Below are 128,814 nucleotides of genomic sequence, written 5' to 3' on the forward strand. Positions count from 1 at the left end.
CTGAAAATATTCTATCTCACTTGACAGGATCTATCTTTTAATCTTTTAATCTTAAAGACCCATTTCTCCTAAGGTGTTCAGCATGTCCTAGTATTGTTTCTATACTGTACCTTTACCCATGAGACACATTCAAATATAAATAGAGTTGGGGATGGGGAACAGCACAAACAAGAAACATGTTCCTGGGGGGTGTCAAATAGAGCTTTGATTGGCTATATGTTAACCCTTTTATGAACTGGCAGCCTACGGAAGGCTCTTTTGGCAGTACACTTGGTTTTTATACAACCAAAAATAAGAAACTGCTTTAAGGCCACTGGGAGCAACATCCAAGCAGTTGGTGAGCAACATGTTGCTCCTAAGCCACTGGTTGGGGTCTACTACCTTACAGTCACTCAGTCTTAACCTTGCTTTTTGATATTAATTCCAATCTTTGGAGTAAGCAATTTCTGTATGAAAGGATCTATGGCAGAAAAAGCAGTTCATGCTGTACCATGCACACCACTGACCTTTAAAATAAGTACAACAGGTAGCATGCTCTATCTGTAAGAACCTGTAGCTGTTGGTTCAATCTCAGTTACTGCAACAAAACTCTCAGCTTGTTATTAGAAGCTACCTAATGCTGTTTCCACCTCATCCAAGGCTCCTTGAACATTGTTCTGATAGAATGTGGCCTTAATATGAAACATACCACCTGAGATAGGTATTTAGCCTTTGCATGTGCTTAGTCCCCCTAAGGTAACTGCAACACCAGGCTGATTCTACGCCTGTGGATAAACAGAGGCCAAAAATCAGTCCCTATGCTCTGATCAGCTTTCTGATGTACCTGCACCTGGAGGCACTGCACCGCCGAAACCTGCTCCTTGTCCCTGCACCTGGGCCAAACAATGGCTTCAGGTGCAACTACATACAAAAGCTGATCACAGCGTATGGGTTGATTCTCAACCTGTGTTCAACTGGAATTGTAAAGATTATTGCACACATAAGCTTTACACTATCTGGATAGAGAAATAGCCTAAAGGCTGGCTCTGCAGCCACCTTTGCTAAAGGGAACTAGGGCCACATACTTTAACAATCCTACTAACAAGCTTTATTATAGGGACATCAGGCTTCTGGTACTAAACACTGCACAGCATGTTATCTAGTGTGTAATTTTTGGATTAGAAAAGCATTATAACAGCCAAAATATTCCTCTCTTCTTCTTGAGAATAATGTCTGGGGAAGACAACCCAGCCATCAAATAGCAGCATGCTGAAAGGTCCTGCCATTCTGCCTGCTGTCACTTCCTTATTCAGCTTCTGCTGTACTTGCTCTGAAAATTCTCTGCCTAATTTCCAATTTCTTCACACATGAATGATACTAAAAATTGTGACAAATACAATACAAATTCTGAAAACCAGTTTGAAGTACGTAAACTGTATTTTGTTTTTCAGAACAGTAGCCCCCTGCAGCATCACCCCTACCTGGTACCTCTCCATTTTAATAGTATTGAGGTGCTGCAAGCTAAAAGTGACACCAGGGGGTAAACCATCACATCCTTTCTGTGCTACCAACAGTGATCAGGGTTACGAGGACAATGCTAACAATGAAAAGGTGATTGGAAAGAGACCATGAGCAGGGTAGGCATAAATGCCGAAATGCCCTAATAAACAACATTCCCTCTAATTTCACTTTGTGTGTGCAGAAATTATATTTTGTGTGAAATATAGTATGTAGGGTTGCCACCTGGCTGGTATTTTACCGACCTGGCAGGTAAAAATTATGGTTGATCCCAATGTTATTAGTAGGGAAAAAAGATAAATATATAGGAAGCCCGGTATTTTTTTCCAGAAAAGGCAACCCTGCTTGTATGTGCACTGAAAGGTGTGCGACTTGAATTATGTGTGCAGCACAGTTTGCTGGGGTGCCGCTGTCATGGAACAACTCATGCACAAATTACCAAGGGCGGCAAAATGCCAGGGGGTGGCAGCACAGGAGCCACCTCAGGGTGGAAGTGTTCAGAATACCCCTGACAGTGTGTTGTGAGAATTGAGGGCTCAATTTGCAAAGGGCTAACCTGGGACTTGAGTACAGAGAGTTTTCCGGGTGCTTTTGGAGTTGCTCACCCACCACTAGGGTTGCCACCTTTTCTTGAAAAAAATACTGGCCTTCCTATATATTTATCTTTTTTTCCCCTATTAATAACATTGGGATCAGCCATCATTTTAACGGCCGGGCTGGTAAAATATTGGCCAGGTGGCAACCCTACCCACCACTAGGTTCTAATCATTGTGGCACCTCCAGTTTAACAAATTTTTAACTGTTATTTGCTCTGTGACAGGCTACAGCATATAGTGCCATGGTTCCTTCTGTCCTGTTCAGCATGGTTCAACCTGCAACACAGTTAAAAAAAAACTGGTTTATCTGGTTCCTTTGTTTATGGAGCTTTTTCACTTCTAGGCAAATGTAATTGTACGGCTGTTACTAGGTTATTATACGCAGACAAATCAAAGATTTGTCTAAAAGATTTAGCACAGAATTAATGTGCACTAAGCGCTAACAAAAACTTGGAAAATACTTTCTGATTTAACATGAGTGTCTGTCTGAGAGCTGCAATGCATGTTGGGGAGTGTAGTTTTCAGTTAGCAGTGTGCTCTTTGTTGTGTGGGTTGCTAGGGCGAATGGAAAAGTCTCCGCCTCTGGCAATTCAGAAGCCTGTGGATAGTGTTTACCGTCCTTTATGTAATTGTAGACACTGGAAAAATGTATGAATTATATAATCACCGGATTAAAACAGAGATTTGTTGTTACGGATTTTTCTACTTGTATTTTTACTTTGGTGGAATCTTGTGCTTTTTCAGAATGTTCTAATCTAAGCTGTGCAGTGACAGAGTAACTATAGCAGTGCATAATTTACTGCAACCCACAGTGAGGAGGAGGAGGGGGTGAGAAATACTACCAAAGCTTGAGGTAAAGCTGCAATGCAAGCTGGGTTGTGTAGTTTTTAGGCTTCAGCAGACACGTGAGCTCCCTGTGTTGCCAGGGGTAACCACTCTGTAGCTTCCTGCACAGGCACTTCAAATTACTCAGGATTTTAAAACTGGGACCTGAAGACTGAAAAAAGGTATTTAATTGTTGTTGCAAAAATACATTATCTATATATCAACGACTCTTGCTTTTCTTTTTATTAATTTGAAGCTTTTGGCCCTTTGAAAGTTTTAATGGCCTTGAGGGAGGTTTAAAAGTACAGAGCGTATATGATAGATAAGGCTAATAATGTGAATTATAATGGAATTGTTTAGTGAAGGCACCAAATGATTGTGTTTAGTTGCAAACATATCCATTGTCAGTGTGTGTGGGCATTGCATGAATGTTTTGATTAGCAGTGCCCATAAATTAGTATTTTACACACTGAGAATTTTACACACAAAAAAATTGTGTATGCAAAGTGCTAAATTTTGGCACAAATCAACCATTTTTTACTTGCAACAACAAGAATGACGTGCGCCTTTTCTACATTATAGTTAAACCAAAAAAACTTTTGAAGCAAATTATTATATATATTTATATGTATAACCCTTATTTTTCCACCCAGGACTAGCTCCCACTTAACTGGTGTAGAGCACATTCGTTAAACTCTCAGGGGCAAATTCACGAAAGGGCGAAGTGGCCGTCGCTAGCGAAAATTCGACAGAAATCCAATCTGCAGGGACATCGCCAGTTTACTAAAAGGTGAAGAGCACAATTCGCTAGAGAAAGAGTACATTGCTAACAACGTTTCACACCCTTTCGCCAGGCGAATTTTCCCTTAGACGAACAATCGTTACTCCGTAAATTCACTAAAGTGCGAATTGTCCATTATGTTACCCCTTTCACCAGAGTTCCCTTCACCAGGTTATACCTGGCAAACTGATAAAATGAAGCTACATTCTACTCAATCTTATTCTGACTAAATTATACTCAATTTAGTCAGTGACATCATATCCTGTATGCCGAAAAGTTATAAAAATGGAAAGAAAAAAAATGCTAGTGTTTTTTCATATTTTAAAGTGGGATTGTGTTTAAAAGTTGTAACTGTTAAATATTTTTGTGTTGATATTTTTTAACCATTTAAGGGGCATGCCACATTATTTTAGGATGGGCTCATGTCTAGGGCATTAGAGGATCTCTTTTGTCTTTATTTTACTTCCTTGGACATTTTTTATTATATTTGGCCTCTTCAAGCATTTGCACAAACATCTCTAATAAAGACATATATATGTCCTATATGACCTATATGTACCCGTCCTATTCAAATTGACCTAAGCGCAAGTACTAACTAAGTTTCACTTGGCAGGAATGATCATTAGCGAAAGTTCATTATGAAATGCCCAAGTAAGTGCGTTACAGAATTTGTACGCCAGAAATGAGATGAATGATACTGTGAGATGGTATATGGAGCATCAGCACCAGCTGAGCGAGTACCTGTGCCATGATATTAATGCAAACACATCTGTTTTTTAATTACGTCGCTTAGATCAAAAATAATGGAACAGTTTACTGTTTCTGACAACCTGCTTGAACAAACAGACATGCTGTTAATGGAAGAAGATGAAGATCTTGATGATTACTTCTTGGATGGAAATGAACAGATGATGGGTAAAATATATCCAGAATGAATATTATTGAAAACACTCTAGTTGTGCTTGCCTCTGTCTGCCAATAGGCTTTTTTCCCTCACTATTTTTGTGTGTCCTTCTTTCAGAGTTTGTAGTATTTTTCTCACACCCCTAACTCAACATCATCTATTGTTTTGTTTTTGTCACCTAAAGCTTGTAATTCATAATGTGAAGTGAGGCTCATTGGGGAGTTAAAAAGACACAAACAAACTCATCTTCTTGGAAGCTTTACTCCTCATTTCATTCTTCAACTGGTTTTATGTTCAGTTAGACCCTAGAGCCTGTTTTTAGCTAGTCCTTAGCCCTCTGATAATTGGGTGACAGCGTGAGTGTCATGGTTTTAGCAATACTTATACCTATTTAGTTTGTGCACAGGATTATGTGATTCATAATGGAAATGTACTTCCATTGCAAAAGGCCCACCTGTTTAGATAAGAATATACAATACACCTCGCTAGTTATTTTTAACATCCTGAGTCAACTGTCTCCTTACCTTTCATTTTGCTGTAGTAATTTTAGTATACAGTTGGGGCAGATTTCATGTCCCTGGTCCTTAATTTTTGTAATTTTATTCGTGCCTCAAGCTAAGCGACGTTTCAAGCTTATCCAGCCCTTTATCAAGCTTGATAAAGGGCTGGATAAGCTCGAAACGTCGCTTAGCTTGAGGCACGAATAAAATTACACTTTTTTCAAAAAAATCGGAGTGCTGCTGAAATATCTTCTTGAATATGGATTAGACCTGGGCAGACAGAGTCACGGTCGGCACCCGATGCTACAAAAAGCGGTGAGAGTGTTTGTGTAGCACTACTTTGTCTTTGTGGTCCTTAACATTTGTTACAAGCAGGTTCCTTTGTATTATGTGGGTTTTTTCTCTACATGTATTCAACAATAGACAAACAAAAATGGCTGTGCCATGTACCTATGTGGTGTGTTCCTGTGCCAGCACCATCTACAGGCACCTTTATGAATGGTTTTATGTGTAATTTAATTGGCTTTTATGACGAGGTGAGCAGGAACCTCGACGCTGCAATGACAGTGGATGTAATCTACTTGGACTTTGATGCAGTGTAGGTGGTTCTTCAGTGAGGCCAGTGAGGTACCCTGTCGGATGATATTGTGAGGGCTGATAAAAGCTGCCGACAGACCGAGTCTGTAGCTTATTTGCCCGTGTGTGGGGCCATCCGATGGGCTTCCCTGATCGATATCTGGCCAATATCAGGCAGGTAAAAAAATCCCTTGGATCGCGGCCGCATCTATGTGTGTAGGCGGTCCCGCGAACTGACTGGCAGTTTCGGATGCATTGTGATCCGATCGTTGGGCCCCAGGGCCCACAATCGGATCAGCCTGATATCGAGACATCGCCAATCGAGCGTATTTTAGCGTCTATGACCACCTTAAGAGTGGCTTAGATGATTTCTTGGACAAGTATAATATCCAAGGCTATTGTGATACTAATATCTACAATTTATATAGATATTGGTATATATAGTATCAGTGGGTGTGTGTAAGTATGTGCACTGGGTTTCATTTGGAGGGGTTGAACTTAATGGACTTTGGTCTTTTTTATCCCAAATTAACTATGTAACCTTGCAAGCTTTCTACTCTGAGTATTATATAGTTAAAATTGTGTACATTTCTGAAACATGGTCACCTTTGATTTTGCAACATATAAAAATAGTGTCATTTTATAACGTAATGTAACTGTTTTGTGAAATCCTTGTTTTTTTCTCTTTTATGCATTCTTTTCCTACTAGAAAATGAACATAATGCTGAGTTTACAATTGCTAGAAGCCAATCTGAAGAGCTTTTTCATGAAATAAGTGACAGCTATGAATCAGAATCTAGCTGGTAAGTGCAAAGGCAGAGAAATGCACATCTATTATTAGTGTACATAGGACAAACAGCGAATGATTACTGCAATTTTTTTTATAGTTTTTATAGAAAAAATAGATAGCAGAGGGAAACAGGAGCTTTATAACACAAATGATTACATTTAGAAAATGTCATTTTCTTACACCTTGCCTTTCTAATGGGGGACTGAAATGTATTTATATACCAAGAATAAAGCTGGTTTAACTTTACTGATAATTTGCAGGATGCCTTATACTTCCCAAGAGGTTTTAGAAGCAGATGCACTTAATAGAAAATATGCGGTGTATACAAATAATCTTTTTTTCCCACTGTGACTATAGTTCATTCTTTGCCAATTTATTTTGCTTATGAACAGGAGCTGCCATATTGCATGTGCAGTCACATATGATAAATAGCCAGTCAATGCTTTGTTGGCCTTGCCTGCTACAAAAAGAACAAAGGAATTACCTGGTACTGTATTTGTGGACTCTTTGCTTCTAACCAGCACTACTGAGCATCAGTCAGTTCTCTTAGTCTGAATTGGGTAGATCGGGGATTGTTTGTTCATTTTGATACTTCTTTTTATGCTGATGAATGTCTGGAAATTAAATTTTTTATTGTAGTGAAAATGAGATGTACCCTACAGACAAAGAGGAGTTTATGACAAAGAGCAGTTATATAGATAATGTACAGACTTTCCGTCTACGCAAGAGACTAAACCAACTGGACAATATTCACAAGGAAAAAGAATTAATGATTCAGAAAATCAGGTTTGTTTGTAGTATATTTCCTATATATATTTCAGAAAGGGGCAACATTTGGTTGTGCATGCACCTATTGCCCAGAACTCCCCACAATCCAGAAAATTACAACTAGTCAACTATTAGTTGCCATTAGTAAACATAAAGCAAAATAAATTGCATTGGTTGCTATGGTTTTACTGTTCTAAATTAAAATGTTCCCTTTTTTTACATATAATAATGATGAATGTACAGTTATTAATTGTGTGTTGATTTTGCTATTATATAGTTTCAAATGTTACTTGCTGTTATAAGGGCATGGGGAAGAAATGTTTACATGGTTAAAACATACCTTTGGGCTGCAGTTTAGGGCATTTGTAGGATGTAGCAGAATTACTTTTTGCAGTTATAAGATTATATAAAGGCAAAAAAGAAAATAGTGCCATGCTTTGTTTCACACTGCACTGCAAAGGTATACATAGGGTATATTTGGGGCTATAAAACCAACCTTTAAAGAATCCTTTGAGATGGTCATTCCATAATGTTCATAAAAGGTTAATAAGGTGCTGTAACATTTTATGATGAGTACATATTGTGATGAGTATATCTAGGCATTGCCTTTGCATTTAGGAAATGGTAAATCCTCAAATTAAAAAATGCTATACAGATTAGCAACCCATAGCAATCAGTCAGCAATTACGCCTAATTTGTGTATCCCCCTCAGGTTTGTTGGACAAGCTGGAGGGTGTATTTATTTCATTGGGCTTTGCAAATATGTGTTTTGGATTTGGGAAAGGGGTGGATGGGAATACATGTATATGCCAGTGGCAGTTAAAGTGCAACTAAAGCTTTCACTTACTAAGAAGTCTACATTTGAACTGGAACTGTAAAAGCCACAGATAGAGAGTAATGTTACTCTCTTGTTTTGGCAGACCCCCCAAAGCAACCTTAATATACCTAATATTTACTAAGCTGCTAAATTATTCCATTTGCCATGTACAATAATTTTTTTAAAATTCAAGCATTCTGGCAAACTTTTGCCTCATTCAGGAAAGCAGACACTTCCAGCCAATTGGTCCAGGGTGCTTATATACTATCTATGAGTGCACTTAGCCATATTTTTTGCACACAATTTTTACCTAGTGTTATTTAATAAAGCCATATGTCAACTATGTGTAAAACAGGGCTTGTAAATATAGAGAAAAGGTATTTTAACAATGACTAAATGGGTTGAAATATGTATTGGTTGGTGCACTTTAATTTTAATATTATAGCTATGAAGTAAAGCATTACCCCACTGATAAATATTGAAAACCTATTTAAGTACATATTTTGCCTTTTGTTTCAGAGAAGAACTGACTGCATGTAGAGAAAGGATTCAGACTCTAAAACAAGAAAAATTTAATGCAGAGAGAGAAATTTTGGAAGAGCAGAAGACTAACAATGTGTAAGTAGCACTGACTTCTCAAGTTAATTTGTTCTGCTATTATATTTGTTAAAACTATTAATAAATTTGCAATGTTTGCCCATCATCTAGCAGTAAAATATACAGTAATTACAGGATCTGGTAGCCATGGTTCATGGTTATGAATGTTATGCTATCTAGGGATGTAAAATCTCCCTATGGGTCTATATGTTTACATCACATTCACACTCCTGCTATAGCAGAAATCACAACTTTAACACTGGTACAAACGACTGGGCTGGAAAATATAAAGGTAAGGAAGGTTTTTGTATTTTTTAAATATATAAGATTTCAATTCAGCAGTAGTTAAACATGAAAGGTTTAGTTTGCAAAATGCGGTTTAAATTTAAACTGATGCAGTAGATATTGTATATGCTGTATGTATCACTACTCCCTTACTTGGAGGCACAGTGTTCTTTATTAAGCTATTAGGCATTATTAAGCTATTAAATTTATCATAATAAATTAGTGCTTGCAATTTAGTGCTTGCAATTTACTTTACTCCAGTTTCAAGCTACGATGCTGATTATTGAGGAAACATAGTGCTAACATTCAAACAACTGCAATTTGCTATGTTTATAGTTCTATACAGTTATGTATGCACTAGATAAGTGGCTAAAAACATATTTTACGAAATTTAAGAGCACAAGAACACAACTGAAGCATTCACTCACTCACAGCAGTGTCAAAATGTTTGATGGCTAAGTACACTAACACTTTTGTTATTATAATGCTTTAACAAAAAAGCTTACTTTATAATATTCAACAGCAGGTAGAGGGAATTCACAATTCACAGTTAACCTCACGTATCCTGGTGCTCAGCTGTATTAATAGGTTATGTTAGGGAATGTTACAAGAAAGGGTTACAGCTATGTTCATTAGGCAAACAGTGTTCAATAAGCAGCACTATTTGGTGAGTTTAAAGGTGATCAAGCCTATAGTTTTGTTGTTTGCCCAACAGCACACATTTATATGGCTCTGCCCTTTTGTCACAACTGACAGAAAGGCAAACAATAAAAAGTTATGGGGCTGATTCCCTTTTAGCCTCACCCACTATTGTTGCCAGTGGCGTAACTAGATGTTACAGAAAATTGGGCTGCAAAACATTGCTAAGTTGACCAGTTCTTCCCCGATATATTGAAGTTGCTTTACTGGGCCCCATTCACACCTGGCCCCCCTGCAACTGCAGGGCCTGCTTCCACTGTAGTTATGCCCCTGCATGCTGCATTTTAGTTGTTTGCATTTGAATCAATGAGCGATAATGCACCATTTCTTGGCTGTTGTAATTCATTTGTCCTAGCATTAATCATATTGGCTGCCATTACAAATGCAGCCGAGTGAGGAAGAGATCAGGCATGCACAGATGTGAACAGTTCACATGGCATTATAACAAGGGAAGTGGAAGATGATGTTATAATTTCCCTAAAAGCAGGCCCAGCACTGGTAAAGTCTGGTCAGGTGGCACCCCTAGCTTAGTTTCTTTTCATCAGAAAGTGCCGATGATGCTTCAAATACTGTAGTACTGGCTCCTTTTAACAGAGTATTCACTCCCGTTATTGAATAAGTATACAACATATTCATTGAAACTAGGGGGGATCCGTGGGGCCTTGGGTATCCCAAATTTTTACTTCAAAACTTACCCCATCTCCCACTCCCTGGTATGGAATAATCTGCCACAGTACCTAGAGTACAGAATACTTTAAGGACCACAATAGCCTTACATAAGTGCTAAGTGCACAGGAATAGTTATTAATGCACAATTGTATGGAATCTCAGTATATAGGGTTTAATTTAGTGGCCCATTTACTTAGCTCGAGTGAAAGAATAGAAGAAAAAATACTTCGAATTTCGAATATGGCTACTTCGACCATCGAATAGGCTACTTCGACCTTCGACTACGACTTCGACTTCGAATCGAACGATTCAAACTAAAAATCGTTCGACTATTCGATAGTACTGTCTCTTTAAAAAATACTTCGACCCCCTAGTTCGCCACCTAAAACCTACCGAGGCCAATGTTAGCATATGGGGAAGGTCCCCATAAACTTCCTAACAATTTTCTGATCGAAGGAATATCCTTTGATCGATAGATTAAAATCCTTTGATCGAACGATTATTCCTTCGATCCTTCGACTTCGATATTTAAGTCAAAGGATTTACATTCAGCAGTCGAATATCGAGGGTTAATTAACCCTCGATATTCGACCCTATGTAAATCTGCCCCTAAATCTACTTTCAACTATTTACAGATGACACACACTAAGGTTTCATACGACCGTCTAGCTTCTTGTAAGAGAATTATAACACAATATAAAACGATGGGTGTGACAATAAGGAAGACCTTGGCCTTGTAGTCTCCAATGAAACAAGTTAAGATATTTCCTAGTAAAAGTAACACAACCAATTGTCATTTACAGCAGCAGTCTTCTGAAGCTTCTCTGGGGGTGTAACTGACAATAATGACAATGCTTTGCATGCAATCTTAAACACACTAAGAAGGGAGAGTAATGCCATTACAGAGGTTTTCATAAATTGTGCTCCAGCGCAATACATTAGGACTAATTTACTAATGCAGTGCAATGTGCATACTTCATGGCTTCAATAACAGCATTATTTACTTAGGGGGTTATTTATCAAAGCCCGAATTCATCTCAATATTTTCTGCTACAAACTTCCATCAAATCCACTTGGGTTTTTTATGCTTATCTATTATTGCATTTTACCGAAAATTTACTTTGCAGGAAAAAATCCAATTTTCAAAATTTGTTGGGATTTTTTCATCCAATTTTCACTGGTTTTTTTGCAATTTTCACCCGAAAACTCAGAAAACTTCTGGGTATTGCACGAAACCCAGCGCACATCAAAAAATCATTGGGACTCCTCCCATTGACTGATATGCAACCTTGACAGGTCTGAGATGCCAGATTTTCACATTCAGACTTTTCCATCCTCGGGGTTTAATAAATTGACTCCAAATAGGTTCTAGGAGGTCCCCCATAGGCTAAAACAGCAATTTGGCAGGTTTTAGATGGCAAATGGTCAAAGTCGAATTCTTAAAGAGACAGTACATGATAAATTTCGATATTTTCGAATTTTTGCATTTTTTTCAAATTCAAATTGAATTGGGACTAGTCCCTAGTCAAAGTACACAAAAAATAACTCAAAATGAAAATTTTTAAATTCTAAAATTCACCTCGACCTTTGATAAATCTGCCCCTTAGTGTCCAATTTATTTGGGGCAAGTCAATTGCAGCTATTAAGGCAAAATGCTAAGGAAAAATCATCCTAGTTCAGCATATTCATAATTCCACGGTTTCCTTGCATCAGTGAGTGCGCTTTTACGTCATTCATCATCGCACTTTGCACTAACAAAAGTGTAAATAATTTAAAAAATCATATAGATTAGAAAGAAAACTAGGTGCAGTACTGATGTCCACAACACAGTAAACAAATTGACACAAGTTAATTAAAGGAGAACTACCCAGTTAAAATAATAATATTCTTTACAATAAAATTTGCATAAGGTACATTGTGCATTGAATATAAATAGGTAAACCTCTTTCCTCTTCATTGCGCAATAGAAAGAAATAGTCAGCAAAAAACTATTTTGCATTCTCCCACAGTTTCATATCGTGTGTTCTGTGTTCCTAAATTTTTGCCTTGAAACACGTTTGGATAAATTTGGTGTGTGTACAGATGTAATTCTGTCCTTTTGTTTTTTACGCTAATTAGAAATTGTGGTTTATTTCAACATTTTAACCTTCGTTACTGCACATTTGCCTTTTTCTCTTTTTTTAATGTTACAGTGCTGCTGTGTCTCGCCTACAGGCTTTTCAGAACCGTCTCTTCAAAGAGTTAGACAACGAAGAAGTAGTGGCATCTACATTGGCCACTATGCTGAAAGAAAATGAGTGAGTGATTTACAGTGACACCTCTTGGAAGGAAACTAAGGCTATAGAAATGAATAGTCAGTAACTCTTTATGAAAAACAACCCAACAGTAGATTTTGAGGAGGCATGACTGTTGGCAGCCAAGGACTTAGTAGGAACGTTAGTAAACAACCTAAAAAGTAAAAAGATGTTGCAACAACCAAGAAGAAACTAGTCCACAGGAAAACTGCCTTCATATCTCATTAATAATGGCCACTGTGTACAATATAGTAGAAGCAACCTATTTTATAAAAACCTTTTAATAAAGAAAAGAATTTGGGTTTCATTTGAAAAGGACTTTTATTATACAGCTTATTATGTTTGGGTGATAGGTCCCCTTTAATTATTCCAATCCTGATTTTGAATAATCTATTTCAGATTACCACATAGAAAGGTATAGGTATGGGATCCGTTATCTGGAAACCCATTATCCAGAAAGTTCCAAATTACAGAAAGGCTGTTTCCCAAATTTTATCCAAATAATACAAATTTTTAAAAATGATTTCCTTTTTTTCTGTAATGATAAAACAGTACCCTGAACTTGATCCATACTAATATAATTAATCTTTATTGGAAGCAAAAAATAGCCAATTGGATTTATCTAATTGATTTTCTAGTAGACTTAAGGTACGAAGATCCAAATCTGAGCATTCTGGATAACAGTCCTATATCTGTATAGGATCTATTATCCAAAAATCATTTTTTTTAAAAATGTAAATTATTTACTTAAAATGGCTCTGTGGGAAATGGCTTTCTGCATAAAGGGGTTTCCAGTTAATGGAATTTATACCTGTATACTATATTGTCAAAAGAATTCAGACACATTGGGCCGGATTCAATTCAGTGAGAAAAAGTTCTCACAGTTTATCACATAAAAAGCCATGGACGATATTCAATTGGAGGAGGAAAGCTTTTCTCCAAATTCAGTTTATTTTTTTCCCATAGATTCCAATAGAGTTTTCACGTGATAAGCCGTGAGATAAGTTTTTCTGAATTGAATTGCATCTCAGATTCAATGTGAGATGCAATTGAATTCAGAAAAACAGATCATGGTCTATCACGTGAAAACTCTATTGAAGTCTATGGGAAAAAAACTGGAACTGAATTTGGATAAAAGTTTTTTCTCCTTGAATTGAATCTCGTCCATGAGGTTTCACGTGATAAACCGTGAGATAACGTTTTCACATTGAATTGAATCTGGCCCTACAGTATGTCTGAAGCAATGACATGGCTATTTGTCAGGACATCAGCATGCACAATTCTAAGGGGGTTATTTATCCGAATTTATCTCAATATTTTCTGCTACAAACTCTGATCAAATCCGCACTGTTTTTTATTGTTCCTGAAAAAAAATTTGCGGTTAAAAAAAATTCTGATTTTCGGGATTTTTTCAGATTTTTTCATTCAGATTTTCACTAATTTCACGTTTTTTTTTCTGAATTTTCACCCAAAAGTCCGAAAACTTTGGGGTATAGCACAAAACCCGGCGCACATCAAAAAATCATTGGGACTTCTCCCATTGACTTATATGCAACCTCGACAGGTCTGATATACCGGATTTTCAGATTCAGACTTTTCCATCCTCAGAGTTTAATAAATTCCGAAAAATTTCTGATTTTTTTAAAAGACTGATTTTATAAAAAAAAAAAAATCACAAATTTTTCGTGATTTTTGCATTCAGAGTTTAGTAAATAACCCCCTAAGCGTTGGCTGGAGTGATGTTACATTTGGGGTCATGGGACATCCAGGATTCGGTTCGGGATTCAGCCTTTTTTAGCAGGATTCAGATTCGACCGAATCCTTCTGCCCAGCCAAACCGAATCCGAGCCCTAATTTGCATATGCAAATTAGGGACGGGGAGGGAAATCGCGTGACTTTTTGTCACAAAACAAGGTAAAAAATGTTTTCCCCTTCCCACCCCTAATTTGCATATGCAAATTAGGATTCGGCCAAATCTCTCACAAAAGATTCGGCCGAATCCAAAATAGTGGATTCGGTGCATCCCTAATTGCTTTATTTGGCAGTTTGATGGCAAGATGTCTGGGCCAGAAGTACACCATCTGTGTATGAATTTAGTGAAGGAAAAATAATGGTGCGAGGGCAGTTTCTCATAGTTTGGTGAAAACATACCTTAACCATAGAGCATGTACAATGACTTGGTTGATAATTTGTGACAAAAGTTCTTGGAAGACCCATTTCTGTTACAGCACAGTAATTCCACTTTATAAAAAAACCATGGTCTGCAAAACATGGGTTGGCAGAGATGGTAGTGAAAGAACATGACTAGCCTGTAAAGGGCCCTCATCTCAAGAGGTGAAGGGATCTAGCCAGGATACTTTGAAATGGGATTGATTTTTGCTAACATATATATATATATATATATATATATATATATATATATATATATATATATATATAATATGGAAATCAGTTGAAGGGAATGACACTCTAACACTAAGTTTATACATGAATCTGTACTTTATGTTGTCTTTACACTCCTAAAATAGCCTGAAACATGGCTTGAATTTTTTCCCACTGAATAACTGACTGCTGACTGGTTGCTGTGGAATACTGTGCAGGTGGAGCCTGGTTGATTATTTAAGAGCCTCTGAAATTATTTACTCAGTCCTTAAAGGGATACTGTCATGGGAAAAAAAAATGTCAAAATGAATCAGTTAATAGTGCTGCTCCAGCAGAATTCTGAAATCCATTTCCCAAAAGAGCAAACAGATTTTTTTATATTCAATTGTGAAATCTGACATGGGGCTAGACATATTGTCAATTTCCCAGGTACCCCAAGTCATGTGACTTGTGCTCTGATAAACTTCAATCACTCTTTACTGCTGTACTGCAAATCACCCCCCTCCCTTTTTCCCCCCAGCAGCCAAATAAAAGAACAATGGGAAGGTAACCAGATAGCAACTCCCTTACACAAGATAACAGCTGCCTGGTAGATCTAAGAACAACACTCAATAGTAAAAACCCATGTCCCACTGAGACACATTCGGTTACATTGAGAAGGAAAAACAGCAGCCTGCCAGAAAGCATTTCTCTCCTAAAGTACAAGTCACATGACTGGGGGCAGCTAGGAAATTGACAAAATGTCTAGCCCCGTGTCAGATTTCAAAATTGAATATAAAAAAATCTGTTAGCTATTTTGAGAAATGGATTTCAGTGCAGAATTCTGCTGGAGTAGCACTATTAACTGATGCGTTTTGAAAAAAACATGTTTTCCGATGACAGGATCCCTTTAAGGGATATATTTTTAATTAACTAATTTTAATTAACAGCTGTTTTTTTTCCCGCTGGGCGAAATATAGAACATTGATAAACTGTGTATCATACTTTTTATTTTAAAGGTTTGACCTATGGCAAATAGAAGTTGAGCATGGGAAATTTGACAGCCTTCGCGAGAGACTGGAAAAAAATGAGGAAGAACTAGAAAGGCAGGAAAAGGAAAGAGCAACCCTGCGTGCTGAGAAGGAGAAAATCTCACTGACCCTTACAGAGCGCAAGAAACAGAAAGAGCAACTGTGAGTTAAAGCTCTTTTACTAGGGCAAGTGATGTTTCAGTGGTTGAAGTAAATAAGCAAGCCAACAAAATAACTCAGTTATTTTAGTAGATCTATACTAGAAGCTCACACCTGCATGATTGTTTCTAAAGATGTGGCCAAGCATTCATGGTAACCTTTTTTTTCTTTACACCCCCTGTCAATTTTAACACTTTGTATATTCATTTAGTATCTTAAAGTGGTAGTTCACCTTTTAGTAAATTATAGAACGGCCAATTCAACTATTTTTTTTTTTTTTTATCATTTTTGAATTATTTGTCTTCTTTTCCTGCACTGTCCAGCTTTTAAATGGGGTCAATCTTATCACAGTATTGTTAAGTTTAATTTTCATTACTTATGTTTCTATTGTATTTAGGCCTTCATCTACCTATATTCCGGTCTCAAACTGCCTGATTGCTAGGGTAATGTGGACCTATGCCAAAATTCCTTATTGGAGAAACAGATAATTTAAAGACCATCAATAATAAAAAATGAAGGCCAGCATCAAATTATCTCAGAATTCACTCTATACCTGTGTGTATATATAAGAGTATATTGTCTTATTAGCAACTGCAAGAGGTCCTCTGCACTCAACCCATTATCAATATATTTAGGACATGTTTTGCCTTAAGCTACTAAAAATGTCTTACCCTTTAAACAAAACAGGGATTGTTTGTCCATATATTAGAATATATTTAAGATGGCCAACTAAGTCAAAGTCATCCCTGCTATGGCCAGTCCTACACTCAACTTTGATCTCATTCATAAGAATTCTGTTACACAGGGACTAAGTTTTACCTGCAACTTGCTGCTTCCAAGGTTAAAACTCCTAACCATGGTTGCCCTTTTATTGACCACCACTGGGATCACCTGACTATAGCTGGAAGTGGTGGGGGCTACAAAATGGAGCTGGCCACTGCTCCTGTATAAACAAGGAAAAGTTGTGCTCACCACTAATTATTAAAACCATTAAGCGGGGGTGCAATGAGGTTGTGACCATTGACATGATATTTAGGACATTGAGACATTTTGTGCCTCAAAGGGGAACTATCAAAATTTGATAAAGAGGCCCACATAAGGCAGAACCCCCTAATATACCTATCACAGTTACCTGTTTCCTCAAAAAGTATGAATAAATGCCATTTTCTATGCTGAAATCCAGCTGTTTCACAGTTCTTCACTTTCTGCATCATTTGACATCCTCGCAGGGAAGTAGGGACTAAAACACTGATGTTACAAATTGTAGCAACTTCTCCACAGCTTACAGGAACTACACTACCCACAATGCATTGCATTGTGATGTTCCTTTCCTTATTGAAATCACGTGTGCAGGGAATTGTGGGGTTTGGAGGATGCAGGATGAGGACAGCTGGCTGTTGGTACAAAATAACAGTAGTCAGAGAGATCTGACAGCTCAGCAAAGTAGTCAGAGAGATCAGCAGGAGAGCAGGGGGCTAGGTTTGGAGAACTGTCAGAAACCATTAAAAGTCATGAAACGTCTGCATATTTTTTAACTGATGTATATTGCAAAGTTGCTTGAAATTATGTTTACTTTTCAAAAAGTGGAGTTCCCCTTTAAGCTGCTGTAGCGCTATAGTAAACTGCTTTGTATTTAGCAGTTATAGCTACTTTCCTTTGTGGGCTGATACCAAAGATGAGCTCTCTCTCTCAGGGGCAAGCCCTCGCAATGCGGTGGAGGCAGGGTGTAGTGTAACTGTAACTAGGTGCAATAGCACAATGATGGGCGCCAGTAGTTCTTTAACAGTTGAACATAGAACTGTATTTATTAAACAATAGCACATAGATAGATCATTCAGCACATTGATCCACAATGGAGCATAGAATAACACAGCATCATAACGGAAGCATATACTCACAGCACGTATAGGCTGAATCCCTACAGGCTAGGGAATACACAGCAGAGAGTATGTTGGCAGCGTGTGAGGGGTATTGCCCAGTTTTCAGGATATCTTCCAGTGGCAGACTAGGGGAACTCCTATCATCCCTAATCTCAACACTTTAGTCCTTACTCCGGGTCAGTAATACCCGGGGATCTTAATCCCTCTAATCTCCTCGGCGGAGCCTTGAGCTGCTCAACTATTTAGCCTCTCTATCACTCCTAGAGTGATCTATAATTGAGTATAGCTGTCTAATTACTAGGGCCAAGGCGCCTAGGGTCGACACTACCCATTCCCTTCCAGCCTGCTTGGTTGGGCTAAAGCAATGGACCCAGACCTCATGGTTCCTAAACCTTTTATACTCTGGCACAGTGACATCTGGTGTACACTGTGAGAACTACAGGGGTTACATAAGCACAAGGTCCCCATAAGGACCTTTTAGGCGTCCATATAACTAGGGATGTGCCTGTCTGTAATGTGTAAGGGTGTCTAAGATTTTCACATCCCTACACTGCTAAAAAGGTCTTACCCTTTAAACAAAACAGGGATTGTTTGTCCATATATTACAATATATTTCAGCTGGCCAACTACGTCAAAATCATCCTTGGTATGGCCAGTCCTACACTCAACTGGTATCTTATTCATTAAGAATTCTATTACTTCATTATACATTTTACATGTCATATTAGGATTACCTTATTAAATTATGTAGAGAAATATTTAATCTTGTGTTTCTTTCTATCACTAGATGGCAATAGTCCCATATCAGTGTTTTCATGTATGCATTGTGGTATTACAAGATAATTTTATGTATGTAGTGTGTATGCTTTCATCTGAAAAAAATAATTATGCATCTGATTTAATAGAAATCAGGGTAATAATATAGCTATGGAATGATGTGTGTTTTATATATCTGTATATTTTGTTCATGCAGAACTATTTGTTATGAATTTCATAGTAAGCAACTTATGTGCATCCCATATTTTCACATGCAAAGCTGTATATATGGAAGGGACAACATAGCACAACTGGCTATAACAAAACTTTATTTTGGTGCCTTTATATTTATCAGCAGAAACTGTAATACTTGGCATTATTTTATGCAAGTTAGTAGTATAATAATGAGCCAATAACTGTGGGAAATGAATGTTAATGAATATTAATGTGGAACTTAATGGCTGTTTATATTATGGTAGGCTTATTTTTCACCTGCCTGTTGGGCTGGAATTCCATTGAGCAACATAATGCAATAAAATGCTCTGACTGCATTAGTGTTAAAGAACAGAACAATTAATACTAACGATTGTTCAGACATGTGGATAATTTCTCCCTTATCATGCCTCCTGTCGCCTTGTTAAGGTACATACATCTAATTTGTCAGGCTCTTTGTAGATTTAATTTCCCTTTTGTTTAATCCAATTACTCTATTGGGGTTCCAAATGGTTGCAGCCCATGCCGCAAATTAGGATGCCCAGCCTAGCAGAAAACATACAATATAATTCAAGGCTTTAATCCTAGCACTTTCTTTCTCACAGCAGGAAAACAAAGCGGAACTGCAGCTGAACTGCAGTTTAGATTTGAAGAGAGAGGGACTGAATAGAAAGATGAGTAATAAAAAGTAGCCATAACAATACATTTGTAGCCTTACAGAGCATTTGGTTTAGATGGGGTCAGTGAACCCTATTTGAAAGCTGGAAAAAGTCAGAACAAAAAAGAAAGTAATTAAAAAATGACAAAAAATAAATAATGAAGACTAGTTGAAAAGCTGCTTAGAATTTGCCATTCTATTACATATAAAAGTTGAACTTGAAGGTGAACCACCTCTTTAAAGCACTTGTCAGCACAGCTGAGCTGTAGAGGGAAGTGGAACAGCAACCGACAGGCTCCCAGTTGAAGAGGAGATTAAGAAAAGTGAGGAGAGAAAAAGACTTCCCTGCAACAAAGTAAATGCTTAGGGGATGGCAGGTATATGCCAGTATACAGTATGTCTCCAAGTGCAAAGTAAAGAGAGCAATACTCGTACAGTTGTAGTGGGGTGTTCACAGGTTCTGTTTAACTTTGAGTGTTCTGTAAATAACACGTTTTGTGAGGCAGACCACAGCTTATGAGTATATGTGTGCAAGCATAGTATTTACATCTTAGCTAAACTCTACTTTTATTGAATGTTTATTTTCTGTTTAAATTCATGCAGAAATGAATTGCTGAACCGCATTTTTGTATGTTATTAGACGAGAAACAAAAAGACTGAAGGAGCAAGAAGTACACTATCGAAAGGTGATGGAGGATGCCCAGAAAAACCATGTGACTGCTGTTCAGTTTCTGAAGGAAACAATGACAAGGTGTGTTCCACAATATTATACCTTTCAGCTTCTATGGATCTTTGCCTGGAACTTAAGTGGTTCCTCTGAATTCTGCAATGCTAAAATTTGAGATATATATTCTGCTGGAGGGTTGTGTATTACAAAGTGCATGAGTTAACAAAACATATACTGAACTTAGTAAATAAGCAAGGTTTATGATAAGTTTAGGTTACATGTCAGTGAAGAATAAACTGCAGGGCAGAACTAACTGTTTGCACAGAACATTCTTTTCTGCACATGCAGTTATGAAAATATGACAGGGAATGTTCACTATGCTGGTCTGAGCATGGACTTTCTGCATAGTACCAAAACAAACAGTATCCTTGTATATGGATCATACATAATTTATTTTTAATATTATAAAAATGTTTCTGTCATTACAAGGATATGACAGCTTCAATGTTAGTTCTAGTCCATTTCACTAACCAATCTAATCACACAACCCCAAGTCCATTAATGGGGCTGAGTAATTAACCTACCACAAGGACCATAAGTTGTCAAAACTGATAATTTTTGCTTTAACAAATAAAAAAATAACTTGTACATAAATGTTTGGAGGCCACAAAGCATGAGAAATATCTGGTTGGCTGCCAAGCAAAAGTAAGGAGGTCACATGATGAACAGCATTTTTTTTTAAATTTAAAGTATTGATTTTTTATACATATCTGAATAAACATTTCTTTGGTATCCACAGAGTTCGTGAACTAGAGAGCAAAAAAGAAATGAGGAGCAGAGAGGAAATGGAAAGAAGAATGCAATCAGTACTCTCTCTTAAAAACAGCATTTCCACAAACAGGGTATGCTGAAAATAATTTTACTAAGGAACAAGTGAAGCTATTGCTGAAGAAAATTAGAAAGATCTACTGAATCTTAATTAAGAACTGAAAACACATTTACTAGACAGAACTCCTTCACAGCTCTCATTGGAATGTAAAACTGCTAGAACAAATCACTGCTTCTAATCTAGAGGAATTGCTATGCTGATAGGACTCAGGTGTTTCCCTGCAGGTGTTGTATTTTAAAGGGCAAAGATGTAAAGAAATCACATCATCTAAATCCTTGCTGTGTACCTACAAGCAAACTGCAAAAAAATTCTAGTGATTAGGCCTATGGCCTACATGTTGATATACCCTTTAGCTACCTGTTACTTTAGTATACCAAGTTCATTTCTCATACAACCTCCCAAAAAATACAATATGTAAACTATTTAAAAAGTCAAGTACTGACATAGAAGAAATGAGCATGCACTCCTGAAGCCAGCCGATGAAGATAAAACTTGAATTCATTCCATATTACTAAAACCGCATATCCTAGGACATGCGGTTTTAGTAATATGGAATAAAAGTTTTATCCTCATCGGCTGGCCTCAGGAGCGCGTGCTCATTTAGTCTATGTCTGGATTTCGGGGCACAGCACCCAAGCCATTTGCCGACACCGGCGGTTGCGAACAGCATTTGTTTCACTTTGTCTCACTACATTGAGTTGTGCACGAAATTGACGGACCTGTGGTACACCCAGGTCAATTCCGTTATCAGATGAGCTGTAGTTTAATATAATTGCTGCCTAGAATGTAGAGTTTGGGGCTTTACATACCCGGACCAGTACTTTTATAATAGTTTATATATCATTAATACTGCCAAATTGGTGTATAATAAAAAAGCATGTCATAAAAACCCATATTAAAATCCGTAGTACTTCAGAAAATGTCCTACGATTCTTGCCACAGAAAGGTGCCAACTTGAGTTAGTCAGTCAGTCAAAAATTGTCTAAAAACAAACAAGAAGAAATGGCCATACTCCGATCGTGTGATAATGTAATTACAGTTAAAATAAAATAGTTGCACCTCCAATTTATATAATAAATAAGCCTTAAAGAAGTCTTAAATATCATTGAAACACGTTGGATGGTATTGACTTTTTTGCCATTTTCTTGTAAGGGGAAAACTGTTCAGGTATCTGATCCATTATCCAGAAATCTGGTCTTTTTTTATGATTTCATTTTCTCTGTAATAATAAAACAGTACCTTTACTTGATCTTAACTAAGATATAATTAATCTTTATTGGAAGCAAAACCAGCCTACTTGGTTTATTTAAGATTACATGATCAACTAGCAGATAGACAGGTTATACCGTATATAGACTTAAAGGAGAAGGAAAGGCAAAAATTAAGTAAGCTTTATCAGAAAGGTCTATATAAATACACCAGTAAACCCTAAAAGTAATGCTGCTCTGCGTTTTCTGTCAAAAGAAACACAGCATTTCTTTCCTTCTATTGTGTACACATGGGCTTCTGTATCAGACTTCCTGTTTTCAGAATAAACCTCCAGGGCAGGGCTTGAGCATGCTCAATTTACTCCTCTCTCCCTCCCTCCTCCCATCCCTGCTGTAATCTGAGCTCAGAGCTATAAGTGAGCAGGGAGAGACTCAGGCAGGAAGTGATGTCACACCAAGCTTACATGGCAGCTTCTATCCTACACAAACAGAAACAGTGTCTAGAGCTGTTTACTCATGTATGGTAAAGCATTCTGCAGAATAAATAGAGCTTTCTATCTTGCACTATTGTGGCTAATCTGTTGGCAATAAACTGTCTTGGAGCTTTCCTTCTCCTTTAAAGGAACAGTAACACCAAAAAATTAAAGTGTTTAAGGCTGGAACTACATGATGCATCTTATTGAGATCGACTGTCGGATGAAGACACAACATGCAGTGTCGGATGCATGCAGTGTCGGATGCATGCAGTGACAAGGTCCAACATTTCTATTACTTACATTATATTCGTTGCATCCATCTACTCGCATGTGCTTCCTCTCAGCGCGCCGGATCTCAAGAAGACACATTGTGTAGTTCCAGCCTTAAAGTGAAAATATCATGCCCTGCACTGGTAAAATGTATCAGTTTGCTTCGCAAACACTACTATAGTTCATATAAACAAGCTGCTGAATAACAATGGCAGAAATTGAAAAACGGCTATATGGCACAGGATAAATAGTGGATAACAGATAACATTATGTTCTACTGAGCTTATCTGCTATCTGCTGTGTAACTTGAGCCTTTTCTCCTTTGAACAGCTGCCCCCATTGCTACACAGCAGCTTATTTATATAAACAATAGTAGTGTTTCTGAAGCAAACACAGCAGTTTTACCAGTGCAGGGCAACAGTGCATTACATTTGTATTACTTTAAAACAATTTAATTTTTTGATGGGACTATTCCTTTAAGAAGTTGAACTTGATGGATGTGTGTCTTTTTTAACCTAGCTTAGTATGTTACTATGATTTTCTAGTAGATTTAAGGTATGAAGATCAAAATTACGGAAAGGTACGTTATCCAGAAAACCTCATGTCCCAAGCATTCTGGATAACAGGTCCTATACCTGTACTACATTATTTTAAGGGCAACCATTTTATTTTAATAAATTGTTCTTAGATTTGTTTGCATAACAACGAAATTGGCACTTATATTGCAGTGTCAACCTATTTGTGTCTGTAAGTTACCATCCCACTTAGATGGTAAGCTCTACAGGGCAGGGACCTCCTTCCTCTTGTCTCTTTGACCCTTAGCTCTTCATCTGCAACTGCAATTTGTATTTATTATTGTAATGACCCCTTGTTTATTCTTTCTTCTTCTTTGTTTTTATACACTCAAAAAATAAGGTGTTAATGGGTGTGGGCATAGCAATGGCTGACAGAATGGGAAACCAAATACAGTTGAAAAGATGAAAAATGTGTTAATCCTGTCACTCAAACAGACTTGGATAATATGCCTCAGTTCATTCTAAGGAGTATATTTATTTAATCGTATCGTTAGAGATCACCACAGTCCACTAGTGTGAAATTCCGCCACTCTCCATTCATTTCTATGGGATTTTTAAAAGAGTATTTATCAATGGGTGAAAGTGAACGTTCACCCTTGATAAATATGCCTATAAAAATGCTATACAAATGAATGGAGAGTTGAGGAATTTCACTCTCTAACTTCATTCTTTGATAAATATGCCCCTAAGCTTCTTAACTTGCCTGAGAGTGGTGGGAACAAGAACCACAAAGTCTGAAATGAAGTTGCTCTTACATTGGAGATTTTTTATATACATGTACTCTTATACTATAATATCTATTTTGTAACATCTGTTAATATTACATCTTAGTTCTGAAAGCACAAGCTGTATTTTGCTGTAATACATCATCTTACCTATAAAACACTTTGTCACATTCCTAAAAAACAAGACACTAAAAGCCTAAAACCTTTTCTGCATAATGTGTATTTTATACTAACCATTGTAAATAATAGAGAAATAGTTGTGTGCTAGCATCATAGTGTGCATTATAACATACCTCTATGATCGTTCCCAGGCAACAAGATCTAATATCAAAAAATTCTGTCAAAATATTCTCTCAGAGGTCTCAAAATAGAAATTTGTCAGTAAAATTTTTCTCTTACTACTGAGCATTTAAGAAATTTTTGAGTTGAGCCATTCTCCACAAAACAGCAAACTGTGCCAGCTAATGTTTATAATGAGATGATTGCCATTCTTATGGAGTTGCCATTCTGAGTTGCTTCATGAGGTTTAGGGATAATTTGAAGGCAAGTGCTATGTTTTGATATAATGCTAAAAATTATAAAGAAAAAAGATACCCCGTGGGTAACAACCTAATCAATAACCAGCATACATTAAATCTCTTAGGATTTAAATAAGTTAATTGAATAAATAGATTAAAGTGCAAGAAATGCCTAATCAGTTGATTAATTAATTGAACAACTACTTGATTTTAGGATAATTCATAAATTGTATAAGGTGCCAATTAGTGCATAATGTCCATTAGGTAGTTTAGTCAGTTATCATTCTCAACTTAAATAACAATTCATGGTTAAACTAAACCAAAAGGAGCTAAAAAGATAAAATGACAAAGTTCCTCAAAGGAGTGCAATTAATTGTGAAAAAAACTTAAATTAAGTGAGAATTATTAAGACCAAAGGAAGGTATATTAAATTAATCAAGTACTAGTATTTGTATGATAAGTGCTGGGAATTAAATTAATTACAAAGATCTCGTTAAATTAAAATATGACCACATTTGGGTGAAAATAAAACCCACGCTACGGTCAACAGAAAAGAGAGCGGATATAATGAAACTTAAGAAGGTGGAGCTGTCCCAAAACTAACTGCCTGTTGTCATTTCACCTTGAGAAAGCTTGTAAGCGAAACGCGCGTTGGCGAGTCGCTCAATTCCTAATTATTTTTTTAAGAATCGTTTCCTGGTGCTTTTTTGGTTTGGATCTAATTCCTACTGCTACGGTCTTTTTTATCTCAACCAATCTTCCTTCCTTTCCAAGGGGCCGGTGATTTGTGGCTTATTAGGGTTAACTTAGTCTTCTTAAGATCAGGGCAAGTTAATATACCAAGGCCACAGTCTCGGTTACCCTGTCCTGCCTTCCTCTTTGTGGTGTCCCAGACTTAGAAAACAACAGGCAGTTAGTTTTGGGACAGCTCCACCTTCTTAAGTTTCATTATATCCTCTCTCTTTTCTGTTGACCGTAGCGTGGGTTTTATTTTCACCCAAATGTGGTCATATTTTAATTTAACGAGATCTTTGTAATTAATTTAATTCCCAGCACTTATCATACAAATACTAGTACTTGATTAATTTAATATACCTTCCTTTGGTCTTAATAATTCTCACTTAATTTAAGTTTTTTTCACAATTAATTGCACTCCTTTGAGGAACTTTGTCATTTTATCTTTTTAGCTCCTTTTGGTTTAGTTTAACCATGAATTGTTATTTAAGTTGAGAATGATAACTGACTAAACTACCTAATGGACATTATGCACTAATTGGCACCTTATACAATTTATGAATTATCCTAAAATCAAGTAGTTGTTCAATTAATTAATCAACTGATTAGGCATTTCTTGCACTTTAATCTATTTTTTCAATTAACTTATTTAAATCCTAAGAGATTTAATGTATGCTGGTTATTGATTAGGTTGTTACCCACGGGGTATCTTTTTTCTTTATAATTTTTAGCACTTTTTGATTCTCTGACGGTCGGCAGCCCTCGTGTGGAACCTTTGAGATCTCGTTTATTTAGGGAGTTAAGAGTTGTTTTTCCTATTTTAAATGTTTTGGAGTAATGTTATTTCCACAAACTCTTACATCAGCCTGCATCGTAAGGAAGGGGGTATACCAGCTAGGGGTCCCATAGCAAAGGGGTGCCCCAGAGAAGCCGAAGCACAATTCATATGGCATAAAGTGGACCTCGATTTTAAAGGAAGTGGGCAGAATTTGGCAGTTACTGGGTGGGGATTGGGGGCTTGACTATGAATATTTGGGGCATTTTTTTTTGGGGCTCCATGATTCCTGATGGCTGCTTTATGCATATCAGTCAGCTCATGTATAAAATGCTGTTCAACTGCTTGCAAGTGCACTTAGAAATCAATTATATTGACTTGTATTGATTTCTGAAGCATATTACACCAGTCCTTAAAATGTTAAGCTCATGTAGAAGCATATTACACCACCCTTTTAATTTGTGTTTGTTAATTTATGTCTCCTGTTTGTTACAGTATTTTTGTACAGCCTTGCCTTACTTGTTGCCACAATATAAACAGATGACGATAACAATGAAGGTCGCAATAGTGCTGTAGAAATCATCTATAATTGATTACAACAAAGTACTATTCTTGGGTGCCTTGAGACAAATCAGATCCAGTTTTGTATAGGAACTGATCTGACTAAATTAGATCTACAGGTATATACATAAAATGACTTTTAAAGCTTATGACTAGATTTTCTGGCACATCGATTGCTCACTGACGTGGATTGATTCAAACTGACAGTATTGCAAAATGTGTTTTGTTGATTGAGCAGTGCAATATGACTGGGATCAGGTAAAGTGACTTTATGAGCTAAAATATAACTGACACCTAAATCAGAGCTGTTGTCTTTAGTAAATGCATCTCTGCACCTGAAAACTGTAAATGAAATGGTTTGAAGGGGCCATTCTTTTTATTTAGTATGAAATTGTCTCACCTGTTTGAAATCAACTATAATCATCTTGCTTATTATAGGAATATTAGCATCAAAGTAAACAGTGGTTATTTTAGCCTCCGAACCTGAAAAACATTCTAAAATGCATGGCATACAGTCCTTGCCTGTCTCTGCCTACAACTGTGCATGGCAGGTGCAAGTGTTGTTTTTCTTTTTTTTCCAAATAGTAGTATTCCTATAAGAAATAGATTATTACCTTTTTTAAGTAAATGGACTTTTGAGTAATGAATTTAGAAAGCAGCAACTTAAAATGCCTTTAAGGCTATTGACAACTGTTGTCCTTTAGCGAAGAACAGCGGCACGCAAAACACCTCTGTCCGTCTGTCACTGATATCAGGTTTATGTTACATGAGGCAGAATAGCCTATTAAAACCCCACAAATAACCCCCCATAGACAAATATTTATAAAGATTGAAGATTCTGTACTACAAGCACTGGCACAGGTGCCTCTCAAGCAAAATGAATATTACTATTTTTCAGGACCACTTCAGCACCGAGAATATTCTCATGTGACAAACATCTAGCGGTTTTCAGTGATTTGCAAAGCATAGTTTTTAGCATGAAAATGTATGGCATTGCCCCTGCAGACTTCCATTGCATTACATCACTTGTCAGCATTTGTGTATTTCATGAAATTTTCGACTAAGAAAATGCACTAGTATCTACAGGGTTATTTAGTAAAGGTTGTGTTTTTCCCTAAACAATTTGAATTTTTCGAGTTTTATTATGCCCTGAAGCTGCTAAAAGCCTGAATATGAAAATACCAGCTAAAACCTGTCCAGGTCATGTAGAAGTCAATGGCAGAGGTGCCATGAACCATTTGAAGATGTTTTTTGCTTTCATGATTTTAGTTTTTTTCTGGTGGTTTTTACTCGAAAACTCAATCAACTCAAGGTATTTGAGGGTTTTTTAGCTGACTAATTCAATTTGAGTTTTTTTCCTGATTGCATTCAATCGAATTTTTCACTTTCTGTTTTTTTCCATAAATAAGCAAACATTTGTGTAGTGAGTTTATTTGAGGTAGAAAAAAACTCACAACCCCCACAAAATAACCCCCTAAGTGTTCAAGGTGAGGATCACCCAAAAAAGTACCAGTTGTGGTGCTTTCAAATGATTCCACTGCAACATGATGGGAGGCAATCAAGTGTTGTGTTTTTTTTTAACGCCATTAGGTGGCTAAATCCTTTAAAAATGCTCAGTGTGCCATAGGTCTTAATATTGTTATTTCCTATGTCCCAATGGGGCACACATGGATGAAACTATTCCTTCCACTAGGAGGAAATGCTGTTATCTCCTACACAATCACTGTAACATACCTGTAGCCCCTACGAGTGCTGATTTGCAGTATGAGGCATTTTTTGACTTTTGCTTTTTGTGTATTTGATTTAATTTTTTACCATGTTACAGGAAAATATGCGTGTCATTGAGGCTCGTAATAAAGCAGAAGCTATGAAGGCAAAGAAGCAGGAGATAGTGGAAAAGGAGGCTGTGCTTAACAGAGGTGAAGATGTTACCAAATTTATTATCCATCAGAAACGACGGAAAGAGTTTGAGAAAAAGAAACAGTAAGTGCCTTGTGCTTAATTTGTCAACAACAGCAATGAATTAATTTTTGGTTCTGCAATAACAAATAAACTTATTTCCCTCCTCCCTGAGCTAGTATACTATTTCTGCTTTATTATACAGTAAATAGCATTAAAGGATAGTGCTATAGGACATGTTACACCAGCTATCCTTTGCTTGGATAACAAGTAAATAACTTTAGCCATGCTGAAGTTAAATATGTGAACAGATTTTAGTATCAATCATCCTTAGCAGCAATGAAGTAGCTATTGTGTTCTAATAGACATAAACATTTTTACTTTTTTAGAGAATTTGAAGAACAACAGAGAACACGAAAACAAGAAATTATTAGTAGAATACTGAAAGAAGAATCCATCCAGGAAAAGCAGAAACAGCAGTTGTCTTCCTTGGACCTGAGCAAGGGCCATAGAAGCAGCAAACTCCGTGCCAAGACCATGCAGTACATTAAATCTGTCGTCTATACTGAGCCAGAAGAGGAAAAGGATCACCAGGTCTTTCCTTAGTATTGTTTTTGTAATTGATGCCTGTAAACAATATTAAAGCCTGCCAACTATGGAGATTCTACAATGTTGGGTTAACAAAATGTTAGCAATGTAGAATCTACATCTCCAAATTCCATTATGCTCTTCTAGAAATGAATGCTCTCTGGTAATGAATTCATTGTTCCCAGAGTGCTGTGCCTACTTGGCAGGGAAAGGGTTAAACTGTGTACAGCCTTATATTAAAGTAGGTATGTAACTATCATTTAACTTGTACCCACCTAAATTGTTATACTTGTGATGAGGGAACCTGGTTACAATGGTAACATTTCTTGTCCCACAAGATTTTATCCTAAGTGTAGTAAAGGCTAATGCCATACATCAAAATTTTGTATGAACAACTCTCCTAAAATAATTCACAACACACCAAAAATTATTGTAAATCAGTTGGAACCACATCACTTATTGCATATATGCATTGATAATTGACAAAAATACTGTCGGCCCATCTCTGAGTTTTTTGCTGCGACTTGTTCTAGGACCAGCACAGCACATACAGTATAACACTAGTCTTAAACGCATACAGGAAAACCATGCTGCCATCAGTCAGTCTGTTTAAGCAGAGAATCTATAAACTGCTGACACCTTTTTTGGTGCCTGTGTATTACAGCTGGTCACAATGGTCAATTACAGTGATTTTGCCCACTACATTGCCCAAAACCACAGGAAAAAATGTCCATAGTTACCCTCCATTGCTTCCTGCAGCAATTGCCTGGCAAGCACTTGAACAAGTGCTTTTTAGGTGATTCTCATAAGAGAATGCTGTATTTGCAGGCTATGCATGCAGCAAATTTGGTCTGGACCATGTATTTGCGTACCCAGCCTGAAAAAATGATGCTCATAAGGGTAATCTTCCATTCTCCTTATTCCCCTTCTCTGAAATCTCTCTAGTTTTGAGATATCAGTTTTGTGAACGGAACCAGAATTACACAGGATATTGACGATGAAGCCTTACAAGTGCTTTTTAGAGAAGCAGGGTTATATATTTGCAAGTTTAATTATCTACAATTGCTGCTAGCTATTTTAGCATCAAGGATTCATTTAACTTAATCCCATAAAATCTATATGTAGTATACACATTTTAACTCTTTAAATACATTTATGCCTCAAACACATTTATTTATATGGGATCTCATCTGCAAGTTATTATTTATTATTAATTACATAAGCTATTACAATCAATTAGTTGTTTACTTTAAATAAATAATTCTGCATGATTAGGATTTACACTTTGCAAATATTTACAGGGAAACTGGCGTTCGCCTTCACCTTTATCAGTGTCCTCTGATGAGGAGACAAGCAGCAGCAGCATCGGGGAGAAGTATCCAGATGTACCACCAGGACTTACATATAGTACTGAAGAAGAAGATGCTGAATCACTTGCTCAGCCAGAGTTTGTGGGATTGTGGAGTGAAGACTATAAGCCATACAAGGTGCAGTATATCTGTTCAAATCCAGGGTTTATAAATCTGCATTCTTTTATAAAGTCTAATTATCAGGGTATGGAAAATAATCTTACCTGTGGGTAATCTAGCAATCTGGCTAATTAGGCTAATTTCATAAATGAGCATTTTTACATTTTATTTTTGCTTTCATAATAGGAATCAAATTCAGTAACATGCTGTCTAATGGTTACTTTGATTGTGGCAAATGAAAAAAAAAAAAACTATAACTATTGCATCTGGAAATAACTAGAAAACTATACTACTGTATAATATAATTTCCATGACACCTCTACATCTTCTCTTATTTTTCTTGTTTACTCTTTCCTTCCTCCAAATGTTTTACATAATGTGTCCATTCTTTCCCTATTCATCTCCTTGCCATGTCATCCCTCTCTTACTTACCTAGAATATTTTACCCCTATTCATCCCACCTGATCCATATTTCCTTTTTTTATTGATGCTTTAAAACAAACATTATAGTAAAATTTACTTTTAATGATTCAAGGTTGTTTTTACAGAAAATCAGCAAAACAGCAAAAATGGCAAATGTAAATTACAGATTGCAGACACAGATACACCAAAAAATCTCGTGCAAATAGCAAAGATATACAGTTTCTTAGACAATTCCATGTATTACAGATACCAACTGTTCCTATGTAAAGGACTGGAAGAGATCTATTTAGAGATTTATTTGGCTCTGAGAGCATTCATCCCTTTTATATAGCCACATATGAAATCCGTATGCCTCATACTGAACAGTAATCCATTCAGATATATTGTACATGGTAGCATTCATCTGTGCTGCACATAATATATATGTAGCTTTGGAGTATAAATATAGAGTATATGTAGCTTTGGAGTATGTTGAATTTGTATGTGCTCAGCATTAAAGGAATGGGTTGGTAACAGTCTACATTTATTTGGACACAAGCCACTCATTGTGGCATATAATACTCTTGTGTAATATATGCTGCCTTTCTTCTAGCATATGTTTTTAGTGACTGTGAGTGCAGATGTAAGGCTGAAGTAGCATGTTTAAAGCCCAACTATAAGCAGAAGTGATCAGTAAGCCCTAGGTATGTTCATTTCTTATATTAGAATAATTATCCATGCAGCTCTATGCAGTGACTTCACAGGCACGCATCACATTAAGCTTGTTTGATTTCCATAAGCGAACATGACAGTCAGATGTGCTGATGATTTCAGTATCACCTCCTGCAGGAATATTTCAGGTCAAGCGGTATGCATAAATAAATCGATTTTGTCTGTAAACATGCTTGTATTTTTACAGTTTACTAACAGCTTCAGAGTACTATGTTCTAGTTACTAGTGAATCCTTTAGATAAATACAGAACATATGCAATATAATGTATCCCAATACCATTATAGTGGCATCTTTTCATTTTGTGGATTCAGGACATATAGCCTATTCTACCGTACAATCAGCCCTGACTTAGTGCTGAATAATGTGTTGGTTTCCATATCTTTCCTCACACCTACAGTCAGCAGCAGAAGAGAACCTGTCACAATTACCTGTTCTGAACCACCTCTTCATCAGTTTGCTTAGCAGGAAAATATTTTGTTTCTGGATAAATACATTTTATGTGTTTTAAAGCCCAAAAATTGATGTAAAGTTACAAGTGATCCGGGAGTATTTTTATAAATTTATATATTTGTTAGCTTCTGAGATATTAGTTTTAGACTGCCAATACCAGGCTTTTGACACTTCAAGTATAGTTATCCATCTTTGACTTACAGAAAGAGCTGTTAATTCACAAGCTACTAATCATGAAAATCGGATGAAAAAAATCTGAAAAAATCGTGAAAATCAGATTTTTTCCCATAAAGCAAATTTTCAGGGAAAATTTAATAATAAATAAGCGTAAAAAAACCAGAGCGGATTTGATCTGAGTTTGTAGCAGAAAATATTGAGATAAATTCGGACTTTTATAAATAACCCCCTAAATCATCTAAAACTAGAAAGTGAATGCAGATGACAAATGTGCTCAGAGAGGCAATTGTTTGTACAGTATGTGGATCCCCTTCAAATTCTAGTCTTAAGGGCAGTCCTTGAGTAGGGGCATTCACTGTGAAATTCTGCAGGTTTTTGTTTGTAGACCTACCTTTTCGTGTGTTAATAATAAATTATAAACTTTACCCTGAATCATTATAGGTTGAAGGCCTCTTAAAATAATTTTCCTGTGTGTTTGTATAATTCTTTGCACCAACTTGTTTAATAAAAATATGTTCTTACATATTTAAAGGTCCCAAAGGAAGAGCCTGATATGAACCAACAGGGAGGCAGCAAAATGGAGAAGCAGATCATGGCAGAGAGGTTACAGAAGCTCCGTAGTGGAATTATTGAAAAGCAGGTGGTCTCGGGACATGAGTTTAAGGGGTGCCCCTTTCATAGTAAACCAAACCTTGTTCATTTTAAGGTTAGTGGCATATTCTAAACACTGTGTGTAATTAAACTATATATAATACATAATAACCATGACCCACTGAAACTTGTATATTATAATAAATAAATAAAATACCCCCTGCTGCAAAATATAAGGATATTAAAAGTCACCTCAGAGTTCCATGACCTGTATAAAAACACTTGGCCTTCGGCCTCGTACTTTTATATGTTCATGGAACTCCTTGGTAACTAATAATATCCTTATATTTTACTATAGGGGATACTTTATTCACTATATAAAAAGAAGGGAGTAATTTTTGTACGCGGTTCCCTGACGAAGGCCCACTGAGTGGGTCCAAAACGTTATGTACTGATCATAAATAAACTTTAAGTATTTTCTTTTCCTGATATTTGTATAGATGGGGTCTGGATCAGTCTAGGCTAATGGTTCCCAAACCCTGTAGGGCCCAGAGCAGTGGCTTGGTTAGGGTGAGATTGGAGATATTTGCTAGACAGAAGCCTAGAATGAAGGTCCCTTATGATGAAAAATTTGGTGAGCATTCATTTACTCTCCTACATATTCTACATGTAAGGAGTGTACAATACAATTATATACCTGTAACCTTGTAAGGTTGAGACACAGTAGGAGGCTTGAACAAAAAAACAGCTTTTTCCAAACCACCTTAAAAAACAGCAAAAGAAAAATAGTAGTATTGCAAAAATGCAGCAATGGTTTACCATTCAACAGCATTTTAAATATGAACGTTTAAATGTAATAAAATTACATTGAATTTCTTATTTTAACCTGTGTTCCATGAATTGTATTTTGCCTCCCTTTCAGGATCTTGATGTGGGTAAAATTTACAGGAAAAGAATAACTTTGACCAATGCATCATATGCAATTAACTTTTGCAAGTTGGTGGGAGTCAGTGAGCACTTGAAGGATTTCATTGCTATACAGTAAGCAGCATTCCTTAGATTATTTAATTGAAAATATTTATATAAATATTCATTTATTTATTGATTTTGTGATTTCTATCTGCTCCAGTAGACAGCATGTTTTAGCTGTTGCAACTATACCTAGAATGATGCATTTTATTGTATATAAAGATTCATAGATATAATATGCTTCCAGTGGTGTTTAGTGCAACATAAAGTCATGCTTAGAAATACACATGTCTCTTTATACTTCACCTATAACTAAGTAGAACACAATCCACAGTGAGAGGAGCCATAGTCAAGGCATTTTCACTATGAAAAAGGAAAAGATGCACCATTTACATACTATATCTTTGGACATAATAAATGTTCCACTCCATGTATCGTTTTAAATGAACAAAACTTACAACGTCAAACAGTTATTGGCCTGTTACTGGTAGTTTATCAGCATTTGTTATTAGCCAAACAAATATATATTTTATTTATATTTAAAGGAGACATATAGGATAAATGAAAAAAAACAAATTTTGTAGGCAATTATAAGTAATATATGGTGTTGTTTTTACATGGTGCTAAAAGTTTAATATTATCTTTAAAAATAGCCCCTTTATTGGAGCTTCCTATAGATGTTCTCTGTTCCCTGTCTGTGTTTCAAATGAGGGGTGGGCATGCCTAACGTCCCTGCCAGAAGCACAGTAGGAGGGGGACAGCCAATCACAGCCCCACAGTCACACAAGCAAAGACAGGCTTCAGTTCCCTATCAGGTCCTGCTAGCTGCTGATTGGTTCCTGTCCTACAGTGCAATGTGCTGAGAGCTGTCGGCTTCCCTGCACAGCCTGGGAATTCAGGGAGCGGGAAGTGGAATGGAGGGATTATTAGGATTTTGGCAGAAATATTCAATAAATCAGCCGGAAACACTACTTTTTTAATCACAATTCTTCTATATCTAAATGAGTATAATGTACTGGTACATTCTTATTTTTTACAAAAAATGTTTCCTTTAAGGTTATAGAATATTAATTTTTTTTTTAGATTTGATCCACCTGGGCCAATGTCTGCTGGAATGTCATGTGAAATGGTAGTAATATTCAAACCAATGGTAAGGAATGCACTATGTATATATTGGAAGAAATGTATTTAATGTATTAATGTAGTGTACAGGTTAGTATATCCTTTAGTTAAGTACTTGAGCTCTAGATGGAAACCAGGTGGGGAAAATCCATACATGTACATAAAATTAACTTTCACGTGTTTGCCTTATATACTGTATGTGTGGCGTTTAAAAAATGCCCTAAACACGGGTGACCAGTCGGTTATATTTTCTCGATAGTTCACATTCAAGGCACATTTTTGTACACTGCACATAGTTCTAAATTGACTGTTCAGATGCAAATCACCTGGTATTTTTTGCCGCTGTGCAGGTTTTCCACAGAATTCGAGCTCCATGTGACTACATACTAATCTACGTGTGCTGCAACTATGCAAACATAATTGGAACCCTAATTTGCATATTCAAATCTAAATAACAGAAAACAGAAACATCCAATTGTTCAGAACTTTAAAGTCACATGAATTAAGGGTTCATATTTGTTTTGGCTGTATCGCTAATAAATAGTTTGGCTCACCTTTGGCCTAGTCTGTGGTGGTTGTTTTGTTGTCTTTTTTATTTCTTGTCTAACAGTGCTCTGCATGGCTTTGTTGTAATACTTGTTGTCTGAATAGTTTGTATGCTCTGCATTGCTTTTAAAAATGCACCACCATTTATTTTGCCAGATAAATGAAGACTTAGAAGGAGAAGTGAACTTATTGGCCCAGACTGGTCCTTTTTGTATTCCAGTAAAATGCACAACCAAAAAATGTGAGGTAAGTTGTTTTGTCAGGTCAGCCACCAACAGATAAAGCATCACTGAATCATTGGGTAAAGGATTTTAGGCCATTACACGAGGCAAATGAAGAGTCCGCTCATGGGATCTTAGGTATAGTTTTATCTTAGATAATTATTCCAAATATAGATACATATATTTCAAAGTTTTGTAATTGTGTGAGGAAATTTCTTTAGTTTCCCAAAGCATATGAAAAACCACTACTAAGCACAATTCATCTAGAGCAGGGCTGTCCAACTGGCTACCCGTGATCCTCCATTGTGTGGCCCCCACATGCAAGTCTGCCTGCTGTGTCTGCTTACCATGTGTAAGCTTTAATAGGTATTACTGCAGAGATTAACTGGCCCCTGCATTGTTTAAACCTCAAATTCAGACTGTTATCCCCTGTATTGTTCACACATGTAACCCCATACTCTGCCCACCCTATGCTCCCTGGATGTGGCCTACTCTGGCCACCCTATGCTCCCTGGGTGTGCCCTACTCTGCCCACCTCATTTTCTCCTTGGGTGTGCCCTACTCTGCCTGCCCTATGGTCCTTGGGTGTACCATGCTCTGCATGTGTGTGCCATACTCTGCCTTTGTGTGCCATACTCTGTCTGTGTGTGCCATACTCTGCATGTGGAACATAAGCCTGGTATTTATTCTGGGGGTTTGTTAGCATTTGAAAAATATTGTTAGGGGCCCCTAAGGTGTTTAATCAAGTGCTGGGGGGTTTGCTGTGTTATCCACAGGAGAGGATGAGGCATATGAATTTAAGGGTATGTCTTAATATGACTTAACTTTTTTGATGAGTGATATCCCTGCAGTGAGCCCCAAACATTTGTTTTTTTTTGGTGTGTTGCCATCATTAATGTGGACATGGTCTTGTGGTAACATGGGTGTGGTCAACAATGGCTTCCATTATCGGCCCTCCACCAAGTAGGCCAGAAAAATTCCAGCCCTCGGTACCACAAAAGTTGGACAGCACTGATCTAGAGAATTTGAGTGCTGAGGGAGTTGGAGTGCTAAACAGGTTTTTTTATTGGTCAACAAAGCATTTTGTGATAAGGTGCTTTGCTATTATGGTTCCTACACAGCAGCTTTGGCTGGTGACAATTTACAAAAGGGATAAGCTGATAGCAGTCACACTTTTACCACAATTAAAAGAAGCAACTGTCAGACCTCAGAACCTAAAGAAACTGAACTGCCCAAAAGTCATTTGTTTCTGAAAATGTTATGGACAGAGCATACTTTAAGGCTCAGTATATATTTAAAGCCATTAAAATGCCTGGACAGAATAATAGACTTGCAGGACAAAACCTTTTATAGTATGTTTCCATTTAGCGCTCCTCTCATACTAAGAAAAAAAACACGTCATCGCATGTGCGCTAATATGTCTTTAGCACTTTAAGGTCTTTTGGATCTCTATTGTACACGCAAGTGTTCGTGGTGCTTAATTTAAGTGTTGGGGGTCACTAGTGTGCACATATAGATGTTGGCTTTTATTACATATGGGGAATGTTTCATGGTGGATGTTATGTTGGGTGAAAAAGAAAATATCCTAACCAGAACCAAACACTGGCATTCATTTTGCATATTATACTGTGTATTTTTGAATGTTTTTAAGTACAGGACAGTCTACTGTACAATGACGGGCTTGTTTAAATTAAATATTAATTTGCGTTACTGGTGAAATAATGGCAATAAAAGTGTTTGTCTTACAGCTGGCTTTAGAAAAAGAACATATTGACTTTGGTACACATGTGGTTGGAGAGACAGTAATCCAGGCTATAGCCTTGACAAACCGTGGAGCTCTTGGAACAAAATTCTCTATTCACTCATTGATTCATGATAGCAATACACGTGATGCAGAGGCAGCACACATACCTTACATGACAGAAATAGTAAGTGTAAGTATCCATTTACTTTTTTCTCCATGAATAATTTGAATGACAGGCAATACAAATGTTGAAATTTAGCAAACGTAACTTTATCAGCCACAGTGTGCTGCATTAATTTGTTTCTAATTGTATTGTGGATTGTGTTTTCAGATATTTCTAGCAGCATGCCTAGTTTTTTCTGAAATTGAAAAAATAAGGAAATTTCTATAACTTCTGTGAATTTCACAAAATGTAAAAAATGTTCATCATGGAAATCATGAAAAAAAGGAAAAGACGGGAAATAGTTTACTTAGGACTGTGATGGTGTTAAGGAAAAGACAGATGCCAAATTTATCCACGTTGAAAGCTAATCATAATGCACATTTACTTACCAGATGCAGTGTGCAAAATGCAATGCAATGTGTGTGCATACACAATTGTGTATAAAGCATCAAAATGAATGCTACTGCTTATGTGCATTTTCTTCAGTTGGGTACAAAGTTGTGGATAGCATTGCCAAAAGATCTTTTTGATAACGTCCAGTATTGTTTACTGATGTTAAATATAAATGCAGTGCAGGAATAAAATTGTTCTGAGCGGTGTAACATAACAGGGTCCTTTTGAGCAGGTTAAAATATATAACAATTACAAAACTATTATGTGCCCATGGTATTGGCACAGCTGTATGGACATAATATTTAGAAAGTAGCAATTGTGCCATCTTATGAATGAACGACAAAAAAGTACAAATATATATATTTTATCGCTTAGGCTTCTCCGCCATTGCACGAAGAGACTGATACATTCCTAGTATCAACAGAACAAGACCATTCTGGTATCCAACAAACTGAAGCTCAAAAAAGAGAGGAGCACCATGAGAGTTCCCAGTCTAAAGAAAAAAGTAGTCTCACAGCAACTAACAAAGCAACTGAAGGTGCATGTCATTTCCACATATACGAGAATATTTGACAAATGTATCATTACGTTCCTAACATATTTCTATAGCTTCTAACATTGGGTTATTGACTCATCTTGCATTACGTACTTGCAAAGTGCAATTTTTGGACACAAATTAGCATGTTTTCCCACAATGCAGAGTTTATGACCCAGAATTGCACTTTCATTGTGGCCACATGCAGAGTATGCTAGAACACATACTAATATACTTATTCTGTTTCTCTGAATTGTGTTCAGCGGGAGCTAACATCTTTCTGGTGCACACACAATATCATGTGATTTGCTGGACACAAGTCTAAAACACCTCTTGATGTAATGCACTGTGGGAAACCTTGCATTGCTGCTATGTCCAGTGTTGGTGTAGCCCTAGGATAGGCTCACTTGTGCCTCTTAAAAGGCAAGATAGACACAATGGCATTCAGCACAACTATGCAGAATTGCAAGGAGTGTTTGGGCCATGGACAGTTAGATAACAACTGCTAGAAATGCCAGGTGTACCAGCAGTAAACAACTCCTTATCTCCAATTCAGTGAGGGAAATTCACACTAAAGTAGCACTTAAAAGAAGGAACGCTACAGAGGCAGTTTATTGTCAATAGATTAGCCACAATAGTGCAAGCTATAACACTATATTTATTCTGTAGAATGCATTACCATACCTGAGTAAACAGCTCTAGAAGCTCTCTCTGTTTGTTTAGGATATCAACTGCCATGTTAGCTTGATGTGACATCACTCCCAGCTCACTCATAGCTCTAGGCTCAGATTACAGCAGGGAGGGTAGGTGGGAGAGGAAAAGGGAGAGAGGAGCAAACTGAGCATGCTCAAGCCCTAACTTGGAGGTTAATGCTGAAAACATGGAGGCTTGATACAGAAGCCCATGTGTACACAATAGAAGGAAAGAAATGCTGTGCTTCTTTTGAGGACTCAGAGCAGCATTACGTTGAGGGTTTACAGGTGTATTTATATAGACCTTTCTAATAAAGCTTACTTCATTTTAGCCTTTCCTTCTCCTTTAAGGGTCCTGACACACAAGAAGATTAGTCACCCCACAATTAATCTCCTCTAGCTCGACTAATCCCTTCCCAATGCCTTCCCACCACTGGTGCCCCTTGAGGAAACTTTGGGCCACTTGAGAAAGCCAAAGCAAATAGAATGTCTTCCCACCGGTGATTTACATAATTGCAAGTGGGAATGCATTGGGAGATTAGTTGCCCGCACTAGAGAAGGTTAATCGTGGGGCGATATAATGTATAAGTGGCCTAAGTAATATTAAATATCCTAACTAATGTTTCTTGCCATTCTGTATGAATTCCATTGTATACTTGTTGTAGAGCATATTAAAGAACCAGATGCAGCCTCTGCAATTGAAGGTGATGTCTTGGAAGTATATTCTGAAGAGGGAGTAACTGAAATCAAACTGGGTGAGGTAAGTGAAATTGACATGTCATTCGTGGAGTCTTTAGATTATAACATGTTCTACCTGCCAATAAATTTGCTGGTCATGTCCATTTTACCCCATCCATTTTCACTCTGATAATTATGTAACTTTTATTTTTGTTGTATGTATCTTATTATACATATAGTATGTATTGTTGATACTTATTTAATATGATCCTTTAAATTAATTTACAGAATAAAATACCAAGCTATTTTGTTCTAATCCTTTTACTTGCATAAACATTTTGTATACACTGTTTAAGAGACAGATTATTACTTTGTTTTCTAATATCTGGGACACAAAAATCTTTTTCCTCAAATTGCAGTTGTGTTTATAAACTCTAATTTTAGATGACGGAAGGTGAAATAGGACCTTTGAGCACTGTAAAAATCCCAATTATTTTTACTCCGATGATTCCTGGAAAAAGCATTGCACAATTTGAAATTACCTTTGGTAATGCCAGCTGTAAAGCAGTAAGTATTGCATGCTTGTTATCATTCTCAATCATTATCTGTTCTGAGAACCAGTTATAAACTGCACATGCATTCCTGAATAGGATGTCTACTCAGTAAAATTAAAATCTTTATGCTTTAATAAAGGATCAATATGTCTTTAGCAATAAGAAAAGGGTAATTGAGGAATGTGAATGCATCAACCATGCCTGTGCTGTCTGCTATTTCACTGGTGTTTTTTGTAAAAGTCATTTTGTAGTTACACTGTGTAGCCTGTACTAATATACTGAAATTAACTCTCTCCTGTAGATTCATGTCTTGGTTACGGGTGCTGCTATTGATGTACCTGTCTATCTTCCAAATTCAAACATCGATTTGAAGATATGCACATATGATCGATTATATCAAGACAGCATCATGGTTCACAACAGGTATTTAAACGTTATGATATGGCTAGTAAACTTGTCAACTGAAGCATAACTAAAATTGATTGGGGTGTTTACATGTTTTTTTCTGAATTAAGTTGATCATGCAGAATTGATTCACCACTTCACCCACTTGACCCATCTGCTGTTTGATTGGATTATATGGAATTTCATCATGTACACTGACTGATCGATTTGATTGAATTTCTATCCTGCTGCATACTGGTGGATAGCCTGTATCATGCCAGTGGGGATCATTTGCCAACCAGACTTTAAGTTTTGTGCAAGCTACACTAATAACTGGTTTGCATGGACAAGCTAGTCCACATACACTGGCACACACCATGATTTCAGAGATTTTGTCATCTGTTTGATTAATAGTTTGAAATTGATCCTCACTGAGTTCACATAGGTTCTCAGCCCTTGTGGGACAGGCAAATATTGCTGTCAAATACATATACTAGGGGGTAAATTTATCAAAGAGTGAAGTTCCGCCACTAGAGTGAAATTCCGCAGCTCTCCGTTCATTTCTATGGGATTTTGAAAGGCGTATTTATCAATGGGTGAAAGTGAAATTTCACCCTTTGATAAATACGCCTTTAAAAACCCCATAGAAATGAATGGGAAGTGGCGAAATTTCACTCTAGTGGCGGAACTTCACTATTAACTTCACTCTTTGATAAATATACCCCTATATGCACTAATATTTACTAATATAGGAGTATATTCTCACCTGCTATTTGTAGGACATATAAATATACGTTTTGCCACTATCAGAAGCTTTGAGACATACAAATTCCTGCAATGTTGAGCAAGGGCCTGCTTTAAAGTAAATTACCTCATGTGCAAAATATAATATTGGGGTCTTGTGGAAGTTTAAAAGAACAGAAAACAAGATTTATAAAGTATACCATCTACTTTTTAGTGGAGATTCACAGCTGTTAAAGGGATGTTTTTGAACATGAGATTAGTTCAGTCTGATGTGTCCTTCCAAAAGGCAGCCTGTGTCGCAACAAAGGTCAAACAATGCAAAGGCCAGTCTAGTGTAAAGCTCATTATCTTAAGTTGTAAGATGTGGCATTGCTTCAATTCATACTTAAGTTGGGTTGAAAAAAGACCAAAGTCCATCAAGTTCAACCCCTGCTTACCTAGGATCATAAAAACCTGGCCCAGGAATTGACTGGTTAAAAATTTTCAATTTCAAAAATTGTATGTTCTATATGACATTACAGCTAGCTACCTTTTTCTCTTGACTAGCAGGTATAGTGCTTTTTATTATATTAATATAAGGGAATAGGTATGTCAAAGTAGTGTAACTGACTATTTTGAGCCATAACTTGCCCAGGGTCATAAGAAGCTAGGTCTGGAACTGACCAGTACTAATATTTTATGTTCTTTATGACATTGCATGCTAGCTACATTCTCTCTTGACTGGCAGGCATATGATAGGGCATATGTATACTAAAATATGTATTTTTGACCCAGACCTATTGCTGACAGGTGTATACTGAATTGACATTTTATTTATAGCAGCAAAACAATAAACCCAGATGGATGTGTTTGGCCAATGTCTGGAGAACACCACCTGATATAACATGGCTCCCATTTCCCATTTCAACAGAAACATCTTGTCTAACCTTTTCTGAAGCCTCCACTCAATCCTTCCAATAGCTTCATTACTGTTGCATTTTTATAACTTTATCCAAAGAGGAGATTCACATGTTCCCCCATCATGACTGACACTGTAGATATGAGTCGTCCATTTCTCTTTCTGATCACTGGTACATTAGTGAGGCCCCATTATAAGCAGTTTGCTTGAAACAGCCCAAAATAGAAAAATGGGTGGACCATGACTCTGTTGCTGATATTGTCCAACCATGTGTTTGGCAGGTTTGAACAGTATCCCATTTTGTAATTGGAGGTGTGTCACAACTATAGATTTGTTGAGAAGAACTTGTTGCTCTGCCTAGGAAATGCCAATTAATATGAAAAAATAAAAATATAGATACATATTGCATTTTGTTTGTAGCTGTTAGAGTATCTGATACTGATTTTAAGGACACTTTCATATGTATATTTGTGCTGCAGAGCAAGGACCGCCCTACGTTTAAAGTTTGAAGTATGTAAGGAATTGAAAAACCATATGGAGTTGCTTCCCAAAACTGGTTTCATCCAAGCACAGTCTTCATTCAGTGTGCAGCTCAAGTTCTTACCCAGGTGAGTGTTCTTGAGAAACAATATATGGTTTGAATATGCAGATTGGCTTAAAAATATTAAAGGAATATGCTAATATTGGTGCTGTTCAGTTAAGAAATAGACTATCCTTGACTATTGTTTGTGTTATTAATTAAAATAAAGTCTAATTGCTTAATGGATTTGGGATAAAATCCCTCATCCACTTGAGAAACACATTTTTAAAGAGGCTTGGGTTATCATTAATTTATGTCAAAGTCATGGAGACATATGGATTGGGAATCATCTTTACAATTTGAAGCCCAAGCCCCCCAAGAAGAACAAATTGTAAATGTCAACTCGCTTATGTTGTATTAAATATATGTGTGTGAATTGTGGTAGTACATATCAGTTAATATATATATATATATATATATATATATATATATATATATATATATATATATATATATATATATATATATATTGTTCCTTAGATCACTGAACTTTTTCGTTTTTAAGTGAAAAGATCCCCTGCTATATTTAATGTCCCTAGTGTATTTAGAAAGAATAATCATGTCGCTTCTCAAGGAATAGCATATAAAACAATATCCACAGCACTTTATTTAGCCTTACTTCTCTCCCAAAAGTTGCAAAATGAGAAATACAATTTGACAAATCTATATGTCAAAGGTCTTTAATGTTACGTAGCATTATAGAGAAGAACAAATCTCTGAGCATCTCTGTATTTTGTTTTCAGACTTTCTCTCCAAGAGGACGCCAGCACTTGCTTTGACAAGGATACTGGAGTTTTGGAAGCCCCGATGACCATATCAGTCGCTGATCAGGTTAGATCTGGTTTCACTGCAGTTGGTTTTCATTTTTTATTATTTGTGTTTTTGAGTTATTTAGCTTTGTATTCAGCAACTCTCAACTTGCAATATCAGCAGTCTGGTTGCTATGGTACAAATTACCATAGCAACCATGCATTGACTCGAGCAAGAGACTGATTTATGAATAGGAGAGGGCCAACATAAAAAGATGAGCAATAAAAAGTAGCAATAACAATATATCTGTAGCCTTACCGAGCATTTGTTTTTTAGATGGGATCAGTTACCCCCATTTGAAAGCGTGAGAAAAAGAAGGCAAATAGTAAAAACTAAAAAAAAAGAAAAAATGATATTCAATTGAAAAGTTGTTTAGAATTCATCATTATATGACATATTAAACTTAACTTGAAGGTGAGCCACCCGTTTGAGTGTTTATTGCCCAGCCAAAAATTGTAACCCAACAACTGCTTCCATAATTAACCCATTTAGCAGTGAAAAGTACCAGCTACATTCATACAACACAAAATTCTGTGGAGTTGCAATACTCAAGATAATTCATATATCTATGCGCTGTTGGAACAGTTGTAGAGCAGCAGAAATGCTGAGACCCACATTTCCCAACAGAACAAATGCAGAGTTAAATATGTCCCATCAATTCATATATACAGTTACCTAGTATATAGACTGAACAGACTCATTGCTGGAGCATCCAGTTTACTGAAGCAGTAAAAATGCAGAGTCTAATGTTTTACAGCAGTACAAATATATTCATGTTGTGCAAGTGCAGAGTCAAATATAATCCATTTTTCATTTTCATCTTTTACTTAACTCTTTATTCTCAGCTCTGTGCTTCTTTTGTCAAGTATTGTTTCTCATCTGTGTTCTCTTATACTCAAACAAAACCAGAGGGCATGTTATAGGCATCTTACTTTATCATAAATTGTGCATTGGTTTATGCCCTCATAGACCAGAGAGTGGGAAGGTGTTTGGGACTCGGTGTTCTTAAATGAGAGCTAAAGCTTAGCTAAAGAAGTAGGCAGAAATGTTTTACATTATGTTTTGGGCTTCTGTACCAGCCCAAAGGAAACCACACACCTTTAGCAGTGAAGATCTGTGTATCTGAAGGTGCCCCAGTAGCTCCCCATCTTCTTTTCTGCTGATTCACTGCACATGCTCTGTGCTGCTGTTACTTACTGAGCTTGGGAACTGACTCAAATTACATAGTAAACATAGATTATAAATGTCACACTATAAGGCTGATAAGTATTTAATAAATAAAGATAATTACTACATGACAGTTCAGAAACCAGTGCAACTAGCATCAGAATTTGATTATCAGCTTTGTAGCATCAGTTTATATTAGACAAACCTCATTTTCTGCTTGATAATTTGCAACAACCCCTAGCTTCTCAACAGTTGGGAGTGTCACAGATACTTTCCAAGATGGTGACCGCCCTGTGACAAGTTGGAAGTCCTGGATCATTGCTACAATTGAGAAGCTGAAACTTTAGGCTGGTGCAATAAATTCTGTAAATAAAATATGGAATTTTTAGCCACATTCATTTTTAGGGCTTAGTTCTCCTTTAAATAACTTATTTAACATCTCAGTCCATCAGTGGTAGAAACAGAATTCCACAAGCCCTCATTCATTCTGATTTAGTTGTTATTAATCTGTTCTGATTCCAGAATCCATACTGATGGACAATCTTCCTGCCTTTCAGTCTCTATTCTCTTGACTGTAACTGAAAAGTGACTCTTATTTCCAAGCAGTGCATCTTTGTTCTGTATTGTTAATGATGTGCTGTGATTGACAAACTGAACAGTGAGAGTCAGCTGTAAGCAACTATGGTGAATTGCCTAGCATAATGAGGCACAAACATGACAAAACATGTGTGTTCTGCTCCTGGGAAATTTAAGCTGCTTGTAGACAGTCAGTAGAAAAGGAAAAGAGACTGTCTCAGGAGGGTGGGTGATATAGTAACTAAATCAGTGTACAGCTGCATAGTGGACTAAGGGTTGGTGGCTACAGCTAAGGCAATCCTTTCTTACTAGCCTCCTACAGCAATGGACCCAGTCACTGCTGTGACTCCAGCAACATCAATTGATATGCCATGGAGACAGATCCAGAGAACTGAGAGATGTATAAGCTTCCTGAGCAGCAAATATTTCCATCTTAAAGTGAAACAAATTGCAATAATATTTCTCTCATTTGTTTCATTATTATCGTGCTGCCATCATTTCAACATACTGCTCATCAAGGAAAGAAATGCTTCAACAGTAGTTGAAACTGACCACAGAATATAATTGTTATCTTTTTAATGCCTTCTATGGTTATGAGTGCAGTTAAAGCATGTTAACAAATACACATCACTCTATAGTACAGACACCAGAACCCGTTACAATGCAAAGCAAACATTAGAGCCAGTAGGTTTCTACTGGTTTGAGTAACAAGTACTTGTGCTGTAAATAGGCTGAAAGATGCCTCCAAATTATTTTACGTTTGTTGATTTTGCACTTTTAAGTATAATGAGGTGTTATTCCACTCTCTGTAACAAGGTAACTGAGAGGTGTGCATTCAAATACACTGCACACCGTACTATAGATTGATATGTTCAATCACTGGAAGTCAACTCTGCTAGTTTATTTTACACATGAGATATATCTTCTGTGGTGTTTGGGACCTGGGGTTATCCAGATTAAGGGTTTTCCCAACATTTGAATCACCATTAGTCTACTACAAAAACATTTAAACATAAATAAACCCAAAATGATGGCCAAAATTACCTTTAAGTGCTGTCCTGCTTCTCTGTTAGTGTTCACAAATGCACAGAATTTGTTATACAAAATATTGCGGCATTGATTGTTTTCCAATAATTAACATTTACGTGAATGTAGGCAAGGAAAACCAGTTGCCAGGTAAAATGATGCTGCAATACATTAGCAAGGCTCATGTCTATAGCAGGCTGCTGAGCAAACACTTTTCTGTCATTTTACTTGTTAAATGATTGTAGTCACACTGGTCGTATGAATAATGGCACCAAGTGATAAAGCCAGAGGGATTGCAGTCTGGCATGGGATTAATTATGCATGCATTACTCTTTAGTTGCCGCTTCCTTATTATCTTTTGCATTTCATACCTTCCTGATCCAAAATACTTCTGTAAAATGTCAAACATGTGCTGTGGCATCAGACCAGAAGCTAATTTTTTTTAATAAAACATAAATAACAAATTAATACCTACCCGGTTTATATTCTTTCTGATTCGGTCTCTCTCTCTCATTATGCTTTCAGACCCGGCCTGTTCCTTTTACAGTTCATGCGATTGTTACCTCTTCAGATCTAGAAATCAGCCCAGCTGAAGTGGATTTTGGATACTGTACAATTGTAGAAGCTGTTCAGGCATCACTTCAACTAACAAATAAGTCTATACTACCGCAGGAGTTTGGATTTGTTGGAATTCCAGAGGTATACACTCATCAGTATATAATAGACTAGGTTGTTTTTATGGGAAATATTCATTATTTATACATTAATGTTTGTAAAACATATGTTTACGAGTTATTCTGCAGGTAGTGCAGAGTAATAATATCTGAACATTTGCATGTACTGTGTTTATCAGTGGAGGTATAATACTGCTTATTCTGAATCCCCATGAGAACATTAACATGCCTGCCATATTATTAATGCTACTAGAGTTCTGGAGTCCTAAGGGGCCCAAACTTTGTGCCCATTGAATCTGTGCAAAGCATATTACTGTAGACATAAAGAAACCCTGTACTGAATGCCTGTCATCAGGGCAGCCAATAGAAATCACGGGCCCCCGTACAACAACATTTTCAGGGCCCCCAAGCCCCACCCCAGGTAAAAGACCACACAGACATCAGTGCTAAAAGAGGTAACCCCCCCCCACACAAGTTATATGAAGCTATTAATGGTCCGGCCCCCTTATAAGTTAAAAAAACTGTGGTGCCAGGGCCCCCCATAAAATATTTTTTAAAAAATTGGTGGTCAGGGCCCCCCTATAAGTTAAAAAACATTGGTGCCAGGGCCCGCCTTACAAGTAAAAAAAAATTGATGGCCTGCCCCCCCCAAATTATAAAAAGCCATTGGTGATCAGGGGCCCCCATGCAAGTAAAAAAAAATTGATGGCCTAGGCCCCACCACAAGTTATAAAAAGCCATTAGTGATCGGGGGCCACTGCAAGTAAAAACAAAATGGCCAGATCCCCCCAGGGTGTCTGGCTTCACTTACTTGATCAGCCGGGCCCCCCTGCTTTCAACGTGCTGCCAACTTCCGGGCACGGAAGCTTTTCTCCTATCAAGATTTCCTGTACCCTCATGGTCCTTTAAGAATAAGTCCCGGTAAAGCTGTACAGAGATTGGATAAGTGGATCCAATCCTAATGCAGATTTACGGGGACTTATTCTTAAAGGACCAATGAGGGTACAGGAAATCTTAATAGGAGAAAAGCTTCCGTGCCCGGAGCTGCTGTGTCCTATTTTGTGAAGCTGGCAGCACGCTGAAAGCAAGGGGGCAGGGCTAATCAAGGGGGCCGAACCCCTGAATCCTTCACAAAAGATTCGGCCCCTAATTTGCATATGCTAATTAGGGATGGGAAGGGGGAAACTTTTTTCACTTCCTTGTTTTGTGACAAAAAGTCACATGATTTCCCTCCCCACCCCTAATTTGCATATGCATCCCTAATAATGAAATAAAATACCATGTATGTTTTGCAAGAAGCTGTGTCTCTAGAAGTCTATGGCAAAATGCCTGCCTGGTTTTAGCAGCAGTCATGTTTTAATGAAGCGGGACTTGTCAACTAGCAAAGGCTCAAATATACTCTTGTGCAGTAAACTATAGTAAACAGTGTGCTCAGTCTAACTTGCTTGAGTTCTGGCAATGGTGCAGCTTTGCAGTCCTGTAAGTCTAGATGTTTTCACATTTAGGGGGTTATTTATCAGAGGTCAAAATTTTAGTTTTTGCTGGTTGTTAAAACTTGAATTTTTGCGGGTTAAAAGAAAACTCAAATTTTTCTATATTTATTTTTTTATGTCCCCCCGAAGCTGCAAAAAGCCAGAATCCAAAAATACTCCAGCTAAAACCTGTCGAGGTAATGGAGAAGTCAATGGCAGAGATCCCTTGAACCATTTGAACATGTCTTTAGCCTTTTATGATTTCCGGGGGTTTTTTCGGTTGTGTGCAGTGAATAACTTGATTCATTCGAGCTATTCAATTTTTTTAAGCCAATACCTCAATCAATTTAAGTATTCGGGTTTTCCCCCCATTGCATTCATTCCAGTTTTTTTAAATTCAAGGTTTTTCATAAATAAGAAAACATTTGAGTTGTGAGTTTATTTGAGGTACAAAAAAACTCACAAACCACACTCGACCTTTGGTTAATAACCCCCTTAAAATACATATTTGCAAAAAGTTTTGAACATGGTAAATAAATGCTTTTCTCCATTTGTTGTTTTTATTAAGTATATTTATTGCCCTTTCATTAATAGTACGTAGAGATTCAGCCTAATGATGGATTTGGAACTCTGCTCCCACTGGAGACTGTGAAGTTGGATGTTATATTTAGAGCAGAAAAAGCCAAAGAATATAAATTTGAACTAACGTGCAAGTCTGCTATAAACAGGTGACAATTATTCTTATTTATATTGTACCAACACACGCGGCAGTGCTGTGTAATTGGGCATTTGGTGTGTTGCTGCTTCCTGTAGGGAGACCATTGCTCAGAAAATAAGTTGTGTTTTCTAAATTCATGAATGTTATAATCCAGAAACCCATTATCCAGAAAGATTTGAATTAAGGGAAGGCTATCGCCCATAGACTCTATCTCCCCAGGACCCGGCATTCTGGATAAAATGTCCCTAAAAAAACCTTTAACTATTATAAGATTAGAAACTAATATTTGTACTTTGTTTCCCCTTCTGTGTATTTTCAGGCAATTTAAAGTCTCTTGCAAAGCCATTGGAGTCCATCCACCTTTAGCGTTGTCTCACTCTTTAATACAATTTCCTGCAACAGCTTTAAACGATGTCTCCATGGCAACATTACACGTTATCAATTCACATACCAGTCGCAATGAGTTCACCCATCCAGTTCCAAGAATTGGTAAAGGGGACATTGCTCCTATTGGACCTACATCATTTGAGTTCCATGTACCAGAAGATTATCCAATCACCATTTCCCCAGCAGTCGGCACTGTTCTCCCAGGGCAGGTAAAGCAGTAGAGCTGTTATTGCAGAAAATGCTTTGTACAAATATACATTATACAACATGAAAATGTGACCTGATTTTTTTTATGGAAAAATGTACCCTCCTTTAGAAATACCATTTATTTTCACAGTATGAATTTTCAGTAAAACAAAGGAACATAGTTTATTCTGTATTGACAGCCTTGATTAACATGATTGCATTCATTAAACAAAGTAAAGGATCCGCACAGACATTTTGCATCAAATATTAATAATTCCAATAAAAGGCTTTTGAAAAGCCTTAGAAAATATATATATATATATATATATATATATATATATATATATATATATATATATATATAGATATATATATATAGCAATATATATATATTCGAAATGACCAAGCACTCCAATGCTGTATTAAACTATTAGCCCAGGTGCTATGTAATTGCCTTTGTTACATAAAAAATCATATATAACCTAGATGCATACTGGAACTTAAGTCCCAGTTTTTTAAGTCCCAGTGTGCATCTATGTTATATATGAATTTTTATATATATACATATATATGTATGTAAAATATTACTGAGACTTGTACAGTCACATCATCCCTATGAGATGCTCCCATAAGCTGTCCTGCTTTTTCTGTTCCAAGTGCTTAAAGTGTATATTCGGTGCCCACAAACAGGGCAGAACTGTAACCCACAGCATCCAAGCTCAGATCCTTTTAGATCTTTTTAGTAAAAAAACAGCACCATAAAGTATAGACAATAGAACAACACTGTGAATAATAAAGCTGCATATTGTTATGATACTAGTCCTTGTTATGTTGCCCTCTTGTGGCACAAGAAAATAAAGTTTTGTGTGACTGTTTCGGGTAAAAGGAGACAACTTTAACATGTTCAGACTGAGGGACTGTTGTACCTGTAAAGGAGATGAAAATGATGTTTTCATTTGTACAAAATTTATTAGAATATACATTCCTCTTGGTACCAGTTTATGACTTATACTTTAATTTTACATTGCCTGGTGCAGGGAGTGACAAGATTGCTTTATTTGTCATTGGCATGCAAAATATTATGCTCTTTATGTTTCCTTACAGGGCATCACTAATTGTGTTTTATAGAATGGGAAGGTTACCTGCTGATCCAAACTATGTAGACCTATCCAGACAGGCACTATAAATAACTGATCGATTTGATCCGGGGATTAATTAAGTTGCCCCCAAAGTTGTTTAGTTCTTTCTGACTGTGTGTCACATTCTCATTTTACAGTCATGACAGTTGTTTCCAATAATGTTCTGTAAACTACATGACTTATTTTTTGTACACAGTGGCTTTTGGGTACTTGAGAAATGGAAACCCATTATCCAGAAATCTCTGAATTACATGAAGACAGTCTCCCATAGATTCGATTCCAAATAATCCAAATCTTTAAAAAAGATTTTCTTCTTCTCTGTAATAATAAAAGAGTACCTTGTACTTGATCCAAACTAAGATATAAATAATCCTTATTTGAAGCAAAACCATCCTGTTTGGTTTATTTAATGTTTACATAATTTTTAGTAGACTTAAGGTATGAAGATCCAAATTATGGAAAGATCCATTATCCGGAAAGCCCCAGGTCCAGCGCATTCTGGATAACAGGTCCCATACCTGTATATTGAAGGTCAACTGAATGAATGCATAATGTTGCTACAAACCGTATACTTTGGATTTTGGTGATAACTAGGGATACACCGAATCCACAATTTTGGATTCGGCCGAACCCCCGAATCTTTCTCAAAAGATTCGGCCGAATACCGAACCGACTCCTAATTTGCATATGCAAATTAGGGGTGGGAAGGGGAAAACATTTTTTACTTCCTTGTTTTGTGACAAAAAGTCAAGCGATTTTCATGTCTTCCCCTAATTTGCATATGAAATTAGGGTTCGGATTCGGTTCGGCCAGGCAGAAGGATTCGGCCGAATCCTGCTGAAAAAGGCCGAATCCTGGCCGAATCCCAGATTCGGTGCATCCCTAGTGATAACAAGTGGTATTTTGCAGGGTCCTCTACTTGGACATGTTTTGTTTTAGTAATAATCTTGCAGGAGTAAATGAACCAGTAACAGACAAAATTAAAGGGTTTTGAATTGGTTTTGTACGATAAAAATTCTAGGTTTTATTTAGAAATGACAGTTATATAAATAAGCTTCTGTGTAGCCATGAGCACAGCTATTGAAGCTGAAACTGGACTGCACGGTACACATAGCTGATAATATACAATATTATAATTATACAATAGTGGCCAAAAATTGCTATGCACATATATTACTGAACTAAAAGTTACTTTAATACACTATGGCAGAGGCCTTCTGTAGGAATACATTTTAAAGATGATTTCCATTTTTAAAAGAACAGGTTGTAACTTAGCATTGTGGGTATTTAGAATAATTTGTCTTCAAAATTAATAACCAACTTTTTCCCCAGGCCTGTGGTTTTTTTTAAGGAGAAAAAAGTACTGGCCTGGGAAAAAAGCAGCTCAGCACTTTGTGGCCATGTTTTTTATTTTTTACAGTCCTCACTAATGCAGAATGAAAAAAAAGCCACGATTGTGGAAAAAAAGGAACAAAGCTCAAGCATGTTTGTGACTGCTTTTTTAAATTTTGGAGCACTAGCATACTCACATAGAAGAGTCATGGTTGCGTTATTCCATGGATAAAAAGTTACACACAAACAAAAATCACAACTGATTTAACAAACTTGGAAAAAAAATAGTCAATTGAAATCTTGACATGTGTCTTTTTTAATAAATGGCAACTATTCAAGTTTTCAAAAAATATTATATTATTATTTTTTTCTGTGTATTTTGAATTCTGATAAATCAAATTTAGAATTTTGATAAATCAAATTTAGAATTTTGATAAATCTAATTTAGAATTTTGACAAATCTGTCCTATAGACTTAAATATGCACAGTAGAGCAAAATCTTACAAATGTTACTCTGCTGCAAATGTGAGAGTCTAAGTTTGCTGAGTGATGCCTGGGAAATGTAAGTAACCTAACATATTAGCAGCCCCACTGTGAATTTGACTTTCTTTGGCCTTTATTAAATGTGTATTTTAATGACACTTCTTCACAGAGATGCAAGATCCAGGTATCGTTCCAGCCTTTACTTTCACAAAATGAAATCAGGGAGGAGGCAATATGGATTATACATCGGGCTGCTGAAGCTAAAACCACTATGGAAACAGAGGCCAAACTAATGATGGAGAAAGAAATACAGGTACACTTTAAATAAGGCACCAGTAGTCATAATGTGCTTGCTTATTAATGATGTCCCTGGATTGACTGCAAATTGAGAAATAAGTTAAATAATAAAAAATAGTGTTCCCAGGCTAGGAATAGTAGCAAATAAGGGTCTTGTGACAAAAAGGGGAAGGTTATTTCACTGTTTAAGAATGCAGCACCTTTAATCCCCAAGGTCCTATTGAGGATAAATTTCAATGTACAAAAAGCAGATGGAAGGTCGATTACGAGGCCAGTATATTAAAAATGTACAATTTATTACTTACATCCTGTAAGGAAATATCAAGTAATTGTTCCTTGGTTGTTGTGTATGCTTGTAATTTTAATAACAGGAAAAAAGTTGTGAGTTGTAGTTCAGCAAAAAAGTTGTGAGTTGTAGTTCAGCAAGATGAAAAAGTTATTTCAATTGGGGTTGTGATTAAGATTTTTTCCCCATATGGTTAAGCAGTGAAGTATGCAGAGTTCTTCACTCTTAACAAGCAAATCGGTGAATGGCTAAATATGGAGAGCAAATTTCCTAGGAGATATATTGGGGCGTCCCCCACTCCCTCCTCCTTGCCAGCTGTGAAAGCCCCCCAAAAGAGATTGGATTGGTCTCCCAGTTGCTAGGTTCCGGTATTCCTCGAGGGCGAAGCCGGGTTTGAACTCTCAGCAGCCTCAAGCCTGTTTCACGAATTCACCTCTCTGCAGATGTCCTTTTCACGAAGATCCAAGACGGCACACAGTCTGCTATAGTGCATGCGCTCCACAGCGGAACGCAACCTCAGAATCTTTTTTAAGATCTTACACTGCTTCTCCGATTTCCGATTTGAAATAAAAGCATACAAAAATGAAAGTCCAACCTAAGGAGTGATCCCACCTGGGTACTGCAATGCGTTTCACCACACTGGGGCTTTCTCAAGCAGTTAAAAAGCTGGCTAAGCTAGGAATAGGTGGTACATTTTGTCATTCCATGTTTGAAAAAGATTATTAGTGCTTGCCGATTAAAACCGAAGGCATTTTTATCATTAAGACTTGTAGGTTTGCATTGTCTAAAATTCTGAAGATTTAATGATGTAAAAGTATCATCATCAGTTTGATGGGCAATATTTTCTAAAGGTGGAGTGACAAAATGTACCACCTTTCCCTAGCCTGGGTAAGAACAGGAAGAAGGCCAAAGGAACACTATTTTTTATTGTTAAAAAGAGAAGGAAAGGCATCCTGCACTTTGGGGTGCCAAATATTAGGTATTGATATTGATATTGACTTACCTGAAACCCTGGGCTGGTGCTCCTATCAGCAGAAAACTGCCCCGGCCTGGGTTATACAAGTGAGCACCACGGATCGCTTCTCTTTCGTCTTCCGCTTTCTCCGTATGGCTGCGCATGCGTAGTAGAATGAAATTCCAAACTTTAACTAAAAAGTCAGCTATTTCATTCAACTGCTCATGCATTTGCCCCAGGAAATTTGAAGCCAGAAGAAGCCAGAAGAGGATGGCTCCATGTTGCTCACTGGTATAACCCCAGTCCGGTGCAGTTTTCTGCTTATAGGAGCACCAGCTGAGAGTTTCAGGTAAGTCAATACAATCACTTGGGGTGCATAACATTTGGCACCCCCAAGTGCAGGATGCCTTTCCTACTCCTTTAACATATTTCTCAATTTGCAGGCAATCCAGGGACTTCATTAATAAGGAGGCACATTATGACTACTGGTCTTTATATTATGTGACTATTATATATTAGAGATTGACTGTGCACCCCTCAAGTTACTCAATTAGAGTGCAGGCACTTAAGGACTGTGGTGTGTGTGTGTATATATATATATATATATATATATATATATATATATATATATATATATATATATATATATATATATATATATATATATAGCAAAGGCACATATATATATTTCAGCAAAGGCACATAGTTTTGTTGTGATCCCTCTCCCCTACAATGGAAATTCAGATAGTAGCTCATAGTAATTGTGGTCTGTGGACTATTTGCAGTACAATACAGCATTTTAGTTGATGAAAGTGACCAAAACTATTTTTGACTATCTTAATCTGTTTGTTTTCAATACAGACATGTTAGAGCTGAATCCTCAGATATACAGGTAGAAACATTAGAATTCTACCTGTGTCTGATGATTCAGCAGTAATAGTGGCTGATGTTCACATTTTCAGACCTGACCATTGGACCAGCCAACCAATATCCAAGTCTTCTACTGATATCGGATGGCTCATCTCCCGCCATAAAAGCACTGAATATCATGCAAATCTGTGTCTATGGCCACCTTTAGGGTCATGTCAAATGATACTTTTCTCAGTAAAGATTTTGTTTAGAAATGTAACTGGAACAAATATGAGAAGTCCTACTAATGAGCTAAAAACCTATTTATAACAACATTGCCAAAATGTTTGTTTTGTGTCTGTTATTTCAAGCATTTTTGTATTGCTTTTCCAGGATAAAAAGGAAAAAAAAATAATGTCTGGTAAGAAGGAGAAAAAGACTCTTCCTTCCCCAAAGCAACAGCTAAAAGAAAAGGTCCCACAGCTGATGCATTCTGTTTCTACAGAATTACCAAAAACTGAAGATTTAAAAGTCAAGTAAGAATAAAACAGAATTATTTACAGATTAATGTTGTAAGAGCCACAAGTTGACAGGCAAATGTATTATTATTGTGTAGGCATATGTGGAATGGCTGCAGTCATGCGTGAAGAGACAATAAATGGCTAAACATTGCATAGTAAGGAAACTTTGGTCGACTTTGAAGCACCACATTTTCTCACAGGCTATTCACATTATTTGTGGTGGCAAAGCATTTGCAGGAGATTATTCACCAATGGTAGCAAAGATTTAATGTGCGTGACTCCTAGGGGTAGCAATCGAATTTAAAATTTTTCCATAAATCTCAAAAAATTTGTGGTTTTCTATTTTTTTTTAAAAAAGCTCTAACAATTTGAGATTTGTGAAATCTAAAAACTATAAAAACCACTAATACAAAACTTCATGTGGAAAAAGATGTCAAGGTCCTATAGAAGTCAATGGGAGCTGTGCTGATCCTATTGGACCGCTCTAAATCAATTCAGACTTTTAGAGATTTTCATGTTTTTTCACTAGGAATAGTCCAAAAAAACTCAAAATTTTAGAGGTTTTCGAGGTATACATATTTTTAAGCACATAGTTCAGTGTAATTTTCCCTTTGTACTTTTTTTCTTCCAATTTTTTTAAGATATCTGACAACATTCATAGTTTAAGAGAAAGTGAGTTTAGTCGTGGTTTCAAAAACCACTAAAATCTGACCTGATACATTGATACATTTGCCCCCATGTGTAACTGCAGTCATATGTCTCTTCTTTAGTTCTCTAAGATGTTTTGTTGTGCTTAATAGCTGAGATCTGAGACGTCTTCATAACATAGCATTCTGGCTCTAAGATCATAAATCTGTTTACATTTGTGTAGGCAGTGGAATCCTTAATGAGATTAATTTGCATGTTGCTGTTGGGCAACACAAATCTACAACTAGTTATACTGTAAAACCAAGTAATAACAAGCAACCAATGTTTGATGATTTTCACCAGTATTAAACTAGCATTATTTTGATCTTACAGTAATACAGATATTCACTCATAATGTTCTGAACCTTTGGTTTTTATTTTCAGCTCTGATGAATATGCTGCTGGTCGAGTGTCCATCTATCGAAGATTTATGGGCAAGTTTGAGCGATATGTTATACCGTGTTTTATTGCCAATGGTGACACCAGCAAATCCAAAGATGAGAATTTCCAATTCAGGTGCAGTATTTGTAGGCTGATTCTGCTGAGACTTTTTACATACAGACCAACTTATTTTAAGATGAAATTGTGTGTGTCCACTTGATCACATAGAAAATGCGAACAAGCTTCTGGTTAAAGCCCTCTTATTTCCACAGGGTGACCTGGTGGGAGCCATAGTAAACAAATAAACAAATGGTATAAATGGTTTTAAAAGTATTTGTAAATGTAGTTGCTACTGAAGGGTTTTTGTCTCTTTCTGCACTGGTGATTATGTGGGTTGTAAACAATAGGAGTCATTTACAACAAGGAAGGTAGTGTTCAAAGGGCAAAACACATCCACAATCAGCCATTTTCTGTACTTCCCATACTGCCTTTCTCTGGTCTGTTTCAGAGCCCTGTGGCTGCCCTAATGAATACAGAGCTGCCTTTGTTCAGCAGTGCTGTATTCACAAGGGACAGGAAGCACGTAGGGGCCCCTTCTCCTACCCCTTACCAATCTTCTAACTTGTGCATCATTCAGATCCATCACATCTATTCACATCACTCCGGATGTTTTATCCAGTGCAAAGTGCAGACTGAATGAAGAAGTGCTAGCTGTATAAGCATTAAGAGGCATACATTTGCACCACTTAGGGGCAGATTTATCAAAATGTAAGATTAGAGCTCATTGCAAAAAAGAAACCTTACTTTCACCCATTGATAAATACACTTCTTAAAATCCAATAGGAATGAATAGAAAGTGTGAGAGCTTTTCTGTGGCAAGTTCTAAACTCACATTTTGATAAATTTGCCACTTTTTGTTCATACACCCCGTTCCAATTTGTAATTGACCCCCGTTGTAGCAGACGTCCCGTTAAACACAATTTTCTATAATGCCATGCATGCTTCTTCATGGACCTGTTAGCTGGTTTTTGCAAAATTATTTAAAATGTCATAACCAACAGTGCAGAGAATAGAAAAAGACACACCAATACTGCAGTTAAATCAACAGGAATTAAATAATAATAAATAGCTTTAAAACCATTGAAAATATTTATTGAATGTATCAAGGAGAACTATTTACAATTACTATTACTTTCTCTTGGAAAAAAAAAAAATATATATTTTTTTTTCATATTCAAAAATGTGTTTATTAAAATAGAATATTCAAAACATGTATAGAAGCATTTGTTACACGAATCACATTGCACCAATAAACAGAGGTTCAATAAATGCAAGCGTTGTCATGATACTCATTACAAAATAGAGAAATAAAAAAACAGAGAAAAAAAAAAGACAAAGAAAAATGAACCAAATGAACAAATAAGTAAATAAACAAATACATAAGGCAAGGCAATACGTCCATAGAAAATGATCTACAATACACAGCACCACTTTCAAGCTACAGTGTATCACTGAACACTTGTTTCCCCTTTATTTGCTATAAATTGCATCCATAAAGACCAGGTGGCCACAAATTTCTCGTAGGTATTATTGATATAAGCCGTCAGTTCCTCCATACGATAAATTTCACTCACCACATTATACCATTCCTCTCTAGTGGGAGGCAGTAAACTCCTCCAATGCATTGGAATTAAGGATTTAGCTGCCATCAGGAGCTGTATTAATAATTTCGACCTGGAGGGGTCAAAAGAATGAATATTATGAAACAATAATAGGGTGGAAGGAGACCTAGGCAGCTGAATTCCAGTTATATCTTTACAGTCTGATATCACATTTCCCCAAAAAGAATTTAGCACCGAACAATGCATTCAGAGATGGGATAGAGTCCCAGGTTCCATTCTGCACCTCCAACACAAATCGTCTGGATACAAACCCATCTGCTTCAGTCTAACTGGAGTTCTATACCACCGGGACAATAATTTAAAGGAGTATTCCTGATATTTATTACTAATAGAGCAGCGGGAGTTAGTTCGGTAAATAGAGGCCCATTCAGAATCAGTAAAAGTCGTATCCAATTCAACCTCCCATTGACGTGCATAGGTTGGTTGGTCTTTGCATTTAAAGCTATTTATTAACTTATAAAATATAGAGACCTGGTGTAAAATATTCCCGTCTCTAGCACAAAGGGATTCAAAGGTAGTCAGGTCTCTGGCCACTTCCCCACATAATTTAAAGTCCTTTACCCAATGAGAAAGCTGCCTAAATCTCCAGAAATCCTGTATGGACCACAGCTCCTTTTGCTGTAAAACTTGGGACAATCCTCCCGGCTGGGTTAACAAGAAATGTCTCAAACTAGGCTTCGAAATTCCAAAGGCTTGTTTAAAACCGTTATCATGTAAGCTAGGCGGGAAATCAGGATTGCTATATAACGGCAAAAGAGGCGAGGGAAACACCGTAAGCTGGAGTTTGCGATTAAGCTGTCGTCAGGTTAAGAGGGTAGGATTTATTAATACGTCAGGACGAATCCCCCTAATAGATTGGCTAATATCTTTGGCCCAAGGTAAGGAGTGCAGGGTATGATCCACCCAAGAATCCTCCATTTGTCTCCACTGGAGAACAGAATTTGGGTCTGCAAATGTTCGGATTCGCGACAAAATACTGGCCTGATAATACGATTCCAGATCTGGATAACCAAGCCCTCCAGATTGCCTTGTTTTATTAAGCGTTAAAGTCTTCACTCTACCCCTCTTCCCCCTATTAATGTAGTCCCTGATCACAGTATTAAACTCCTTAAAAAAGTTAGTGGTAAGATGGATAGGGAGAGTCTGAAAAAGATACAGAAACTTAGGAAGAATGGACATTGTAACAGTATTAATTCTACCCAGCCACGTAAATTGTTTAGTTCCCCAAACTTTTAGAGTATTCCGAGTCTCATCTAATAGGGGCTTGTAATTTAAATTGTAGAGTTGTTGACTGTCAGACGAAATCCGGATCCCCAAATACTTTATACATAAAGGTGGACATTTAAAGGCAAAGTTAGATGATAATTGTTGTTGCAGAGGAAACTGCATATTCAAGAATAGTACTTCTGACTTATCCATGTTAATTTTGTAATTAGACAATACCCCAAAATCTTTCAGTTCTCGCATAAGGTTGGGTAACGTAAGCAGTGGTCGCGAAATAGCAAATAAAAGGTCGTCCGCAAATGCCGCAACTTTATAGGTATCATTCCCAATTGTTACCCCCAGTATATCCGGATTGCGTCTGACAGCGGTCAACAAAAACTCCATCGTTATCACATAAATAAGTGGGGAAAGAGGGCAACCCTGTCTCATCCCATTCCGTATCTCAAACGGAGAAGAGAGAGTCCCATTGATTCGAACTTGTGCAGACGGAGCAGTATAAGAAGCCATTATTTTACCCCTGAACTTAGGCCCAAACTCTAAACTTTCTAGCGCCAAATCCAGAAAGTCCCAGCTAACCCTATCGAAGGCCTTCTCCGCATATGTTGAGAGAAGGAGAGAAGGCCTCCCTTGTACCCGTAACCATTCAATCCAATTGAGAACTTTATAAGTGTTTTCCTTGGCTTCCCGACCTAGAACAAAGCCTACCTGATCTCTATGTATAATCATAGGGAGAACCGGTCGTAAGCGCTGGGCCAGAATTTTGGTGAATAATTTTACATCCTGATTTAGGAGAGAGATGGGACGATAACTACTACAATTAGTGTCATCTTTACCCGGTTTGGGAATAACAGCAATGTGCGCCAATAAAAATTCTTGGTTAGGAGGAGCGTCAAAATCTAAGGCGTTAAACAATGTTTCCAAAAGAGGCGTTACATGGGTAAGACATTGTTTGTAAAACCCAGCCGGGAATCCATCAGGGCCCGGGGCTTTATGGGAGGAGAGTTGTTTAATAGCATCCATAATTTCCAATCTAGTAATAGGGGATTCTAATGCTTCTAAGTGCGTAGAAGGTATTGAGGGGAGTTTATTATCAGATAAATATTTACGAATACGCATCCGAAGATCATCTCTAGCCTGAGAAGAAATAGATGGATTAATATTGTATAATTTCTTATAATAAGCATGGAACGCCGCCGCTATCTGCTTAGGAATAAGATGAGCCAGACCCTTATCATCCTTAATTTTATGAATATGGGAAATGGTGTGTTTCTGTTTCAAAGCTTGAGCCAACATTTTCCCTACCTTATTCCCATATTCATAATATTTTTGTCTGACTTTAGTTAAAGTACCCTGAATCCTATGATTTAACAAAGAGTGGAGTTTAAGTTTACATTCGGTTAAAGTCGTCAGATGCTCCTCATCTTGAGATTTTTTATGCAACTCTTCTAGGGAGTGTATTTGATCAAACAATTGGGTAAGTTGTTGAGACCTCAATTTCTTTAGTCTTGAACCATGTTTAATAAAGATACCCCTGGCTAAACATTTAAAGGCTTGCCATTTCGACATGGGAGAAGAAGACATGTCCGATTGAAGAGCTTCACTATAAGCCAATGAGGCTTCAGTCAACTCGGACATACAATCCTGATCATTTAGCAAGGACTCATTAAGTTTCCATCTCCATTCAGAAACCTGTTTATGTGGAAATCTCAGAGTCATTAAGTTTGCCCCATGGTCTGACCACAAAATATCCTGTATCGAAGCCGATGACAACCATTCCAGGTGGTATTGGGAAAGGAAAATATAGTCGATTCTAGTATACACTGCTTTAGCATGAGAGTAAAAAGTGAAATTACGATCCAAGGGATGCAGATATCTCCATGTATCAATCAATTGGGCTCGTCTGAGAGCCTTATGTGTCAAATTAATGGCAGAGAATGGTAGTGATGATGTACCCCTGGACGAATCCAATCTAGGTTGCAATGTGAGGTTAAGATCACCTCCGAGAATCAAACAACCTACACCAAAAGAGTCCAAAGCGGACAACATCTTCCTGACAAATGAGGGTTGTGACTTATTAGGAGAGTAGATACTCCCAATAGTACATTGGGTATGGTGAATAAACCCTTTTACAAAAATATATCTGCCCTCAACATCTTTCAAAACATCTATTAATTTGAAATCCAAATTTTTGTGCAGTCCAATAGCTACTCCCTTACTTTTTTGAGAGGCGTTATTACTATAAAACCACCTGGAATAGCCATGTTTAATAGGAGCGCAGTCATCCCCCTTAAAATAGGTTTCCTGGAATAAAATAATATCAGTTTTGCTTTTGTACATAGCATGTAGGATTTTGCGCCTTTTCTCCGGAATATTGAAGCCATTGACATTTAAAGAAGTCACAGTAATATTACCCATTTAAACAGAATGCAAAAGCGTATTGCCATATATAGCCTTGCCTAAAACAAACAATAATAAAAAAAAAAACGAGACATTGCAAAACATGCAACAAAAAGGTCAAAATGCACATTAAACTGTGTGGTAAACTTTTCAAAATGGGGTCTAGAAAAAATAAAAAATATTTTTAGTAACCCTTTAATTTTCTATTTGTATTGTCACGGCTCATCTCCATTTTAAGTTGTTAGTGGTAACTGTTTTTTTTTAATTCACACAGCCATCACAACACCTTGTATCTGGAGCTACACTGTCCGGCTATAGCACCCCCTATTATCATTACCTCTGAAAATGGAAGGCATCTTATTGACTTTGGAGAAATAGCAATAGGTACTGCGTTAAAAATGATTCTTGCATGAAATGTTATTGTAGGACAATCAGAATGACATTATGTTTTCTATATCCATATGTTGGGACACAGGGGAGATTGCAACTTGTCCAGGGTTACAAGGAGTTGCCATGGGTTTCTAGCATGAGATCTAACATTATAGGCTAATCACAACCCAGATAAAAAATTATAAAGGGTATTAGAAGCCACTAAGTTTCATGACCTTATGTCTTGTGTCTTTAATGGTCAAGGAACTTCTTCTCGTCTCCCAGTATGCTTAAAATAGCATGTAACATATAATATATAATATAATGTATACTGGAAAAAATAGAATCTTATGATCTTGTCAAGCCTGGACTGTAGGTTCTGGCAAATGCCAGAGGGGCCACTGTAAGTTGCCATAGATATTCACTATTTATTAGGCTGATGGGGGCTGTTTGGAACTCTTTGTGGTTCTGTTTGGGCCCCTGTATACCTGAAATGCCAGGGCCTATTTAGATTCTCAGTCCAGAGCTAGATCATGTAATTGCTAAACTTAAGGCATCTTAAAATTCAGTTAAAAAGGGAAAACACATTTGAGACATATCTTAGTGTAAAACTGGGGGTGCTGTGTATGCACATGCTGAACTGCCTGTGGTCCCATGGCCTAGGTAGCAATTGCAAACTGCTTGATTCCTTATTGGACATGTTCCTTGCAGTAGCCACCATTTGTTCCAAAAACATTTTTTGCTATTCTTTTTTATTTTATTAGGTGTCTTATTTTTCTTGCCAGTAAGCTTTGCTTCTGGCCTGTAGAATGATTGGTTTTTTTGGTAGTTTGTGCCACTATGAGGTTCCACTGCAAACGCCAAGTCTGGTGGACTTGGGGTTTGCAGTGGACTTAGGGTCCCAGGTGGGACCAGATTTTTTTAAAATAAAGTATTCTGCATAAATATTTAAATGTGCTATTTTTCTTTAAATAATTTTCTTTGTGCTCCATAATGTTTTTCTAATGTTGGATGGAATTATATGTTTCCCTCTAGGTCAGAGGGTTGTAAAAAGAGTGACCTTGCAAAATATCTCTCTGGAGCCAGTGGAAGTATCCTTAATGTTTACACTTTTATTTATATTCTTTTTAAATTAAATGTATTTCAATATTTTCTTATTTCTGTATTTACAGACATTGGTTTGTACCCAAGCATTTTTATATTGGATTTTTGTAGCACCAAGGTATATACATTCTGATCAATATCTTTATTCCAGTTATCTCTGTCTAGAAATGCCCCCATGCAAAGCTTATATTATCTTCTAAAAACTTCAATTTAACAAAACACACATTTAATGGATTTTTCTTGCGTACATGAAAAAATTGTGTAATTGATCTGTATGGGTCTGTATCCATGAAGGTGGAGATACACTTTACATTTCAGTGTATAGGTGGAAAAAGAGCAGCTGGTAGGGTGGGTGAGTCTTCCAGAGAATGTGTATTATTGACTGCAGTGTAGACAGTTGGTAAGCTACAACAAGGTAGGTGAGGTAGAGGTGATTATTATATTGATTACATTAAAGCAAATGTCAGATGGATGTGATGTGTGGCATGTGGATTAGGGGATATATCATTTTTGTTTTGGAAATATTGAGAAGCCACTGGATACGGGGTTTGAGAGATAAAAGAAAAACCAGGGAAGAACTTGATCAAATAGACCAAATTCTTACATTTTGTGTGGCAGAAGGGTATTGCTACTGTACTTAAGACAGCAGAGGTCAAAAAGAAGATGTGAAAAAAATGACCCTTAGATATTGCAGAGAGAAGATCACTGATAAATTAGTTAAATTGTCAGAGCAGAAAGTAGATTATATAGATCTGTGTTTTCATAACTCTAAGGGTTCAATATAGTGTTTTTTTCTGGCTACTACAAACCAGAAGAAACAACACTAGTAGAAAGGAAGATAGTCAGCATCATTATAAGTGAGGGGAAAATATATAATCAGTTAGAAGCAGGTTAAGTTTAACAGACAAGTGGTAAGGTGTTCGAGAAGAGAAGCTTTGTAACTTCTTAATCTCTTATAGATGTAAAGGTGTTCAATAGCATTGAACAGAGGAGTGGTGTCTAAGGTAGAGCGCCATTATTGAGACTCTGGATATGAATGAAGTATGTGTGCTAAGTAAAGGTGAGCACACAAATTTAAATTGTAGAGTAATAAATCTACTTGGGGTGAGAGTTTTATTGTCACTGCACTGCAGGAGCATTTTGGAGATGTTTTGGAGAAGGTAGCCTTGACCTGTCCTTAAACATTTGGGGAGGAGCTATGGTTTTAATACTTGTGGTGAGTCCTTTATATTGAGGTTATTATGTCTGGACAGATTGTATTTTCTTATGTAAGCAGAAACAGGCAAGGTTATTTATTTAAATGTTGAGATTATCTCAATTTCTGTAAATTCTTGGTGATTCAGATACCCATGTTAATATTGTGTAAGCAGTTGTGAAATAAAAAACATAAGATTATGGCCAGACAGGGAAGGGAGCAGTCTAAAATTTAGCACGAGCAGAAAAAAAATATCTAAAGAGAATCCTTCACAATGGTAAAGAGGGATTTTTCAAATAATTTTCCAAATGAGTAGGTAAGCAAGTAGTTTGGAGGCATCTGTTGTGTTTGGACTATTAATGGGGATATCAGATGATAGGAAATGGTGGAGCCAAACTCTCAACATTTTGGGTTATAAATGGCTAGTAGACAAATAAGTAGTGGAGAGAAGAGGTAACTGTATGTGTTCCAGAAGAAGAACCTGAGATTGGGAGGTTTGTTGAAGTATTTGGTAAGTGCAGCAGGAAGAAAGTTTTGAAGGCCACCAAAAGAAAGGGCCACAGTGTATCTGTGCTATAGTAGTTAGCTAGGTAATTCAATTCCATGGATTGTAGTAAGGTTTTTGACAGAATGAGTATATAAGATTCTGTTCATTGCACAAAATGTTTTCATAACTGCAATCACATATTGTAGCAACAGAGATTGTATTTATGAAGGGTGGGGGATGGCATGTAAGCATACCCCTTCCTTTTCTCTACCCCTACCTAATGCACAAGTTAACTCAGATTGTACATGACAACACATTTTCTTATCCTGTGTAAGATTCATTGCACAGCAATTTTCCCTGCCAGAAGTGTTCCATGCATTAGCTCTTGCACCCATTAGTATTCTTGCACTTCTGTCAGGCAGCATAGTGAATGATGTGACTTTCAGAGTAAAGCCATTAATGTCTTTAAAACAAATGATTATTAAGTGGAAATGTCTACAAGCAACAACAGTTTGTTGAAGCATACAAACTTACAAAAAGGGACCATTGGCTGCTGAGTCTTATATAAAATAAAAATCTCATGGAATACTGCAAAGTACCAAACTGTCCTTAAAACAATATTAGCACAAGAACTAATTGTCATACAATGACAATTTTTTAATTCCATTCTTTAGGGATCACTTCAAAATTTTGTACTAGTGAATGGCATTATGAGCAGCAATCAGCCTGCGTTATGAAGGATAGGTCATGTCAGACAAATTTGATTGCTTTTTATGATGAGGTAAGTAAGATTCTGGACAGCGCGGGAGCAGCAGAAGGGATGTTGGGCTTAATAAAGTCATTTGCACATGGATAGTATGTGCTCTCAAATGGGACATTATTGAATTAGAGAGAGTCCAGAGAAGGGAAACTAAGCTAGTAAAAGGAATGGAAAATCTCAGTTATGAGGAAAGACTGGGCAAATTGGGATTGTTCACGCTAGAGAAGAGGCGCTTAAAGGAGAACTCAACCCCCGAAGAATTATAAAAAGCCTCTACCTAGTAAGCAAGATAGCCCCCCACTTCTGCAAATACCAGCACTTTTGCCGCATGCGCAGTCCTGATTGCGAGTCTTACAGATGTAGACTCACAATCCGGAAGATGGCGCCCTCAAGCACCACTGCGCTTACTCTGCACTGTTATGTGGGAAAAATTTTCTTGAGTTTAGTTCTCCTTTAAATAGACGTATTTATCAAAGGATGAACTTTCACTTTCACCCATTGATAAATACTCTTTTAAAAATCCCATAGAAATTAATGGAAATTGGCGGAATTTCACTCTAGAGGACTGTGGCAATCTCTAATTTCACTTTTTTTTTTTTTTTTCCCAACATGTTTTTTATTCATTAACAACATATATAGTATACGTTCATTCGTTGCATTGATATACATAGTTAAATCCAATATTGCGGAAGCTGAACAGTGAGCATAGATGATGTATCAACAAAAATAACAAAACATACAGCTCTAACTATAGTATTAGATTTTAAGAGGGACTCGGTGGGTACGTTGCCAACATTCTGTTTATCTGATGACTCCTGGGGGGTGCAAAGGCCAGCCCGTCTTGTTCGCGCTGCCAGTTGTCGAGGTATTGGGATGACTCCATCACAAGTGGGTGCTCTCTGAGTGTTTCCACATCGTACCAAGTAGTTCGTCTAAATGTGTAGACCGTGAGATATCTAGTGTGATGTGGGAGTGACATTATGTAGGACATCCAGGTGTCAAAGAATTTTGAAGCATTGTGTTCTTTTCTGGTCATTGCTTCCAACCAATCCATATGGAACAAATGGTGTAATTTTTGTTTGACTATCAGAATAGATGGGGATTCCACAGCCAACCATTGTTGTAAGATCGTTTTTCTTGCCGCTGCAGCTAATCTGCCCATTAGGCTTTTCTCAGATTTCGACAGCTGGGTATAGTATGCAGTGTGGCTAAACAACGCCCATTCAATTAGTGGTTGGAGGGGTTTCCCGATTATCTGGCCACCGTATATGACCACCTCTTGCCAAAATGTTTGCAGTTTTGAGCATGACCAGAGGTTATGTAGTAAATTAGCTTTCGGTGAGTGACAGCGCAGACAGTTGTCAGAGGAGAGATTTCCCATTTTATGTCTTCTAAGGGGGGTAAGATAGGAGTTGTGTAAAATTTGGAGGGACATCTCTTGATATCTACTCGCTGGGAGTAACTTCATTAATCTCGAGTGATAGCTTAAAATACCTGATTGTGTTACGTCGGGGATATCCATGGTCCATTTAAAGATTGGGTTGTCCTCATTTCCTGTGTCTATTATTGTCCGTATAGTCTGGTATATTAGTGATGTGGATTGTTTGATCACTGTGTTTTTCCATAGGTTATAAAGGGGGTCTTCCTTATCCTTATCATTTAAGTGAGGCAAGGTGTGGGTTGCGAAATGAAGGAGTTGAAGTCTCAAAAAGACGTGTTGCGTAGTGTATGGGTATTTTTCTATAAATTGCATTTGAGTAATTGGGGAGTATTCATTCGTTAATAAGTCTTTAAGGATAGAAAATCCATTATTACGCCATTGTAAGAGTATCGGGTTATGTAAACCTATGGGGAATTGTTTGTTTCCAATCCAAGTCAAACATGGAGATACAGTCGGTGATAGACCTTGTTTTTTCCTGGTAGTGTGCCACGCTTTGTATGTGTCAGCAAAAAGAGGGTTGTCACGGAGGTATGGAGGGGTTTCGGTAGGTGAAATATGTAATAGATAATTAAGCGAGTAGTCTCGGCTTAAGTATTGATCTAAGGAAGGTGACGCATACTGATCTTTATGGAGGAGCCAATTCCCTGCATATCGTAGTAGTGCTGCGGTGTTGTAATCTGCGATATTAGGGAAATTGACACCCCCCTGAGCTTTGGGTTGTTCCAATCTGAATAAACTGATCCTGGGTCGTTTCTTGTTCCAAATAAAGGTTCGGAATATATGGTTGATCCGTTTGATATCTGTGGGTTTGATGTAATAGGGTAGCATTTGTATGGGATATAAAAGCTCTAATTTCACTTTTTGATAAATATACCCCTTGGAGTCAAGAAGGAATTTTTTCTCCCTCTGAGGCAAATTGGAGAGGATTCAAATTGGGTTTCTTGCCTTCCTCTGGATCAACTAGCAGCTGATATATAGACTTAAAAGGTTGAACTTGATGGATGTGGGTTTTTTGTCAACCTAACTTACTATGTTACTATGTTCCTACTTGGTGACCACACAATTTCACCATGACTATTTCCCCAAAGTGAAGCCAGTCACAGCAAATGCTTTGATTGATTGACATGAAATGTATTCCTTGACATTTTACTTTTCAGCTTAGTGTTTCCCTTTTAAACCCCTGTGGGCCTTTCATGCTGTTGAATCCTGTTTCCATGGTGGAGCCAGGTGGTAACTGCCACCTTCTTATTGCATTTTTACCTGATGAAAATAAAATAGTGAGTATTCCTATAAAGAATGTGATACACAGCTCAAAAGTGCTTTGTAAGATGATTGTGATATGTAAAAAGAGAGAGACTTTTTTTCCCTCTAGAAAATATAGAAAAGGTTATTTTAACACTTGAATAGTTATATATGCTTTGATTGCAGCCTTCCTTGTATAAATCCATCTTACTGAAGCAACAATAAGTCCATATTCCTGTAGGAAAGTGCAGAGAAACTAACATAGTGCAGTAACTTCGTATTGTCAAAGTACCAGTGCAGTTTACAGCAATCAATCAGTGTCTATTGTGAAGTGCAGACGTGCTAATAACCTTCTCCAGGAAGTGGTAAAATTACCAACTTACCAGACACAAAATCATTTGAAGTCGTATATAAACGTTTTACTGATTGTCCATCTTATTGTTAGACTACATCCCTCCGACCATGAAATAAAGAAGAATGGCAACAGTGTCATACAGTCTAATAGTTAAAAAGTATAGGCCTCACAATAGGTAATATTCACCAGATTTGAGATAATAGTCAATGTTGTATAACAGTCTCACAACAGTTAATCAGGTTTCATCACTACACTTCTTCATGACAAATAATGGTGGGATTACACAACAGCCTTAAAACATCAGTTTTCCCACTTTCCCACCTGACATTGTATTCCATCCAAGTGATTGTGAGACTTTTCAGAACATTGTTTTTTGTATTTTATATCACAATTCTTTTCTCTTAGTTTTTTGAAAACATGAAAGTTAGCTGCAGACAAGCTGCCCTGTCGCTCTGTATCAAGGGCCGTGGTTTAACACCTTCTGTGTCCTGCTCCCTGGAAGGCGGAACTCTGGACATGGGATATGTTTTAGCAAATGACAGTAACATCACAACATTTAAGGTAATGTAATTTTGCCCCTCCCTGAAATACGAGGTACTTGCCATAAAGAGAGTGTTAGTATTTGCACTTTGCAGCAAGTACCATGAATTTCTTGTCTGTATATGGTGCACCAACTGCAGTATTACAGGTTGGACTTGATATATAAGACTGAGTTGTTTGGCTCCACTCCGCATTAGGTGCTGAGTGTGTATATACAGTATTACTGATAAAATTGCCTTCTGTTATTGTGGAGCTTTGGGCACAAAGGACCCTGTGCTTTATGTTTTGTGATTATCATAGTGATCGGAGATAATGTGCTGACATTTTCTGTGTTTTACCACAGTTATTGAAAATTGTACCATATTCTAAATAGGAAAAATATAACCTATATCTATCTATGAAGGAAGTTTAATTACATTTTTAATCAAAATTTGAATTTGTGTAGTTTTAGAGGTATTTTCAACCACTACTAAACTCACACAAATGTCTGATCCGAAATAATCCCTTAATAAGAACTTGTGCTAACAAATACAAGGAGTCAGCACTATGCGTATGATATTGTCCCATGGTACTACAGTATTAATGGTTTTTTTCCACCCTCCTACAGCTGCAGAACACTTCTACAGTTCCAGTGACTTATTCAGTAAAACTGAGCAGCCTTTCTGAGAGCAGATACACTGAACTCCAGAAGCTTCCTCATTTTATTGCCTCTCATGAAAGGCCGGCAGGTTTAGTAGGTAAATATAATTTCATGAGTGGCCTGCTTAGATATATATACTTTGTGTTTGTTTTTCACTTCTAAAATGGCACCATTATTGTACCAGGAGGTTTAGCTGCTAATAGCTATTGCAAATAAGAAAAGAAGAGTTGATGTAGGGATAATGGTCATGAGGCAAAAAGAAAGCATTTTTAAGATGTACATTATGGCTGCATAAAACAGCAAGGTATGTTGTATAATTCATGGTTATACACAAAAATCTTTACTGAATAGAAGTGTTTTATAAAAAGTTTTCTATTGCATGGGGGTTGTATTTCAAGGTACAGGTATGGGACCTGTTATCCAAATTCTTGGGACCTGGGGTTTTCCAATAACTGATCTTTCCGTAATTTGGATCTTCATATCTTTCCGAATAACAGATCACATACCTCTTCTCAAGTGGCTTTCATTTTATGTAGAAAATAGGTTATAGAAGAAAGATAAAGAGATATTGAATCTGCTATCCAGAAACTCTGAATTACAGGAAGACCGTCTCCTATAGACTCCATTTTAATCAATAATTCATATTTTTAAAAATGATTTACGTTTTCCTCTGAAATAATAAGACAGTACCTTGAACTTGATCTCAACTAAGATATAATTAATACTTATTAGAGGCAAAACAATCCTTTTTGGGTTATTTAATGTTAAAATTATTTTTAAGCTATGGAGATCCAAAATACAGAAAGATCCTTTATCCAGAAAACCACAGGTCCCGAGCATTTTGGATAACAGGTCCCATACCTGTTATATTATCACGTTAATACCTTTTTATTTATCTTGTTTAATGGTAAATACAAATAGGCACTGATTTTTGTCATTTTTGCTGAGTAGTACAAATGGTTACCGCATAACCAAATGTTTTCACAAATTATTTAATGGTTATAGTGCAGACAGAATATTTTCAGAATATTTTATTTTTTCATTAACATTCTGACAGATGATGAGCACCTGTGAGCAATACCACCAAAAAAACATCAGAATGTTCAACTTCTTAAACACTTACCCTTGCAGAATTCTACTAGCTTGTCTTTTGAATGTTTTCTTCAATTTACCATTTCTCTATTATAGGAACTCAGAATTACAATGGTTTCAGTGTTTTCAGTGTATATCCTGTAGAGGGAACTATTCTCCCAGAAAAGACACAAGATCTCACTGTTACTTTCAGCCCTGATCATGAGAGTATTCATTACTCTGATGTTCTGATGGTGGAGCTATTTGGTAAGGTAAGGATTTAAACCGTTTTCATAACTAGAATTAATTAGATATTAGACATGTTTATTTTTCTTTGTACATATATGAAGGAACATTATTCATGTGTGTCTAGACTTTACATTTGTATAGATACAGAATATAATTCATACTGAACATCTAGCAAAAATTGTAGGTCTCTTCTACCTGATTATTCGGCTCAATCACAATTATAAACATATTCATGGTGTTAAACTGGTTGCTGAATAGCCTTGCAGCCCATGTGTCATCTGAAGGTGGAAACCAATAGCTTCTTCAAAAAAGGAAATTTCTCTTCTGTCTCCTTAAATCATTCTCTCTGGGCACCATTAGCCTTGTTGCTGAATATGGTGCTTGCAGTCATTAAATGGAAATATGGTATCTTCAGACTGGAGTCAGATTTAAATTTCAACATAATCAACCCTGAAACAAAGCCCACTGATATCTGAGAGGGAAACAGTGAAGTTTCAGAAATGATTCAGGAATTATAATTATAGTAAGAAAGTTTCATGTTTTGTATTAAACTTGATTCTTGGGGTAACCATAGAAACATTCTGTGACATTATCAAGGTGACTTAGCCAGTGTAGCTGCCCTGCTAGAGCACTGCTTACAGAATCGTATAGCATCTAATCTCCATTTCTTAAAATGGAATTAGAATTTTAGAGTTTTATGAAGAAAGATCTGTCACCTGTCCAATTCTAGTAATAATCCACAGTGGGGTCTCTTTAATCTCATGCAGTGTTTACCAATATAATTAATAATGCAACATGTTCCTCAGCTCTTTACAGAGATTCTACATCATTCACTTTGTAGCACATGCTACTTTAATAGTAACAAATGGCAGCATTATTTAAAAAGCTCAATCCTTCAATATGTTTTAGCTTATCGCTCACACTATCCGGCTGACGGGTGCATGCAGAAATCATATCATGTATGTAGAAGGAGGCGAGCCACTGGATGTTCCAGTTGAATCTCTGAGCACAGTTCCAATGGAAGAAGAAGGTAAGTAGGATGTGCTACTATTGTGAACATTATCAGTTATGTTCTGGGAGTTTCCAAGCTAAACCTATTTCAGCATTACAAATACAGGCCAATACAGATGGCAACGAGAGCCCTGATAAATAGAGCTTGCAATCTAAAATAATTCTCACTATCTTTATTCATTAAAACCAAGAATATAAACACGTTTAACCCTTTAATGCCAATCCTTCTTGATCATGCCATATTGTATGTTGCCAGTAAATGTGCAGCATGGCATAGATTAAAGAAAAACCTGTGTCCACACTAAGGGGCAGATTTATTAAGGGTCGAATTCAAATCCTCAAATTTTTTTATGGTCAAAACTCTTAAATTCGAATTGTGAATAATCCAGACTCGATTCAAATTTTAATAAAAAAATTTGAATTAGACTATGCGCCACCTACAACCCTCATATATAAGTCAATGGGAGAGGTCCAGTGACCAATTTGAAGATGTTACTAGCCGTCCTGACATTCAAGTTTTTTTCAGAGAAAAAACTTGATTCAAGTTTAGTTGATTCGAGTTTTCGGGTTGGTAATATTCGTTCGAGTTTTAGATATTAAATGTATTTATTAAATAACCCCCATTTGAATTTCGAGTGTATTCAAATATTTTAGAGTTAAAAAAATTCACCTGAACTCAAAATTAGACCTTGTATAAGAGTATCCAATTCTGATACAATTGTAGTCGGAAAATTTGCTAGAGAATAATGCCATAAAGAAATTACATGTGTAAGGTTGCCAACTTTTCCTGGAAAATTACCGGCCTTCCTATATATTTATCTTTTTTCCGTATTAAAAACATTGGGATCAGCCATCATTTTTACCGGCCAGGCCAGTAAAATACCGGCCACGTGGCAACCCTACATGTGGGACATTGGCATGAAGGATAAGATGCATATAATAAGATGCAAAAGTGTCTGCTTTATATTTATAGTTGTAATTCACCAGCCTGAACCTTGTGCTTTTGATAAACTGGCGAATATTCTAAGTTTCACACTGGAGAAATTTAAGATGAAAATATGTGAATGTTCATCAAGCAAAGTTAATTTGCCAAAACTTGTCGTACTTGCCTTTTAGTTAATTGCTATGGTCGTGATGAGTTTTTATTCTTGGCGAAAATGTTAACGTTTGCAGTTTAGTAAATATGCCCCTTTATTTTCTTTTTTTGAGCAGTTCCTGGCAAGTTTTGATTTGCAGTCATGAGTCTCAGAACTGTACAGACTTTTAACAACTGTGCCATGTGTGCAGAATATACCTTTTCTGTAGACTTCTACTTTTGTTCATATTTAGATTTAATCAGATGTGCAATCCTAGTTTTATAATGTGAATATAGTTTGTAATAAAACCTTCTTAGAAAAATGTTTGAGAGGTTTTTTTTTTTTTGCTTGATAAATCTAGCCCTGAATTCCCAAGCATCCTTGAAGGAAACATCAATCAAGTTACAGTGCAATCTTCTGAGTGCTTTTGGAGTATAATGAATTATGCCTTTCCTTTCCAAAACACTGACTTACGTTATTTGTGACTATGAAATGCAGCAAATGTTTGGTAGAAGTAATATACATGGTAGATGGGTGCAAGACCTGCACTGCATAGATTAATTTCAAAACCACTATAGGTTAATATGCCAAGAAGCTTTGTTTTTTTATTCTAGACTAATCACTTTTTAATTTGTGTTCCATCAGATTCAAGTGATTTAGTGAAATCAGTTCTCCTGAACCTTCATTGTTTCCAGACTGAAACTGCTTTCAAACCAGGAGTCAGGGAATTGCATGTTGGCTGTATACGCACTTCATCATTACCAACAAAAAAGGTAAATATTAGCTATTATTAGAATTCATATATGATATATTTGTAACCTGCTAGACACCTATAAAACCTTACGTGCTGTTTTTAGTGTTATGCATACATAAATATGTAAAGCTGGTCACATGTATTAGCTTCTAGAAATAGACATAGACACTGATGTAAAATATGACTAGATCGCTTACCATTATCTAAAACTTTGGGACTTCCCATACCATTGAGTTTTAAAGACATAAAGTATGACTGGATATTTCTTTCCACTCAGGCTACCTAATATATTACCTACAAAACTTAGTATATGATCTACAATAATAGGGTGTGCAGGCAACACAACTGCACTTAAAGTAATAAAAGCATAAAAAACATAACCAACTTTCAAATAGCTGATGAAAAACATTAAAATATAATGAAACAATCCATGTGTTAAGTAAATTGTCTGAAAAACAAGTGCCAAAAACTCAAGGCAATACAATGTCATTCCTATTTAAGTCTTTCTGGTGGTGACTATACAGCTTTGAAGAAGTATAAGTATAAAAGAGTGTAGTAGCAAAATAGAGTATGGTATGTATTACTTAAGCACATGGAGTTCTACTCTCATCTTGTTAATTAAAAAAGGAAAGTAAGTAGCAGTGAAAGTAGTATTCTAAGACAAATTAAAAATGTACCTTTATGTGCTTTCTGGTGGGCTCCAGTACTTTAATTTCAATAGCCATGGCAACCAGATACCAATTTAAAGGAGAAGGAAAGGCCTATTTACTTGGGGGTGCCTAACTTTTGGCCAAGTGATTATATATACTTACCTCACTCCCCAGGCCGCTACTTGTATCAGGAGAAAACGGCACCACTTCGGGGGTTCTTCCAGCAAGCAGCACAGAACGATTGCCTTCCTTCTTCTTCTTTCTTCAAATTTCCCGTGGCAGATGCATGTGTAGTAGAACGAAATAGCCGACTTCTTTGTTAAAGTTTGACTTTTTGCTCTACTGTGCATGGGCACCCCGCACGAAGAAAGAAGAAGGAAAACGATCGCTCTGTTGTGCTCCCTGGAAAAAACTCAGTTTACTCCCAACTGTTATACAGAGAGCAGCAAATTGATTCGTATATGTAAAAATTCACAGGGCTCATGCATCAAAGAAGAACTATGTGCAAAATACTAAATATGTGTGCAAATTGCCATTTTTTTACCTCCAGAATTCCAGCCTAATAATGGGTGCTTGCATGTCAATATAGTTGTTTATACTTCACATAAGCCAACTGACTGGTTTCAGTAGTGTAAGTTTATGTAAAGCAAGAAGGTACAAAGCAAATAATATATTAGCAGAAACTTTTTTAAATATCTGTATTTATTGACAGAGTGCAGAATTCTTCTGGGAAAACATGCAGATATTACAGCAGAAAGGATTCTCTATTGAACCAGCTAAAGCAATGGTAGAGCCAGGACAACGGAAATCAATATCTATACAATGGACTCCGCCTGCTGGATATGATGTATGTAACATATTTCACAAAACATCTAACATATGATATACAAGTGCCTCCTGCTAATTAATGTGCTACAGCTGTTTATTTTAGCAACTACTGTATGTGACTAGAGGAAAGAGAACAATGCAAATTGAGAGAACTAACAACCATGACCCCCTTATTTCTAAAGCACAACTTCCTATACCCAGTAGGCAGCCACAAAGATGTCTTATACCACTGGCCCATGTGCAATCTGCTCTATTATATTTCCTTATGGTTAATATGAGTGAAGTTCAAGGATATGGAAGAATGAGATCCACTGACAAAAGTGTGTCCTGTAGAGAGCTGGGTATAAAACAGATGTATGCAATGGGCTCTGAGAGAGCGGAAAATGGCTCTTACTTGCCTTATAAGGCCTATACTGTACGTCTTTTCTCAGAAGGAAATAGGTAATTGAGATTCTGTTAGCTTATTGAAAATCTTCTTTCATTTGAAAGAATGTAAATAGGCAAATATGGAAAGCAAAATGTATCTGCTGCTGCACAAATTTAGTAATAGGCATAGATTCCTCAAGAACTACACCTGGTCGATTATATACTAAACTCACGAACAATGAAAAATTTGTGATTTTTTTTTATAAAACCGGAAAAGTCAGAATCTGAAAATCCGGCATCTCAGACCTGTCGAGGTTGCATATAAGTCAATGGGAGAAGTCCCAATGATTTTTTGATTTGCGCTGGGTTTTGTGCAATACCCGGAAGTATTCAGAAGTTTTTGGGTGAAAATTACCGAAAAAAACTTGAAAATTGTATGAAAAAACGTGAAAAACGTGTGAAAATCAGATTTTTTCCCACAAAGCAAATTTTCTGGAAAATAATAATAAATAAGTGTTAAAAACCCGATCAGAGTTTGTAGCAGAAGATATTGAGATAAATTCTGAACTTTATAACTACATTATGCTTTCTCTTCAAGGCAATCCTTTTCCCATGATTTTATTTGATACAGGGGTTTAGCTATAGTCTACAATCTTAAACACAAAGGACCTTATAATGAGAATGATTGTATATTTTCTATGTTCCCTAGCCAATGACTCCTGCCAGAACCACAGCCAAACTGACTTTGAAAGGAGACATCACGGAACAGTATCGGGTTATTTTGGCCACCCAGGTTGTGCAAGCCTGAAACTATAGAGGAAATTGGTACATACTAAGCACTTTATTCCTGAATTTGCACAATACAAGAAAAACAAGCCCTCCTTCCAAATTCCAGCATTCATTCGAAATAAAATCTATATAAAGAAAGTAGTATTTTCATTGAATTCTGAATTGCATGGTGGCATGTCTAACGATCACTCAGTGAAACTGATGTCACATGACAAGGTGTTTATTTTGTATGGGGACAGACAATATGTAAAAATATCTTTTGCGCATACCAAATATTCCTTTTAGGAGAATATGGGTTATAACTATTCATATCCTTTCTCTGACATCCTCAGGGTATAATGGTGATTGTGCAGATTTTTTTTCTTATAAAACGCAGGATTTTTGCTCTTACAGTTTTCTTAAAAGGGTGGTTCACATTTAAGTGAACTTTTAGTATGTTAAACAATGGTAAATTCGAATGATCTTCATTATTTATTTTAATCGTTTTTGAATGATTTTTTCTTCTTCTCACTCATTCCAGCTTTCAAATGGGGGTCACTGACCCCGTCTAAAAAAAAAAAAGGCTCTGTAAGGATACAAATGTATTGTTATTGCCAACATTTATTACTTTTTTATATTCAGGCCCTCTCCTATTCATACTGTATATGTCTCATATTCAAATCAATGCATGGTTGCTAGGGTAATTTCGACCCTAGCAAGCAGATTGCTGAAATTGGAGAGTTACTGGATGAAAAGCTAAATTACTCAAAAACCACAAATAATAAACAATGAAAACCAATTGCAAATTGTCTCAGAATATCCCTCTCTACATCATACTAAAGGTTAACTCAAAGGTGAACAACCCCTTTAACTTGCAAGTATGTCTTACTTTAGATGCAGAGAAAGATGGTTTGATGTCCACCATGATTAAAGATCAAAATCTCAATACGCCCTATATAAAATAATCTGGTTAACACCTATTCTGGGTTGAGATCAATGTTTTAATGATTTTCAGCATATGGATATTTTACATATGTTGTTTCAGAAACCAGTCAAGGCAATTTTCAGGTCCATGAAAAATCAGATAAACCAAATTTTAACAGCTGCAAGTAGAAAAGCAGATATTCCAGGGAAATTCAGGACTGGCAAAGTTAACGAACATAAGTAATCCCTGAGTAATTATGTACAAGCTAGGGCCTACTTAGTGATCCTCTCTGATCCTCATTGAGGATCCAACATCCTGAATCATTCTAGAAACTGTGCAGGCATTGCAGAATAGTAGTTTCATTTGCTTTGTTTGGTTCTTTTCTGTTGACCTAAGAAACCCATTATTGTATTATGACTAATAATGGGATGTCATTTAATGATGTTTGGTATTAATGGAATGGGAACTAGCGCTCGCTTTCTGGTTTCTTCCACAGGCATCCAGCACAGGCAGCATGGCACCTCTGATTCATAGATCTGGGTGCTTTGCAGGGAAATGCAGTACAGGTATGTGACCTTTTATCCAGAATGCTTGAGACCTGGGGTTTTCCGGATAACAAATCTTTCCGGATTTTGGATCCCCATACCTTAAGTCTACTAAAAAAATAATTTAAACATGAAGTAAACCCAATAAGACTGTTTTGCCTTCAATAAGGATGAATTAAATATTGATGAAATACAAGGTACTGTTTTATTATTACAGAGAAAAATAAACATTTGAATTATTTGATTAAAATTGAGTGTATGGGAGACATCCTTCCCTTCATTTGGAGCTTTCTGGATAATAGATTTCAGGATAACGGATTCCATACCTGTATAAAAAGAGAATCATTAGTAATTAATCATTTATCATTATAGTTTTTCCTTTAATTGGGAACAGACTGAGAACAGACTGAGAACATTGTCTAATACATTTCATAGACTGCTGCTTTAAACCCATGTAAGTAGGAGATCAGCATAAGAACAGTGCAGGCACAAAGTCCAGGGACTTTTTTGGGGCATAACAAACTAAATACATATCGAGGTAATAGGAAGTTGTAGTCAAGCAACCTCTTAAAGGAATGTGAATAATTACTTCTAGTTCTTCCTGGTACTAATCTAAATAGACATGAATCACCCCATGGCTGGAAATGTAAATGTGTCAGCACTGTATAAAGAAATCATAATAAAATTGTAAAATAAATTCTCCTGTCTCTCTTGTGTGACATGCCTGGTTCATAAAGAACCCTCATTGCTTGTGGGATGGTACCACCTTCTGCTCATTATATAGTGGCATTCCCACTGTTTATTATATTAGAAACTTTGTAGCAGAGTAACTGAATCATCTATTACTCATATCTCATATCTACATTCCGTGATGCCTGATCTGTGCCAATAAATTATGTGAGAATATATGGTGGTTGAATAACAGTTGAGATAAAAGGTTCTATGTTTAAAGGTGCAGTAGGTGAGTAGTGTAAAGGAAATTAAAAGAGAAATCTGAAATATGTATTATTCATTATTTTTAGCCAATCATGAGGTTTCTATTATATGAGAAAACTGCTACATTAATTGGAAACTGCATTTACCTCTGACAAACTATATAAAGATTCATCACACATCTGCCAAATATCAAATGTCAGAATTCTCCTTTCCTGACGCTTAAGCATGCTAGCTCGTATTTGCACTGGTTTCCACAGGCCACTTTCTATTTCTATTTGCAGCTGACATTAATTCTGCGTTTTATAAAACAGTTTTATCACTTTTTTTTGTACTTTCAGTTTGCATTTTTGTAGCATGTATATACATAAACATGTAAAGACATTTGGTTAATCAAAGCCGTCTAATCGTGCATTAATTTTTACATGAAATCTACACTTCTGACTTGTTCACTTTAAAAAAACAGCTCATTGAATGATCACTTTTATTGTTTAAAAAGTTACCCTTTAATTACCTGTTTTATGTATGTACTTATACAGAATTCCAATTTATTTTTGCAGTGCTCAAGGCCTCTAATCATGCCGTTGAATTCTTATGGGAAATCAGCCTTTCTTTTTTCAGTATTGATGTTGTGTTGCTCACTTTCAAAAGGCACGGCTAGATACGGCCTTGAATAACATTAGATATGTAGGATTTCCCTGTGTTACCTGCATAATGTTTCTTCTCGATGTATGGCTCATTTAGGGCGCTTTGCAGCCAATAGTGGTTCTTTCATTTGTTTCTCAAATAGTTTTATAGGTTTGTTACCCTTTCATTTGGGCACTTTGCAGCTGATAGTGGTACTTTGGTTAGTTTGTTTTTTTTGTTAATGAGTTTGATGGTTTTAAGTTACCCTTTAAGGCATGTACTTGTGGACACTGGGGCTCATTTATAAATTTTGCGCAGGGCAGAATGATTCGAAACAGTGAAAATATGTGCCCTACGCCTGTTTATATTTATAAAGCTGAATAAGAGTGTGCAAACAGATTTGTAGATTTGTTTATCACACTGCGAATGTCTATAAGAGCTTTTTAAATATGGCAAAAATATTTATGCGGACACTCTCCGTTTGAATTATGCCACAACTTTGGTGGCAGAGAAAATATTCGCAAAACAGTTGTGTAAATTGTGAATTTAAGTTACTGTCAACGCTATTTTCAAGCACAGCAACCTCGCAAAGTGCTTCTACTCACGCACAGACCCGTCTCATTTGCGAGTCATTTGCGAAAATTTAGTTACAATGCGAATTCGCAAAAAATGGAAAGACAGGCACAGCAGTGCAATATTTTAGTGTTCAGGAAAAAGCATAGGCAAAACAACCATTTGCAAATAAATATGCGCTACGCAAACTTTATAAATTACCCCCACTGCGTTTAAGTTTCCAGTACTCAAGGCCTATTATCATGCAACTGAATTCTTATGTGAAGTCAGTCTTCCTTTTTTTCAGTATTGATGTTGTGTTGCTCACTTTCAAAAAGCAAAGCTAGATACGGCCTTGAATAGCAATAGATATGTAGGATTTCTGTGTGTTGCCTGTATAATGTTTCTTCTCGCCATAAAGCTGGCCATAGACATGCAAATATATCCTTAGGACTGATGAACCCTCGCTTGTTGCAATCTCCCAACCTACCACTGACCATTTAGATTTTATAAAGTAGTAAAATGAACAAATCAATGTTCTGGCCATTAATTGACAGACAGCAATCATACGTAAGTTATGTCCAACAAATAGTAGTGACAGTCACCCATTGATATTGTCAGATAGGCAATACATGCAGGGATATTCTTCTAACCTGTCCGATTGAGTAAACAAACAATCGACACGGCACAAAAAAATGTAGGAACAATCCACACACAGTCCAAAAATTGTACGAAACGAAGATTCATACAACTTTATTTTTGCGTCTGTGGCCAGCTTAAGGCCTATTTTGGGCACTTTGCAGCTGGACTCATTTTAGACTCATTTTGGGTGACCATCTTGTCCCATAACAGATCCACTCTTGCCTCCATGTTTCAGTAATTTCCTATTTCTGACTCCGTGAACATCAGTTCTCAGTTTGGATAATTAACATGGTAGCGGCAAAGGAAAGGAAGTGCTGTAATAGGAAAAAAGTTGCATTGAAGAAAAGAGAGTGAGATAGAATGGGAGTAGTATCAAGGTGAATACAATGGGTAGAACAGAGAGAAGATGCAGTGAAGAGAAAAGGAAGAATACAGAGTTACAGAGAAGGGAAGAGAGAATGAACATTTTGGGGTGTGTGATCCCTGCCTGTCTCTTGTATGGCTGCTGCAAATATAGTTGCTTATATGTAATGAATATTTTGTAGGTGAAATGTCTAGTTTCAGTCCTATAAGCTTATCTAAGTTTTAGTGAAACCGGAAAGTGCAAAGCAAATAATATAATAGTAGAAACTATTTCAAATCTGTATTTATTTACATAGTGCAAAATTCTTGTGGGTGTAGGTTTCACAACAGAACTGATTTGTTTAAAAGAGCTAAATCAATGTTGGAGCCAAGACAACGTAACTCAATATACACTGTACTCCACCTTATTAATGTATGGTATTTTAGCAACTTGATGATTTGGTTAGTTAGTTAGTTAGTAACTACATTAGGAAACAAGTACTCATGTCTTAGATAGCAGCAAGTCATGTGTAAGCATATGTGTAATTTACCAAGGTGGTAGGGAGCTGAGGTTGTCTGTTGGGCCTGCACAACTCAATCCCAGATACCCAAATTATCCCAGATGTGCTACTGTGAAGTGCCCAATAAACTATTACTGAATGTACCCCAGCTCTCTGTAGAAAAAACTAGCCTCCCCATAGGTCTACCACACAACCTCCTATACCCATTGTGTAGGCACTCTATTTTCTTGTGTGTGATATTACCTGCATAGGTAACTAAGTAGCTGCATAGTCAAACACACGACACATGTACCCTCTGGAAGCCAGTAGATAAAATAGGAAACAAGTGAGAGATTCTGGTTCCTTCCCACCAGCAGACCATAGCATAGAAAAGTTAAGTAGACCCATGGTATGCAATTTGGTGTCATGATAAATAGTAGGGAATAAATACAAAGAGCAAGTAAGTCTACTTAACTTACAGTACTTGGGACAGAGTATCTGGATCTTGAAGCAATAAAAAGGCAAGAAGTTACCACTTAGAGGTGGCACACAATTATATGCAAAGGCCCGCCATAATTTGGGTATTATGAGTTGGCTTTCACTTTAAAAGAACATTGCTGCACAAGGTAACTGTGCTATATTCCACAGCTTTGATTCCCTCTCTAGATAATACTAATAAAATGAAATACTGAATTACAGTACAAGTCAAAGGTTTTGGACACTTGGAGTTTCATAGATCTTAGTTTAGCTCAATGAGGTTATGTTAATCACTTTCAACTTTCCTTCCTCTTTCTTTTTCTTCAAATAATTCCACAAAGCTTTCATCACAAAAGGCTGTCCAATTAGTCTTTTACCAGACTGTAGGGTCGCAACCCCCTGTAGCTGTCCTCTAGTTATGGCACCGATTGGGGGAAAGCGAGATCAGGGGGCAGAGCAGGCCGTATGTGCAGTACACAGACCAGAGCCCACTGGGTTTTTACACGCTGTCCCACCAGCCTAGTCTGACCCTGATTTTGTTTGATTCAGAATTTTAGTTAATCTTCAGGTCCCCAACTTTAGAGCCAGCAAAACATACCCTAGCAACAATACTTCCCCATGTCAAACTGTCACTTTTAAACATTGATAATTCATTCTCTATTATGTTGATGATGTACAAAATTTCAAAGTCCAAGCAAGCCTTTTAACCCTGTTTTGTTGCCGAAACAGATGTTTCCACTGCTGCATGATCTTTCAGCCTTGCTTCATGGAGTTTTCTATGCTCCATTCAGCTGTGGCTTGATACCAGGAGCAAGCTATTGGCCCTTATGTACTTCTCTGATCTCTCCTTTGCTCTATGTTCTTCCCTGTTTCTCAATGCCATCATGTAAGCCACATCAAAATATAGTCCATTTCAAATCAGATCTAGATTTGAATAAAATAAGACTTCAATTCACATTTCAGAATTACATTTGCAAAGCAAAAAAATTAGGGTGTCCAAAAACCTTTGCCTGGTTGTAGCGTAGTTGTTTTACATTGGTGGAAAATAAATGATTATTGCGGCATATAATAGGAAAAACTGTCAGCATATCAAAGTTCAGTTCATTCAACATTCTGTAGCACACCAGAATATAAGGGCTTGTGAGTTCCACACTTGGAAATTCCCAGATGTACTGTGATGACTTTTTGTGTGGACAGAATTGATACAGGGAGTGAACATGCCACTTCCAATGAACCATCAACCTTCCTTGGCCATTGAGTCAGACACGTCTGATATAAAGCTGCAGCTTATGCTCATAGTTTATAAGTACATTATGATTTCTCTTCAAGGCACTCACATTTTTATTATTTTGTTAAATTTGCTCCAAGCTGAAGTAAATAATCTGACTCCACTGGATGTTTGAATCACAAGATTAAGGCTGGAAATAGGGTAAGAAGAATTGGCAGTTATCTAGGGCACAGCTGCAAGGGGTCTATAAGGAAAGAAATGACAGTGTAGTCTCTCCAGCCTCTCTGCACTGGGGGGGGGAGGTGCTAACAGAAAGGTTGCTAATGCCCCAGCTGTGCTGCAGATATGGTGGCAATGGGCAGTCATGTAGGTGCCAGAAGAAGATGTGCTTGCCTTGTATGCAATAAATCTAAAGATTAATGGAGAACTAAAGCTCAACAAAGAAACAGGCTGGAAATTCTACACAGTATGTTTTGGGGTACTGTACAAGCCCATGGCAAGCACGGCTCTTTAACTGTAAAGATCTGTACCTCCAAAGATGCCCCAAGTAGCCTCCCATCTTCTTTTCTGCTCATCCTTTAAACTGAGTGGAACTGCATATATAGAATATAAAAGTCACAATATGAGGCTGATTTGTAATTAAATTAGATTCTCTTTCATGGCAGCTCTCAATCCAGCACAGTTTTTATCAGAATTTAATAATCAGCCCTGTAGCATCAGCCTCCTTTATATTTGAAACTCGTTTTCTGATTGATGATTTGAGGTGACCCCTAAGCTTAGCTTCTCAACAGCTGCTCAAAGCACACTGAGCATGTGCAATGCCACTGACAAAATCCAAGATGGTGAGTCCCTGTGAATAAGGCCTGGATCATTACTGTTATAGAAATGCTGAACATTTAAGCTGCTGCACTAAGTGCAGTATATAAAATATAGCATTTCTAGTCATTTTGGGTTTGGCTTTCCTTTAAAATCAAATAACCTAGTTAAGAGAATCGTAATTTTTCAGTGTTCCCTAGGTAATGCCCCTGCCAGAACCACAGCCAAACTGACTTTGAAAGGAGATATCAATGAATAATACTAGATTATTTGACCCAGGTTGTGTCAGCCTAGATAGAGGATATTTGTACATAATGTGGCTTTTTAAACAGGGGGCCAGTTCACGGTCCCTCAGACTGTTGGGGGGCCTGATTTGGCCCCTGCTTGTCACGTCACCCCGTCCCCCCGGCCGGCACTGATGACTCTGTATGCAGCAGCACTCTACTGTGTGTCTATACGGTAGGCATATTTACAAAGTTACAACCTGTACACCTGGAATCAGTGAAGAATTTCTGATGGCTGAACGGCTGTGTAAAAAGCAGCAGTGTTTATAGTTGGCTGTTTGCTACCATACGTAGAAATAACAGAAAATCGCAAGTTGGCATTAAAAGAAGGGAAGAAAAACGGTTAATCATCTAAAGTTGCCAATTTGTCATGCACCCCTCCCTAGTTATTATAACTTTTTCAGCAGTTCCAGCGATGCCTTGTGGCTGCAGTCTGGTTTGTGTGCAGCACGTAAAGTTCAATGCAACATGCTGAAATCAACTTTACTACACATAGTCCAGGACGGCAGCACATTCTCATTCTAAACAACTGACCAATACAGAATTAATAAATATATTCAGTGCGTATTTGTATATGTCGTTGCTAGCATAGGGCAGAACAGTGGAGGTTGCAGATGTGGAAACAAGGTGACAGTAATAGAAGCAAATAAGCTGGAATGTACCTTACAGGGGAAGAGAACAGCGGAGGCCACTTTATCACTTGCCAGGTTCCGCATACTCGAGGTGAGGGAGGTCCTGCAAGTCGGGCAACAGTTCAGCTTCTGGCAGCATTAGTTACACAGCAGGTGCCGAGCCTGGCTATACGGGATAGACGGCAGGACATAGTCTGAACAGACTGGACACTCAAACATCAATGATCCTGAATGCAGCATTGCTTGCACCCGCAGCGGGGGGCGGGTAAATTACCTTGGAGGGCCGTGGGCCGTAATTTGAGGACCCCTGATCTAGAGGAACAGTAACACCAAAAAATGAAAGTGTTTTAAAGTAATAAAAATATAATGTAGTGTTGCCCTGCACTGGTAAAACTGACTTGTTTGCTTCAGAAACACTACTATAGTTCATATAAACAAGCTGCTGTGTAGCAATGGCGGAAATTGAAAAAAGTCTATATGGCACAGGTTAAATAGTGGATAACAGATAAGATTTTGTTCTACAGAGCATATCTGCTGTAACTTGAGCCTTTTTTCCTTTGAATGGCTGCCCCCATTGCTACACAGCAGCTCATTTATATAAACAATAGTAGTGTTTCTGAAGCAAACACAGCAGTTTTACCAGTGCAGGGCAAAACTGCATTATATTTTTATTACTTTAAAACACTTTCATTTTTTGATGTTACTGTTCCTTTAAGACATTTACTGGATATAGATTACTGCCTGAGATGATATTCAACTAGTCACCTACAAATAGTTTACATATTCTGTAAAAGCTAGTCAAGGCAATTTTAGGGTCCATGGAGTATTGGCTAAACCCCATTTTAAGAAAATAATTCAAATTTTTTAAAGATAATTTCTATTTTCTCTGTAATAATAAAACAGTACTTTTTATTTGATGGTAACTAAGTTGCAATGAATGAATGGCAAAACAAATGTAATGGGTTACATGAGTTTTAGCAGATATAAGGTGTGGTGATCCAAATTACAGAAAGATCCCTTATGCAGAAAACCCCAGATCACAAGCATTCTGAATAATAAATCCTATGCCTTACGGGCTCTAAATTACATATTCCTGGTATTAATGGAATGGGACCTAATGTTATAGAGTATAGACAATCATCCAGATATATTTTGGATTGTTCCAAATACAGTATTTAAATTCTTGGTAAAACTTTCTTCAGAAATAGATGGTAGCTTTGTCTGCTGACGTATACACTAAGGGGCTTATTTATCATGCTATGTAAAACACTGTAGAAAGACATGACTGATTATGTAGCAACCAATCAGCAATTCGATTTCAACAGCCACCTACAAGTTAGAAAACAAAAACAAAGATTTGATTGGTTGGTTTATCTCCAATGTTGTACACAGCATGATAAATAGTCCCCTTAATGTGCAGCATAACACCTCTGATTCATATATGTGAATGTTAATATGGAGATAAGGAATGTCCTGTGCATACAGCAGGCTACACCCTTTTTACTCATTAATAATTAAATATAGTTTCCTTTAACTTGGAGCAGAGTAAGTAGGACACCAACTTAAAGTCTGAAGACTTGTTTTGCCAGCCATGTTATTAGTGGTTATGTGTTAAAACTCCAATCTCAGTTGTTATTCAGGGAAGGAATTTAGGTGGCATGTCTTATTGGTCCCTTTCTCCTTGGCCTGTACATCAGTAAAATTACTCAGATGAAACTGAAAATTTGCAAATTTAAGAGGTTATTTGTCAAAGGTTGAGTTTTAGAGGTTTGGGAAGTTTTTTTATACCTCAAATGAAGTCCGAGTTTTCGAAAAAAAAGCCTTTGAATCCCTGAAATTATTCGAGTTTTCAAGTGAAACCCCACTGAAAAACCCCCCAAACATCATGAAGGCTATTAACATATTCAAATAGTTGAAGGGACCTCTGCCACTGACTCCAACATGACCTCGTCAGGTTTAAACTGGAGTTTTTCAAATTCAGGCTAATTCCAGGTTCAGTGTATAATAAATCTCAGAAAATTCGAGTTTTTTTAAAAAAAAATTTTTTTGAAATGATTTGGATTAGATAAATTAGGGCTTTAGCCAGGGAGTATGTAAAGCATTCTACTATTCCCATTCCTGTACAGACCATGTCTTGAGAGCAAAAATTAAGGTTTTGCATCTTTCACAGGGGTGTCGGAGTGGTAGGGAAATGGTATATCCAATTAATCCATATCTTATTATAAACTGGCATGGTGTTGTTATGTATAGCTGACGTATAAAATTCGAGTTTTGTTTTTTTTTAAATTTAATCCAATGTTTTGACTGAAATATACCCTTGAAAACTCAAATTTTTCAGGTAAAAATCAACTCGACCTTTTATAAATAACCCCCTAAATGTGTGCCTTTCTTGTTAATGTACCCAGGTTGTTATTTAGAAGCACCATTGTGTTGACTTTGGAATTAGGCAAATGTATAATTATAAATAGTCTGTTCAGAATTTCACTGCCCAAAAACTTTAGAGTTGCCAACTTGCTGGTGTGAACTATAAAGGAGGACGCTGGGCTGGACTAGAACAATTATCTGTAAGCCTGGGTGCTACAGTTTTCTAAACTGAATATATAAGCTTTTGTAGCCCAAGAGAAATGTTTCCATACTCTGTCTGGAAAAGTAAATGAGCTTTTTTGGGCGTTGCTATGCTTTTCATGGAAAGGAGTAAATGTTCTTAAACTGGATGAGGGGGGTTCTGCCAACAATACCAGCTAAAGTAACAGAATATAGGAAGGAAACCAGAAAGAAGCTCAGTCTGGACCCAGATGGAAAGGTGCAGATATATGTGACAATGCACAAAACACAGTGTATTATTCCCTTCATTGGAAAAAAAAAGACATGGCTGTGTGTGCCAGAGGCTTGATTCACAGGGAGGCTTCATTCACAGGGATAGTTCATCTATTATAGCATGTCATAGCATCAAAGGAGTACAGTATGGGACCCATCAGTAGAAGTATAGAGTGAGTTATTCTAGTGCAATGCATGGTACAGGCTTCATACTTCATGTGCTTCTGTAGTTATTTAAAACTCCATTCTTGTGCTAATGTTTTCGAAGTAAGCTCAAGATTTTAGAAAACAGGGCTACCAAAATCATAACTCTCGAAACGCTCCTTCTTCCTTTTGTAAATATATAACATTGAGAAATCGCTTTATAATATTTGTTTTTTGTCTTGCACTTTGCTCTCTTTACACAAGCATTAAAACACTTTACAGTACAAAGGGGTATTAAGTTATAGTGTATACGTTTCAGGAAGCGCATTCATCACGATGCAGGGACAACTCATGACTCCTCCAGTGACACAGCAGATCTGAGTGTCAATGTCATTTACTTTGCAGCAAGTGACTGAACTATAGAGGCCACTTGTAGTTCATGACTGACTGCTCTAAAGGCCCCAATACATGGACAGATATAAGCTGCAGAGAGATTAAGTCGGCAGCTTATTGGGCAGTGTATGGGGCCCTCTGACAGGCTTCCCCGATCGATTTCTGGTTGAAAGTTGGCCAGATTTCGAACGGGCGGGTTTAAAAATTCCGTCAAATTGAGGACAGCATCAGTTTGTTAATGCGGTCCTCGTCCGACTCCCTGTATCCTTCTCGTTGTGATCCAATTGTTGGGCCCTAGGGCCCACAATCTGATCATCAATGAGCTGATGTGGTCCTCAATCCGATGTGAGAATCAAACCTCCCGGATTGTCATCTAGAAGATTTTTAGCCAGATATCATTCTGGTAGCCCCATTGGAGGGCCCCATACACAGGAAGATAATACCATTAGATCAATGATCTCCAACCAGTGGCTCACAAGCAAAATGTTGCTCTCCAACCCCTTGGATGTTGCTCCCAGTGGCCTCAAAGCAGATGCTTATTTTTGAATTCCTGGCTTGGAGGCAACTTTTGGTTGTATAAAAACTAGGGGGGCTATTTATTATCATGTGTAAAATGAAATTCGCCAAAGTTGTGTTTTATTTTACACCATACGAACACCAGATTTGCCAACATTATTTTACACTGTTCCAGACCTTTGTAAGTAAGTTCCAACAGAATTTGCTCAAAAAAAATTACAACATTTCTACACGCCGATGCCTGGCAAATTGTTTCCACCTTTTTTCCACCACATAATAAATCTGCCCCTTGGTTTACTGCCAAATAGAACCTCCTGTAGGCTGCCAGTCCAAAAAGGGGCTACCAAATAACCAATCACAGCACTTATTTGTCATCCCCAGGAACTTTTTCATACTTGTGTTGCTCCCCAACTTTTTTATATTTGAATGTGGCTCATAGGTAAAGAAAGGTTAGCGATCCCTGCATTAGAGCATGTATGTGCTGGGGCTATTTAGATTTAACCTAGCGTCAGTAGATATTTAATCCCCTACTTGCTGCTGCTGGTTCATTTTGGTTCAGTGCATGTAACTAAGTGTCTCAGCTTTCATAGCTGTTTCTAGTTACTGATGGCAATTACTTAATTCCTGTACTGTACCAATGTTAACCCAGCATGTTCTTTGTCTCTAATTGCCTATTGCCCCTAGCAGAGGCAGCTATTTGGCCCCACTAATTGGGGACACAGCAGTTCACTTTGTAATATTATTAGCTGACCATTTTAGTTCCCAGCTGCATATCTCTTCTTTCCTTATTGCCCTCCAACCATTGGGACCCCTCAATTGCATTAGATGATTATCTTCATTATATGCCTGTACTTTTTCCTGCAACATCAACCTTTCTCTTCAGGCTGAGCCCACCAGTACTTGAGTGTATGGGTCAAGACAGGAAAGCAGAGAATGTCAGAGGTCAGGGGTTGGAGCGGTCAGAGTAACAAGATTGGGTCAACGGTCAGGTTGAGGCAAACAAGAGAATCCAGAGATAAACATCAACCTTTCACTTCAGGCTGAGCTCTCCAGTACTTGAGTAGACATAGTATGTGGATAAAGGCACTCTCCATACGGCTTGCAGGAAAGCAGAGAGTACTAGCTGACTATTGGGTTAGCAGGAAGGTATTAGAAGGAGCAATGTCAAGCAAAGTCAGAGGTTAGGGCTTAGAGCGGTCAGAGTAGCAAGATTGGGTTAAAGGTTGGGTTGAGGCAAACAAGAGAATCCAGAGATGAGGCATAGGTTAGAGCAGGTGGCAGACGAACACAGACGGTAATTATAGGAGGGTCAGAAACAACAAATAAACACACCCAGGAACTCTCAGAACAACAGATCAATGAGCAGGTGAAAGTCTGACTATAGGCGGCTGCTTGAATCCAAAAGGGTGTCAAATCGTTTCAAAAGTCATCAGGTGGAGCAGGACTTTATTTCCATTACATCAATGGCTGCATATTTCTCTGATGACCATTCTTGGTGTCATGTGACAATGGTAGTGCCTTCAGGAACTCTAAACTTCTGCAGTATTGTACATGGATTAGCTGTTACACTTGCAAATTGCCGTGGTCTTTGGAATATTATACACTAACAGTGTCGGACTGGGGTTCAGAGCCCACCAGGGCAGCCACCTTAAGGGCCACCACCTTCATCCCCTTCACAAAGTCCCACCCCTCCCAATGCCCTGTTGCATACCTCCCCTTGGGACCTGCCGATTTCAACCAGCTGGGGGGGTGGGCCCACAAAACCCACTCAGCAGAGGGATGTGGGGGCCCACAATCCTAGTCAGCAGGGAGGTGTTGGGGTCCACAGATCCCGGTCAGCAGGGGGGGAGTGTGGGGGCTTGCAAATCCCGGTCAGCAGGGGTTGTGGGGGCCTAAAAAGCCTGGTCAGCAGGGGGTGGGGGGGGGCTTGCAGATCCCAGTCAGCAGAGGGGTGTGGGGGGCCGCTAGTTCCCAACCAGCAGGAAGGGAAGGCAGTGATCCTGGGTCAGTGGGCCCATGAGGCCCATCAAATTTTTTCATGGTGCCCTACTGGCCCAGTCCGACCTGTTTTAATTAATTGCTTGAGCTGTATGACTATTAACTGTGTAATACAAAGAATGGAAATGCTAATTTTTACAACAACAGTCCCAATTCTTAAGATGGTCATACACAGGCAGATTTAAGCTACTGATTTGAGTGCTTTAGACCGATTTGGCAGTTTATCTTCCTGTTTAAGTAAATTAAACATATCAGTGGCAAATCTATGCTATTTAGGTGAATACTTTCAGAGTCATTCCCTGGATTTTAACTGGACAATCCTTTCACATCAGTTGGGTTGCAAGCCTTAGAGAGTTGGAATAAAGTATAATATTCTTTAACAAGTTGTCAAAACAAAAACAAATCGTATTGCAAGTAACAGAAATAGAGCATATAATTTCGGGGAAATCGGGGAGGAACAGAAGTTTATTTAAGCTTGGTTATGGTACATTCCTTATTTAAGAATATACTGTGAATATTTTTAGTATCTGTCTATAATGCCACCAAATATGAAGTGTTCCTCTTCTAGAATTTCTCTGTATCTTCAAACTGGTTAAGAAGAATTTCACCGGCACACAGGAGTTGCAGTAGCAGGGCAAGCCCTTGCAATTTTATTATGCAGTAGTGCAACGTTTCGGGGTCACGCCCCTTTATCACTGGGCACCAGGATAAGAACCTTTGGGAGTGTGTGGTGTGCGGCTTCTCCAAAGTTTACTTCTTCAAACTGGTTCCCAAAGCAGGAATTCATGACATCTCAAGCCTTCTAACAATTACACTGCTCTTGGCCATTTTGCGGGTGACTATGGAAAATGCCCCAAAGCACTGAAGAAATGAATGGAATGCTTGAACTGCAGACTTTGTATGTCTCTACTGACATAGCTTAATATACATTTCAAGTCTCTCTTCCTCGCGAATTTTCTGTTTCCAAATTTGGGTTAATAAATCAGTCTATGAAATGTAAACTTTAATAACACCGGCTCTGGTCTCAAAAGAAATAAGCATAGTAGAACAGCTGCACCTAAATTGCTTTATTCACTGGTATGTTTATGGATCTTAATGTTAGCTTAATGGAGCATATCAGTGGGGGTGCCCATCGATTATAAACACGTATCTGAGACCCCAGGTCATGGTTACTGCTGGCTGAATACTGCACCAGGTCACAGTTCTGCTGCAGGAGCTCCACATTGCTATTTCTTCTTCTTTCTCCAGGCTGGTCTGGGTGGACACGAAAAGCCAAACTTACTCACTCTACTGCTCATGTGCACCCAACCTGGGCTGCAGTGAGAATCCAAGAAGAGGAATATTATAAAGTTGTGATCGTACAGTAATACCCTGAACTGGTGTGGTTTTCAGCAAACATGAGCATTGTCCTGGGGTCTCAGGTAAGTGTTTATAATCGCTGGAGGACATCTAATATTTTGGCAACCCCCAGTGATCATGCATTTCTTTCTTTCTTTAATAAGACATGTCAAAGTGCAAGCAAAGTAAGTGTTTTAGGATAGTGTGTAATTATGCTACAACAAACAGAGTAAGCAAACTTCACCTGGTGAGCAAACTTGTTTTTTTCCCCTCCTGTTTGGCCATATCTGTTCCACTAATTTATTGTGGGGCATTATCACTTACTGAAATTCTGCAAATCCAGACCATTCAACTCATACTAATGTCTGCTCTGTTTTGCACACGACAGTAATACCCCTTGTCCAAATTGTTTTTAAACCTGCAATTAAAAAGGCCTAATAACCAGGTGCCATCTTCTGCATCTTTGGATTCTCTTCTGTCACTTTGCTGATGGACTGAGCCTGCAGGATCATTTACATTAGTAGCTAATCCTGAACTAGCTCCAACTCTGCATGCTCCTGCAGGCTCAGTATAGGCAAACTAATATAAAATAATCTGAAGGTGGAGCCTGTCAACTCCCGCTGAACTACTCTGCATCTATATGTCACGTTCACAAATAAGGACTTTTATTTCTATGTAACTAACTCTGCGGGGAGGGAGCAGGGAGGATGAGCAATGGAGGGCAGTGGATGGGGGCTTTTGTTTGTGGGAGGTTTAGTTCTCCTTTAATATCAGCTTACAGCAAACATTAAATTTAGTGCTCCCTGCCACTGGTACAGCCACAGGTACGCCATTTATGGGCCCCATAGAGCATAATTTTGTGCACCTTAGCACCCAAATGCTTGCATCTGTACCAACAGCAAATGGGCCCTAAGATGGAGAATGATGCCCTTAGAACCTGGTGATGGCTGGCAGTTGCACCTGTGTGTTTTTGCTTGCCAGTGCTGGGTGGAATTGCCCCTCTTATTCTACTCATATTGAGACCTTGTTATGCAGGTGGCTCTTCTTCCTTCTGCAAACTACAGTATGTGCATGATGGAAAATGGCCAGAAGCTATTTTCTTTGACTTTCTGTGTTAACAATGAAAATTTTCCAACCTCACCTATTTACTGTCACTCACACTGTATGGATCGAGTTTGGCTGGAACGTGTGCAACAAGAACTACTGACATGTCTGTCAGCTGGAAGAGTATCGTCTCTCTCTGTTCTGTTGTATTAAAGGAATATAAAGGAATATCTTTTGCTGGAATATCTTAAAAATAATTTAAAAATGGTTCTTTCTTTAGTAGAATATATATATGGATTATTTATGGTGCCTCTATACCACCATTATGGGTGCTGAAGATTTACATGCAAATACAGCATCACAAAAAATTGCTCCAAACCTGATACAACGGTGGTGTATGAGTGTTGTATCCATTACTGAGCATAGGATCTGTAAAAAGTGATCTTGAGACATATAATTCACCTAGAAGGTTGGGCTAGGAAATAAAGAAATGATTTACATCCAGAAGAAGCATGGTTATGCACATGATGTTTCTTCTAATTCATTTCTAAACTGATTCATATATGAGCCCTCTGAAAAATTGTTCCCTAAATGACTGTCACTCTTATATTTTTCATTTTTTCATGGTCATTACTAGGAATCACAGTCACAGAAATGGCAGAAGGCTGTCCCTGTAAGTATACCCAAAATATCATGATAAATGATGATGGGCTGCGATTATAAATCCAAGAACAATTATTTCCTAATTAAATTCACAATTTCTCCATAGAATCCATGGGAAAAAGTATGTTTTTCTAATTGAATATATCTGGTCCTATAGTTTATAACATTAAAAATGATAATTCTACCCCAATATAATTCTTCCAGGAGTATTCTGGATGAATTCTACAAACAAAACCTGACTAACTATAAAGGCTTAGAATTTGGAACTTTTAATGGCTATTTTAATGGGTTTCTATTTAATGGACTATTCAAAAGAAGAGGAGAAATGGAACTATATATAACGATTCTATAAGAAGATATCTGTATAGTTTAATTAAAGGACTGGTAACACCAAAATAATCATTTTTTTAATTTGACCTGACTTTGAATGCAGGGGTATAAGCCTTGTATGGCCAATCATGTTTAGCTGTTGTCTCAGCAAGTTCTATGAAGTTTGTTCTGTTCAGAGGACCCTTAGATAACATTTTTTATTGTGATTTAATTTATACGCCATTTTACTCTATATCATAGGGAAAGATGTTGTTGTTGGCGAAATACTTGATAATAAAGATAATATAAAAATATAACAGGTATGGGACCTGTTATCCAGAATGTGCAGAACTTGATAACTGATCTTTCTGTAATTTGGATCTTCATACCTTAAATCTGCTAGAAATCCTGTAAACATTAAATAAACCCAATAGGCTGGTTTTGCTCCCAATAAGGATGAATTATATCTTAGTTTGATATCAAGTAAAAGGTTCTGTTTTATTATTACAGAGAAAAAGGAGATCATTATTAAACATTTGGACTATTTGGATAAAATGGAATCTATGGGTGACAGTCAATTTGGAATTTGGAGCTTTCTGGATAAAGGGTTTTTCGGATAACGGGTCCCATCTCTGTATATTTCAATATATATAATATTACACATTCTACAAGCAGTACAAAATGTTAAAAAATGGAGTACACATTAAGTTTAGAGCATTTGTTGGTTTATAGCTAATATGAGTCATAGTAACATAGACAAATTAACAAACTATTTATTCCTTAAACATTTGGATTATCTGGTTACAATTTTGATTGTCCTGTCTGTTGAATATCCTCAAATGGAGCTAAATGACCATTTAATCCATTTTGTATTTGAGCCTATAGATAGTGATGGGCAAATAAATTCGCCAGGCACAAATTCACTGGTGAAAATTCAACAGTGGCAAAACAATTTGGACGCGTGTCAGAAAAATCGCTAGCGTCAAAACTGTCACGCGTCAACATTATTCGGACGATCATTGACTTTAATGTCGGGCGTAAAAATTGACAACAGCGTCAAAATTGACAAGACTTGACGCAGGCGTCAAAATTGGCGCAGGAAGAACAATATAAAACCCTAAAAATATGACATCCCCTTGCAGAAACCTCAAGTAAATGTCATTCTTCAAGTCAAATGTCCCATTTGATGAACAACAGTAATATCGGGGCTCAATGCAAAGGAGAGTCATTGAGTCCTTAAATGACAAGGACTGAAAATAAAACCAGTCCAATCCAGTAAAGAGGGTTCTTGTTTAAGCCATGAAATGAGATCCCGCACTGCAAACAACTGAAAAGAATGATCATTGGAATCTCATTCACTCTTTTTCCCGTGAAGGATCAAATACCAAACTGAAACTCAGCTCCTTCAATATGTTCCCACAATTGAAGGAAAAGGACAGGAGCCAGTAGAACCACAGAGGGAGAGAGAGAGAGAACTTTTAAAAATAATTATTACTAAATGCTATAAATTCAGAAATGTGGACAAAAGCAATGACCAGGGCAAACCTCCCAGAAACCATCTGGTGGAGACACTGTGAAGAAAGGCCAATGACCTTACACAAAACATTGGGTCAATAAAACTGAAATGAAATATGGGAATCCACAAAAGCAGAAAGAATTGGATTTCTTCACTGTATCTGATGCCTGACAAGTATTGAAAATCATATATACTTGCATAGTGTTTGGAAAATATGGTCTTTTTTAAAAATGGTGTCTAATAAATGGTTAATATCTACATCCACAGCAATGACTCAGCACTCGCGGGACTTAAAACGAAAAAGTCCTTTTTATTGTGCAAAATCAACATTTCGTCACATATTCAGACCTTTATCTTAAATTTTTCGAGTTTTTTTATAACCTGAAAATTTGAGTTTTGACTGAAAAATACCCTTGAAAACTCAAATTTTTCATGGAAAAAATAACTCGACCTTTGATAAATAACCCCCTTCATGTTTAAATAAGTTTTAAGCAGACTAAGGGGCAGATTCATCTAATGTCAAGTTGTGTTTTCCTGAAAAAGAGTTTTTCAAGGGTAGCTTTCAGTCAAAGCTAATACACAAGGGGGGTTGTGGGAGCACCCGCATTGCTAAGTAAAAATATATATAAGTATAAGGGAAAGTGCTACTGGCATATCCAAATGGGTCAGTTCACATTCCCTGGGCCCCTGTCTAAGTAATTCAGTAGATATGCAAATGCATGTGTTAACAAAGACAGGGGTTTTTAGTTGCAAAGTTATGATCATAAAGTTGAAAAGCCACCATACCACGTCAAGGTAAACCCCATATGGCGGTCCCTAACTTGTTTACCTACCAGTCATAGTATTGAGTATCCTGTGTCTCTCTGCATAATAGCAATAGTAAAGTAAAAAGTAAAAGTCTGCTGAACCTTGGTTTCTGGAGGGCTATATCCTCCCCCGCTGCTGAATTGCAGCTTTTAAGAGAGAGTGATTGCCCAAACCAACGCCCATTTTTGACAAAAATGTATAAATATGGTGCAGTTAAAAGCATAGGGCCACTATTAATTAATAGGGGTGGGTATGGGGGGTGCTACAAGCCACAAGAAGCTTAGCCAAAGCTACAGGCTGTAAAAGCAAATACACAAGGGGGGTTGTGGGAGCACCCGCATTGCTAAGTAAAAATATATATAAGTATAAGGGAAAGTGCTACTGGCATATCCAACTAAAAACCCCTGTCTTTGTTAACACATGCATTTGCATATCTACTGAATTACTTAGACAGGGGCCCAGGGAATGTGCACTGACCCATTTGGATATGCCAGTAGCACTTTCCCTTATACTTATATATATTTTTACTTAGCAATGCGGGTGCTCCCACAACCCCCCTTGTGTATTAGCTTTCAGTCAAAAACTAGAATTTTCGGTTAAAAAAAAACTCACATTTTTCGGGGTAAAAAAAACTCGTATTTTTGGAGATTTATTATACCCTGAAGCTGGAAATAGTTCAACTCCAAAAAATTCTCCAGGTAAAACCTGTCGGGGTCATGTAGAAGTCAGTGGCAGGATCCCTTGAACCATTTGTTTGTAGCCTTCAGGATGTTCGAGTTTCTTTCGTTGGGTTTCGCTCGAAAACTCGAGCAATTCACGTTTTTTCCTGCAGAAAACTCCACTAATTCAAGTTTTTTGGTTATTCACCCCAAATTCATTGATTTGCGTTTTTTCCATTCCAGTTTTTTCTTAAAGGAACAGTAATATCAAAATAATTAAAGTGTTTTAAAGTAATAAAAATATAATGTAGTGTTGCCCTGCACTGGTAAAACTGACGTGTTTGCTTCAGAAACACTACTATAGTTCATATAAACAAGCTGCTGTGTAGCAATGGCGGAAATTGAAAAACGGCTATATGGCACAGGTTAAATAGTGGATAATAGATAACATTATGTTCTACAGAGCTTATCTGCTATCTGCTGTGTAACCTGAGCCTTTTCTCCTATGAATGGCTGCCCCCATTGCTACACAGCAGCTTATTTATATAAACAATAGTAGTGTTTCTGAAGCAAACACAGCAGATTTACCAGTGCAGGGCAACACTGCATTATATTTTTATTACTTTAAAACAATTACATTTTTTGATGTTGCTGGTCCTGTAAATCAGAAAATATTCCAGTTGTGAGTTCATTCAAGGTATAAAAAAACTCTACAAAGCTCTAAAATGCATCCTTTATAAATAACTCCCTTAATATATGGAGATCAAAATTTCAGAAAGATCCCTAATCCAGATAACCACAGGTTCCAAGCATTTTGGATAACTGGTCCCATGCCAATAGCTAATTCCCCTTTTCTACATGACACCCCCCTTATCAGCCACAGACAGTTATATAACCCTAAGGTTTAACTGCTATTACCAAAACACTGAAACTTACATCCAGATGCAACCTTTTCTATTACGTGTTTCAGTTCTTTATCCTCATTCTGTAGGTTTCTTTTGTGGGTTTATTCCCAGGCCCAGCATGAGGTCATGACTGAATGTTTGCTGTAGGAAAACAGCGGGTTAAAAGGATTCGTTTTTTTTTTTTTTCAAATTGAGTTTCTTTCTTCTCATATTTCAGTGGAACATGTAGAGGTGCTAATTAACCAGTTTCCTTAGCTACAATTAAGCTCATTTCTCAGTTTACCTTTGTGAGCTGCTTGCCAAACCCCTCCACCTCCTACTATTACAACTGCATTTACTTACAACACATACAAACTGGCATAATGACAGTGAGGACGATGGCAGAAGAAACAATGGCTCAGTAAGGTCATCAAGGCTCAGACACAACAGCAGGCCAGGGTTTTTTACCCTGGGAGGAGTAAATGACAGTGGATCCTCATAAAGACTGTAATATTGTGTATGTAAGATACAATTCTGTTCACAATAAACAGGCAGGGTGGCCCAAGCAGGGATGCTTTCAGGCACTGGTAGGCCTAGGTAAGAGATCCTATTGGTGGGCCATAGCAAATGTATTGCAGTATTGCCTATACCCTTCATAATACATATATTTGTTTATACTGAGCTGTCTACTAGGAATTCAGATGTGATAAGCAACAGAAGATCCAAACTTATTTTCAGAATCAGCACAGCTGTTAACAGGATCACATTAATTGAATATTTCAATTAGAGAAGCTCATATTGACTATAATAAAACTTTTTCTTTAAGGAACAGGTTGGCAGATGCAGGTGCTTTAACTTAACTACCACAAGCCATGGCATTTTCTAATCATTCTTATTGACCTCGGCATGCTCATATATATATATATATATATATATATATATATATATATATAGATATATATATATATATAAAACACAAAAGCCATGAATATCTTGTAAATTATATCCTTATAAACGGTGAGTACTGATGTCATCAGTTATAAACGGTGAGTAGTGATGTCATTTCTGTTACATGACTCGCTGAAACTTGTGTATTATAATAAATAAAGTACCCCCTGTTGCAAAATATGAGGATATTAGAAGTTACCTCGGAGTTCCATGACCTGTATAAAAACACTTGTGTTTTTATATGGTCATGAAACGCCTCGTTAACTTATAATATCCTTATAATTTACAAGAGGGTGTACTTTATTTACTATATATATATATATATATATATATATATATATATATATATATATATATACACAAACCAAAGAACAGCACTCTTAGGACTTCATACTGAAATAAATTGTGTTTATTTCAACGTTTTGGCTCCATCACTCGGGCCGTCTTCAGGAAGGTCCTCCCTGAAGACGGCCGAGTGATGGAGCCGAAACGTTGAAATATTTTTTCAGTATGAAGTCCTAGGAGTGCGGTTCTTTGGTTTGTGTATATGAATATTGTACCAGCACCCAGGCAGCTGTGGGTTTTGTGTTGAGTGCACCAGGCTGGACTTTAGACTCTAAAGCCACCACCAACAGACTGCACTCCCATTGCCTGCAATCCCTCTTCAGTTTATAACACTGTCATCAAGCATCCCCGCTAAAGGCTTCCAAGGGGAAGGGGTGTTGGGGGACAGTAAAATCGGATGAATATGGTTCTTTGTATTCAGTGTTGCAGTAGAAATGTCTCATTGTATAACATTCATATTTTTCAGCCCCATGGCAAAACCCATTTCACTGTGGTGCTGGATGTAAGTTTGTAGTGGCTGGTAAGAATAGAGGGAGGAGGGCACTTTAGAGTCTATCAATTTATTATCTGCGCTGGAACAATTCCAGAGTGTAAAATAATTGTTTGAATCTTTGCTCCACACATGTGATGCACATCAGGAAGGAGTCAGGTGAGTATTAGAGCACATTGCTGCTGCTGAGCTGCACTAACACCCCATAGGGGAATGAATGTGTCCGACTGCTCAGAGCAGATGAACTGCCATAACTTTCTGCTTTGATAAGTGGATTATTTTGTTGAAACTTTCCGAAGTGTAAGAAAAATGTTTCCTGACACGGGATATCTCCACAGGTCATTGCAGATAACATCACGTGGATACATTTTCCAGGATCTAATGTGCCAGTGTTTTTTTTTTTCATGACGCACATCCATCTTTCAAAAGGGATTGAGTTATTTTAAGCATTATACCGTGCATTTAGGTCAGAGCTATATGAAGTGTATTAGAGTTAGAATGAGTATATATGGTCAATAACAGAAACTGATGTACTGGCTCCCCAGTGTATACAAGAGGCCAATTAAGCAAAATGGAAATTCTTCTTTGCTTTACATATATACTTTCATTTTTTTTAATTACTGTTTTTGTTTTGATACCCCCTCTACATTCTTTTCAAGCATATTTTTCGTCTTCAATCCTATTTTCTTTACTATCTCTCATGATTCTCCTCTTCACAATCAAAATTCAGTTTTTGCCTCCCTTTTTCCATACCATCTTTCTTTCCCACTTAATTATAATTAAATCTCAAATTCAGTCTAATCAATCTTCTAATTTAAAGGGGACCTGTTGCCCAAAAAAATGTTTCCAAATCCTATTTGATCATGTTAGTCAAGCAAAATAAACTTTAATTACACTATATAAATTATATGAATCGTGTTTCCATCCGTCTGGGAACTCATAATTATAGCAAGCCGGCAGGTGCCATTTTGTGGACACTATTATCTAGGCAAGCCTTGCATCATCTCAGAATCTTGTTTGTGCACCAGAATGGGGGACCTTATCTCCATCCCCATGCACTGGTTACACAATTAAATGGTTAAGAGAACTGGGGGAAAGTAGGGAGAGCAGTGACATCTATGAAGTGCTGAATGGAAAGTGAAAGTAATTGCTTGCCCCGCCTCTATGCCTAAGGCATAGAGGAGGGGCAGGCAATATTTGATTGACAGCTGAGATTTTTAAATTAGTTTACAACAGATATGGACGCTTTAATTAAAAAAAGAATTTGTATTTCATGTTTAATTTGAAAAGGACTTTCATTATACAGCTTTCTATGTCTGGGTAACAGGTCCCCTTTAAATTTCAAATCCCCAATATGCCTGCTGTTCCCCGCTATTCCTCCTCTTACTCATCTCAAATTATCTTTTTATAGTATCCGCTATAGTTTTCTCTTCCTTTCTCCTATACTTATTTCTCTTCCCCTTCATTCTTCTCATTTTCTTGTCTCTAACTAATTTGCTCATTGTCTTCATTTTCTATTTGTTGTTTCCCTTTCTTCTTTTCCTAGTCTATTTTCTTCTTATCGCTCTCTTTCTTATCACAATGTTCCGCATCCCCCCCCCACTTTTACTCTCTGTACTCTCTTACCCTTTCCTTTCCTTTATTTTTTTTTCATTCATGCTTTATTTTTCTTTACTTCTGTTTGCGGTACTCCCCACCCAGTCCCATTTTGGTACAGTTTAAGAACTGCCATTCCATAATGGGATAGCATAGCTGAAAGCAGCAAGGAGGAAAAACAGTATAAGGGCTCTTACACATGGGGTGAACCAGGTGGGATATCTCTCCTGCACATAATGAAGTACCTGACAATACCTGACCCTCTATATCTATAGAAATGACAATGTGTTTTAAATGCCTTCAGTCCCAGGTATTTACTCAATAATACCCCCTTTGATATTTTCGGGAAATTACCTGGGATTGCCGCATGTAATATGTTTTACACATGGCAATTCCAATAAATATGAAGGGGCACGTATTGTTGGGCACTTCATTGCCAATGTGTGGATATTACCTGCTGGCGATGAAGGTAAATGAAGAGATAAAGAAAGTGGTTGGTGGCTCCTATTTTTTAGTTTTTTGTCTTGGCATTACTCTGTCTAATATTGTTCGATTGCTTGGATTTTACAGGCCAAAGACTGTAGGCATTTTTTACAAGTGCAATTTCTGAACAGAAGTAGACACTGATGCTGAGTGCAACCATAGAGAAGTACAATGAGCCTCTTTGCACAAACAAGGTTAATGAATGTTATCAATACGCACAATGCCTGCATCCAGTTTTGCACAACTGAGACTGTAATAGTAAATGAGCCCTTGTAAGCATAGTCATCATCCACTCTGTTTTATTCTGTCACCACTGTATGAAGCCAAGGAGCTCCTTTGCTGGCTTGAATAGAAATATACTGTAGCTTGCTTAATACTAAATAGTTGTTTATAACAATGATTTATAGTACAATAGAAAGCTATGAGGAGAACATTAAGTGCCTAAAGGGCATATGTTCATCCACAAGTGCAGTTGCAGTTCCTGTACATTCCCCACAGTCATTTGTGCAAAACAACTTTTATTAAAGGTTCTTGCATCAAAAATGCCCTCCTTAAACTACTTTATAGTTGAAGTTGGTCCTTCCTGCATTCTGTTCCGCATTGAGCTCTGCTGAGATTAATGACACAGGAGAACCCTGGATCAACCGCCACTTCTGGACCAGTGGTAGCTCCAGAGCTCTGCATCAATCAGCATCATTTGCGCCAAAAGAATAGGGTGCACACATCACATGCCAAACATCAGAAATGATGCCAGACAAACTTTGAAAGTATGCATCACAACTGTGCCCAATTTGGACAAACTAGATGCGGTAGGCACAGCAAGCACAATTGCATCAAGAGCATGGCTCCTTTGCACCCCAATGATGCTCAATTCTGGGGAAAACATGGCCATTGCCCTTGTAATTGCACTTTGCTCCCTGTGCTTGCAGACATACTTGTGCCCTTTAGAGTATAAGACATAAAATGCAGATTCAAGGAGACAAAATCAATTGAAAGGTTATAAAGATGGATGGATGAAATAATAGATAGATATAAAGACACATAATACATATGTAAATTGATAATAAATGATGGAAACAGAGATGGAGTCGATACATTATATTAGATAGACAGATAGATATATTTTGCAGTGTGATCTGTTTTTTATTTTCATTTTTTATTTTTTATTTAATTGTTCAGCTTGTTAGAACAGAAATTACCAATTTGTATGCCGCAGAGAAAAGTAAAGCAAGCACTATGCTTATGAACCAGGGCAGCTAAAGTCATGCCTCAGCTTGCCAGGTTTACAGACTGTGGAACAGAATTAAACTCCTTACTGCCATACGATATAAAGAAGTATTATAGATCATTGGTTCAGTACAGCATGTTTGTTTCTCAAATCTCCAGTTAAGCTCACGTGTGAATGCTGTGCATTGTCACTGCGGAAACCAGGAAGGGATCAGCAACTGAACAAGTGTGAACAGCCAGTGAGTGACACATGGAAAATATACTGTGTCTATAGAAACACATTACTCTGAGTGCTCTTTAGTGACCTCTGTGCTGTGCCAGAGAACTCTAGTTCTGATAATATATATATATAGTGTAGTTATATAAATATGATGCTAAGATCAAATAGATATCAATTAGTATATACATTGTAGCACATATCATTTTATCTCTGTAAAGGACAATTGTTCATAGTAATAGTATTAAGTTTATTAATCCAGAAGCATTCCCTCTGTAACAGCATTTTGGATCTATGGCTATGTCTTTGAAAGTAGGTAAATGATGGCCCTTTTCCAAAAAATGTTTTGCCACGGGTTTAGATGTTTTATTATCCCTGAAAGCTGTACTTATGGCTGATCGGTGCCCATCCATTCTAAGCCTTAGGGGCAGATTTATCAAAGGTCAAGCTATTTTTTGTGTTCTTCGACTAGGGAACAGTCCAACTTCGAATCGAATTTGGAAAAACTTCGAAATTTGGTCAAATTTTTTGAAGTACTGTCTCTTTAAAACTTCGACTTCGACCATTCGCCACCTAAAAGCTGCCGAAGTGCTGTTTTAGCCTATGGGGGACCTCCTAGAACCTGTATGTAGGCAATTGGGGGAGTTTGGGAGATCGAAGGTCGAAGTTAAAAAAACTTTGAATCGAAGTACGATTGTACGATTCAAAGTAGGCCGAATTCAGCCCACTTCGACCCCAAAAAAACTTCGACCTCCATTCGATTGGTCTTTTTGAATTCGAAGTTTTTTTAACTACGACTTTCGACCTTTGATAAATATGCCCCTTAGTGTTTGATCAGTTTTCTCCACATAAGAAAGACCACATGGACAAGTTATCAAATAGATCACATGGGTAGTGGTACAGGTGATATGAGACCTAATACTAAACGTTTTACCAGTATGAGGATGGGTAAAGGTTTGCCCTGGCGTAACGGCATGATGTACAACTAGGACATCTATAGCAACCATTTTTTAGATTTAAAAAATGAATGGGCTTTACTTTCTGATAACACTTCGTAGGGTCTGTCTTAACAAGTAGGTCAAGCAAATTAGCTCCCATTTTGTATGCCATCATCGGAGGATTGGCGGCAAATGGTTTAAGGCCGTTGTCAGCTTGTAAGATGTTCCAATTTTTATACACCACATCTCTGATGTGGCCAGATACACCAGAGAACTGTAAAGGAAAAAAAAATTGTTGTGTACCTTGATTTCTCTGTCTATTGCCCCTAACATTACCTTTTGCAATACGTATGGCCCTGTTAAGCAAACATTTGGGGTACCCTCTAGCAAGAAAACGAGTCTCCATCTCACTCAGCTGCAATTGCAACAATTCCACAGAGGAATTGTTTCTTAACACCCGACAGAATTGTGATATTGGTAAAGACAGTTTGGTCGAGCCTCCAAATTATGGAATAGAGTCAAATAATTCTTATTTTAAAAAAATTTCCTTTTTCAATGTAGTAATAAAACAGTACCTTGTACTTGTTCCTATGATATAATTAAACCTTATTGGTGACAAAGCAATAATTTTGTGTTTAATTATTGCTTTAAATCATTTTTAATAGATTAAAATTATGAATAACAGGTCCTGAATTTGCATATAATACACAAAAGCCATGAATATCTTGTAAATTATATGCTTATAAACGGTGAGTTCTGATGTCATCAGTTATAAACGGTGAGTTCTGATGTCATTTCTGTCACATGACTCACTGAAACTTGTGTATTATAATAAATAAAGTACCCCCAGTTGCAAAATATGAGGATATTAGAAGTTACCTCGGAGTTCCATGACCTGTATAAAAACACTCGGCCTTCGGCCTCGTGTTTTTATATGGTCATGATACTCCTTGGTAACTTATAATATCCTTATATTTTACAAGAGGGGGTACTTTATTCACTATATAATACACAAGAGCCATGAATATCCTGTAAATTATATCCTTATAAACTGTGCTTAGTGATGTCATCGGTTATTATCGATGCTTAGTGATGTCATTTCTGTCACATGACTTTACAATAGGGGCTACTTTATTCACTATAATGTATATAACATGTAAAAAGACAAACACAGAGCTGTCTACTCCCCCAGATTTCCTTGGAGTTACCCAGTTTGAGACCCATAGCCTCCTGTTACTATATGTCATTCCCCCAGGTTTTAGAATGTTACTGTTTTATTTCGAAACACAAATGTGCAGTGAGCTTTCAGTGACATAACAAGAGCCCATACATTGGCTGTACATGCTGTTTTTGAATATTTTGAACACTTATTATAAATCTTCACGAAAAATGTCAATGTTGCTGGTCTTTTATATATATCTATATATACACGTGTGTATATGCTTATAATACACAAAAGCCATGAATATCCTGTAAATTATATTCTTATAAACGGTGAGTTCTGATGTCATCAGTTATAAACGGTGAGTTCTGATGTCATTTCTGTCACATGACTCACTGAAACTTGTGTATTATAATAAATAAAGTACCCCCAGTTGCAAAACATGAGGATATTAGAAGTTACCTCAGAGTTCCATGACCTGTATAAAAACACTCGGCCTTCGGCCTCGTGTTTTTATATGGTCATGAAACTCCTCGGTAACTTGTAATATCCTTATATTTTACAAGAGGGGGTACTTTAGTCACTATATATTATTAATAATAAACTATACTTTGTATACAAGATGAAGCCAACCAAAGATAATGATAAGCTACACATTTGAAAACAATAAAGATTTAACACTTATCGGGCTTTTCTGCATTTTACGCAAACAAAGGGGAGAATGTGTTCTTAAAGGACAATAACTTTCATGACTGCAGAGTCAGGAAGCTAACTGTTTGTATTGATAGGTTCCAGTTCTTGCAAACGTTTATATAGGATTTACATTGTTTGAGTAGCCCTGTACATGCCTGCACTAGAAGACACCTCTTTAGGCACCCGTGGAAGGAAGTAAAAAGAATTTTTAGTCTTACAAAGCTGACTGCAACCTGATAATATCATATGCTGGGTCATATATACAGAGAGCTGACAAATTAACAATGCATGAGTTGCTCTAGCAGCACACTCCATGTGAGGACAACTTTTCAGACATCTTGGAAGATGATCTGTGGTGTCCAGTCGTGAATAACTATGACAAGCTGGACAAAGTTATTAAGGTTTTAAAACTTTATTAAGTCATTTATGAGCAGGAAATAGTTACAAAATGCAGATATATCAGTAAACCATAATATATAAATACAGTATCTCAGGGCTCATTTTAAGGGCACAAAGAGATACCCCTTGGGTACAGTTTAGACTTTTCCCGGCATTAATTGATGGGGCAAACTGTATGAACTTATAGGGTAAAACAGTGCAATATGGGGGACCCATGTGTTACTCCAGTGGTCACTGGAATACCCTCTGGGCAAACAGCCCTGACACCCAGAGGAGGTGTCATTCCTAAAATCTACCAAAGCCTCACCCACTCCTTGCAAGCCCCACCCACATGTCATAGGCCGATCCTTGGTAGCGCTTGCGGCCTCACATCAATTGCTACTTGATCTTTGCTGGAGCTGCCATTCAAGCACAGTCTGTAGAAAGTCAGAGGAAAAATGAACCTGTTGCTTAAAACAATGCAATATGGGGGGGGCCCAAAAACTAGGACACCGGCAGGGATTGTATTTCTGAAGTTTGAACTTCCCCTCCAGCCCATACAATGGCCATGATTCTTTGACAAATAAGATTGCAGAAAGCTGTGAGGGGAAAAGAAATGAAGGCACCTGAGCTGCCCCCTCCCGCCCATTTTGACATTTGCAGCCCACTGACAGCAATTAATCTAACTAAGTGCAGCACAGCCGGGCACCCCCAAAAAACAAGTGATGAATCAAGTAGGGATGCACCGAATCCACTATTTTGGATTTGGCTGAATCCCCGAATCCATCTTGGAAGATTTGGGCCGAATACCGAACCAAATCCTAATTTGCATATGCAAATTAGGGTCAGGAAAGGGAAAAGTGGGGAAAAATTGGTTTACTTCCTTGTTTTGTAATGTGAAATCCCGCCCTCCCCACAATATGCATATGCAAATTAGGATTCGGATTCGTTTCAGCCAGGTACAAGGATTCGGCCGAATCCGAACCCTGCTGAAAAAGGCAGAATCTTGCCTGAATCCCAAACTGAATTCAGTGCATCCCTAGAATCAAGTAAGAATTACTGTAAACTGGATTTTTGTGTTGTTACACTATCTGTTGGGATTTAGACATTTGGGTAATATAGAATACAATGAGATATCATTTATGCAATGATAAAAAGTGAATAATGTCACAATTAACTAACAAGAATGCCTTGTCTCTTTACTTTGCAGGTAGTGAAAGGATTGTAACAAACGAACAGGAGATCAATACACATATAGTGAAAGTTCAATAAATGCTCCATATTGTTCCATAAATGCATGTAATCTGTTTAGTCAACTGGCACAAAGCAGAGGCCTAAAACTGACTGAAATATGCTGCCAATATTTTTTAAAAATTGGCCACTGAAGAGCAAGATAGCAAGAGGGAAATTTGTACTCACCACATGATAAAAGGGTGTTTAATCAAGTTGTTTAAAGGGATTCTGTCATGATTTTTATGGTGTAGGTTTTATTTCTAAATTACACTGTTTACACTGCAAATAATTCACACTGCAATATAAAATTTTGTTCCTGAACGAGCAAGTGTATTTTCTATTTAGTTGTAATATTGGTGTGTAGGCAGCCATCTCAGGTCATTTTGCCTGGTCATGTGCTTTCAGAAAGATCCAGCACTTTAGGATGGAACTTGCTGGCAGGCTGTTGTTTCTCCCGCTCAATGTAACTGAATGTGTCGCAGTGGGACCTGGATTTTACTATTGAGAGCTGCTCTTATATCTTCCGGGCAGCTGTTTTCTTGTGTTAGGTAGCTGCTATCTGGTTACCTTCCCGTTGTTCTGTTGTTAGGCTGCTGGGGGTTGGAGGGAGAGTAACTGAAGTTTTCAGAGCACAAGTCATATGACTGGGGGCAGCTGGGAAACTGATAATATGTTTAGCCCCATGTCAGATTTCAAAATTGAATATAAAAAAATCTGTTTGCTCTTTTGAGAAATGGATTTCAGTGCAGAATTCTGCGGGAGCAGCACTATTAACTGCTGCATTTTTAAAAAAAAAACATGTTTTCCCATGACAGTATCCAAAGTCACAGCACATTCTTTAAAGGGAATGTAAATTCATAAACTTAGAGCTTAGTCAACCCGTGGGTAAACCCACAGGTCCCGCGGGTATCAGGCCGACCCGCACATCACTACAGAACTGATCTTTTCACTTTAGTCCAGCCACCAGCTGCCTATGGATCAGTAACTGAAATCTTTCGTGTTAAAACCTACACATTGAGAAGTAACCCGAAGTTTCCCCGTCAGCCACTGCCTTGTGTGCGATCAGTAATCAGAGCTAGTGGAGTGAATAATGGAATCTCAAGCAAAAATGGCCTCTTTTAAAATGAATGTATATTGGAAATAAGTTTCTTTTAATGGAGAACCTGGGACCATCATGGTTTTGGTCTTTAACTATTAGGCCCCTGGGTGGGCCCTGTGACTTCTGATATGTTACTAGTGTTACATGGATCCTCTTCTGAAAGTAGTGTCTGAGGCATGTTGTCACATGTTTATGTATGTTATTTATAGCAGCTTTGTGCATAACATTTCCTAATGTCCCATAATTCCCATTTTCTATCAAGTGATCCTTCTGGCCTCCAATAATTAGGTTAATGTCTTACTCTGATTTACAATAGAATCACTATTAGGGGGTTCAAGGTATCACTATGGTTTTAGGACCATATAGAGTTAATTGCCAATTGTGCTGCACTGGTACAACTGGTGTGTTTGCTTCCGAAACGTTACAATTGTTTATATAAACAAGCTGCTGTGTAGCCATGGGGGCAGCCATTCAAAGCTGAAAAAGGAGAAAAGGCACAGGATACACGGCAGATACAAGATAAGCTCTATATTACATATAATGAGATTCTTCAGAAGTTATTCGTTACCTACTGTGCTTAAATGGATACACAGCAGCTTGTTTATATAAACTATACTTGTGTTTCTAAAGCAAACACACCAGTTTTACCAGCATTTGGCAACAGTATATTATATTGTCATTCCTTTAAAACACTTTCTTTTATTGGTGTTACTGTTCCTTCAAGTGGGCTGTGCAATGGGGAAATTTTCACATGGACTCAGGCATTAGGCTAATGAAAAATCCTTTAGTTGCATACAGTGTAGGCACACAATATGAGTACTGCTTAGGTCTTATGCTAGGGCCAGATGAGGCAGAAATTGGGCCTGCTGAAATCCACAGGCTAATCTCAGCCCCCGGCCACTAGCGATCTCCTTTTCTACTTGCATCCAGAACTGTTGTGTCGGCTCCAGTGAGAACAGACTTGGTGGATTTTGGCAAAGAAAAGCAAGACTTTGTATTTCGAGCTGAAATCCACTGAGTCTGTTCATGCCAGAGCCAACATAAGGCTTCTGGATGCTTATTTCTGCCCTGTCTGGCCATAGCCTAAAGGGATAAGTATGCACAAATCTGCAGCCTGCTTGGGAGTGAGTTTTGCTCTATATTTCATGGCATAATGCTCTTATGTGTGATAGTTGCATCATGCCGTGAGGCTGTTTTCCATCAGCAGGGACAGGGCATCAGGTCCGGACTGAGAATTAAAACAGGCCCTGGCATTTCAGGTACACAGAGGCCCAAACAGCCCCCACCAGCCCACTAAATACTGACTTTCTATGGCACCTTATAGCAGCCCCTCTGGCATTTGCCAGAACCCACAGATTGCCAGTCTGGGCCTGCAGGGCATAATGGATGGTTCAGTATTAAGGGAATAGTGCAAGTGGCCCTGCTACTGCTAAAAAAATGAATAACTTGGGGGAAAGTTTATCTTTCAGCAGGGCAATTATCCCAATTGCAGGGCCAATGCAACATCGGAGTGGCTCAAAGACATAAGTCCAAGACCTGATTTCAAGCTGGCACATTTGGCAACTGATGTCCATAAGTGTCATCTGACTTATCAGTTGTGAAAATAAAAATGTAACTGAGAGCAATATATATCAAGGTAGTTATTCAGTAAAATGAAATAAATGGATTGAATGCTAAGTATCCCCCTGGCTGATTTTCTTGTTAGGAAAAAACTGCACAGTAAAGTTTGAATGGCAGCTCCAGCTCCATCATACCTTGCTTCATGAGCTTAGATTTGTGTATGCGTACTAACACAAAGCCCAACGTTTTACGCTCCTGTGCACTTAGTAACAACTTGCAAAGCAAAGTAAGATGGTTCAATGTTGCTGAGATTCAAACTTCTCTGGACCAATGCAGTTTTTCCTAACAGTAGCACCAGCCCTAGGGAACAAACCTAGTGATTCTCTCCATTTGGAGATGCCTAATATTTTGTCAACCCCCCCAGTAAATAGAAGTGTCCTTGTCCTTTAAGAACAGTAAAATGCTGGACACAGTCATCGAGGTAACAGGTTCAATGCCAGCTTCCACAAACAACACAGCCAGAGTAAAACTTTCCATAGAAGAAACCAAGTGCAGAAGGAGCCTATAAACCGTACTAAAGGCACTCAAGGAAATTTACAGTATTTTGCTGCTTAACTTGCAAATGTCTTCAGCATTATTTTCTTCGCTTCGAGGACTCAATCCAGTGATCATACAGTAATATAGTGGAATTCCTTGTAATTGTTAAACTGAGACCAGGCTAACCAAGGGAGACACAATCTCCACATTCTTGCTATTAATATTTATGTTCTGGCAATGGTGCATTTTTTCTTTACTTTATAAATAAACTTACCAGACCTAGAAAATGTTTCATTGACTTTAATATAACATTATCCATTGCCTGGGGCATTTAAATTGTTCTAATAAAAAGGAGGTGATTAATTCAGCAGCCTAGAATGTAATGTTTGTTTTATAGATACATCCATGTTTTTATTACAGTTTTTATTGGCTGCTAAACCAGCGAGTGACTGGGATAAATACAAATAGATCGATAGATAGATAAATAGATAGATGATTAAAGATAGATAAATAGATAGATGATTAAAGATAGATAGATAGATAGATAGATAGATAGATGATTAAAGCTAGATAAATAGATAGATGATTAAAGATAGATAGATAGATAGATAGATAGATAGATAGATAGATAGATAGATAGATAGATGATTAAAGCTAGATAAATAGATAGATGATTAAAGATAGATAAATAGATAGATGATTAAAGATAGATAGATAGATAGATAGATAGATAGATAGATAGATAGATAGATAGATAGATAGATAGATAGAGGAGGGGGTCGGGGAACTGCATGACGATAGTGCAGAGAGCATAGTAGGGAAAATTAAAATATTTGAATAACTTGAATTCAAAAAATTAATACATTTTGCCTAGGACAGCTCCCGTTGATTTCACGTGATTGCACCTAAGTTTAACATTCAAGGTTTCCGATATTTTTGTGCATAAATATCGAATTTGAGTGTTGCTAAATCACCCCTCAGTTGATGGAAACTCAAACAACACATTCAAATTTGGTTCATCACTATGGTGCCATTTACAATTCACTTATATTCTGGGTTCCAACAGCACTGCTTCATTGTAGAGCATATCTTTCAGTTGCTTCCCAAAAAGCATTCCAGTCCAGAGCCGGGCCGACAGCTACCTCAGCCCAAGGTCAGCTCCGCCCCCCACGCCCCCATCCACCTGTTCAAAGTCACCCACTGCTGATCCCCCTTTACCCTCACAACCAGACACCAGACCCAATCCCCCTTCACCCCCTGCAACCAGTCGCTAGACATGATCCCCCCTTTTCCCTCACAACCAACCTCCAGATCTGATCCCCCTTTACCCCACGCTACACATCTCCCGTCAGTCCCCCCATCCCAAGTGCTCTGTGCGGAGAGGGCACTGACATAGTTGTTTGATCTAATCAAATATCGTCGCCTTCAAGTTGTGCCCTAGGCACCTGCCTACCCCTAGTTTTAGCCGTGTCCCAGTCTGGTGGGTTCACAATGGGGTGCTTAGTCTGATGCTTGCTTGCAGGCGTATCACAGTGTGTAGCATTTTGAAATAATTTTGTGAAACAATGTAATCTGTACATAAAAGCTACACGTCACATTAATATGAGAAAATAGAATAACAAGATCCAACAACAGATCCCAGCGCAAGAGTGTTATAGCTGTTTTCAGTTTACCACCAGGAAATATTATTTGCTGGGTTTCACTGAGGTAAAGAATACAATATTTGCTCCCAGGCAGAAGAGGCAGAAGAAGTATGGCTCCGTGTAACCCTATTGGCCTCTTTTTACTGACATTGTACTTTTCTAAATAGGGTCATTAGGGCAAAAGTGCGGCAGGTCTGGACACACACCCATTGGTGTTAAGCTGGCCATAGACTCAAAGATCCGCTCGTTTGGCGTCATCGCCAAACGATCGGATCTTTCCCCGATATGCCACTAAACTGCATGGCTATATCGGGGGTAATTCGAACGTTCGGCCGTAAGGCCGAACGATCGAATTACGATACGCCAAGGGGCTCCGACGAGTCGGTCAGGTAAAAATCAAACCTTCCCGATCTATATCGTGGCCAGATACTGATCGGGAAGACCCGTCGGAAGCCCCCATACATGGGCAGATAAGCTGTCAAATTGGTCCAAACAACCGATATCGGCAGCTTTATCTGCCCGTGTATGACCACCTTTAGGGTGCAATGCATTGCAGTGGTGATAAATAACAAGGGTGGCATAATAGGAAAAAGTTCCATTCCTCATTGTATAAAGTATAACCCTACACAGCATGGCACAAGGGATGAAGGGGAAGGTAAATTAATAAACAATAGACATAGGGATATTTTTTCACTGAATGATCCTCAACGACTTGGCAAACAGGGGTTTGCTGAAAGCTGTAATTCAACAAGCAGTTGAAGGGTTGCAGGTTGCATATCCCTAGTATATGTATTTTACACCTCAGGGAAAACATGCAACCTTTCTGCACTGTTAGTAGCCACAATAAGACAGGATTATGTAACTTTATTGCCTTATTGTTGTGCATATATCATTCTCTTATTGATGTTACATTTGTTATGCTTGTTCTGTACTATAGTTTATTAATTAGGCGCTGATCTGTGAAGGGCAGAATGTCCCTCGTGGGTTAAGGAAATATAAGATAGAAGAGATGGAGAAATACTGGTGCAATTTTGCAAGGCAAATGTAGTAAATAGGAAGAAAAGATCTGACTGAGGACTGAGGACTGAGTTACACCAGCAGGGACATTGAAAACAGCTGTAGAGCTCTCGTATAAGGTGGGAGGGATGTCGCGGACTGTTCGCCGGCGAACTTGTTCGCGCGAACATCGACTGTTCGCGCACGCCGAATGTTCGCGAACGTCGCGCGACGTTCGCCATTTTGGGTTCGCCTTAGCTGGCGCTTATTTTTGCCCTCTCACCCCAGACCAGCAGATACATGGCAGCCAATCAGGAAGCTCTCCCTCCTGGACCACACCCCCTGGACCACTCCCCTTCCATATATAAACTGAAGCCCTGCAGCGTTTTTTCATTCTGCCTGTGTGTGCTTGGAAGAGCTAGTGTAGGGAGAGAGCTGTTTAGTGATTTGAGGGACAGTTGATAGTAACTTTGCTGGCTAGTAATCTACTTGATACTGCTCTGTATTGTAGGGACAGAACTCTGCAGGGATTTGAGGGACAGTGAGTTTAGGTTAGTTAGCTTTGCTGACTAGTAATCTACCTTCTACTGCAGTGCTCTGTATGTAGCTGCTGTGGGCACTGCTTCTGATCTCATCTGCTGACTGCTGCCTGTAACCCAATAGTCCTTGTAAGGACTGCTTTTATTTTCTTTTTTGTTTTTTTACTTTGCTACTATAAGAGCCCAGTGCTATTAGTCTAGCTGTGTTGGGGAGTGGGACTGGTGTGCTGCTCCTCCTAGTAGTTCACCACTACCAGCACCAACCAGAGTCAAAATTGTTACAAAGTATCTTATTTGCACCTGTTAGCTGTTCTGAGCTCTCTGCCAAAAGCTAATTAAGTTAGAAACTGTTTTTTTTCTGGCTGTTCAGTGCAGAGAAAAGAGGGACTGGTGTGCTGCTCCTCCTAGTAGTTCACCACCACCAGCACCAACCAGAGTCAAAATTGTTACAAAGTATCTTATTTGCACCTGTTAGCTGTTCTGAGCTCTCTGCCAAAAGCTAATTAAGTTAGAAACTGTTTTTTTTCTGGCTGTTCAGTTCAGAGAAAAGAGGGACTGGTGTGCTGCTCCTCCTAGTAGTTCACCACTACCAGCACCAACCAGAGTCAAAATTGTTACAAAGTATCTTATTTGCACCTGTTAGCTGTTCTGAGCTCTCTGCCAAAAGCCAATTAAGTTAGAAACTGTTTTTTTTCTGGCTGTTCAGTGCAGAGAAAAGAGGCACTTTCCAGTACGAAAGAGGGACAGGGGGTTGAGTGGTCAAAAGAGGGACAGTTGGGAGGTATGCAAGTGCCACCTAGCTGTGTGAGCTTTTTCACATTCTGTCTAAATAACAATAATAATTCCGTGTCCGTAAACATCACCTGAGTGATGTTTTTACAGCAGCAATAATATATTCCGTATCCACTACTGTATACGTTGCCCTTGCAGGCATTGTTTGCCCAGTCTTTAACCAAGTGCCACCTAGCTGTGTGAGCTTTTTCACATTCCGTGTCCAGAAACATCACCTGAGTGACGTAGTGTGATTTCTGCCCTTTACAGCACAAAACGCAGCGCTGTGTCAACAATGTATTTTTCAGATACATTTTTGCCCTTGATCCCCCTCTAGCATGCCACTGTCCAGGTCGTTGCACCCTTTAAACAACTTTAAAATCATTTTTCTGGCCAGAAATGTCTTTTTTAGCTTTTAAAATTCGCCTTCCCATTGAAGTCTATGGGGTTCGCGACGTTCGCGAACCGTTCGAATTTTTGACGCAAGTTCGCGAATATGTTCGCAAACTTTTTTTCCGACGTTCGCTACATCCCTATAAGGTGGTAGGGTGGCACAGTCATGTACAGAGATGCTAGCTAACCCCATGTCATTAGGGTGATAATTATCCAAGTTTGAGACCATTTTATGGAAATGGAATACAGTTTTAAAAAATCCAGGACTGATCACTTGAATGAAATAGGGTAACTGGCTGTCTGACCACTGGTCTTGCTGCAGTGGAAAGCAGATAGAATTTGTAATGCTCCTACTGTAAGTTTTCTTATTGGCAGAAAATTAATTTAGTCGGTGGGCTGTCAGCAACAAGAGTACATAATGCATTACAAACAATATTACAGCCCTCCACAGGAGTCCAATGCACTCAAAGAGAACACATCTCCAGCATCTGATATATATAATAGGGCAGACAATGTGCAGCATTCAGTAAGACTAGCCTCCTGAACGGCGTGAAACTTAAATTCATTCGGGGTTACAAGCACGTGCAGTGTAGGACAGTAAACATGAACATTTCTTGTTAATCCCTGAGCACTTTACTTACACTGCACAGACTCCCATAAAGACCCAGTTAACAATTAAGCCGCTGGTCTGGCAGCTCCTGGGTAACTGCTGACCTTGTGCCGTGTGCCGTACTTTTCCACTCTTCCTTTCTGCCTTAAATTTCATAGCCCTAAATTAAATTTAATGACTTTCATTACTGCACAGATGTGAGAATAAAAGCTAAGCCGGAGGATATAATTTATGCAGTATGGGAATCACAAACCATAATGATTTGCTGGTTAAACTGCTTCTAAACCAAAGGAAAAGTACCAAGTGGAGGTTTGTAGCCCTTTGTTCTTTCTGACACTTTCTATGCATGGGAAAGAATGGAGCCAAAGTGCTCAAGTCAAGTCCTGCTGAAAGGGAAAATATACCACCACCCCCCCTTTTTGGCATGAGCTCATTCAGTTGTATCATTTAAAAAAAATAAGATACACAGGCATACCTAATGTAAAAGGAAACCATGACACTATAAAGAACCGTTTCCCAACTCATCTTAGGCTCACAGTGTAATGCAAACCCTCCCTTACTGTGTTTCATTGTAAAGTGATGGATTGTAGCACTTGAAGTCCCTCTGCTTTCCATAGGGAGGTTTCACAGATTCTCTTGACTTAAAATCTCACAATCCGTCACTTTACAATGTAACAAGGTTAACAGGTTGGGGTTGCATTACTGGTTGGGGAACTGGTCCCTGCAACCACAGACAGATTATCTAGGTTTCCTTTGAATCTGTGAAATGTCTGTGCAAAAATAATATATTTTTCTTGCAGTTCAGATTAGTGATGTGCGGGTCGGCCAAAAGCCCAACAATTGCACAAAATATACTGCCCTTGCCGCCCGACCCGCCCGTGACCTAACAGTGTCCCATTTCCATTGCAAGTGTGTCTATTTATAGACTATCGGGTATATAAAGGAATGTGAAAGCCCAGGTTGGTTCGGGTGCGAGTCCTACTCAGTCAGGTTAGGGTGGTGTGTAGGTCAACCCACACATCACTAGTTCAGATAGTGTTTATGCACCTTTTCTACATAAACCCAATTGATCCCAACTGGTCCCATAAACTGTAATATTATAATACTTTGTTTACTTTTCTTGGGCAACAAGAGTCAACTCTTTTTCAAGTCTCTACACCTTTGTACATACTGGAACTAGCATATGGCATCTGTAAAAGGTCAAACTGCAGAGAAACAAAGAATTTCAATTATTATGAGCACCGATTTGTGCAGTAGCCAGGTATATCCAAGGAATACTTTTTGGGACGCTCCTATAATTCTGATTGGAGGAAAATTAACAGATTGTATGTTGTGATTGGTCTGTGTGTGTCTAGTTTTTTTCTACTTGGGGATCATAAACTTAGCTGGAGCAAGCAATGTCAGGCAGCAGCAGGAAGGGCCAGGAATGTATTGTCCTGTATTAAAAGCTGTATAGAGCTGCAGGAAGAAACTTTAATGTTACCCCTTTACAAAGCACTGGTAAGGCCCCTTCTAGAACATGCAGTACAGTTTTGGTCTCCAGTGCTTAAAGTCTCAAGTCCAAAGAAGAACAACTAAGTTGATAAATGAACCATTCAATAAGACATCAGATCTGCTATTCAACAGTAGAAAAAATACAGATCCCATGTTAAAATACAAAAAAGTTTGTTTCACAGTAAGAGCTGTGAAGTTGTGGAATTCTTGTAGTAAATTGGAATATTGTCGTTGAATTGGCAGATCCAGGGATAAGTGCGATTGGTGTCTTGGAAGTTTCAATTTATAGATGTGTGTATTTATTAACCTTATCTTCTATGTTACTATGTTAGTACTGAGCAAGCCAGTTCAATTACTAATGTGCAGCTTTTTTTACAGGGAAAATTGTATTGTGTAAGAATCATTCACATACACAGACACATAAATGGTATAGGGTTTATGAAGGTATATGAAGCACATAAATGCTATAGGTTTTCATACATATCCTATAGTAATCTGTACCAATTACAGCTGTAAAGTGCCAACATATTCTGTAGCAGCGTACAATAAATGGGTTTATACATACAGATTATAAACAAAAAACAACCGATACATGATAATAGGGCCCTTTCCCACCTCGGTTCTGAAATGGCTCATCACCTTGGTTGCCAAACTGAGCAAATACCTACTCTATTGGTAAGAAATCTTAGTGTGTATGACTTGCTTTCCTGTAAAACAGGGGCCACATTCTATTGTAAAAAGAGTTGGGGGAGCTACACAAACATGAAATCAGTGGGGATGCCAAATAAGGGCCGTGATTGGCTATTTGGTAGCCCCTACGTGGACTGTCAGCCTACAGGAGGCTCTGTTTGGCAGTAGACCTGTTTTTTATTTAACGAGATCTTGCCTTCAAGCCTGGAATTAAAAAATAAATTCTAAGCAAAGTAAATGCTTTTCACACTTTACTCCTTTAGCTGTGTCACAACTCAGCAGTACAACCCTTTCTCCTTCCTCTGTTGGATGTTTGCTAAATGGTTTCTTGGCAGCTCAGCAGCAATAACGATACTGCTGCCCAGTCACCCTTCCTGCTGCTTTTCTCACCTACCCCCGTGCTTACTTTATTACAAGGTTCTCCACCTTATGTTAGGGGCATGCAAAAAGTAGGGGTGTTTTCATTAATTTAAATATTCCAGAAATGCAGCAGTGTAAAAGGACATTTTGTTTAACCAGTAGGAATGGGGCCTTATACAAGTAGATTTCTATAAAATATTGCTTGAGGGATTTTTTTTTCAATCTAGCCTTTACAAGTAAATACTTTTTGTATTTTTGTCCTTCACAGGCAAAACTTACCAAGCAAGTTCGGCATTCTACATGCTAAGAAGCCTCTATTGTATCAAACAAAGAAGAGGATTATGTGACCTGTAAATAATTACAGAAATCCTGAAAAGGAGTCATAGTTATAATTCCAGTATTTGACGCACGAAGGCATCACGTGAAAACTCAAAGATAAGATTCAATTTAAAATGCAATTCAATTCTGAAAAACGGATCTCACTGTTTATCATGTGAAAACTCTATGGCAAAAACTGGAACTGAATTTGGAGAAAAAAATTGAACCCCCATCCATGAATTTTCTCGTGATAAACCATGAGATAACTTTTTATCACTGAATTAAATCTGGCCCATTGTTGGACTTGTTATTCTTAGGATTGATATGTATTTTCATCTATTTAGTATCCATGTGGAACACCCAATTGAAAGATGGAAAGAGTCAGAAGAAAGACCCAAAAATATAAAGAAACTATAAAAAAAACAAATAATGAAGATCAATTGAAAAGTTGTTTTCAATTGTCCATTTTATAACATACTAAAAGTTAACGTAAAGGTAAACCACCCCTTTAGCTAGATTGTTCTTATAGAAAGTGAGTCCATTAAGTCACAGCTGGGGCATTTAAACCTCCTGTGTTAGATATAAATGAAGACAATCTTGGGGGAGCATCATTAAATCCTAAATGGTTTCCATCATAAGGTGGGCATACATGTGACACTCAAACCTTGGACCCCAGGGATAGGCTAGGTTTTTGCCTCCTCACTCAGCTATACAAATTAGGGATGCACCGAATCCACCATTTGGGATTCGGCCTAATCACCAAATCCTTCATGAATAATTAGGCCGAATACTGAACCGAATCTGAATTTGCATATCTAAATTAGGGAAGGTAAGGGAAAAAGTGGAATGTTTTTTTTACTTCTTTGTTTTGTGATAAAAAGTTACGTGATTTACCTTCCCACCCCTAATTTGCATAAAAAAATTAGGACTAGGATTCAGTTTGACCAGGCACGAGGATTTAGCCGAATCCGAATCCTGATGAAAAAGGTTGATTCCTGGCCAAATTCCAAACTGAATCTTGGATTCAGTGCATCCCTAATACAAATTTGGAAGTGTTATCCAGAATGCTCGGGACCTGGGGTTTTCTGCATAAGGGATCTTTCCATAATTCAGATCTCTACACCTTAACTCATTCATTCAAATATTAATTAAACCCAATAGGATTGTTTTTGCCTCCGATATGGATTAATTATAGTTTAATTAGAATCAAGTACAAAGCCTTGTTCTATTATTTAAAAATGTGACTTAATTCATTAAAATGAAGTCTATGGGAGATGGCCTTCCCATAATTTGGAGCTTTCTGGATAACGGGTTTCTGAATAACAGATCCCATACATGTATTAGAAAAGTATCCTTCTAGCATACAAAGAGCTACTGAAATGATGAGACAAGATCCAAAAAGAAAATAAATCCAAAGGTAATTTGTGTTCAGGACAAAGTCTGTGCTCTTAATGCATATTAATGCAATATGGCTGCAGATGGTGAACATTTTGCAATATGTAGCCTTTCAGCCCTTGTACCCCTATTAAATAAACCCCTTGAACCCTCCAGTGTTATAATTCTGGTCTTTTTATCCAGTGGGCAGTCACCCAGTTCAATGCTCTTTGTATCTCATCTCACGAGTTAAACTAAAATATGTACCACACCTGTTTGAATGTAATATTAAGGCTTGCCAAACACACAAGTATAAATATAGACATAGAGCGAATACTTGCACGGTGATGTGATACACTGCTTTCATTTCCAGTTCTAACTTATAGTTGGTGTTATAAGAGTGATACATAAACTGTTCAAGTAACAGAACAGGTTTCTTCTCATTTGTATTTTCCATGACATCAGGGATTAAGAAGGCATTTTTTCAAACTGTGCATTGTTTGTCTAATTCCCTTTGTTGGGTTTGACACTACTGTAGAATGCAGTGAGTAACAATACCAAGAGAAGTAAACACTGGCTTCAGTATATGTGGCTATACTTCATTCTGGAGACTAAAGGCTACAAAGAATAACATACGTGACTACTACAGGTGTCAGATATGGTTACTGACTTTGGATATAGCTGTAGTAATACATAGCCCATGGCACAGATCTATGTAGAGAAGTGCTGAATGTAGCCCTCCAAAGGTCTTATTATATGCCAATGCCTGCCAATGGGCTTTGTATCATGAAACATGTAATAAGGCAGATGCCTGGGCTCTACATGGAAAGAATTGGATATCACTGATACAGAACAATAGAACCCAATAATATATCAGGGGTCATCTATATCCTGCATCACAGAGGGTAAAGTTCAGTTTCAATCATGTCTTCCCATGATTACATTGTAATTGTGGTCTCCAGGGGAAGATGCCCCTGCAACTGCAGCCAACGTGTTAAAATTGATGCAAATATGCTCACACTTTCATGCATATCAGATGCAAATGTGCAGAAAAAGTTGACTGGTTGCCATAATTTCCAGTGTTTGGCGTGAGAGTAACCTGTGTTTCCAATTCTATTGACTACTTCCCAGTTTTTAGGTGGTGATAGCTTTAGGGGTTCCCACAGTGACCTGTGTCAATAGATGCAACAGCACTCAATTTGGAACGAAGCAGGAGGAAGGCAGTGGCACCAAGCACAACTTTATGGAAGTGTAAGAAGCCCATGTTGATGTAAGTTCCTTAGAATATAGCGTTTGATGATCACTTGAGGGAAAGTTAATGTCTGATTGGATGCTATGGGTAACTAGACCTAATGTAAACTCTGTTCCTTTTATGGCATTGCTACATATTTCGATAATAATGAAATATGAAGGTTTACAAATGTGCCTGGTTGTTCGACTTTAAATGAATACTAAATACATATTTGCAATAGAAGATGATAGAAGCACCTGTAAATAATATACTTAATCAACTGTAGTGATTACAGTGAAGCCTTGATTTTTTCTGGTCAAGTTTTAGGGGGAAAACTTTTTTTTGGAGGAAAAAAATCTAGAGTATTTAGGATTTTTTATACCCCAATGCTGCTAACAATTAAAAAATCTAAAATCTATCAAGGTCAGCCGAACCGGATCCTAATTTGCATATGCAAATTAGGGGCAGGGAGGGAAATCGAGTGACTTTTTGTCACAAAACAAGGAAGATAAAAATGTTTTCCCGTTCCCACCCCTAATTAGAATATGCAAATTAGGGTTCAGATTCGGTTCGGTATTCGACAGAATCTTTCTCGAAGGATTCGGGGGTTCAGCTGAATCCAAAATAGTGGATTCGGTGCATCCCTATCATATAGAAGTCAACAGCAGATGCCCCTATTACAATTTGAAGATGTTTCTTGACATTGTATTCTTGTTTTCGTACAATAATCTGAAAAAAAAACAATAAATCATACGATTCAAGCATCAAATTCAAAAAAGTTGTACAATTCGAATTGTCACATTGTTGAAACCTCCCGCACCGACTTTTTCGAGCTTATTTTTTGATAAATGAGTCAATTCGTGGATGGGAGTTAGGTCGTCTTTGTTTTAATAAAAAAAAAAATACATTTAAGTTTAAGTACCTGCAATTATGTTTGAATTCTCTGAAAAACACACTGATTTGCGAGTAAAATACATGGAGATTTGCATCCACAAAGTGCACTTTGCTCTGGCATTCATAAATGAGCCCTCAGAGAGCTATTCATTTGCAAGAAAGTCAAATGTTATTTTGTACTCATATTTAAATATTACGTTCCTATTATAGGGCTATAAGTCATGCAGTTTTGGCTCCTCTCCCAGACATCGGCATCTCAGATTTTCCTTTTGTCATTAACTTATAGAAGCCAAGCTGCTGTTTGCTTTAAACCCAGTGAATGCTACAAAATGATTGATTACAATAGGTGACTAGACCTATAGCCAACCTTGTCCCTTTTATTACATTACCCCTAATTTTCAGATGAATTCAGCTAGAATTAGCTGTATAGCACAAGCACAAATAGGCTGCATACAAATACTAAGCTTAAGGAGTGGCAGTTTTAATATCTTCTATGTTATATCATAACATCATATGGCCACACATCCAGTTATTACCAAATATCCACATTGGCCTGCAGTAGCTTTTGACTGCTGCTCCTAAGTTATTCCTGCTAATGGATTTCCCAGGGAAAGCAGCTGTTCTTGAATTCTTAATATTGCCTTCCTGCAAAGCTGTGTATAGTGAGCGCTGTTTCAATGAAGTCTTAATTCATTATTTTATTTAAATATATGTGTGCAGTATCTGTGAACAAAATCCCAAGTCATATTTTGTTTGCCCTATGTTTGTGCTTAGAGCCATGGATGACATTTTACTATTGTTTATCAACGCTTAAATATTTTATCACTGACTTTTAAAACAGCTCAAGTGCAGATTTAGAAAATCTTTAAACTTGTAATGTCAAGTTTATTTGGAAAACTATTGCTAATATTTGTATTTTTTTTTCTTACAGCAGTGGCCTTTTCACACTTTGCAGAGTAACACATGATGTGCAAATCCTTTACTTCTCTGCCATGTTCAGGAGTATTTACACTATTTAGCACCTGTCAGAAAAGCAAAGTAGCATTCAAAGGCTGTTTGTGTTCTGTAGCCGTGCATTCAGCATCCTGATTAGTTGAAGGAGTTTACAGCACCAGAAGCAAGAAGCTACTTGAAACATTGAGGGGGAAAATAATATAAAAACAACACAAATAAAATAAAACATTTGGCAAGTATGCTTATTAGATGTTGCGATATTTCCAAATATTGCATTAATAACACTGAATAAATGTATATCTTCAATTTGAATATTTTCTATGCAGAAAGCAAGACAACCAATGGCATTTATTGTACTACCGTTATTGCTAGTTCTAAAACTTTCTGTTCTGTTATCCCCCACACACAAACTTTAGGAAATCCTGTGGATTTCTGAGACACCCCTGCATTTGTATGACCTGGAGATTAAAGTCCAAGCATCATCACACTAAGCAAAAAATGGCTACATCAGACCTGCTGTTTCAGTAAATGTTGCATGGTCATATGTGCCACAATATATTCAACCCTTTGGTTTAAACTCTGTACCTGCCTTTATTCTTCATTTAATTTATTACTGCATTGGTGTCCCTGCAAGTGGTTTCCCCCTATGAATTCCATTGTGCTGTGGTGGATTACTTTTGACCCTTACAAACCAGTAATGCAAAACAACTCACTTGGAGTTTGTTACAAAGGAAGGAAATGGTGCTCCAGAATAAAAGTATAATTAGCTCACCAAGTTGATCATGTGGTCCAGGTACAACAGCCCCAGACCCCCGGCTTCAGGAAGTGTCAATCTAAAACACTCAGCAAAAAAACAGAGCTTTCTGGCACTCAGAGGCATTCACAGGGCTAATAGTATATGTTAAAAAAAAAATCTTTATTGGTCATAATTAAAAGTATAAATCCATCTCCATAGGCCCTATGCATTTTGTACCAGCATGGTACTTAATCATGGACGACGTACCATGCAGGTACATGGTACGTCGTCCATGATTAAGTACCATGCTGGTACAAAATGCATAGGGCCTATGGAGATGGATTTATACTTTTAATTATAAAAGTATTAATTAACAAAACGTGTAGGGCCTATGGAGGTGGATTTATACTTTAAATAATAGAGAATAGATTTAACTTTTTTTGAGTGCCGGATAGCCTTGGCAAGAGTTTGTTACCAACCTTCAGCAATGGGCATGAAAAGAGAAGATGTTATTAAAGGGGGGCAGCCAATAGATGATGGCTGTTAAGGAAGAAGGGGCTTTTCCTACTATCGTGATGGGTTTAAGAAATTATACAGATAAAGAAGATGAATTGGACCATTAAAAATTATGTATGTAACTAGCCATTAGCACAGAACATTGCAGAAAAAAAGGTCTTAGAGAATCATAGTAAAAAAAAAAAAAGAGAACCATCTAGATAAAGGACCAGAGTCATGTTTTCCATTCTCACTTGCAGATACCATTGAGCTATCCTCTTAACAATTTTGTGAATGAGATAGATTCTGATCTAGACCCATCATAAGACAATATATAAGTCTGTATAAACCCAAAACGAGAAAAAAGGATGCTTCACAAAAAGCAGATGATGACATTTCTATTAGGGAAAGCAAATGATAGATGATAAAACCTATAATTTTATGTCAATATATAGAGGCTGGACACTTTTTTGGAAGGCCAGTCCTCCCTGTGGGGCAGATTCACTGAAGGGCGAAGTGGCTAACGCTAGCGACTTTTCGCCAGCATTGCCACCCGCAGGGACATTGCCAATTCACTAACAGGTGCAGTCGCCAATTTGCTAGCGAACGGTACCTTCGCTAGTGTTCATTTGCTATTGACAGGCGTTACTCCCCAAATTCACTAAAGTGCGTATTTTGCTGAACGTTACCCCTTTCGCCAGAGTTGACCTTGCAAAGTGCTAAAAAGAAGCTAGACATATATCCTGGCTGCTGAAAGTGCATTAAAGTTAAAAAAAACTAGTGACTTTTCCTTTTTTTAAGCGGGATTGGTTGCAAAAGTCCTAACTTACTTTTTTTTTCCAACATATGAAACATTCATTTTACAGTGGGCTCATGTGTAGGGCATTATATTAACTCTCTTGACTTTATTAAGATTCCCTGGACATGTGTAATAAAAACCGGTAACTTGAACCATTTGCCACAATATTTATAATAAAGACGTCCATACAACTTTAAAATTTCCCTCCCTATGCAAATTGACCTAAGCGCAAGAGCACTAGCAAAGTTTCGCTATGCACAAATGAATGCTAGGGCATCTTCGCTATGAAATGCTCTCACAGCCGAAGTAACACTTGCAAAAAGTTGTCACTGTTCGACACCTTGGACGAAACTTAACACTTTAGTGAATTATTGTATTCGTACTGCATTTGCGCCTGGCGAAGTGGTGCAATGGGTGTGAAGCTGGCGCTGGCGAAAATGTGCAAGGGATGCCTGGGATACTGGTAGAAAGGTAAATCATTTTTTTTCTCCGGCCTGGGGAAAAAAAACTTAGCGATCTCTTTCACTAAGGGGTGCCTAAAATGTTGGCACCCTCTGTGAAATAGACTTCCCGTGTCCTTTAAAGGTGAATTACCCACTGAAATATTTTCTAATAGTTCAGCTGGTTCCTTCCAGCCATCTGGACTTCATTTTACATTTTGTAATGTTAATTATAATCGTCAGACTTTATTCTTCTTTGTACCTTTTAAATAACATATGCTTCTGTCGTTCCTGGAAGCAGTACACTTACCTTAAAATTGTCCTTCTTCCATTTGTTTCTTTATGTTCCTCCTTGCTCAACCACACTCTTTACTTTTAATGCTCTGATACAGTCCCTCCAAATGGAACATGCTTATAATGTACTGTTCTAGCACACTATTGTACTTGCATGTCCTTAATGGATAAAGGGATACTATTTCTTAATTGTAGTAATTACCTTAGCTAGTTAAAGGGCAAGAAAAGGCGGATTCACTTGGGGGCCAATATGTTTGCCACTCCACAATGAATTCAATAGATCCTTTTTTTTCCTCGGGATACACTTTCTTACTTCTCCCAGTTTTCCCTAGTGCAGACTTATGGGCAGATTTACAAGTGTGAAATTAGAGTTCATCGTTTGATAAATACACTATAAAAAGGGGTTGTTCACCTTTAAAATAACTTTTATTATGACGTAGAGCATGATATTCTGAGATGATTTGCATTTCATTTTTTATTATTTGTGGTTTTTGATTTATTTATTCTTTTTATTCAGAAGCTCTCCCGTTTGCAATCTCAGCATCTGGTTGCTCGGCCCCAAATTACCCTAGCAACTATGCACTGATTAGAATAAGGGACTGGAATATGAATAGGAGAGGTCCTGAATAAAAAGATGAGTAATAAAAAGTACTATATGAAGGAAATCCACATTGTAAAAGCTGTGATCATTGGGGAGAGTCGCAGTTTATCTAGAACAAAAAGACTGATCTAAGAATCAAACCTCTATATTTATCCCAGGGAAACAACCACCACGCAGAGTAATTATTACAAATAGTTTTACAACATTTACAAACCCTCACACTGGGGCATCCACATTTCACCATGATCATCATAATGTTCAGGTGTCCAGAATTGATGTGGCACGCCAGTATAGAGAGTATCTGACCAGATCATCATGTTATATGAGGATACTAAAAAAAAGGACCATTGAAGGGATTTATTCAAAACTAGAGGCAACAGCAGGATAAGTAAAAGAATGCATAAGGTTTTGTCTGAGTTTTCTTTGTAATAATAAAACAGTACCTTGTACTTGATGGTAGCTAAGCTGAATAAATCAACATTGGTGACAAAACTATCTTATTTAGTTTTTAAATGTTTGTAGTAGCCTTAAGGTATGATGATCCAAATTACAGAAAGATCCAAAATCCCAAGCATTCCATATAACAGGTCCTATACGTTGCATTATAATCCACTAGAATGAATTGGGCATGCCCTGCACCCATTTGTTAGTAGTAGTAGGGTTGCCACAATTTTAGAGAAAGTGATAAGGTATCACTACTACCTTACATATTAATAACAATGACATTAAGGATCATTTTTAAAAGTTAGAGAGTAGAATAAGCTCTCTAAATAGTGCCCCTAGCTAAAAGTTTTCAGGATGAGGACTTACAATTGTATATAAAGTGCCAGTATTATTATTTGTACTTGCAATTTTATACCAAGATGTATATTTCCTTGTTTAGACCTTGTTTAACTTATTCTGATATTCATGAAGGGAGAGAATTCTGGTAGATAAAATACTG

The 128,814-nt window shown here is 37.6% G+C and overlaps 1 protein-coding gene across 1 annotated transcript; it reads left to right on the plus strand.

The window, feature by feature from the left end:
- The first annotated feature begins 2,667 nt into the window (after positions 1 to 2,667).
- Positions 2,668 to 78,267, plus strand: cfap74.L (cilia and flagella associated protein 74 L homeolog). The gene is made up of 40 exons (XM_018226011.2): positions 2,668 to 3,100; positions 3,572 to 3,708; positions 4,493 to 4,614; positions 6,389 to 6,482; positions 7,109 to 7,255; positions 8,574 to 8,672; positions 12,497 to 12,601; positions 15,979 to 16,152; positions 20,297 to 20,407; positions 21,123 to 21,225; positions 28,881 to 29,038; positions 29,344 to 29,548; positions 30,844 to 31,029; positions 33,306 to 33,479; positions 34,287 to 34,405; positions 35,417 to 35,483; positions 36,158 to 36,247; positions 37,971 to 38,156; positions 38,898 to 39,060; positions 40,415 to 40,509; positions 40,872 to 40,994; positions 41,283 to 41,404; positions 43,487 to 43,615; positions 44,331 to 44,418; positions 47,692 to 47,865; positions 49,907 to 50,040; positions 50,350 to 50,626; positions 53,727 to 53,870; positions 56,338 to 56,480; positions 57,537 to 57,668; positions 63,111 to 63,220; positions 64,241 to 64,296; positions 69,350 to 69,469; positions 70,195 to 70,350; positions 70,937 to 71,066; positions 72,158 to 72,312; positions 73,199 to 73,319; positions 75,022 to 75,149; positions 76,493 to 76,627; positions 77,684 to 78,267. Exons 3-40 carry the CDS (start codon positions 4,503 to 4,505, stop codon positions 77,780 to 77,782), a joined length of 5,064 nt encoding a protein of 1,687 aa, XP_018081500.1. The 5' UTR covers positions 2,668 to 3,100; positions 3,572 to 3,708; positions 4,493 to 4,502; the 3' UTR covers positions 77,783 to 78,267.
- Positions 78,268 to 128,814: the final 50,547 nt, after the last annotated feature.

This window comes from Xenopus laevis, chromosome 7L (genome assembly GCF_017654675.1).
Source record: "Xenopus laevis strain J_2021 chromosome 7L, Xenopus_laevis_v10.1, whole genome shotgun sequence".
Classification (NCBI taxonomy): domain Eukaryota; kingdom Metazoa; phylum Chordata; class Amphibia; order Anura; family Pipidae; genus Xenopus; species Xenopus laevis.

Coding starts and splice junctions, on each gene's coding strand:
- cfap74.L (XM_018226011.2), top strand. CDS start 4,503: ATGGAACAGTTTACTGTTTCTGACAACCTGCTTGAACAAACAGACATG. Junction 40,995..41,282: donor GTAATGCCAGCTGTAAAGCA/GTAAGTATTGCA, acceptor TCTCTCCTGTAG/ATTCATGTCTTGGTTACGGG. Junction 76,628..77,683: donor CTCCGCCTGCTGGATATGAT/GTATGTAACATA, acceptor TATGTTCCCTAG/CCAATGACTCCTGCCAGAAC.